This window comes from Vipera ursinii (assembly GCF_947247035.1).
Source record: "Vipera ursinii genome assembly, chromosome: 3".
Lineage (NCBI taxonomy): Eukaryota > Metazoa > Chordata > Lepidosauria > Squamata > Viperidae > Vipera > Vipera ursinii.
In genome coordinates, this window is record NC_139516.1 from 212,208,298 (window position 1) to 212,342,337 (window position 134,040).

The 134,040-nt window shown below is 58.1% G+C and overlaps 8 protein-coding genes across 14 annotated transcripts; 2 read left to right on the plus strand and 6 right to left on the minus strand.

The window, feature by feature from the left end:
* Positions 1-656: 656 nt before the first annotated feature.
* WDR97 (WD repeat domain 97) lies at positions 657-21,423 on the minus strand. Its single transcript, XM_083360358.1, has 29 exons — positions 21,105-21,423; positions 20,855-21,012; positions 19,290-19,882; positions 18,801-18,922; positions 17,800-18,460; positions 17,329-17,477; positions 15,324-15,560; positions 15,135-15,225; positions 14,587-14,719; positions 14,302-14,429; positions 13,542-13,617; positions 13,228-13,383; positions 12,412-12,567; positions 12,020-12,091; positions 11,533-11,715; positions 10,995-11,066; positions 10,307-10,456; positions 9,459-9,593; positions 8,127-8,273; positions 7,861-7,983; positions 7,302-7,502; positions 6,962-7,083; positions 6,226-6,385; positions 5,571-5,636; positions 5,230-5,361; positions 3,807-4,013; positions 2,909-3,045; positions 2,187-2,248; positions 657-1,730 (listed from the first exon to the last, which is right to left on the minus strand). The coding sequence occupies exons 1-29, from the start codon at positions 21,145-21,147 to the stop codon at positions 1,528-1,530; spliced, it is 4,875 nt and encodes a 1,624-aa protein (XP_083216484.1). The 5' UTR covers positions 21,148-21,423; the 3' UTR covers positions 657-1,527.
* A 2,079-nt stretch (positions 21,424-23,502) lies between these two features.
* Positions 23,503-29,532, minus strand: MAF1 (MAF1 homolog, negative regulator of RNA polymerase III). The gene is made up of 8 exons (XM_083357920.1): positions 29,271-29,532; positions 27,655-27,794; positions 26,443-26,571; positions 25,895-26,060; positions 25,155-25,276; positions 24,927-25,046; positions 24,732-24,851; positions 23,503-24,597 (listed from the first exon to the last, which is right to left on the minus strand). Exons 2-8 carry the CDS (start codon positions 27,735-27,737, stop codon positions 24,576-24,578), a joined length of 762 nt encoding a protein of 253 aa, XP_083214046.1. The 5' UTR covers positions 27,738-27,794; positions 29,271-29,532; the 3' UTR covers positions 23,503-24,575.
* Positions 29,533-33,690: 4,158 nt separating this feature from the next.
* Positions 33,691-47,227, plus strand: SHARPIN (SHANK associated RH domain interactor). 3 transcript variants are annotated; one of them, XM_083358428.1, is made up of 14 exons: positions 33,691-33,901; positions 33,994-34,162; positions 34,527-34,610; positions 37,381-37,522; positions 37,611-37,701; positions 37,839-38,109; positions 38,242-38,378; positions 38,534-38,707; positions 44,400-44,560; positions 44,634-44,745; positions 44,888-45,067; positions 45,473-45,571; positions 45,699-45,842; positions 46,673-47,227. In XM_083358428.1, exons 1-14 carry the CDS (start codon positions 33,701-33,703, stop codon positions 46,751-46,753), a joined length of 2,046 nt encoding a protein of 681 aa, XP_083214554.1. In that variant the 5' UTR covers positions 33,691-33,700; the 3' UTR covers positions 46,754-47,227. The 3 variants fall into 3 exon arrangements, 2 of the variants coding, with proteins under 2 accessions (XP_083214554.1, XP_083214555.1); XM_083358429.1 differs by having other exon boundaries at positions 37,384-37,522; XR_014491976.1 differs by lacking the exon at positions 46,673-47,227 and having other exon boundaries at positions 44,888-44,994; positions 45,699-45,838.
* Positions 47,228-47,368: 141 nt separating this feature from the next.
* On the minus strand, positions 47,369-50,557 carry CYC1 (cytochrome c1). The gene is made up of 7 exons (XM_083360149.1): positions 50,402-50,557; positions 49,259-49,452; positions 48,709-48,835; positions 48,294-48,451; positions 48,026-48,186; positions 47,843-47,943; positions 47,369-47,683 (listed from the first exon to the last, which is right to left on the minus strand). The coding sequence occupies exons 1-7, from the start codon at positions 50,498-50,500 to the stop codon at positions 47,579-47,581; spliced, it is 945 nt and encodes a 314-aa protein (XP_083216275.1). The 5' UTR covers positions 50,501-50,557; the 3' UTR covers positions 47,369-47,578.
* A 1,036-nt stretch (positions 50,558-51,593) lies between these two features.
* Positions 51,594-56,327, minus strand: GPAA1 (glycosylphosphatidylinositol anchor attachment 1). Its single transcript, XM_083358768.1, has 12 exons — positions 56,169-56,327; positions 55,895-56,077; positions 55,702-55,813; positions 55,460-55,610; positions 55,283-55,384; positions 54,738-54,934; positions 54,297-54,493; positions 54,059-54,212; positions 53,586-53,678; positions 53,162-53,358; positions 52,870-53,040; positions 51,594-52,203 (listed from the first exon to the last, which is right to left on the minus strand). The coding sequence occupies exons 1-12, from the start codon at positions 56,240-56,242 to the stop codon at positions 51,960-51,962; spliced, it is 1,875 nt and encodes a 624-aa protein (XP_083214894.1). The 5' UTR covers positions 56,243-56,327; the 3' UTR covers positions 51,594-51,959.
* Positions 56,328-56,580: 253 nt separating this feature from the next.
* EXOSC4 (exosome component 4) lies at positions 56,581-57,710 on the minus strand. Its single transcript, XM_083358769.1, has 3 exons — positions 57,481-57,710; positions 57,145-57,351; positions 56,581-57,065 (listed from the first exon to the last, which is right to left on the minus strand). The coding sequence occupies exons 1-3, from the start codon at positions 57,649-57,651 to the stop codon at positions 56,706-56,708; spliced, it is 738 nt and encodes a 245-aa protein (XP_083214895.1). The 5' UTR covers positions 57,652-57,710; the 3' UTR covers positions 56,581-56,705.
* A 35-nt stretch (positions 57,711-57,745) lies between these two features.
* OPLAH (5-oxoprolinase, ATP-hydrolysing) lies at positions 57,746-71,380 on the plus strand. Of its 3 annotated transcripts, XM_083358767.1 has the most exons (26): positions 57,748-58,104; positions 58,432-58,623; positions 59,405-59,513; positions 59,597-59,720; positions 60,210-60,405; positions 61,026-61,191; positions 61,272-61,410; positions 61,631-61,698; positions 61,794-62,047; positions 62,352-62,464; positions 62,738-62,908; positions 62,997-63,134; positions 63,225-63,363; positions 65,391-65,503; positions 65,740-65,891; positions 65,985-66,145; positions 66,933-67,034; positions 67,246-67,420; positions 67,521-67,705; positions 68,216-68,362; positions 68,518-68,652; positions 68,758-68,907; positions 69,251-69,408; positions 69,753-69,913; positions 70,274-70,371; positions 70,461-71,378. In XM_083358767.1, exons 1-26 carry the CDS (start codon positions 57,931-57,933, stop codon positions 70,626-70,628), a joined length of 3,888 nt encoding a protein of 1,295 aa, XP_083214893.1. In that variant the 5' UTR covers positions 57,748-57,930; the 3' UTR covers positions 70,629-71,378. The 3 variants fall into 3 exon arrangements, with proteins under 3 accessions (XP_083214891.1, XP_083214892.1, XP_083214893.1); XM_083358765.1 differs by having other exon boundaries at positions 57,746-58,104; positions 59,408-59,513; positions 65,740-66,145; positions 70,461-71,380; XM_083358766.1 differs by having other exon boundaries at positions 57,746-58,104; positions 65,740-66,145.
* A 9,036-nt stretch (positions 71,381-80,416) lies between these two features.
* Positions 80,417-91,293, minus strand: LOC310639113 (sphingomyelin phosphodiesterase 5-like). 3 transcript variants are annotated; one of them, XM_083360559.1, is made up of 9 exons: positions 90,501-91,293; positions 89,791-89,929; positions 88,134-89,133; positions 87,646-87,718; positions 86,965-87,105; positions 86,785-86,874; positions 86,586-86,649; positions 85,643-85,793; positions 80,417-83,115 (listed from the first exon to the last, which is right to left on the minus strand). In XM_083360559.1, the coding sequence occupies exons 3-9, from the start codon at positions 89,016-89,018 to the stop codon at positions 83,011-83,013; spliced, it is 1,509 nt and encodes a 502-aa protein (XP_083216685.1). In that variant the 5' UTR covers positions 89,019-89,133; positions 89,791-89,929; positions 90,501-91,293; the 3' UTR covers positions 80,417-83,010. The 3 variants fall into 3 exon arrangements, with proteins under 3 accessions (XP_083216685.1, XP_083216686.1, XP_083216687.1); XM_083360560.1 differs by lacking the exon at positions 90,501-91,293 and having other exon boundaries at positions 89,791-90,375; XM_083360561.1 differs by lacking the exons at positions 89,791-89,929; positions 90,501-91,293 and having other exon boundaries at positions 88,134-89,358.
* Between the last annotated feature and the right edge of the window lie 42,747 nt (positions 91,294-134,040).

Consider the following 134,040-nt stretch of genomic DNA (forward strand, 5'->3'; position numbering starts at 1 on the left):
CGGCCCAGCCAAATGGCGGACTGGTACCGGAGCCAATTTTCTCACCAAGAGGGAAACTGCGTCCCGTCTATTCCGCCCAGCCGCGCACAAAGCGGCGCTCTCGGGACTCGGTCGCAAATCGAGCACCTCAGCGCACCGCGGAGCTTTTCCACTCTGGGGAAACCGAGGCACGTGATCATCGGCCAGCAACGGGCGAGGAGCAATGAAACGTGTCTTCCCCCCCCCCCGGTTAGAGGAGGGCCCCCCTCACGGAAGGTGGCTCCGCTCCGGCGCTCTCGTGACCTCCTGTCCCCGACCGATAAGGCCGGCAGCCGGACGGGCAGAGCTTATCCGCGCCAGCCGGGCGCCTCCCGAAGTCCGGACAGGGGCTGGCCGACCGGCGCAACCGCCCCGAGAGCCACGATCGCCTGGTCCGCGCTGGACTGGAAGGCGCCGCGAGGCTCGGAGGCAGAAGCCGGGCACCGACGAGTGAAATCAACCGAAACCGGAGACTCTCCGCTCAGGCAGCCCCGCGGGAAGGGCCGGCCTCGCCAGCCAACCGCCCCGGGGCTCCGCCAGGGATCTGCGGGGGTGACGCACCGCAGCCCCAACCGCGGATCCCACCTGCCCGCAACCGGAGGGGAAGCCTCCCCGGCCCAGACCTGCCAGGTGGAGGGGACCTCTCCCGCGCCGCGCCCTCCGCCTCCTTTCGCGCCAAAGCCGGCCCCGCCTACGCGGGCGGGGGAAACCGAAAGCGAAACCCGGGCCGCCCTCTGCGCCTGCGCCCGCCGCCCCTCCCCACGCCTCGCCAAGGCTGCAATGGAGGCTCTGGGCGCGCGGCCCCATTCCCGGTGCGACCGCAGCGCCCCCGCAAGGACTAAGGCGGGGCAGGAAACGGGGGGCTTCCCTGCGCCCCCAGCCTCTCCCGCAGGCTTCGTGGCCTCTGCCCGGACGCCGCCGCCGCCGCCAAGCAGGTTGCACCGAGGGCAGCTGCCCCTTTTGCGGACTCCCGTTGCTTAGAGACCCGCTGGGAGGCTCGGTCCGCCCCCCCCCAGGAGACGAGAAGCTCCATTGAGAAGATGCTAGCAGGCTGGACGACCCCCGTCCTGGGGACCCAATTCTCCAGCCTTTCCTTCCGGAGCCGAGGGGGTCTGGTACAGCGCAGCAGCTGCCTCGCTCGTGCGAAGGACCGGCCCAGGTGCCACGCTTCCCCTGGGCCCCTCTCCTCCCCAGTCCCCCCTCCCTCTGCGGTGGCCCACCAGACAGCTGACCAAAGTTTCCCTTGCAAAAAGTTCAGTTGGCATCTTTTCCTCTTTATTGCTGCTTTTCCCTCTGTCTGTTTGGAAATCTTATCCGAAGTCGTAAATCAGGTTCTTATCAGTTTAAACAAATAAAATAAAACGCCTCTGGAGAGCCTCCGATTATTGCTACCGGGCTGTTTCCATCTGCCAGGCTGGTGCCAGCTGGCTCTTCAGCAAGGGGCCCATCCGCTTCCTGCCCTGGAAGCCCCTCGGCTCCGCCCGGGGCCTCTGCCAGCCGGCCCTGCCTTCATGGGTAGCTGTCGGCGTAGGAGAACTTTGGGACGAAGTATTTGTGCACCAGCTGCTGCATGGCAGCGAAAGTCTTTGGCGATGCGGGCCTCCTGGGGCGGTACGGAAACGGCTGCAAGGTGATCTTGGGGAGCGGAAGCCTCAGGAAGGGGACGAAGCCTCTCATCAGGTAGCGGGGGAAGGCGAAGGGGAAGTGGCAGCCTGCGTTGGAGGAGGGAAGGAAGGAAGGAGCATCACCCAGCCAGGCCGGAGACGGGCTCCTCTCCGGGGCCAGCGTGGGGAGGAGCCAGAGGCTGACCGACCAAAGCCAGCTCTACGGGCAGATCAGCATTTACAGGGTGGCTTTCGACCAATAAAGGAGAACTAACCCTCTGGCTTTCCTGGGCTTTCTGCTGAAGCAGACACCGGCCCCCCTCCCTGACCAGCTGACCGGTCCACAGGTGGGCTGGTGGGAAAATCAGAGGGAGCCACCGGCTGCTTTTCCTGGACTGTCCGGCATCAGATGACACCGTCTGCGCCAGAGTGCAACAGCAGCAGCAGCGCCAGGCCTGACCAGGAGGCACACGGGAAGGTGCCACTCACCGTGCAGCCCTCTCACACGCCAGAGGGAGGAAAGGCGGAACCCCAACAGATGGAAGGAGCAACCCCAATACTCACGCTCAGCAACTCTCGTTCTCAGCATTGCGTTGGTTTCTCCTAGACGCAGGATCGCTTGGGACCTGTCCCGGAAAAGCAGGAGCTCTTACAAGCCCAGCGCAGTAGAATCCAGCGACCGAGGAGGTTGGAGGAGCCCAAAGGGGCTCTCCTACTCCCTCCCCCCCCAGAGGCCGAGAGGGGCAAACCGGAGTGGAGCGAAAGGGGGCTGCAGCTTTACAGAGAGTGGCATGTGTCCCCCCCCCGTGCGCCTTAATCAGCGGACCAATCTGCTCTGGGACTTTTATTCCGTCCCCCCGACTTGGCTTTTATTTCATCCGTGAGCGGGACGGACTCAAGCCGTCCTTCGCAGCGTTTGGGTGGCGCTTTCCCTCTTATTCCAGAAGCATCCCAGGACAGCCTCAGGGTGGGGTGGCTTTCTCCTCCATTTCCTCAGGGGAAATCTGCTGAGTCAAGGGGGCAGCCAACTTCGTGCCAGTAGAGCGTTGGGCCTTTCCCAGATCAAGCGCACAAGGCGGCAGAAGCACGGACAGATCGCAGCTCACTTGGCTAGCAGAGCAAGTGGTGGGAGGGGGGGCTCCAGTTCCCCTAAAAACTCCTGGAAGCCCTGCAGAGGCAGAGCTCTCCCCCCACACACACCGGCAGCAGGAGCTCCTGGCTTGCCCAGGCCCTCAAGCGGGCCCCTGGGGCACAGGTTGCTCAGATAGTATAAAGTCAGAACTTACTTCTGAAGAGGGGGCAACGCCAAGACCGTGTCCCGGGGGGAATCTGCCCTCAAAGGGACAGCCTCTTTCAGCTCCTTCAGTTCTCTCTCCAGCTGCTTTTCCGTAAAATACTGGATGGCATCGATGGGGCGAACGGGCTGAAGGAGGGAGAGGAACGTGGCCACCACAGGTCAGCCGGGCCCAAACAGAGCCAGCTGCACTTGGAGCGTTGCTTAGTTTGGGCCTGGGATCACCAAGGCCAACGAGGCAGAAACAGGAAGCACAACAACCCTGTGAGCCGCTGCATTCCGGTCCTAGCAGAACTTCCAAGTACTCTTTAAGGGCAGCCCAATGTAGAGTGTGTCACAGTACTCCAGATGCAAAGTGATGCAAGGTATGGGTGACTGGGAGCGTGGGTGTGGCTGTGCAGGAAGAATACGCAGGGCATTGCTTTATGGCAGGGGTCTTCAAACTCAGCCCTTTTATGACTCGTGGACTTCAAGTCCCAAATTCCTCAGCCAGGCACACCAGGGCCGAGTTTGAAGATCCCTGTTTTATGGTTATCAGGAGTCCTTGGTGCTCTCTGAACTTGCTTGTTTTCTTGCAGACATTTCACAACCCAACTACGTAACATTATCAGCCCTGATGATGTTGCCCAGTTGGATAATGAAACGTCTGCAAGAAAACTAAACTCTAGAAAGCACCAAGAACTCATTTCAACCCCGAGCTACAAATATTCTCCTATATTGCTTGATGGTTATTGTACAGCAAATATAGGCATAGTATGTTTTTTGCCCCTCAAAATGGGGGGGGCTGTGCACCATGGGTGGGCTTCCTGTCAGGAAGAGAGGGTGCTAATGGGCCCTTGAAGTGACAGGGGTATCTTGGCCAGAGCACAGGGAAATAGAGGAAGACTCGCCTTTTGGTGGTCTTCCAAGCTGGGCTTCCCCCACCGCTCCTCCTCGCTGTCCATCTCGTCCTGAGTAGGAAGACAAGATAGTGAGAGCCCATCTTTGCCGTTTTTCATCCCCTTCCGACAGCCAAATGGAGATGCCAGGTGGAATAAAGGAAGCCCCCTTGGCTGAGATAAGGCCATCACCCTGGACAGCTTGGAAAGCAACGGACTCTGTTATGGCGGCTCCAAGCACCCTCGGGAGAGCTGAAAGTCGGGCTAGGCATAATCACGGAGAAAATCTAGAGCAGGGGTCTTCAAATGTGGCCCTTTTATGACTTGTGGACTTCAACTCCCAGAATTCCTCAGCCAGGCACCCCTGATCTAGAAGTCAAAAACAGCTTCAGGGCACATAATCAAATGACAAACTGTGCATACAGGAAGTCAACGGCCATTCCAAGTTATGACAGCACTGAATGAATGGTGGTTATGTCAGAGCTCTGGCCACCGCAGCACCCCCCCCCCCCGCTCACATGATCATAATCTAGATGGTTGGCAGCCTGTTTGTACTTACAATCAGTTGCCAAGCACCTCACAATCTTGCCATTTGCAACCTTCCCTGCTGGCTTCCCCAGAAAGTCAATGGGGAAGCCAAGCAGGGAAGGTCACAAGTTGCTGTGGTACCTCCTCCACCCATGCACCATCCCAGCCCCTTGCACTTGCTCCACACCATCCACTCGTGCATCCTCCCCCTTGTGCACCATGTGGTACCTCTTATGCACCCTCCTTCACTTGCACAGCACCTCTCACGCATCCTCCCCATCAGTGTAGTGCCTGTCACATACCCCTCACAACATTCCCAATCCGCAGAGCACCTCTCATGTACCCCCTCACACCCCCTCCCCTTCAAGAGGGTGAACAGGAGGTGCCATGGCTCACAGACTGCACTAAGCCTCTGGTGCGTTCTCTCTGAGTCTGTGGCACCTCTTGTTCACCCCCTTTTGTGCACCATCTTCAACCTTCCCCAATCTACATGGCACCTCTTGTGCAACTCTGCGCACCCTCCCAGCCCGCAAAGTGCCTCACGCACCTCCTTGCAACCTCCCCAATCTTTGCACCTTCTCTCTGACCCTTGCATACCTCTCCCACCCTCACACACAAACCCTACCCTCCTGTGCTCCCCCACACTTCCCCTTGCTCCCTCCCCCACCTGGCAACAGCCACTTATTTGCCTGTTGGGCTGAGACCCTCAACTTCCTGCTGGCTTCCCCACTGACTTTGTTGGATGCAAAAGAGGAAGTGAAGGTGGGGCCTGCAAGAGCAGGTGTGGGAGGCTGGGTGGTGGTCCTCACAGCAGGCCATCCACTGTGCAGCCGATCAGAGGTTATCCAGGACCCCAAATCTCCTCCCCCACACTCTGCCCCAGCCTCAAGAGAAGGCCAAGCCTTACCTTGTGGACAGCCTTGGGCCCCTTTCCAGCGATCTTCCTGGCTTTCTTGCGGCTCTTCTCTGGCCTCTTCCTTTCCAGGGTCAAAAGAGGGGCGGTGGTCTGCAAGTTCAGAAGCCCCCAATTCAGATGCCTCTATGTAAGCGTCAATGAAACGGTCTCTATATGTGGCGGTGCCCTTGGGCTGTTTCCACAAGGGACCCGGGAGACGGTCTCTTCCTTGGGGACTTTTGCATTGCCTGAGGCTGGCTAATAAGGGGGAGACCCAGAGAGGCCTTCTCGACCAGATAGGGGAGCCCAGCTGCACCCACTGGGCAGGGCTGGGGGTCCGAGCTAAAGCCCACCTTGTGGCCGGTGTCCAGGAAAAGCTTCCCAGAGGCGGCCTCTTCCAACAGGCGAGCTCTGTGTTCCTGGGGAAAGGAAAGCCACGCCTAAGCTACGTGGCCCCTTTTTCAGCACAGAGGACCCCCACTCAGAACTGGCAAAGGCCTGAAGAGCTCTCCTGTCAGCTATGAGCTCAGGTCCTCCTCGCTGACCACCCTGGCCGGAAGCCCCCTCCCCACTTCACGAGGCTCCCGGCCACAGCCCTTGTGTTGAGCAGGACCATCCCCTTTGAGGGAGTCCGGAGGGTGGGCTGGGTGGCCCCGTCCCCTGGGAGGTCAGCTGACCCACCGGGCAGAGTCCTCTCCCGAGGCCCCGTCCTAAGGGAGGGGAGGAGGCTCCGACGGCCAAGGCGGCTGATTCCCTCCTCCCTGCTTCTGACATCTGGAGCGGAGGAGCCCTCGGTGGGGCTGGGCCCCGAATCAGGCTCCCCAAGCACGCTGGAGTGGCAGGACCCCAACCCTGCGCCAGCCATGCTTCCCCCCTCCCGGCCACGGGGCAGTCGTGGCTGCACCACGCAGGCATCCCTGGGCTCCCAGGCATTCACAGGGGCACCCGAAGAGTGGCAAGGGTTTAGGCTGGGGCGGGGGGCATCTGAAGAGTGGCAAAGGGCAGCACCTTGAAAATCCTGATCTTCTCCTCCAACCATTCCTTGCTGAGTTTCCGCACGGTCCCTTTGGAGTCCTCCATACCCACCAGCCAGGAGTTCATCTCCTTGAAGAAAAAGTTGTGACGGTCCTGAAGTCCCAACTCCTTGAACATATCCTTAAAAACTGCCCTGAAAGGAGGAGGAGGAGGAGAGCGTTTCTTAGCTAGCATTTAATATCAACACTGCACACACAAAGCACACCCTCCTTGGGTTGTCCCAACCTCCTGCCACGCAGAAAATAACGTGGCTCCCCGCAGGAGACAGGGGCACTACCCAGTGCACAACGCTGCTGCAGGACGCGCAGCAGAAGAGGGACTTCTGGAGCAGCCCTAGACGGCTGCCAGGAGCTGCCCTCCAGAGGTTCTCCTGCCCAGGATGGATCTCCTCAGGGGTGCAGACGCCAGACAGCCGTGGGGCAGCAGCTACCAGCACAAGGGCGCTCTCCCCGTCTGCCTTCTCTGCACTTCGGAGGGTCCCAAATCCCAGAGGGCCTCGGAGCTGCTCAGCAGCCTCTTTCTCACCAGCAGGTAACCGCTCCCCACCTGCAGCCTGAGCTTCTGGAAGGTCCCCTCTTCCCTCCTGAGAAGATCCACCCAACCCCTGGGAGCTTCCACCCACTGCTGTGCCCGGAAGACAGCTCCTCCTTGGCCAAGGGCGCCTGCCCAGGTGGGGACCCGCAACGCTCATACTGCCACGGGGCCTCACCGGGCGGAGGGAGCAGCCATCAGGTAGCAGGTCATCAGCTCCACCATCAAGTCCAGGCTATCTTTGTCCAGGTGCAGGAGAACGCGCAGGGTGGCCAGGATGAACTTCTTCTGGCTCTTTTCCTAGAAAGGGGAGGGGGTGCCTTAGCTGGTGGCCCTCTTGGAGGGAGGGGTCAAGCAGGCCCACCTTTACCTCCTTCCCCACACGGCTGGGATGGCTGGCTGTCTTGAGGACCCCTACTGTGCTGAGATGTGTCACCCCCACTGGAGGGAGCCCAACTGGAGTATCTGAGGCCTTCCCACCAGCCCCCCCACCCTGTCTACCCCCCTAGCAGCCTCACCTGCAAAGAGGGGGTGTTGCCCTCCTGATTCAGCACCTCAAAGAGGGTGTGCTGGATCCACCTCTTCGCCCTGTCCTCCAGCTGGTCTTCCAAGTAGGCAATGGCCCCCAGCACTTCCGTCTTGGTGCTGAAGTCCGCGGTGAGCAGGGCCTCCTGCAGCTTCCTCACCAAGACCTTCAAGGTCGTCTCAGGGGAGAGACCCTGTGGGGGAGAGGGGAGCCCCACTCAGGAGGGGGAGGCAGGGGTCCCCTCCTTCCGCACCGGCCCAGGTCTGGAAGGCTCCAGACCTATTTATCTACTCACATTTAACTGCTAGGTGGGGAGGCCAGTAACAGGAGTCCTTGGGCTGCCAGCTTTTGTCTTTAACCATTGAGCCATTGTGCCCCCTTTTCTATCAACACAGTTCACTAACCCAAGGCAACCCCATCCCCAAGGAAGACTCTGTGTGTGTGTGTGTGTGTGTGTGTGTGTGTGTGTGTGTGTGTGTGTGAACTGGAGGGTAAAAGATGTGGGGGCAAGGCTCCCTTGGTGATCTTGGCTCTGTAGGGCCCCCTCTCACCTCTGGGAAAAGATTCTGGAACCACTCTTGGCCCACAAAGGGCAAAACAAATACAGGCACCGTCCTCGGCGGTTCTGGATACTGGGACTCATCCAGCTGAGTCAGGAATATCCCAGGAACGCTCTGAAATTAGGGAGGGGAGGGAGGGTCTAACACTCATAGGGGCACAGGGGCAGCAAGTACATTCACTGTGTCCTGGGTGCCCACAACACCAGGCAGCCGTCCTGGGACGCCAGCCAGGGGAATTCAGTGGCTGGGAGAGGCACCTGCTTTGTGGAGAGGGCGTCTCCCTTCGCTGGCATGATCCAGGACTTGGAGATGCCCTCCAGGGCCACTGGCAACGGTTCTTCCTTGGGCAGTTCCTCCTCATCAAACATCCACGTTAAACTGGCCTTTGAGGAGCTCCCCGACACCTGCCCCACAGAGGAAGAGAGGGGTCCCTCACAGCCTCTCCTGGGAACGGTCCCCAAGACCAAGCCACCTCTTTCTACTCGCAGGCTGGAGGCAGACCGGGAATTGGCAGAGCAACCAGGCTACGCCAGCCATACTGGCTACACCAGGAAATCACAGGGAGGCTAAAATTACTTTGTTGAAACTGGCTAGAATAACCGAACCTGGCAGGTCAGATGGTGCAGCATCGCCTCGCCCTCTTGTACCCCGTGAATCGGAGCGGCTTCCCGGGGCTTAAAAACATTCAGCCTTTTGCCTAGCTCAGGGGTATCCGATTCTTGGCAACTTTGGGACTTGTGGACTTCATGCTGGCTGGGGAATTCTGGGAGTTGAAGTCCACAAGTCTTAAAGTTGCCAAGGGTTGGGTACCACTGACCCAGTAATGATTCTTGCTCGTTTCCATCAAGGTCATCTCCCTTTCTCTCCATGCCCTTTGAAGGACACCAAAGAAGTTGCTCCCACGCGTGACACACCACCCACGGCCCACCCCAGCTCCCGAGGGTCCTCGGACCCCTGTCAGCCAAGATCAGGGGCAGAGAAGGAAGCCACCTCCCAGGCAGACGGCCTTCCTACACAGAAGCCCAAGGCTGGCTGGGTGTGCCCAGATGCTCAGTGTCTTTGCTCCTTGAAAGGGCTGAGAAGGTGGGATGAATTTCCAAGTGGGAGCACTATGCAAATTCTGCAGCGGGAGCCACCCTCGGGGGTCTGTGGTGCCAGGCCAGCCCAGCTGTGGGTTTTCTGACGAGGGTTATTGTTCAGGCCATCTGGCATCCTGCAGGCTTCTCAAATGCCCCCCCCCCCTCGCATGAACAGGTTCTGCACCCCAACATCTCTTGTGGTCTTTCATCATTTTGTCCCCCCCCTCCATTCCTTGCAAGTGGGGGATGCATTGCCTGAACCAGGTGGTCTTTCAAATGGGGGGGCTGTGTACCTGGTCAGAATCCTCCCAGGGAAGGCGCTGTGGGCATCAAATGGCACCTGCTGAGTTGGGAGCACAGCCTCCATGGACTGACAAGAGCCAACCGGCTGCCCTGGGGGGGGAGGTTCAGGCATGCCCCCCCCCCAGTTTCTAAAGAAGAGCTACCTGGCGCCACTTGTCATTGGGTGCCCTGGCAAAGGGGGTCCCGGCCTCCCCCGAAGGCGCTTACCTCCTGGGGCCTGATCACCTTCACCAGCTTCTCTGTCTCCAGCAGGTCCAGGGGGTGAAGCTGCTGGGCCACCACAGAATTGGGGATGAAGCCGGAGGCCATTCTGGGCAGCTGAAGGCTCTCGCTCTTGGGCTCCTGGAGACCAAGGAGGAGGAGACTCGGGCAGCCCTCCCAACCCTCCCAGGCGCCAAGGCCAGGCACCCAGTTTGGCCCTCACCACCTGGGCAGAGCCAAGGGGAAACAGGGCCCCTCCCTCCGCCCATGGGAGAGGACTTGTTCTCAAGGGGTTTATGCCGACCAACTTGATGCTCACTCGAAAGCCCGGGGGGGGCTGCACAGGGAGAAAATGCCCCCCACCACCAAAGAAAGCATCACCATCAAGAGTCAGGGCATCCTCTTGCACCCCCATCCGTTCCCAGGAAGCCGGAATCCTACATCTGCTGCAAACGGGGGGGGGGGGCATGAGGCAAGAGCCACCCTGACTCAGAGGCCTGATTTGAGCCCTCCCCACTCTTTCTTTTGACAGAGGAGCGCCCGGCTTTGTTCTGCTGCAGAGCAAGTGGGGCGGGGGCCACAGGGCGGCCCCGAGTGCAGTTGGCAAGGTAACCCCCAAAGGAAAACCACGGGGGAGGGGGCAAGTCCTCCAGAGGGCTTCTTGGGCCAAGGGCTGACAAGGGGGAGAGCACGGAGCTGGGGGAGCACAGGTGTGCCACCTGGGGCTGCCCTGCTGAGGATACACGCGGGCGGAGGGCTACGCAGCCTTCCCTCCTCTGGGTGCCCCCCGGCTCAGCCTGTTGCGGGTCAGGGAGAGGAACAGCTGCCGCCCACGGGGGGGGGGGGTTGCTCACCACAAGTGACCTTGACCCCTGCGGGCTGGGGACCCTCTCCGGAAAGAAGCCTTTGACGATGGCGGACGGCTGGGGGCTCATCAAACCGGAGGTGGAGGCCAGGTGCTTCTGGCTCTCCTGCGACGACACCAGTCCCCTGAAGACGATGCTCTGGGTTCAAGACACCACAAGAGGCCGGGTGGGTTCTCTTCCACCCCCCTTCTTGCTGCAAAGGCCGCCCAGGAGTCCTGCCACCACCAGGAACCCCGGGTCGGGGCCCCACTTTGAAAGGCTCCTGCTGGAGGAGGTGAAATCAGATGGGGGGGGGAAGGTGCCACGGAGCACTGACCACTGAGTCTGTGGCCATCTCGAGACGCTGTCCGCAGAGGTTTCCTTTAGAGGCCTGCAATGGGCCAGCCCCACTCGTCTGGGGCTTGGGGATGGAAGCGTTTGCAGGGTCAAAATTTCCTGAATTTGAAATGAGCTCATGCTGCTGGGCCGGGGGGAGCAATCAGCAGCTGAAAGTCCCCCCCCCTCAACATTGTGGGAGGGCAGGTCTTCCCTCACCCACGCTGCCCCGGAGCCCTCCTCCCTCCCTCCTCTGGCGCTCACTTCCAAGTCGGGGGCTGAAAACACACCACGGAGCCCCAGCCAAAATCCCAGCGGGCACAGCTGGGCAGGGGTGTGTGTGGCTGCAGCGGCCCCTTACCTTTTCGCTCTTCAAGTGCCTGGAGGGGCTGGGGGATGAAGGGGTCTCTGGGGTAACCATGCGCTCTGCAGGCTGAGGGGAAGCAGGCATCTTAGCAGGCTCTGGGCACGATCCCACATAACCACCACCCCGACTTTTCCCTTTTGCCCAGCCTGCAGGACGGCCAGACCTACTTCGAGCCTCCCACACTGACCTCCCCGTCCTGTGGCCCCTCCTCCATCTTCCTGGGGAGGAGGCAGACCCCCGAGCTGCCGGTCTGCTACCCAAACGCCCACCTCCACAAGGGAGAACGGGGAGGGCTTGTGGCCCCTTTGGCTGCTGCTCTTCAGGGCCCTTAACTCAAGATGGGGAGCCCAGAAGATGGGGGGCAGAGCAGTGTTGGCCTGGAGCCCCAGGCTCAGGGGTGGGTGGGCAGGTGCTGGGACCCTTTTGCAGCAGAGGAAAAGCAAGGGGAAGGGTCCAGCACTCACAGATGAACTGCAGCTCTATCGGTTGAGCGGCCTCCCCCAGACCCGCCCCCCTCCGCCCGGACCCTCACCGTGGGCGCCTCCTCCGGGGCCGCTCTCAGGTCTGGCCGGTAGCCTGGCCTGCCCGCTCTTGCAGGGAGGGGCCTGGCAGTCTTGGGGGCCTCCAGCGTGAGGGGGGGAGGGGGAGCTTCAACTCTCCCTGGGGAGGGGGTCTCCTGCATGCCGGCAGAGGAGGGGGCAGCGACAACATCTACCTGTGAGAAGCCGGGGGAGACTTTCAGGGCACAGCCTGGGCAGGGTGGGCTTCAGGGTCCCCAACGACCCCAGGGCAGCCCCCCCTCCCCCGCTTGCCAAAAGCCATTTCCCAGTTTGCAGTTACGAAGTTGCTGATGGGAAATGTAATAAAATTGGGGGCTGGAAAAATAACCGCACTTTAATTAAAAATGCCACAAAAACAGGAAAAGATCATCTATTTCTGGCAAGAGGTCCCCAGCAGACCCCTCAAAAGCCCCCCCTCCTCCCACCAATCTGGCACCCAGCCAGGCAGCCCCTCCTCACCTTCTTCCTCTTCACCTGGAGCAGGCCAGGAACTGCAGGGCAGGGGGCGAAGCGGATGGAGGGGCTAATATCCTGGGGGGGGGAGGGAAGGGCGGAAGAAAGGTCCCTCTGAAAGCCTGCACAGCAAGGAAGGGAAGGGCGGGGGGGGCACGGCACAGAAAACAGCCTGCTTGGGGGCTGCTCCTGTCCTCAGCGGGGTGCGGGTGTGTGGAGAGTGATGCAGAGGCCGTGCAGGTGGGTGACGCTGCCCAGGGACCCCCCGGGGGGGCTGGCGTGGGGGGAAGGGATTGCAGCCTGGGGGGGCGCCCCCAAGAGGGAAAAAGAGGAGGCCCAGTAAGGGCCCAGACAGGGGCCGTTCGAGGTGCAGCCCCAGAGAGCGAAAGGCCCCTTACTGCAAAGGCTGAGCTGCTCAGTTCGAGGGTCCTGGGCTTAGCGAAGCCCCCCAGGAACATGTGGGAAATGGCGGGTCCGCGGAGGACAGAGATGGGATCCATCTGGCCCAGGGATTCCAGCACTTCATCTGCGTTGAAGGGATCCTCTTCAGGAATCTGTGGGGAGAAGGGGTGGGGCTGAGCTAGGATCCAGCCCAGGGAAGAGCAGGGCAGCCTGGGGGGGGGGCAGGGAGCAGGGTGATCTGTGGGGGCCAAAACCCAGATCCGGGGGGGCGGGAATGGGGGGCACCTTTTCTGACTCAGACATTTGATCAAAGGCAGAAACTTCAGCATACTTGAACCCAGGAATGCCCACCCCCGGTTGACGGAGAAAAGAGCGCTCATTATGGATATTGCCAGGCCTGGTCCTTATTCAAGGGCGGGGGGGGGGGGGCTGGCGATGATGCCAGGTCAGGATGCCCAGCTGAGCCCACCAGAGCTGCCCACTGCCTGCCTTTGCCCGGGTGAGCAATTGCCCAGCTTTTTGCAGGGAACAATCCCCCCCCCAGCGGAGGGGACGTCAGAAGCAGCCAGCGGTTGTGGAAGCCCCTCTGAGAAGCAGCCACGGGGCATCGGGCAGGGGCTCCCGAGGCAGAGAGACGGCCCGGGGGCTGGAGAGGAGTCCCTCGGTGCCCAGGGCAGCCCACCAGCAGAGGGGGGCTGGCATCGGAGAGGGAAGGGCTCTCGGATCAGCCTCGAGGAGGGGCGGGGGGCTGGGGCCCAGAGCCCACCCTGTGCTCCCCCCCTGCCCGGAAGCCCCGCCCGCGGCAGCGCCACCTCCAGGCTGAGCTGCTCCTTGTAGAACAAGCCCAGGTAGCGCTGGAAGGCCTCCTCCCGCATCTGTTTGGTGAAGGGCCGTTTCTTGGCTGGGCTGATCCTCCCTTCCTGCAGCAGCTGCAGGTCCCGATTCCTCTCCACCAGCTGGGCCATGCCCTGCGAAGGACACCCGGCTCAGGCCTCCAGGAGCAGCAAAGCCCCCAGGCGGAGTTCCGTCCACACACCCCCCCCCCCGTGGCTGGGGCTGGGCTGCGCTCCCTCTGCCCTCCCGGCTGGCTCCAGCCGCACCCGGCCTTTGCTCAGCGCTGACTGACCTGAAGTTTGAGCTTGGCTTCCCTGACCTCCCTGGACTCCTTCAGGGGCAGCTGGACGAGGCCGGACAGGCTGGACCTGCAAGAACAGGAGCAGGACCTCCTCTTCTCCTGGCGGCCCCCAGCCCGCCTCCCCCCTCCCTCCTTCGCTGGAGCTGTGGGGCTGCAGCCGCTCTGCCACAAGAGATACTTCCTCACAGAAGCCACAGAGCGGGGACCTCCCCCCAAAAAAAAGCTGGGAGGACCCCAGCTAGCAGCTCCAGCAAGGTCTCACCCCAGGAGGCGTTCCGGGTTGCTCTCCCTTCCAGGGGAGGCAGAGCAGTGTCCCCTTCCTTCCTGGGGTTGTCCAGGCCCCTTTCAGGCCCACCTTCTCCCTCATGCATCTCAGGCCCGCCTAGAAACTGGGACCCCCTGAAAAGCAACTGGGGGGCTCTGTGCCAGCCCCCCTCTCTCAGCTCTGCCAAGAAGGCAGCAAGGGCAGCCCGTCTCCGGAAAGGCTGCCAGGAAAACAGCAGGGCTCGGACAGGAGTGGAGTGTGACTTGAAGGTGTGTGCACACACAGACGCTTGCGTGCACGTACAAAAGAGCAGACACACCAGGCTTTGGAACCTAAAGGCGCCCCAAGGCAGAGGATCCTACCGGAGCGACGGAAACAGAACCTGTGATGGAGCAGGTTCTCTGATCTAACGCTCAGGGATCTAGCAAGCATGGCCGGGGATCGCTGCCACCCAAGGCCCCCTCCCAGCCCGGCCCAAGAGCTTACTCGGACGTCTTCGCAGGCAGCTCTTGCCTCAAGCGACGGCTGTTCTCTTGCACCAGGGCCTCAAAGCTGGACGGGCTGATGGGCAGGGAAACGTCCTTGAGGGGCTCCAGGAACTTTGCCCACAGCAGCTGCAAGAGGAGGAGGAGGAGGAGGAGGAGGAGGAGGAGGAGGAGGAGGAGGAGGAGATCCAGCGAGGCAGGACCACAACGCCTGTCCTTCAGGTGGATCCAGGCAACGGTGCAAGTCCGTTTGGGAAGGGGCCCCGGGGGTGCCATCTGGGCCCACCTGCATCTGGTAGTAGCTGGGCAGGTACTCGGTGTGGGGGATGAGGTACAGGTGCTGCTCCAGGCCCACCAGTAGGTCCCCCTTGTGGTTGGCGAAGGCCAGGCTCTCCGGGATGGTGTTCAGCTTCAGGTGCCTGCAGGTAAGGGGACTCTGCAGGTAAGGCGAGCAGGGCTGGGGCCCCAAATGGGAGACAGAGTGGGAAAGCACAGAGAACCTGTGAGACCCCCCCTCCCCCTCTGCTCTAAGGGAATCACAAGAAAGCACAGAGGCAGCCTTGAGCCCCTTTAACAGTGTGATACTCGTCACTACGGCAGGCAGGCTGGATGCAGCCGGGCCAAGCAGAGGCAGCCTTTGGAGAGCAGCCCCCCAATGGGCTCCCTGCAGCCGAGCTGGATGACCCACCAAGAATGCGGCACCCTGCACGGAGCCAGGGTGACCGGTCCTCAGGGAGGGGGAGTTGGGCACAGCCAGTCCCCTTTGCTGCTGCAGGGTTAGGGGCTCAGGCTGCACCCCCACGCTCCCACCCCCTCCTCCAACGGGGCCCTCACCGGAGCAGCCTGTTCTTGTGGTCCCAGATCTTCACCGACCCGTCCCGGCTGGATGAGGCAAAGAGCTGCAGGTTTGGGCAGCAGCAGAGACCTTGGGAGAGGAGGTGGGGGGGGAGGGAGCTGAGACCTCCCCAGTCCTTGTAGAACAACTGCTGCATCCCCCCCCCCGCCGGGGGCCCTATTGTGCACCTGTGATGCCATCCTGGGCGTCCTCCTCGGGTCCGTGCTCAGAGCGTGTCTGCTCCATCAGGTTGTAATGGACAATGCTGTAAGTGACCGTTTCGGGGTCCTGGAAGGCCACTGCCAGGGTGTCCCCAAGGAAGCACGCGTGCCAGGCAGGAGAGGCGCAGGAGAAGGAGAGGAGGGGAAGCAGGCACTCCTCCGCGTAGGGGAAGAGGCGCCACATCTTCACCGTGAGGTCAGTACCTGTTCCAGGCAAGGGAGCCCGCTTGGTCGCCTGGGTCTGCCCCTCCCTCTTCCCAGGCTGACCACCGGTTCCCGGCCCCTGCTGACCACCTGAGATTCACTGAAACTACGCCTGAAGAATTCCGCTCACAGGTGGGTGCCAAGCGGGACAGACTTATACGCCCTCTTCCTATCAATGGGAACTAATCCACTTGGTGCCCCCTGGCCTCACCTGACGGGCCACAGGAAAGTGAGTTTGTGCCATTGGCAGGAGGTTTGTTAAAAACGGGGGAACACGTAGGAAACGTTTCACTTGGAAGGAGGATGGCGGGCGGGCGGGCTGTGGGTAGCTGAAAGCAGCGCCTGTTTCTCCAGGGAAGCACCTGAAGTGCAGGAGCCTCTGGCTCTATCCATCCTGTTATGAAGAGGTGGGGGCTGGGGAAGGGAGTGCAGCGCAGGGGGAAAGAGGTGGTGAAAGCGAAGGGGGGGCAAGAACGAATGGACAACAGACGAAGGTGGAGAGAGTACACAGGTGAACACAAGAGGAGAGGACTGAGACGGTCCAAATGACCAGATTGTGGCCCAAAGGCCACGTGTGACGGGTGGGAGCCAGGAGGGTTTGCCGGGATTCAAAGGGAGGGGGAGGGGAGAGCCAATTCTTTCCATGCTCAGGTGGGTTTAGGTTAGCTAACACTAACACACACACACACACACACACACACGCCTTCTCCTCTCTGCTTCCCGTTGCTGACCCTTCCTCTGCTCTAAAGTGTGATGGAGTCGCAACTCCTTGTGTGGCTTTCCTTTTATGAGAAATGGAATCTCTTTACAGTCGTGCAACGCCAGTTCCCCCCTCCCAAAGCCCAGAGGAGGGTTTAGCTGGGATTTCTGAAGAGAAGAAGCGCCAAAGACCCCCCAGGTGTTACTGTCACGCAGCTGAGAAAAATAGCAGCTCTGGCAGGCTTCAGGAAATTGTGCAGGGAGAGCAAAGCCTCTCCGCTCCTGCTCTCCCAGTGTGGGCATAACAGAAGAACAGGGGCAGAAGGGACCCTGGAGGCCTTCTAGTCCAACCCCCTGCTCCGGCAAGAAGGCCTATGGCATTTCAGGCAAGTGGCTGTGCAGTCTCTTCCTGAAAATGCCCAGTGGCGATGGAGCCACCAGGAAGCAGCGAGGGGCCAGTGACGGCCTCAGCTGCCCTAGAAGCAGGAGAGGAAGAGGAGGGATCTTTGGAGGGGCGGGGGTGGCTCTGCCATCAGTTCCTGGGTCCCCTGAAGGACACCTGCTTCTCTCACTCTTCTGGCGGCAGCAGCAAAGCCTTTTCCAGCCGAGAGGCAGCGTCTCCCCGTTCTCCCCATGGAGGAAGGCAGCCACACCCTGGTGGAAAAGCTGGCTTCCTGGGGGGGCTGCAGAAGAGCCTCGGGGCAGCTCAGCACAGGGCTGTGGGCAGCACTTTTGTAGGGAACTCCGTGGTGATGCTGCCCACGGCTTCCTCCCAGGGCTGTTGGTGAACGGGCACCTCACTGTGGGCATCCAGTGGGAAGCGGCAGCTTTGGTTGTAGGCGCCCGGCAGCATCAATGGGGCTGCTGACAGACCTGGAGATCAGCTGCCCCCCCCCCCCGGACTTGTTTTCCCAAAATCGTTAAAGATGGAACAACTTCGGAGAGGGTTACGTAATACTGTCTTCCAGTCTGCCGAGTGAGGCTGACGCCAGTCTCCCTCTAAGTCATTTCTGGGGAGGCCTGGGACTCCCTGAAGCTCCCCCCTCCCCCTTGGGGCTCTGAGACTCACCAGCTGACAGGACACACATCTGTGTGGTGTATTCAGCCAACGCCGTGACACGCCCAGGGTTATGCGCCTCCACTGTGTACTGGACTCGGCCCAAGAACCAATCTATGACACTGAGGGAGCCATTTTTGTGCCCCAGAATTGGCAGGAACCTGGCATGGAGAGACACACCGAGGGGACAAAGGTGTCCCCAGCTCAGAACAGTGGCAGAAGAAGTTTTGCCCAGCCCCTTTCATCCTCTCAGTGCCTCCCAGCCTGGCCTTCCAGGGTGTGTTTTCCCAGCCAAGAGTTCCAGTGCAGGCACTGTTCCCTGGAATTCAAGGCCTGTCCGGAGAAGCCAGGACACGTCCCTCCAGGTGATGGCTTGAGAACCCCCCCATCCCCGCAGACCCCACAGGACACAATGACCAGGCTGGGCAGTAGCTGCAGACTGGAACAAAAGGAGCGAGGGGCAGTGCTTCTGAGGCGGCCTACCTATTTCTGTCCTGCATGTTGATGGTGGACTTCTGCCACTTCCTCCGGTAGCCTTGGTTCTGGGCCACTTCCAGCCATGTGGCATACGCCTTATCCGGTTCCACCACGTGGCTGTAGAGAAGGATGCAGCAGGGCTTGGATTCCCAGAGGCTGCTGCTGAAGCACCGCTTCACTGTCATGGGGCTGGTGGCTGCGTTGATGCGCAGCACGTGGCCCTGTTGCAGCAGCACGAAAAGGGTCTCCCGGGGCAAGCAGTAGGCCACTGCCCGAGCTGGGGAATACTGGTCCACAGAGAGGACGGACACAGGCGTGCCACTCTGGGCATCCAGCAGCCTCACGGTGGAGTCCTGGCACAGGCAGAGGATGCGGGCAGGGAAGTCGCCCAGCAGCTGCAGATCGATGCAGCTGAGCTGCCTGGCAGGGGAACCCAGCGCCGTGTAGAGCGAGTAGAGCTGGTTGATTTTCCAGAGGTTGAGGCTGCAGCCCGAGATGGAGAAGACGTGCACATTGGTGTGGGTGTCCAAGGATTCCACAGGCTCCGAGACGTGGACCTGGTCTACCTGGTCAACGGTGTTGAGGTTCCAGGTGCGGATGGTCCCGTCTTGGGAGGCAGAGAAGATGAGGGGCCGGTGAGGGTAGATGGTCACGGCAATGACTGGAGCTGGCGGCAGAAGGGGGCAGCAAGGAGAGGAAAGGTCTTCTCAGAGTTGGGGTGGGGGAATGACTGCTCAGAGGCCCTCGGGGAAAACTAGCCGTGGGCTCAGAAGCCGAGAGCAGAGGAGCCCGGCTCCTGCCTTCAGCAGAGATCCAGCTCTTCCACCGTGTACCTTCAGGCTGATAGGAGCTTCGCCTGTTGAACCTCTAGCAGCCATGCAGCTCTTTTGAAAAGGGAAGGGCAACACCTGTGTCCACCTCGTCCATGTGAAGGGGGCAGGAAGGAAGGGCAGGGGCGGGGGGGCTCCTCCCACTCATCCAATGGGCACCTGAGCAGCTGAACTCACCGGTGTGCCCCACAAAGACGATCTGAATGTGCCACTCCTTGTCCCACACCTTGATGGTGGTGTCCCGTGAGGCTGTGACTACGCAACCAACGGCTTCACAATAGGCAAGGTCTGTGATCTCTCTGCAAAGAGACACGGGGGGCCCTGCAACTAAGTCCCCCACCTGTCCCTGAGCAGGAGGGCACCTCGTTCATGCCTAGCTGGAACTGGCCCAAGTCCAAGTCCAGCACTGGACCATAACTGCTTCCCCCTCCTTCACACACACAGCAGCCCCGGAGGGGGAGGGGGCCGTGCCCAGATCTCTCCTTCAGCCCCCACCAGCAGGAAACGCTGGGGACCTGGCAACGAAGCAAACGGCGAGAGAGAAAGGCACCTCTGGACGGCCATTCCGTCCCGACCTTCCTGGGGCCTTCGAGAAGCACTGGGCCACAGAGCGCTGAGCAAAGCCTTGGGGGCCACAGGGGTCCCTCCCCAGCACAGCAATCTCACCTGCTATGGAGCTTCGTCCTGAAGGCCAGGAGATTCCCCCTGGAGATGTCAAAGGTGGCCACGCCGGTGGCACAAGAGGCAAAGCAGCGTTGGGGCTCACTAGCGCTGGCTGGGTCCAAGACGAGGTGGAGAAAGAGGTCACTGGGTCCCAGGCCGGTGCTCACGCTGGCTCGGCACTGGAGGCTGCGGGAGCCGTAGCGGAAGCTCCAGATGGTCAAGTTCCCCTCGCCGGCAGTCACAATCCGGTTCAGCTGCTTGCTGTAAATGCCGCAGCGGATGGGCAACATGGATGGCACCTGAGAGAGCAGCTGGAAGTGGGAGTCCAGGACATGGAGGCCTCCTGCGTCCCAGGCCACAAACTGGTTGACGTGGGAGGCATACAGGATGCCCGTCATGGGGACCAGGCCCTCCACGCTACCCCTGCAGCAGCCGTCCTCCGTCAACAGGTGCAGCGTGTTGGCTGCGTCCAACACTACGAAGGCCCTTCTCTGCAGGTCATGGGTCACGTGGCGCACGGGGCTGGCCAGGACCACGCGGCACTGGTGCTGCAGCCCGTGGCTCAGGTGGAGGGTCTTCATTTCCTCGTTCTTCATCTGACCCGGAAAGAAAACTCTGTGGCTGGGGTCTGCCAGGAGGGGCTGGTCGCTTGAGAGACGGTGGCTGCCCGAGGACCTTGTGGCAGGACTGGCCGGTACCAGGCGGGACCCTGCATTAGGTTCCCAGCCATCTCCATCTCTACGCCCTCTGCTGCCTGGCAGCACCGGCATGAAGCACGGGCAAGGTCTCTAGCTTTGCGGTGGCAACAGCCCTGCCCACGAGGGCTGTTGCTGAAAGGCAAGACCCAGCCTCCTGGCAGGAGTCATGGTTTCCAGCCGTCCTTTCTTTGGGAGGACAGGGGCCCCTTGCGCTTCTGCTGCCCCCATCAACCCACCTTCCTGGCGAGCTTCCTGGCACTTCCCTGGCCTGGGCACTCCGGCCCCAAATTCCAGGGGTCGAAGAGGCGACAGGAAGGGTGCTGTTACCCCGGGGCTTCTGCGCCCCTCTGCTGGACTGCAGCACCCCTCTGGGCTGGGGGGCGGAATTTGCTTTGCTCTGTCAGCGTCCTCACTGGTGACCCCCCCATCCTCCCCCGCACCTGCCACGGGCACCCAACTCTGGACGCTGCTCTGCCTCCTGCAAGCTGGGCGGGACAATCGGGGCTGGCTGTTTGTGCCCGCCTTCGCCTCCATCTTTTTTTCATTATTAAACTTGGATGCTGCCCATCTGGCCCCAGGGGATTCTTCTATCAGATTGTTCCCATGCTTATGTGCCAATTCAATTCCTTTTTCCTACCAATTTTATATTTTATGATCAAAAAATAATTTTCCTTTAACTCTTATGATGCATTTTTTCAAAAAGTGGAGTTTGATCACACCTTCGTTGCACCCCTCTTAATTCTACCAGCCCACAGAATTGCCTGGGGGGGGAGGGTGTCCAGAAGCCCACAGAGGAAGAAGGGCTGGGCTGCTTGCACCTCCCCTGGGATTGCCAGGTGGCCAGCAAGGCAGACCCTCGGGGGAACATACCTTTTCCACAGCCCGGCGGAAGCCCCTCCGGAGGAGGCCCCAGAGCCTGCGCCCCCTTGCCTGCTCCCCTCCGAGGGGAGCCCCGTCCTCCTTCCCCATCTTCTCTCCAGCTGGCGAGGACTGCTGGGGCGGCCTCTTCCTCTGCCCCACTTGGCAGGCTGCAGAAGGGGGGCAGGTGTTCAGGGGCAGGGGAGAGGGCTCCCTGCTGTCTGGTAGGAGCCCAGCGGGGGGGGGGAGGGGGCTTGCTTACAACTGCTGCCCGAGGACTCCACCATCTGGGCAGCCGTGCACATCTAAAGAGTCGCCCTTCTGCGGAAGGAGGGGGCGTGGGGCTGAAAGGCCCCAAAGCAAGGCTCCCAATCAAATTTCAGGGCTGGATTTGGCTCTGGAACACATAAGCAGAGGTGCAGCTAGGTCAAAACAGTAAAAATGGCAGCCATAAGGTTTTGGTTTTTTAAAAAAAAATCTTTCACAGAGCTCCTCAATTCCAGATGGTTGGGACACTCCCTTGGCTATCAGCCTGCCTGGGCTGCTCAGGGTCCTCTGAGGTGGGTGTACAAAAAGCAGCCCACCCCTCACAGCTGCAGCTCTTGTTGGATTCTCCAGGGGGGCCCAAGGAGAATTTGGGGCAACGGGACGCCCAGTTCCAGCTTCCGTCCAGGGCCACTTTTTTTGCAGAAGGCTCCACTGGCTGCCTCGGGAGCAGAGAAGAGGGATCTCGCTGGCCTGTAGTGGGGCAAGACCAGCTCCCTCAGCCCAGAAGGGCTGCAGCGGGCTAGGCAGGGAGGGGGAGCTAAGCAGCCACGGGCAGGAGGGTGTTGCAAAGGGAGGGTCCTAGGGCAGAGTGCGCACCCTCGCGGCCCCAACTGCATCGCCCAAGCCCTCAGCTTGAACGTGTCTTTGTATTTTACAAGGGATATTTCCCACTAAGTGTCCAAAACCTATTTTGGCTTGTAAATACAGGTAGTCCTCACTGAATGACCCTCACGGGGACTTGAAATTCTGCCACAAAGTGATGCAACAGCTAAATCAGTGCCTACCATTGTGTTTTGCAGCTAAAAAGAAACCAGGCTAGTCTGCTCCCATCTGCCTCCAAGCGCTCTGCCTTTCAGAACAGGGGTCTCCAACCTTGGCAACTTGGCGGGCTGAGGAATTCTGGGAGTTGAAGTCCACGAGTCGTAAAGTTGCCAAGGTTGGAGAGCCCTGCTTTAGAAGGCAGAGATGCCTGGTTGCTTTTTTGTACGCATTGAAAACAGTGTGACCACACTGTAGCTCGGGGCTGAAAGCTGTGGGCGCAGCGGGCAGACCGCTTACAGGGGTCTCTTGAAATCTTTCTCTCCGCTTCTTTTGCGTGATGGCAATGGAGAGGATCAGGGAGAGAACGCCTACAGAAGTCAATTGCTTTTTTCTCTCCCCACCACCAGACCATACAGACTGAAGAATTTCTTTTAAGAGTACTGGAAGCTGTTTGCGTAGCGTGCCTGTGCCCCCCAGTCCAGGCTGCGGTGCAATCACGGGTTTTGATACCCAGCAAACAGCTTACTTTCTTGCCATCCCTTTTTCTCCAATCTCTCCGCTCCGCAAGGGGGAATTGTACCAATAGAGAATATTTGTAGCTCAGGGTCGAAACGAGGGGTCCTTGGCGGTCTCTGAGCTTGGCGGTTTTCTTGCAAATGTTTGTTTACATGACTCTGGCAGTCGTGAAGACGTTCCCAAGTTGGGGTAAGGAAACGGCTGCCTCAAAAACAGAGCTCAGGCAGAGGATAACGCGAGGATGGCAGGAGGCCATACAGGGCCGCAAAATCACATTTTCAACGCCATCATAGCCGCGAACGGCCACGGAGCAAAAGGCGAGTAAGCGAGGACCAGGCGCAAAGGAAGAAAGACGCCCCGCGCGGTAACCGCCGCAGCCTCGTCCGGGCTTCGGGGCGGGGGGAAGACCCCGCTGAAGGGAGAGCGGTTCCCCGGCCCGGAGGAGGCTCGAGCCCCCCCGCCGGACCCCCGAGGCAGCCCCGCGTCGGGATCAGCTCCTGCCCTGGACCGCTCGCGCCGCGCCGATCCTCGGCAGCCCCGCCGAGTCGCCCGCGCCGAATCCCGCGCACCTGCCGCCGCCAGCTTACCGGGGGGGGGGACTCGCAGGGCGAGACGACCGCGCGAAGACGAGGGAGGCAACGGCCTTTCAGACGATCCCGCCCGCCCCCCCCCTCGGAGGCAACGGGTCCTTCCGCGGCCGAAGGAAGCCTGGCGAGCGTCTCCCGCAGCGCGGCTCCCCCGAGCCGGGAGGCACCTGGGCGGCGGCGGCGGGTCTCCCTAGCGACGGGCGCTGGATCGCGGCGCCGCCGGAGCCATCCGAGCGCCCTGGCCCCCCTCCCTCCCCCCGGCTGGAACGCAAGCGCCGAACCGCCCCCCCCGGGCCAGCCGGAGGGGCCAAGCGCCCACGGGCTCGACTCCCCTCCCCCCCCCCGCGTCGCCCCGGGAGGCAGCCAAGAGCCGCGACCCCCCCCCCCCGCCCAATCTCTGGGCGCCCCAGCTTCTCCCTGGCGGGACAGGGAGCCCCGCAAGCCGGCCGCCCCCTCCCTCCCTCCCTCCCTCCCCCTCCTTCCCGGGAGCAGCCGCGCGGGCAGGCAAGAGTCCTCCGGAGACACCAGGCAGAGGGAAAAAACTTTTATAGCTTGGCCAACAGAACCACCAGGCAACGGGGGGGGGGAGAGACAAATAGGGGAATCAAATGTTGGGGGACCACACACACAAACACACACACACCCCCGGTCTTCCCGAGGGACCAGCCACTCCACAGAGGAAGGTTAAGTGCTCCTGCAGCAGGCAGATCTGGAGATCTCCAAGGCTCAATTATGGAGGGCGCCCTGGAGGACGGCACTCCCCCCCATACGCTTATTCTGCACCCCATTTGGAGGGAGGGAACTGTGGGAAATTGCTTGGGCTCCAGTGGGGAGCAGGCTGTCCCAATGTTTGCGAGGGAAAACAGACACTCAAAGACACCCCCGCACAGGGCCGGAATGGAGTCAGTGCAAAAGGAGAGCAGGGCAGAAGGGGAGGGGGCCTGCTGCTTAGGTGGATGGACGGAAACCCCTCCCCCCACCCCTCAGCGCAGGGAGAGGGGCTGGGGGGCAGGGACAAAGCCAGCCTCCATCAGTCTCTGGGGAGGGGCCGGGCGCAAGCAGACCCTCGGCAGGAATACAAAAATAAAACCTCTAGGAGCCCTTGGGGGAAGCGAGGGAGCCAGGGGGCCAAATGCGGGAGCTCCCTCCTCCTGCCTGTCCAGCTACTTGACGCCAAAAGTCTTGGGAGGGGGGATTTAAAAGGGGGGGAGGAGGAGAGAGCCTCTCCATCCTGTTCCCAGGTTAATTCGGCTTCTGCTGCTTTACTCGTCCAGGGGGCCAGGGCTGAAAGGAGCCCCCGCATCAACAGCAGCCAGTCTCTCCCCCCCCCCCCGAACCAGGGCAGCTGCCCCTACGAAATGTTGTGCCCCCCCCCCCCCCGGGCACAGCAGGAGAGACAGAGTCACAAGGCCGCTGCCGGGCAAGAATCGGATCCCTGAAGGCCGAGCGGGTGGGTGGACGGACAGGCAGAGGACTTGCTGGCACCCTCCAATGGCTCACGCAGCATCCACAGGGCAGGCAGAGCAACACAACAACGCCGAGTTGTTTGGGGAAAGAGCTGGCAGCGCCATCCTTCGTGGGAGAAGCCCCCGGCCCAGGAATCACATGCAGGCCACCGGCCTCCTGCGGGCAGAAGAGGGGCGGCCATCACTTCTGCAGCCGTGGCAGGAGGCAGCCGGGCCTGGCCCAAGAATGCCCCTCCCCATGGCAGCAGGCAGGGCAAGGAAGCCAAGACGGGGAGGGGGGGAGAGACTCACTTCTCCGCCTCAATGCTGCCCCCGTCCCTGTCGCAGCCGCTAGCGGTCTCCTCGGCATCGTCCTCGCTGAGGTCCATGTTCAACTCGTTCCCAGCCTCGGAATGAGTGTAGGTGGAGCCACTGCGGGGACAGAGGAGGGTCAGAAAACCCACCCGAGGCCGGGGACCCCCAGGGCCTCCGCCGGTCCTTGCTCACCTGATGGAGCGACAGGTGAAGAAGACGATCCGCTTCAAGCGCTTGTTGTAGAAGAAGTAGTTGAAGGACCACAGGCTCCCCTCCTCCCCGAAGGGGTCCGAGTCCAGGTCCGGGTTGTAGCTGCGGCACAGAAGGGGGAGGAGTTGCTGCTGCTGCAGTTGGGGGGGGCTCACTTAGGGGTGCCCCCCTCCCCCGCCCACCCCCCCAGGGCCTCCCGCCGGGGCCCACCTGTAGATGTCGCACTCGGACAGGCAGATCTCCTGGTCCACCGCATCCCACAGGTGAGGCTTCAGGGCGGTGAAATCTTCCCGGACGGCAGAAAAGAGGCTGCAGTTCACGGCATTCACCACCTGAAAAAGGCCCGCAAATGGACACGTGCAAGCGGGGAGGGGACTGGTGGGCCCTGGAAAGAAGACGGTGGGTCGGGAGGAGGAGACCCCAAGCCTTTCCAAGGGAGGCAGAAGCTGAAGGAGCAGCTTCCAGGAGCAGCCTGGCCTGGCGTGTCCGCCCCAGGCTGCCTGGTCAGAAACCGCCTCCAGATCAAGGACGGAGGACGGTGGGAGAAGGTGCCTCCTCCGAGATCCGGCCAGGCTGGATGACAGCGGGAGGAACACGGGCGGGAAGCAGGACAAAGCAGCCCAAGACTGGCCTCCACTTCCCTGAACGAGAGCGGTGGCCCTGCTGGGGAGACGCCCAGTGTGTGTGTGTCGGGGGGGGGGTCTCTGCTGCGGAGCTCTGTGGAGCAGGGACTGCTAGGCCAGAAGTGGCGACCTCCTGCCTGCCGAGTAACCTCAGGGCCGCTCAGGCACAGGAGGGCCCTCCTGTTCTCCCTCCGCTCTTCCAGCCCCCCCCCCCCCCGATCCCGGGCTCCCACCCAACGCCTTGGGCAAGCAGACCCAGGGCAGAGACTTCCAGCCGGCTGCAGGATAGGCTGCCCTGCCAGCGCAGCGGGCGAAGGACCCGCTTACCCAGTTGAGGCTGGGCTCCCGGCTGAACTCGTGGCTCTTGGCCGCGCTGAAGTCGTAGTCCGGGCGGAAAGATTCGTTCAGGGTGGCGATCAGGTAGAAGAGGGTCTTGCGGCTGCACTTGTCGCTGAGGGGACCCTCCTCGTCTCCACTCTGGCTCTTGCTGAGCCTGGCACGAGAGACACACCGCTTGGACCCCTGCCAGCTTTGGAAGGCGCGGCTGGGGCTCTCGCAGCGATCTGGATCCTGCTACGCTCAACTGGAGGGACGGGGAGGTGGGTGGAAGAGACGCTGCCCCGATCTCCCAACAGGGACTGGGTCACGCAGCCTTGGGGCAAAGGCTTCTTCTAAGGAGACCGGCCCTCCGGCCGCAGGCATGGCCTAGAAGGGGGGCTGGGAAGAGGCCCCTTTGCTACAACCCCTCCCTGCTCGCCCTTCCCCCTCCCGGCTCCAGCGGGAGCCCTGCTCTGGCAGCTCATGGGCGCTGCAAGCCGAGCGGCCTTTCCGGGAGGGCGGCCTCTGCACGGGAGGCTCGCCCTGGGAGCACCTACCGGTTAGGGCTGATGCCGGTGGTCTGGGGCGGCGAGAGGGCCTCCAGGACGTGGGGCTGACCCTCCTGGCAAAACTGCTTGAAGAGGTGCTTGTCGTCCCCAGCCATCTTGCAGGAATAGCTCTCTATCCTGGGGGGAGACAAACGGGTCCCTCTGAGCCCGGGGGCCATCGCTTCCTCCTGAGCGAGAGAAGCCGGCCACCTCTTTTTCAGGGAAGGCAAGGAGCCACCCAGCTTATCTGTTCAGATTACAGCGGCTGACCGCACTGCCAGAAACAGGCCAGAGGCCAGAGGGTGACCCTGCATAGGGCAGAACGCTCACCAAAGGGGCCTGCAGCCTCTCCCAGCCTCAGGGCTCCTCCTACACCTTTAAACACACCAGCAAGGCAAGTCAGCAGTAAGTCAGAATAAAGCTTCGTTCAGAGTTGCCTGGCGGCGAGATGGGCAACATATAAATTTAATAAATAATAATGTCATTGCTCTGCATCAGGATGGTTTTTCAGCCGAGGGGGGAGGGGGCAGAGGCTCCGCAAGGGATCTGCCAATTCTTTCTGACGGCCGAATTTTAAGGCAGATACAACTGGGGGCAGATCCACGACTCCTCAGGAGTCCTAATTAAAAAGTTGCAACTGCAAAAGGAGGAGCACAGAGCAAAGGAGGGAAGCGGTCTAGGTGGCCCCTGACAAGGATTCCAGTGAGGAGAAAGCGTGAAGCCGCCAGTGTGATTACACAAAGAGCTTAATAAAGATACGGTATGGAAACCAAAGATGACGGGAATGAAACAGAGATCTGGGAGAATTAAGGAAAAGACGAGAAAGGGGACCCCAACCGTAGGCTGGTCTCAGGAAAGAGAAGCTGCCGGAGCAGCTGAAGTCAGCAAAAGTTGCTGGAGAATAAACGTTCACAATCAGACAGGTTCACAGTCGCCCCAAAAGGAGAATCTCGCGGATGGTCGGCAGAGGAGGCCCAAAGGCCGAGCAGCTGCTTTGGTTCAAGGGGCCGTTCACAGGAGTCGCCTAACGGGTGGGTGGTGGGGGTGAGGCTCCTTCACAGGATGGGTTCTAGCACAGAATTGACACCAATCTACCAGGAATGCCTCAATGTGAAGTCATATTAATTATGGAAACCATAATTGAAGACTCCTATTACAAAGCGCACGGGTCTTCCACCCTCTCCCCGCACCCGTCCTTTCCTGCAAAGGAGCCGCCGTCACCTGCCAATAATGTGCGCGTCTCCCGTTTCCACTGTCAATTGGGAGTTGATGGCTTCAAAACTGGAGCTCTCCAACAACTTCATTATTGTACTTCCTGGTGCCAGAGCAGTCTTCGGTACTTTGCTGTGCAGTTAAATTCCCTGGCAGAGATAAAGGAGAGACCCCCTGGTTATTCCTCAGGAAAAGGAAGAGCGCGCTGCGTGGCTCAGCCGGGGGGGGGGAATCCCCAGCAGGGCACTCTCCTTACGGTTTGGGATGGCCTGAAAACCTGCCCTCAGAAGGGGAGCAGATTTGGGATGGGAGGATGCCCTGAAGAGAACCGGAGACATCATCCAAAGCCTTAAGCTGTGCCCTCAGAGATCCCCTCGGCTGCCCGAGGAAAAAGCTACAAGGCAAGGCGACGTGCAACTTTGCTCCTGCCGTTCTTCTCCACAGTTGGGAAAGTCCTCATTTGTGGTCAAGATCCCTTGTCGGGGTCGGAAGGAGGCTGCAGGGGCCACAGCCAAGTCTCTTCCAAAAAGAGCTTCCTTCCTCTGCTGCCTTGCTTAAAACCTTCCGCCCCTGCCTCCCCGTTACTCTCAATTCGGAAACTTAGCACAACAGCCAAAGCCAGAGTACCAGGGCTGAGGGTCTTTCCAGAGGCGGTGCTTTTGGCAGCTGCAGCAGCCATCCCTGCTGGAGAGCTCGGCCCTCGCTGCAAGAGGACAGGGCAGGCCGCCCAGGGTCCTCCTCGGAAGGTCTCCAGGCTGCCTCTGGGAAGCACCTCCCCCACGCCTGCCGGTTCAGGCCCAGAGCTCAGCAGGCAGGGCTGCTTGTGGCCCATCAGCCACGGCTGGGTTTAGGGCTGTCCCCTTGCCTTGCAGAGTCAGGCTGTGCTGGCCCTGCTCCAGTCAGGTCTCCGAGGGACAAGCCTGGGTGGGGCATCTCTATCTGGGGGTGCACTTCTGTTTGGCGTGCAACTCCAAAGCGATTCAGTGGGTTCCCTGGACCCCAAGACGGGACGGCGTGCGCTTGGTGGAGTCACAATAAGAGCATCTGAAGGGACCTTGGGGGTCTTCTAGTCCAGCCCCCTGCTCGAGCAGGAGACCCTTTGAGACAAGGGACTGTCCAATCTCTTCTGAAAGGGCTCCACTGTTGGAGCACCCACACCTGGGGGCAAGCTGTTCCACGGGTCAAATGAAATTCCTCTCTTCGGCCGGTTTCCTTCCGGCGCTTTCTGTCCGGCCTTCAGGGGCTTTGGCCAAGAGCTTGACGCCCCCCCTTTCTCTGGGGCAGCCCCCCAGATGCCGGAATTTCGGGGTCGCGCCACCGCCCCGCGGGCCGAGTCAGGGCAGCCTCCCGCGGAGGGCCCATCCGGGGCAGCCCGAAACGCCCGGCGCTGCCGCGGCCACCAGCCCGCCTTCGCCCGAGGCAGCAGGCCGGGGAAGAGCGGCCGCGGGAGGTTCCGCCGGCGAAAACTACCAAAACTACCCTTCCCGTGATGCCTCGCGCCGAACACCCCTCCCGCCCGGCCCCATGATGCCGCGCGCGCGCGCTGCCTGGTCCCGCCTGGGCGCGGGGCATGCCGGGCGATGTAGTCCCGCGGCTGAGGGGCTTCCCGGAGCGCCGTTACTCGCCTTCCAGGGGCCGCGTCCGCCTGCGCTCGGGGCGCTCAGGGGCTGGATGCCGTCGAGGGGCGCAGTCTCCCGGAGGAACTCGAGTCGGGCGCCGCCGTCGCCTCGGCGGCCACTCTTCGCCTCCAAGCGGCTTGCCGGAGCCCCACCCGCCTCGACATCTCCCCGGCTGGAAGAGCCACCGCGCCGCAACCGCCCGGCTCCCGCGAGCAAAGCCCCCGCTGGACGCCTCTCGTTCGGACGGGCGGCGGACGATAACAGCGGCGAGAAGCCGCGCCCTTCTCATCGAAGATTGTACGCCCGCCAGGCTCGCTGCTCTGATTGGAGAAAAGCGACGCCAATCGCAGGGAAGAGAGGACTTCGTGGCTGCCCTCTGCGTCAATCCACCTCAGCGTCCCGCCTCCGAGGCAGAGCCCGCCTCCCATTGGCCGGGACTTCAAGGGCGCGGTGTCGTCGACCAGGGAACAAAGGCGAGGGGGCGGCTGCCACTCAACGCCGGAGGCCCCGCCCAGCGCGCGCCCTCCCTCCGCCTGGGGTTCCTGAGTGGGGGCGGGGAGTGGGGTGGGGGGGCGTCCCGTCAAAGAGGGGTGTTGGAGGGCACCGGGTTGAAAGTCCTTGCTTGATATAAAGAGTCGGGGTGGGGCTGAAGGTGTGCGTGTGTGAGACACAGACACCTCCGAAGAGGAGTACGTATACAAAGGCACATCTGTACACATCAGTTTATTCTTCCTGGGGGCATCTAAAAATTCCAGAATTCTGCAGACTTCCAGAGAAGTCACGTGCCACGTCCACCTTTGTTAATCAGAAATAGAGTTGTCTGAATACAGGTAGTCCTCAGCTTACAACCACAACTGAGTCCACAATTTCTGTTGCTAAATGAGTTTTGCCCCATTTTACAACCTTTCCTGCCTCCATTGCCAAGTGAATCCTGCAATTGTTAAGTTAGTGACACGGTTGTTAAGTAAATTTGGCTTCCCCATTGACTTTGCTTGTCAGAAGGCTGCAAAAGGGGATCACACTGCAACCGTCGTAAATAGGAGCCTGTCGCCAAGCATCCGAATTTTGATCACGTGACAATGGGTAGCAAAGGTGGTCAGTTTTTTCAGTGCCTTTGCAACCTTGAGCAATCACTAAATGAAGTACGTAAGTGGAGAACTACCTGTGGAACACAAAAAGAAGCCGTCTGGGGACCGGCAGGAGGTGGGCACTGCCAGAGCAGCCAACGTGCCGTAGAGCCTCTCCTGGTGCGCCTTCTTTGCTGAGCAAACCTTTGGGAGCAGCACGTTTCTCCTCCTCTCAGAATGCGATGGCAGCTTCCAAAGAGGAGCAACTTAGGTGGCGGCTGGGCCAGTTACGTTCTCCAAGGGAGAAAGGAGCACCAGGGGCCAGTACTGGACCTAACCCATACTGGGGGGGGGGGGGGAAGGTCACAGTAACAAAGATGACCACTGCAGCCAAAATCAACCTATGGGTAGCCCTCCCTTAGGATCACAATCTCGGTCCTCGCCTCTGTTATGGCGAGTGCCATAGGGCCACTTCACTCAATGCCCACAGTCCTGGCTCTCCCAGCAGTGGTTAAGTAGGTCATTCAGTGAAGTGCCAGGGGGAAGGCCCAGGCCTCCTGGGCGTGATGGCGCAAGGAATGGGGCTGGGTGTGATGGAACGTAACGGTCTGGATTACACAAGAGCAAAAAGCAACTTGGTTCAGATACTGGAAGAGAGCTGATGTAGTTCCCATATTCAAAAAAGGGAAAAAAATAAATCCAGAAAACTACAGACCTATCAGCCTGACCTCAATACCTGGGAAGATTCTGGAAAAGATAATCAAACAACAAATCACCTTGATGCGAACAAAGTTATCACTAAAAGCCAACATGGGTTTGTCAAAAACAGATCGTGCCAGACAAACCTTATTGCATTCTTTGACCAAGTGACAAAACTAGTGGACCAGAGGAATGCTGTAGATATAATTTACTTGGATTTCAGTAAGGCATTTGATAAAGTAGATCACAACCTACTAGTTGATAAGATAGAAAAATGTGGGTTAGATAGCACCACCACCAGATGGATTCGTAGCTGGCTGACAGGCCGTACTCAGCGTGTGGTCCTCAATAGAACCGCATCTACATGGAAGGAAGTGTGTAGTGGGGTGCCCCAAGGCTCTGTTCTGGGCCCAGTGCTCTTCAATATCTTCATTAACAATTTGGATGAGGGGATAGATGGGGAACTCATCAAATTTGCAGAGGACACCAAGCTGGCAGGAATAGCCAATACTTCAGAAGATAGGCTTAAGATACAGGAGGATCTGGACAGACTCGAACACTAGGCACTATCTAACAAAATGAAATTCAATGGTGAAAAAAGTAAGGTTCTGCATTTAGGCAGGAAAAATCAAATGCACAGGTATAGTATAGGTGGTACTTTGCTTGACAGTAGTAACTGTGAGAGGGATCTCGGAGTCGTAGTGGACAATCACTTAAATATGAGCCAGCAGTATGCTGCAGCTTCCAAAAAAGCCAACACAGTGCTAGGCTGCATTAACAGAGGGATAGAATCAAGATCACGTGAAGTACTAATACCACTTTACAAGGCCTTGGTAAGGCCACACCTGGAATACTACATCCAGTTTTGGTCACCACTATGTAAAAAAGATGTCGAGACTCTAGAAAGAGTACAGAGAAGAGCAACAAAGATGATTGGGGGACTGGAGGTTAAAACATATAGGGAACGGTTGCTGGAATTGGGTATGTGTAGTTTAATGAAGAAAAGGGTGAGGGGTGACATAATAGCAATGTTCCAATATCTCAGGGGCTGCCACAAAGAAGAGGGAGTCAAGCTATTCTCCAAAGCACCTGAAGGCAGGACAAGAAGCAACGGATGGAAACTAGTCAAGGAGAGAAGCAACCTAGAACTAAGGAGAAATTTCCTGACCGTTAGAACAATTAACCAGTGGAACAACTTGCCTCCAGAAGTGGTGAATGCTCCAACAGTGGAAGTTTTTAAGAAGAGACTGGACAGCCATTTGTTTGAAATGGTATAGGGTTTCCTGCCTTAGCAGGGGGTTGGACTAGATGACCTCCAAGGTCCCTTCCAACTTCTTCTTCTTCTTCTTCTTCTTCTTCTTCTTCTTCTTCTTCTTCTTCTTTTTCCTTATTCTTATTATTATTATTTAGCCTCCAGGCCTTGGGATCTTCTTAGCTGCTCTTCTCTGAATTTTTTCTAAACTCTCAACATCTTTTTGTGATATAGTGACCAAAATTGGCTGTATTATTTCAAGTATGGTCTTACTAGGGTTTTATAAAGCAGTAATAATACCGTGATCTTGATTCTATGCCTCTCTTTATACAACCCAGGATTGTATTAGCTTTTTTGGCTGCTGCTGCACACTGCTGGCTCATAGTCAAGCGATCGTCCACTAGGACTCAAAAGGTCCCTCTCACAGTTGCTGTTTTTGAGCCAGGAGGCACCGCCTGTCCCCAAGAACCTCTAAGAAGAACAAGGGAGACCCCCTCCCCTCCTCTGGCCATCTCCAAGTCAAAAGGCTGCAAGAATCGAGATGTGGCAAGCGAGAGAGGAAGCAGTCAAGGCTGCAACTGAGCGATGCTAGGAAATCTGGAGAACAGCCAGTGGGTATGGCAGCAAATGTGGAGAATGGCCAGTTGGAGGAGTCCCACAACAAACTAAGATACGAAGCAGGAGATAAAGAGTATAGATAGACCTTGACTTATGACCATAATCGAGCCTAAAATTTACGTGGCTAAGTGACATAATTGTTAAGCAGATCGCTGAAGCTGTCAAGTTAGTAACCCAGCTATTAAGTGAATCTGCCTTCCCCATTACTTCGCTTGAAGAAGGTCGCAAAAGGGGATCACGTGATCCCTGGATGCTGTGATATGGCAGGCGTCTGAATTGTGACCGTGGGGAATACTGCATGGGTCTTTTAAGTGTGAAAAACCGTCCTAAGTCGCTTTTTCCAGTGGCGTTGTAACTTCAGCCGGTCACTATGCAAACTGTTGTAACTCGAGGACCCCTGTATTCGCGTGTTTGGGCCCGGGCGGGGGCCGCTCAGCACATCGTGCCCATCCGAGCCGTCCCATCCCATCCGCGCGGGCTCCAGCGATGCTTCCCGGGCACCGGGGGCTACAGAGGGTCGTCTCCGGGCGGGGCTGGCTGACAGGGCCAGAACCGGGCGCGGGTGCCGGAGAGGTCGAGCAGCGGCGGCCCCTTCGGCCTCCTCCAGCCTGGCGGGCCGGGCAACCTCGCCGAGCCCCTTCCCGGCTCTCCCTGCCATCGCGGGAGGGCTGGGCCGGGCGCCCAGCGGGAGGGGCGCGGGACTACGACTCCCGTCGTGCCCCGCGGCGGCTGCCGGATGAGTCGCCCGCGCTTCCGGCAAGGCGGCGCGCGGGGCTTCCGCTTCCGGCGGCGGCGGCGCGATGGCGGCGGCGCCGGACTCGTCCTCGGCGGCGGCGGCGGCGCCCGGCGGGCTGGTGGTGCTGGCCTCGGCTCGGGCCTTGTCCTCGCCGCCGGGCGCCCGGGAGGCGCAGCGCCTGCTCCGGCTCCAGCTGAGCGCGGCTCCCGGCCCGGAGCGCTTCCGCCTCGGCCTGCGCGGCGGCCCGGACTCCGGCCCTGAGCCGGTGAGGGAGGGAGGGAGGGGCGCTTCTCCCACCCCCGCTGCCCTCCGTCGGTCCGTCCGGGCGGGTGGGTGACGCTCCCTCTCCCGCGCCAGGTGGAGTACGGGCTGCGCGAGATCTCCTACGAGGCCCGGAGCGGCACCTGCCACGAGCTGAAGGTCCTGGCCCGGCCCGACGAGCCGCTGCTCTTCCACTTCGAGGACGAGCGGGAGGCGCAGGCCTGGTGGGCGGCGGTCAGCAGCTCCCTCCGCGAGGTGCAGAAAGGTCAGCCGCCGGAGAAGGAGGAGGAGGAGGAGGAGGCCTGAAGCGGGGCTCTCGCCGCCTGCTGCGCCAGCCCCCTCCCCGGAGCGGGTCCCGGCGGGTCTCTGGGCTGGCTCTGGCGCCTCCAGGCGGAGGGCGGGGATCCCGGTGACCCGGCGGATCTCCCAGGCGCCTTCCGTGGGAAACTCTTCGGGGAAATTGTGGCCAGAAACGCTCCCCGCTGGGCTGGCTGGTTTTCAAGGGAGGCCTTGCTGTGGGTCTCCCTCTGAGTGGCCCCCTCTGGGCTTCGGAGGATTTGGGGCTCTCTCGGCCAAAGGAGAACAGCCTTCCCCCCCCCCCCCCCAACGTTTTCTCTCTCCGGCTCCAGAAGGAAGCAATGGGCTCACCGGACGGCCACCTGCCCAGCCTTTGGCCACCCCGACTGCTCTTCCCTTGGAGACGGCAAAGAAAGGTTGGTGTGCGCTGCTCACTGATGACCGCTTATCCCTCGTAGGCCCTCGGATTGTTCAGGATAATTAAGTTGAAATACACGCAGCCGTGCTAAGTTTTGGAATCAGAGAAAAATATGTCCTTTTTTGATCTGAGCGCTTCTTATTTTGCTAGGTCTCTTGGCAGCTCTCCGTTTCTTGGAACGTTTGTGGATCGCCTGCAAGGGCTGGGGGTCGTTGGCACCCTGCTCCCCGACTTCTGTGGGCAGTCCCAGTTGCGGTTCATGGGGGATGAGCAGGCTGACCATCTGCCCCGCTTTATTTAATACACGCGCCTGGGGTGCATTTGACAGTTTGGGGTCCAATATCCTCGATAGGCAGGTGATAGCCAGACTGAAGGGGAGATACAGGTTGTCCTCGACTTACGATCTCAGTTGAGCCCAAAATTTCTGTTGCTCAGGGAGACATTGGTTAAGTGCATTTTGCCCCATTTTATGACCTTTCTTGCCACAGATGAATCACTGCAGTTTTTTAGTTAGTAACTTGGTTGTTACGTGAATCTGGCTTCCCCATTGACTTTTCCTGTCAGAAGGTCGTAAAAGGGGATCACTGCAACTGTCATAAATTTGAGTCAGCTGCCAAAAATTTGATCACGTGACCATGGGGATGCTGCAGTGGTCATAAGTGAGAAAAATGGTCATGTTGCTTTTCTTCAGTGCCTTTGTAACTTTAGACAGTCACTAAACGAACTATTGCGTGTCAAGGATCACCTGTATAGCAGTCTATAAGTCTATAAGATCTCGGTGGGAAGAAACAGATGAAGACTTAGAGCGATTAATCCTGAAACCGATCCTGGTTATTAGCTAACTGTGATAGTTCTAGGTCAAGGTAGAGCTTGCGTGACCTCGAGGTTCCCCTGGAGTCAAAGCTCCTGATGGATCAGGACTTGGAAGCTGTGGTCAAGAGAGCCCTTGGCCAGTTTTAGCCAGTGGAATCTTTGAGGGCAAAGAAGGCCTCACTGGGCTGCATTGACCGGGACACTGACTGGTGGTGGTGGGGCTCTGAGGAAGCAGTGAAAGGGCTATCTAGATGATCTTCTGCCAGCTGGGAGCTTGACCCATGCCCACCCTGGCTTTGTGGGGCTGAGGACACTGAAGTTACCACTGCCTCATGAGTGTGTCTGTGTGTGTGTTCCAACAGCTTTGAAAGAAGCTGTGATTCCTTCCTTCCTGATAAGATCCTCCCTGAATCCACTGGTGTTAGATAAACTATTACCTAGTTACCAAACTTTTAAGAGAATGTTATTTGAGGCACCAGGAGCGTATTAAACACAGTACGGAGAAGTCTTTGTTTATTATTATTTAGGTTTACAAGACCACCAACCATACTCAGAAGGCACATTTCCTGTCTGGAATTAATTTTAAAAAAATTGTAAAATATCATTAAAGTTCACATGCTACAGTTCATCCCAATGCACAGAGTGGCTGCCAGTTTCCTTTTGATTTTGGGCTACCGTAGACTTAACACGGCTGTCCTCCTGTAAAGCCAATTCACTACTGACTCTGGGCACATACAGGTTAAAAACAGACACACCACCTAAAACCAAACCATACAGAGCTCTAAGCTTTATTTAAGCTGCATGATTTACCTCCAACTCTGTTCAGGTGGGACTCGGGTAAGACTGAAAGAGCACTGATCCATCTTGCTGTTTTGCAGAGCTTCCACTCCTCCAGCACGTGGGCACCATCAGTTGTAGGGGGGGGGAGGTGGCTCTGGTGGTCTCCGTGTTAAAGGGGTTCCATGGGAAGTCAACCCTCTCCCCTGTTTGGCGTTCGGTATCATTCCCACCCTGAGCTGACGAGTGTCAGGGTCTGGATGAGAGTAGATGAGATGAAGATGCTGCTTGGCCATCAGGCCTCCCCACTCAAACCCATGTTATCTCTGGATGGTCAGAAACTCTCCTGACGGAAGAGGTTTCTCTTCCAGATTCACCACTGTCGCTGATTCAGGGGTGGAAACTATGGCCCAGGAGCCTTTGCCCACCTTTGGGTGGAGCCCCAGTTGTGACCTTACCCAAGAAAGGAAGGCCTGGTGGCTATGTACCCCGTGCCCCTGTTTAGACGGCTGCAGTGCTCTTTACCTGAAGCTAAGGACCGCTTGGATGCTCAGCCACAGAGCCCAGCATGATGGGCTGGCTGGTTGCTATCGCTGGGAACGCATTGGGCATATACGTCAGGCCCGCACTGGCTGCTACCTATTAGCATCTGGGTGTCATTTAAAGTCATGGGTTTTTTTTAATCTATAAAGCCCTTTGTGGCTTGGCTCTCACCTGAAAGGTCCCAACCTCTTAGATCAGGGGTGTCAAACTGCCGGCCTGCAGGCCAGATGCATCATCTGGAAGCTGCACCCACCCCGTTGCCGGCAATGGCAAAGCAGTCCCGATACGTCTCATGACGTCACGGGTTTGACATGTCCGTCTTAGATCATCCAGGGAAAAGCTGCTTGTGGTTCCCTGTCCTCCAGGTGATATGAAGGGAATTGGAGGCAGCCACGGCCCGCCGGTATGGTCATCCTGGACAGTTCAGGCTGGTCCAAGCGCCTTCGGGAAAAGGTTGAAGATGCGGCTCCTCTGGGGAGGGTGGGAACCTTCTGGGGCTCATCTTTTTGTCCTTATTTCCCTGTTAGGATTTTTTAAGCTTACCGAGGATGTTTAATATTTGCTTTCTACAACGTGAGCAGGGCACAAGCCAGGACTGCAGTAAACAAACGATAGTCTCCTCTTTGCTTCCTCAGAAGACTTGGTGCTCCATCTTTCTGCAGCCATCGAACTTGGAAACGAGGAAGAGGCCATGCGGTGCGCTTCCTTGCTTGCGCAGCAGCACACAGCTCTGCACATCCAGCTGAAGGAGTCCTGCTACCCTGCCAGCCAGATCAGGTGAGTCAGGAGAGAGGGAGGCCTCTGGCCGGGCTCCTGTCCTTTGCGGGGGGCTCCTCCTCTTTAACCGGTGCTCGCTTCCTCTTAGCATGAAGGTGCAAGTGGAAGACGCCTCCTATTCTGCCAACATCACGGCCCAGGTCCACATGCACACCACCATCGCCGCCCTCAGGCAACAGGTACTCGGCTTGCTTCGTCTCCCCTCCGGGCCAGCCTCTGGAAAGGGGGCATTGGGCAGGCTCATGGGGCAGTGGGAAGGCCTGCTTAGGCCCTGCAGCTGCGCAGCCCCCATGTGCCCGCCTGCTTTGCCCACCAGGTCTTTCAGGATTATGGATTCCACCCCACTGTCCAGCGCTGGATTATTGGGCAGTGCCTGTGCGTGGACGACCGAACGGTTGGGTCCTATGGAATCCGGAAGGATGGCGATACGGCCTTCCTCTACCTGCTCTCAGCAAAGCGAGCCAACCTCTCCGAGCAGCGTTACAAGGAGGACAAGGACTGGGTGGTGCTCCAGCCACCCCCCTCCGCCATCCCTGGCAGCTCTGACGGCCGGCACAGAGGCGTAGCCGGTTCTTTGCCAAACAGAGGTGAGCAGGGAAAACACGTCTTTTCCACCCCCCCTCCCAATGGCTCGGGAGGACGTTTGTGTGCCTGTGCTGGCCTTCACTCCCCGCTTGGAAGGTGGCCGGGCTGATGCCAAGGCTTTTCTCTGCCCACAGGCGGGAAAGAGCTCAACAGGAAGACGGACATTGGGGAGATCACTCGCTTCCTGGATTCTGTGCATATGAGTAAAATCCTTCCCTGCCGCACTCAATCCCCCACGACCCCAGCTGCGGCCCCCAATTCTCCTGTGCAGGTAGGTAGATCCCGGGGCGGGAGTCGGCTCCCCTCTGCCCCCAGTCAGCTGACATCTGAGCCCTGCCCACGTGCCCTGCTCTCCCATGGGCAGCCTTGACTCATCGCTGCCCGGCAGGTGGCACTGAGGCAGGGCTCCCTCCCTCCGCTGCCCAGGCCGGCTGGTCGTGTCCCACCTGCACATTCATCAACAAGCCCACCCGCCCCGGCTGCGAAATGTGCAGCACTGACCGCCCTGCTGGCTACGTGGTCCCTGGGAGCTACCGGCCAGACGAGGTGGAACGCTGGCGGATGCAGCAGGAGAAGGAGGGCATCCTGCAGTACCAGAAGGTGGGCCGCTTGCGGTGGGAGTAGGGATGGGGCGGGGGAGGGGGGAAAACCTTCTCTTTGTTGGAAGCATTTTGCCTCTCAGGCAAAAGAGCTGGCAACCTGTCTCTGCCCGGGCTCAGGCCTTCCACCCGGTGAAGCCACATCTTGCCGAACCAGCTCCCCCTCAGCCTGGAGGAGACTGCAGATCTGCCAATGCAAGGCTGTGTTTTTAGAATGCCGAATTCCTAAAAGTTTAAATTGCAGATTTAAAATTTACTTAAAGTCTGTGCTCCTTCAACAATGTCAAGGCAGTGAAAGTACACATTTCCCCAGGGCTGAAAGAGCAGGCACCAATCCTTGCTCCAGAGGGAGGGTTTGCAGACCCGGGAGCGCTTCTCCTGAGAGCGTGAAGAGTGTGGGTGTGTCAGGGCCCTCTCTTGGGGGCCTCTCCAGAAGGGCCTCCCCTTCCGCAGATCTTAATGCTGGAACTCCCTTCGTGGGGGAAGCAGCGCCTCTGCCAGGCCGGGCTTCTCAAAATCAGCCGCCACCCCAGAGACAGTTGTGTCTGGGGAGCAGCTGCAACCAGCTCAGGCCTTTCTCCATGCTGGCATCCCAGGAGGCAGCTCCAGCCCCCTTTTGGGGTCACTTCCATGGAGAACGCGTGGGGGAGGTCGGGCTGGGATGTCAGCCGGGGTGGGCATGGTCGCCCAGTTTGACAGGCTCAGGAAGAGGGGTAGCATCCCAGGTGGCTGTGGCAGGTGAAGAAGGCTCAGTGGTGGGGAAAGAGGACTCAGCCCTCCGGTTTCAGGTGTGGGGGGGTCTCCTTCAGTGGGACTGTACAGAACTCGGGACTGTCTGTGACTCGTAAGGACCGACGTAGATGAGCGTTGTGTATTATTAAAGCTTTCTGTGTAGAATTAGAAACGCCATACGCGTTTTGTCTTTTTATAACTCCTGTGGCTTTTGTGAAAGTGACCTGTGCAGTTTCTACTGTATTGTTACTTATTTTTATTTGGTGTGGCATCCTGTACCCTGCAAGAACTCCTCCATCTTTGAGGCCCCCGACCAGGCTTGTGGGGAGGGAGTGAAAAGCGAGGGGGAGGCAGCGGTTCTCGGGCCCCTGATGACTCTCTTCTCTTCTTTCTTTTTTCTCTTGCGGCAGGAAAAGGGAAGGAGAGAGGACAGTCCAGCCGTGCCCTATGCCCACAACCTTGGGCCCCTGGACGACTTCATCCACCTCTCCCCGGAGTTCTCGTAGCTGCACTTGCAGCCCTGCCCAGCTCCTCTGGCGCGACAGGCTCTTTGCCCCGACTGAGGCGGGCAGCAGAGCCCTCCTTTGAGACAGAGAGAGAGAGAGAGAGAAACGGGCAAGGCCCCGAGGAGGGGAGGGGGGAGGGGGGCTATGCTTGGCCTCCGTTCCTTTACCCAACGATTCAGGCCAGGGTTGCCGTCCCCTGTTGGGACTGGGAACCCCCTGGGGGGCCGGGTTGCAGCCAAAGGAAGTGGGAGGACAGGCCAGAGTAGCGAGGGTCGTTCTGGCTGGAGGGGCTGCTCTGGCTGCCAGTGGGGACTGAGGACCTCCCTGCCACCCTCCCCAACTAGCACGTTGGGCCTTGACAGGCCGGTCTCTGCCCCGGAAGCAGCCCAAGGATTAGGCGCCGTGTGGTGCGAGAGGGAGGCTGGAAACGGAGGTGCCCCATTGATTTCCTCCACCGCCTCCCTGGGATGCGCTTCGGAGAGTTAGAAGGTGTCCTTTTGCCAGGTTCCTTGGCAGGAGACGGCTGGGCTGGGAGGCAGTGGCCCGCCGGGGAGGGGCCAGGCGTTACTGAGCGTGTTCCAAGCTGGAGAGCCCCAGGACCAGGTGACCTTTTCTTGGGGTGCTTGGCCCGGCCTGCCTACTGGCGAGCATCAGCAGAGGGCTGAATTCCAGAGAAGGGGGGGCTTCCGAGTCCTTCCCTAAAGGTGGCTTTGGGTGCCGTTCTGAGGTGGGTTAATTTCTGCATCTTGCGTTTGAAGTTTTGAAATGAATTGGAGAACTTGTTCCATTAAAAGACGCCTTTGGGCCACATGGCCCATCCAGAGAATCTGCATTGCTTTCTTGACTGAGCCAGGGAGGGAGAGATTCCCCCCCCCGCCGCTGCCCAATGAAGGCAAGTGGGGAAGAAGTCCTTGTGTGGAATTCCCCCAGGAGGAGGTCTGGGGAGCAAAGAGGGTCCCCTTCTGAGGGGTCCCCCTGCTGCCCTCTGCAGCCAGAAAGGCGCCTTCCCTCCTTGCAGCTGGCATCCCCCGAGGGAGTCACCTGGCCGAGCTCCTGTGCTGACGTCCTGTTGGGGCAGGAGGGGCTTGAAAGAAGAGGGGGAATGAAGTGGGGAGAGGAGGGTGGAGCCCCTCCACCCCCCAAAAAAACCCAGAGTCCCTTGACCACAGCTCTTGAAGCGATGCGTGGCCGCCTCGTGGGTACCAGGTTCGTGACGTCTGGGTGGGTGGGCCAGGAGGAGCCCTGCCTCTTCGGCTGCATAAGTTAAAAAAAACAAAACACCCAGAGTGGCTGAGAGTCGAGCAGCATATACATTTAATATTACAGTTTATCGGAGGAAAGGGGCGTAGAGAGTTGCCTTCCCAAGAAATGGATCTGTAGTTTTGTCAGCAAGGATGGCGATTTTCCACCTCCCCCTCGGAAAAACACCCAATATCTGTGCACACTCGCTAATCTAATGTGCTCCCCCGTTTTGCCATTGCTTGGGTTTACAGGCTAGGATGTAATCTTATGTCTCGCAGCTAAGTGGCTGAATCAACAAGTTCACCCTGTTTTCTACCAACCCAGTTAGCTTCTTCTTTTGATCCCCCTCCCCAGTGCCAGTCTGAAAGCCTGAATGGGTAACTGCTCGAAAGCCCTGCAGCCAGCTGAGCCCCAGCAGAACCCCGGCTCGGGTCACTGAAACCCAGAGGAAGTGGGTGGGGGGGCCTGTCTGTTTTAGCAAAGGTGTGCAGGAGCGTCAGCACTGCCTGGAAGATGTTTCTGAACAGACCAGCCTGGCCTCGGGGAGCAAAATGCAGGGTGGGGGCAGGGAGCATCAGCCCTCGGTCGCTGTGCAAGTTGGTCCCTTCTGAATGGTCCTGAGCTGCCAGGGCCCCAGGAAGGAGGGTACAGCTAGCCCTGGTGGGAAGCACAGCTGCTTGGTTAGCGATCCTATTGCCTTTTAAAATAAAAGTATTCTGCAGGAAAATATGTGCCTTTTTTAAAAAACGGAAAGCCTGCAATAGCAATATATAAAACCCCAATCCCAAAACATGGCTCAAGAGCCAGGAGAGTCAAATGCAAGGATCTGCTTACTTGGGGAGAGGTTTATCCTGGTTGGATTTAGATCAGTTCAAGATTCATTTTGTTTCTTTGTTAAGCCATTGGATAAGCCCAACTTTTGCCAGCAAAGCCGGGGTCCTGGCCAAACCGTGCCTTATCCATGCTGTAGGTCACCCATCCACTGGGATTGGCAAAAATGCCACAATGGGCTTGTTTGACTTGGCACAGAGAGTAATTATTGTGCATTCTAAAGTAGTAATAAAGTTGAAGGGACCTTGGAGGTCATTTAGTCCAACCCTCTACTCAGGCAGGAAACCCTATACCACATTTCAGACAAGTGGCTGTCCAGGCTCTTCTTAAAAACCTCCAGTGTTGGAGCATTCACAACTTCTGGAGGCAGGTTATTCCACTAGTTAATTGTTCTGTCAGGAAATTCTTCCTAAATTCCAGGTTGGTTCTCTCCTTGATGAGTTTTGCTACCTTGCTTCTTGTCCTGCTTTCAGGGGCTTTGGAGAATAGCTTGACTCCCTCTTCTTTGTGGCAGGCCCTCAAATATTGGGACACTGCTATCATGTCCCCCCTAGTCCATTTCCTTAGACCAGACACGCCCAATTCCAGCAACCGTTCCTTATATGTTTTAGTCTCCCATCCCCCGATCATCTTTGCTGCTCTTCTCTGCCCTCTTTCCAGAGTCCCAGCGTCTTTTGTACATTGTGGTGACCAAAACTGGGTGCAATGTTCCAAGTGTTCCAAGGACTGCGACTGCAGGATGCAAAAGCCCTTTGAGCACATCCTGAGCGTCACCTTCTGCTTCCTTTGCCAGAAATGGAGCTTAGGGGTCTTTTGCATACACTCTCCTCGGCAACTTCACCATTTATTTTAATTGGAAAGGTGGCTGTCTGGGGAAGGTATGATCGACCTTCTGGTGCCCATGAACGAGTTGACCTAGTTCACCGGACCCTTTTTTTCCCATTGACGTTTTGGATACCAAAGGCTTCCCCAGTGTTTACCATGGAAAGTGCTCTGTGCCGGGGTCACAAGGACGAATATGCAAGAACCCTTTGGGGGGAGGGGGGCTGGCCTTGGCTGGAGTGGCCCTCTGCTTGAAAGAGCAGTGCTCAGGGTGGGAATCCTGGAGCCTCGGGGGCCAAGGGGCTGCCTGGGGAAGGCAAGTCGGTGCAGCGGGGAAAGGGGGGGGGGCTTGCCTGACTCACATCAAGCTTCATTGGGGTTGGCTATTAGAAATGGGTGGGCATAACGGCCAGGCAGCTGGAACCCCCTGCGCTGGCGTGCTGGTTGCTGCTCGGCACTAAATCCTTGAAGACACTCCTCAATCTGTCCAGCCAGGGCAGGACCATTGCCTTCCGCTTGGCGAGGATCTTCTTCAGACCGTCTTCTGTGAATTCCAGTTTTCCTCTAATGACCCTGGAACGTCGTTTTGAGATTTGGTAGAGGAGAGAGAATATTGCCTTTTTGGCTGGTTAGGGTTTCTGTGCTCAGTCCTTCCCCAACAAGGCCCTGCCCGGAGCCTGTTTCAGTTGTTTTAATGGGCAGCTGTGAATTCCGTTAGCTGTTCCGATGTTATTGGTTCCCTCTGCAGTATCCTGATACGTCCATTTCGTTGAGCATTCTCATTTCAGGGCTGCTGTCTGAGTTCAGCTGCCTTGGGCTAGCTTTACAGGGAGGGAGTGGGTTTCAAAGGTGACAAAATGATTCACTGAGAAAGAAGCAGCTTTTAAAATAACAGTGAAGGGCTCTGGTGAGCAACAATATGGCTTCCTTGTTCTCTCTAGGGCGGGATGGAAGCTTTCAGCTGTGAAGCTGCTGCAGAAAAGCCCCGGACCTCTTGCTCCCCCCCCCCCGCTTGCAAAGAAGGCACCTCCTCAGGGCCTGAGGCTCAGGCCAGGCTAGGCTGGGAATGCCTGGAACACCAAAGGGGCTTCTCCTGTAAACCCCACTGGCAAAATCTGCCTCGTAGCATCTGATGGGGGCTGTGCCAGAGGGGCGGAGAAAGGCGCTCCGGTCAGCAGTTAGGCACGCACTGCAGGAGGATAAGGGGGGGGGAGGCAGTAAGGAGGGGGTGGCTTATGGAACCGAAGTGCCCTTAAGGCTGGCTCTGTTGTCACCCAGCAGCTTCAGCCTCCAAGGCCACAGAGACGTCCCCGTTTCTCAGTTGTGCTGCGCTCATCCTGTGCCCTCGCAGGGCCTTCCGTGCCAGAGGGCTCTGGGAAGCAGGGGTGATGCGCAGTAGGCATTTCACAGAGTTGTGCCAGTAACACTTCCAGGGATTCTGCTCCGATCCCGCCTTCCTTTTGCAACCCTCTGGGCGCTCTGCCTTTCAGGCCTCTGGGGCTGGGGGGGGGGGCTTTTCTGCCAGCTGCCAAGCCCAGCTTCCTGCCCTTCCTCCTGCAGGCCCTGGAGCAGGAGCGGCTGCAGAATTTCCAGCAGCTGTGCCAGCTGGAGGACGAGGCTCTGGTGCCCAACCAGGAGGAGATGGAATGCCGGATCTGCTACCTGAAGGTGGAGCCGGGCAACGGGGTGCTGCTGAGGGAGTGTCTGCACAGCTTCTGCAGGTGAGACGCCTCGAAGGAGGCGGGGCTGGGCCCCACCTCAAGCCCTGCTCTGAGCCGCCCTCTCCTTCCGCAGAGCCTGCCTGCGCCAGCTGGTCAACTGCAACCAGGACCCCCAGGTGTCCTGCCCCTTTCGGGACGATTCCTATGCCTGCACCAGCCACCTCCAAGACCGGGAGATCCGGGCGGTGAGTCCATACTGGGAAGCTGCCAGAGAAGCGCCTGAAGGCACCTACAGAGGGTGGCGCACGCACGCACACACCCACACCCACCCACCCCTACCTCCCTCCCTCTTGGCACTGCTCTGAGCCAGCTCCTCCCTCCCCGCAGCTGGTGACCTGGGACGAGTACGAGCGCTTCCTGGAGCGCCGGCTGGCTGTGGCTGAGAGCCGGGCGCAGAACAGCTACCACTGCCGGACGGCCGACTGCCTTGGTTGGTGCGTCTACGAGGACGACGTCAACGAGTTCCGCTGCCCAATTTGCTGGGCCCAGAACTGCCTCGTCTGCAAGGTGGGCCCAGCGGGCGACACCTCGGACCCCCCGCCCTGGCTTGGACTGGGAGCCAGACAAAGTGGAGATGCCCCTGAGCGCCCCATTTGCACCCTTCCGCTACGCCTTCTCCCACGAGACCAGCAGCCAGAGACAAGCCCCCACTTTCGTATTTCCCTGCGCTCCTCCCCTGCCAGGGATGGCTGGTTCCTAAGGCCCCGGGTTCAAGTTGGTGGATTTGGCAGAGTTGCGGCCCTCTGCCCGGGAGGACAGTGCCCTGACAGGGGAGCCCATCTAAACCTTGCTGGCCGGCTGCAGCTGAAAGCAGGGGGCAGATGCTACAGATGGGGTGGGTTCTTGCCCCTTGCACTGGGGGGGGGGCTTGCAGGGTGGAAGGGCTGAGCCTGAAACGGCCTCTGCCCGCAGGCCATTCACGAGGGCATGAACTGCAAGCAGTACCAGGACAAGTTACGCTCCCAGGCTCACAACGATGCCGCTGCCCGGGAGACGAACAACATGCTGAAGGTGAGCAGCTCTCCCCTCCGGGGGCGTGGGGGGGCACCTCCTTCACCAAGAGCGCTGGCCCCCCACCCCCCTTGCGCTAGGGAGCCTGTGTCTTCCGAGCACATGACTGCGCCCTCTGTCCCGGCAGATGCTGGTGCAGCTGGGGGAGGCCATGCACTGCCCCGCCTGCCGCATCGTGGTGCAGAAGAAGGGCGGCTGTGACTGGATCAGGTGCCCCGTCTGCCAGACAGAGATCTGCTGGGTGACCAAAGGCCCACGCTGGGGGCCAGGGGTACGTGTCCTCAGTGGGGCGGGAGGAGATGGGTGGGGAGGAGAAGGCAAGCAGGGCCAAACTTCTTCCCTGCTCTCGCGCTGTCCCAAGCCCTCTGGCTGCTGGGCCTGGCTGCCCTCTGGGGAGCCCACAGGTATTCTGCTTGGAGTGGAGCTCTTGTAACAAGGGGCCATTTCCGCATTTTAGAAGGCAGGGGTGGGTGTGTTTTTGTGTGACTGCACACAAGTGCAAGGACGTTCGTGAACTAAAACTCCTCTGGCCCCTCCTGACCAGCCTGTCTGATGCTTCAGAAAGGGTGAGAGCATCCCAGGAGGCTGCCTCCTCGGAAGCTGCAGAAGGGGCCACCGGTTCCCTCCCCCTCCCAGCTCATCCCAAAGGGCCCGGGATAGCTGATACTGCACCGCCTCTGGCCCGCCTGCCCAAACAGGGAAGAGCTGCCACATCCAGGCCTTGAACAGCCCAGGAGTTAAGCGTTGGGAGCCAAGCAGGCTGCCTCTGGCTCTGGACCCCGCAAGTGGCTGTCTGCCTGCCCAAAGGCTGGTGGGCCCCCGATGCAGCCTGGCTTCTTTCCGCCAACTGCCGAAGCGGCTCTCTTCTGAGCCGCATCAGATCGCCTGCCCTGGAGTAGGCAGGGGCTGGGATAGCCAGGCCTCAGGAAGACGGCAGGCTTTGGGAAACCGAGCCTCAGCGTTTCCCAGGGGTGCAGTGGCGGAAGGCAAAGGGGGCAGGAGGGGAGCGGGTGGGTTTCAACCCTGGCGACACGGAGGGGCAGGAGGAGGCTGCAGGGGAGGGTGGCCTGCCAGGTCACCCCACTCACCCGTTTCTTGCAGGGCCACGGTGACATCAGCGGGGGCTGTCGGTGCAACGTGAACGGAGAGAGATGCCACCGGCTGTGCCAGAACTGTCACTGAGCGCTTGCCAAGAGGAAGCGGGCAGGCAGACTTCCGCCCCCCCCCCATCTCAATAGATGAGCTGGGTGGAGCTCCACCTGGCTGCTGGGCTTTTTTATTGGGGGGGGGGTGTTTCCCTACTTAGCTCTTCCTCCCCTTCCTGGACTTCTAACTGCATGGCGGGTAAAAACAGGCGACTCTTTGCAGCTTTGGCAGATGCTGCAGTGCCAGCCCAGGGCTCGAAAGACAGCAACGGAGGGATGCCTGCTTTCTGACTTCACTTGCAGGGGGAGAGTCAGAAAATCAGTTGGTCTCTCCCTCCCTCCCGTTACCTGATTCCTTCCCCTACCCCAAAAGGCTTTAACTGACACTTCTGGGCAACCAAGGCGCAGCTATATAAACTTTCAGAGAGTGAAACCAGAAGGAAGGGGGGACCCCAGCTCTAGGCTGCTGCACAGGTGGGGAGAACCTTCCCAATAAAAGAAAAACATGCCAGCCCTGAGCCGGTGATTCTTTTCAGGGCCGAGGAAGATTTGCAAGGGAAGGGAAGGGGGGGCGGGGCAGGAATGGCCACAACTTAGGTGAGATGATCTGCAGGCCGAGGGGACTCGGCATCTCAAGAAAGCAACTAACGTCTGGTTGAGGAAACACGTTTATTGGGTGCCTGCCACCCCTTGCCCCAGGGTCCTCTTGCCAAGGCTGTGAGAGCGACTGGATGAACGGTGGGAGGCATTAAATAGTGGCCAGGGCGCTCGGGAGAAGCAGCCATCCCCCCCACCCAGCTGCACGAAGGACGAAGTGCCATCAACGCTCTGGCATCCGAGGCGGGTCTGCCCCATCCAGAGGTCAGTCACGACGCTGGTAGAACATTTTCCTGCTCAGCGCAACCGAAAACTTGTGCTTTGTCATCAAGTACGCAAAGGGTATTGCCACAGACGCAATCAGTATTGTCTGCGTGAAGACAGGAGAGGCTGTCACAGAGTTTCCCTCCCCACTCCCAGGCATCCCCCCCCCTTGCAGGCAGCCCTCTCGGTCCCCACCAGGGAACAGCAGCAGCTCCTGTCTACGCCTGCCTGGCCCATCAGGCCACGGCCGGCAAAGAAGACGCACCTTGAGGCCTAGCCGCTTGCGGTCATCGAATTCTGGTTCCCCTGCCCATCGTAAGAAGGTGCAGACGTCCTTTGCCACCTGCGACATGGTGGCAGGTGTGCCTGCAAAGGAGCAGACCCGGGTGATCACCAGCCCAGTCCAGGGAAAGGCCTCCTGCCAGCCCCACCCCCCCAGCCCACTCACCGTCCTCGTATTCCAAAATGTCATTGTAGATGGGAGGGGCCATGGCTATGGCTTGTCCGGGGAAGTAGGGGTTGTAGTAAAGCCCCTCCCGCATAGTCACGCCTGCCGGGGGATCGCAGTAGCCAGTGAGGAGGGAGTAGACGTAGTCCTCGCCCCCGTGCCTGAAAGGGAAGGGCGGTGAGGGCCCAGCGTCTCCAAGCCTCTCCTCTGCCTGGCAGTGCCAACCGCCCAGTTGTGCCCCGCCCCCTCCTCAGGGTGGAGAGACTACCTGGCTTTGAGAATGAGGCTGAGATCAGGAGGCAGGGCGCCGTTGTTCGCTGCCCGCGCCGCTTCAGAGTTGGGGTAAGGGTCGGGGAAGCGGTCAAACAGCTTGCCAGACCGCATATACATCTCGCCGTTTTCATTGGGTCCGTCCTGCACCTCCACCTAAAGGGCGAGAGGTCAGCCTCGCTGTGAACCCTCCATCTTCCCCAGAGAAGGAGCCGGTATTTGCCCACCTTCATCCATCACCACCTCAGCTCCCGGAGCGGGGTCGGGTGGAGTGGTGACGTGGCCACCAGCCCTACCGCCAACCGCTTGAAGGCGTGAACCAGACACGAGGCAGTCCAGAGCAGCGCCCGCACCATCCCAACCAGGGTCACCTCCCTGTGGTCCGGTTGAATCCCGCTGCACGCTTTGCTTACCTCCTCAGCCAGGGCCTTGGCTTCCTCTTCAGTGTGGGTGGCGTTCACAAGATTGCGAAAGGACAAGTACTCCATGCTGTGGCAAGCGGAGCACACCTGCTTGTACACCTGGTAGCCACGCCGGACACTGTGGACGCGAATGTTTCCGTCAGGCCACGAGCCTCAGAAGGCAGCGCTTACAAACAAGGTAGCCGACAGGCAAGCGCAGGAACCGAGGAAAGTCTGGCTTCCGCTCTTGGGGAATGGCTCTGCCCAGGATCAGGATTCCTCTGAGCTGGCCTGGTACGCCCAGGGCCAGAGGCAGCCGGGCCAAGCAGAGTGCCAAGGGAGCTCAGAGATGGCCGTCTGGACTAAAGGCAGACAGAACTTGGGTGCAGGAGCAGCAAAGGAAGCGGAGCCAGCTACAAAGCTTTCCCCTAAGTGCCATCGGGTGGGACGGGACAGGGTTTGGAAAGAGACACGGCCTGGCAGCTGCTTCCCATCCAGAGGAGGTAAAACAAACTCCAACGGGACCGCCAGCCCTGCCTTCTTGGGCTAGGACACCACGTACCTGCTGTGGTCCAAGGCAGTCAGGAAGCCACCGTGGCCCCAGGGGTAACTGGGGGGATGAAGCTCCAATTCCGAGGCATTCACAGCTCTGTGAAGGGCCCAGGCCAGCCCCGCCCCGCCGACTGTCAGAACGCCCAGAGCGCTCAGGGCCACCCTCTTGCCCCAGGAGAGACCCGCCACCGACGCCACATTGGCCTGCAGAGAAAGGCAACCGAGTGAATCTCCTGCAAGGGAAACGGCGCCTCGCTCCTCCAAAGCAAGCAGGAAATCCTCAGAGGCCATCGGCCAAATGTGGCCGAAACTCCAGTGGCCTGTCCCTGTTCTCCCTGCTGGATTCTTCTATCACCTGCTTCCCAGGAATTCTGGCTGACTGCTCTGAATCTCTCTCTCTCACACACACACATACACACCACGATATATACTGCAGAGTTCCCACGTTGATAACACAAAACCCTGACGTGGGAGAATCCTTCTGCACAAATTAGGCCGGAGCAGCGTTTCTCTACTTTGGCAACTTGAAGAGGGGGAGGGGGGCTTCCAGAACTCCCCAGCCAGCTTTCATCTTTCAAATGGACAGGCTTCAACTCCCAGCAAAGCTGGCTGGGGAACTCCGGGACTCGAAGTCCACCCATCTTCAAGCTGCCCAGGTTGAGAAGGACCCGGCTGGACAATTCAGATAGCCAACATGCCACTTCGGCTACTCTTGGCCAGGGAGGAGGGGGCGCAGCGACCGCCCCTGCAACGACGCGCTGGGCTGCAAAACCCTCCCGGGGGGGGCACGACCCGCTTTCCGATCTCCCGCCCCCCTCGGAGCACTTAAGCCGCGGCCGGGCAGAGGCCGCCCCCACCCCGACCGCCACGGACCGACCCGCCGCCCTTCGGCCTCTCTGCCCTCCCAGGGGGGCCCCGGAACGGGCTCTCCCGCAGGGCCGAACCGGAGCGCCCCGCCGGGCGGACGGGCTTCCTTCGGACCCTCCTCCCGCGGGACTCCTCCGGGGCGCCGGCAGCAGCAGCAGCAGCAGCAGCAGGAGGCGGCGGGGGAGGGCCGCGGCCGAGCGGGGTGACCTTGGGGCAGCCGCCGGGACCGAGCCGGGTCCGAGCGGGGGGAGCCGCGCGCGCGCCGTCCCGGTCCGCCTGGCCGTACCCGCGCCTGAGGGCCGCCGGGCAGGGCCGGGACCAGGAAGCGCCCCCGGGAGCGCGCCAGGCTCCGCGCCGCCATCGCCGCCGCCGCCACCGCAGCCATCTTGGGGCGAGCCTGGGCCAGACAGCTCTCCCACAAGGCGCCGCGCGGCGGAAGTCCGGCCCTCCGAGCCACGCCCTCCCGGCGGCGGTGGGCTAGAGCGGCGCGGCGCCTTCCGGCCTCCCCGGATGGAGCAGGCAGGCCTACGCATCGTCTGGAGGAGCGCCCCCTCGTGGGCCCGCAGCGATTGCGCCAAGAGGGCGGGCGGGACCGGAAGCGGCCAATCCATCAATCAGAAGAGAGAAGGGAGCCTAGGACGCGACGATTGGTGGAGAACCTGGACCGTTTCTCACGAGTCGAATCTCTTCCTGGAAACCTCGAGGAACGGAGCAACCACGGCTTCCGGTGGCGAGCAGTTCCGCTGGCTAATCGTCCTCAGGAAGCTTCTCCCCGATTCCAGGTTGCTTCTCTTCCGGCTTCGCTTTTTCTGTTCGTTGTTTCTTCTCCCGCCTTCCGCTGCTTTGGAGAACAAGTTCACCCCCCCCCCGCTCTGCTTTGTGGCAGCCCCTCAAATACGGGAAGGCCGCCGTTTCTCTTCTCCAGACTGGCCAGACCAGAGTCCCGCAGCCCTTCTTCGTACGTTTTAGTCTCCAGGCCTCGGATCATCTTAGTTGCTCTTCTTTGCGCTTTTTTTCCCCGCCAAAGTCTCAACATCTTTTTTGTTACGTGGTGACCTAAACTGGATGCAGGCATTCCAGGTGTGGCCTTATTAGGTATTTACAAAGCGCTACTGATCTTGATTCCATGCCCGTTTATACAACCCAGGATCGTATTAGCTTCTTTGGCTGCTGCTGCTGCACAGGGCTGGCAAGTGATCGTCCACTAGGACTCCCAGGTGCCTCTCACAGTTAGCCCAATCTGTACTTTTATACCTTTGATTTTTCCTGCCTAAATGTAAAGCTTTGCTTTTCTCCACATTAAATTCCACGTTGTTTTAACAGGATTGTTTCGGGTTCATTGTTCAAGAGCCCCATCCCGGCCTTCAACCTCTCAAGGTCAGCTTTGCAACCCACCCGGAGTCCTTTTTGACTCGGAATTTGCGAGTGCCTGAAAAACGACAGGGGCGGTGGGCATACACAAATCCACTCTTTGCACCACAACTTCCAAACGGTTTATTTTGCCAAAACTGTTTCAGGCAAACCACAGCTCCCGCCCCCCCTCCCGGCCTCCAGAGGGTCTTTCTAGGTTTTGCAACCGCAGCAAAGTCCAAGAGAATCAGTGGCCCCTAGCCAATCTCTGTGGCCCCAGCAACCCTCTGCGGCCGGCCCAGAAGCAGGACCCAGCCTGCAGCCAGCCAGACGTTCGACACTGCGAGCTTGGCAGCCGCCGCCTCCTCCTTGCCTTCTTGGAAAGCTCTCTGGACACCATCGGCTGCTGTGCAGGAGGGGGGTCCGGATTCCCCTCCCCGCTCCACTTCAAAAACTCGCTGGCCTCTGGTGGGCCAAAGCCGGGGGGGGGGGAGCTATTTCCAGAAGAGCACGTTCCAGAATAGCAGCCAGCAGGGGTAGACGAAGATGGCCACAAAGGGGAAGACGATGGAGCCGTAGAGGTAGTGGTCCAACAGCCCCTCTGCGATCACCTGCAGGAACTGCTGCCAGCCCTCCAGTGGCGAAATGGGGTACTCCATCAGCTCTTGGTACAGGAAGATGCAGAGGAGGAGGGTGATGGCTGGGGAGACCACCACCAGCAGCCCCGCATAGAGGTACCTGCGGGGAAGGGGGCTTCTGATCACACCCACCCGGCCCAAGACCTGTGCCCATCCCCCGGTGGCTTTTCCTCACGCCCACCGGCCTTGGCCAGAAATGCAGGGCGAAGCCTCCTCAGGTGTTGCACCTGCGCTGCTTAAGGCGGCTGATTGGGTGGGCTGGAGTTGCTTGCCAGCTTTCCAGGCTTAAATCGGGGGGGGGGGGGGGGGAGAAACGTGACCTGTCTGGCACTCCCCCCTCCCTGCACAGATGCATCGGCACCCTTTCCCACCAATTTCTTAGAGAAACTGCAATCTAACCAGGGTGCAAAGGTGCTGAAGGTTTCACCCATGTCAGCAATCCTTTAATCCAGGAACCAGAAAGAGCAAAAACGGACTGTCTGGCTTGGCTACTGATACTGCTAACTGGTCTGGTTGTTCCCTCCACCCAGGGGGGGATTCACCCTTGTGAAAACGTTGGCTTCTTTCACGCCAGCCTTCGCCGCACAGAGACGGTTTCGGGCCTGGGGCACCAGATACAGAGAATGGTTCAAAAGCTCTCCTTTCTCCCTGGAGGGAATTGCTGGGGTAGGGAAGAGCAAACCCACCGCCCTGGGATAGCATGCCACTCCCGCCCCCCGCCGCCTCAGAGGCCCTGCGGCGCTGCTGTCCCTGCCCCGGGATATACCTGGGCCCCGTGGGCTGCACAATCGCCGCCACGGGCGCCATGGTGACCGTCAGCAGGAAGCCCAGGGAGAAGTTGATGAGCGCGACGCAGCTCAGCTGCATGGCCAGGTAGAGCAGCGCAAACAGCTTCAGCATCATCCAGCCCTGGTTGGTCCCGGAGCCCATCAGGACTCTGCAAGGCAGGAGCCCGGCTCAGTCTGGGCAGAACCCTCCGGCCACTCGCCTGCCTGCTCCTCGCATCCAGCCCCGAGTGCAACCCGACGCGGGAGGCCAGGCTCCCTCCCCACCGTTACCTATGCGTGTTGTGGGGCAAGGCCAGTCCGGCCACGTAGATCCCAATGCTGGTGAGCACCACGGCCTCCGCCTCAGAGACCGGGAAGTGTTCAGTGGCCATCTGCTGCCCCCAGACGGGCACAAAGTAGAGCGCGAGGCCAGCGGCGTGGCAGATGAGCAGTGGGGGGACCAGGGTCAGCAAGCTGGGCCTCGGATCCTGTCCCAAAAGGGTTGGCAGCAGCTCAGGGGGTGTCCTCCACCCCCAAAGCACGGGAACGGCCAAGCCAGAGCTGGCCAGGCATATCCCACCACCAAGGCTGGGGAATTTGACAACAGGCCGAGCACAGGGCCCAAGTCGATCCCTGAAGAGAGGGAGATTTCTGCCACGAGCACAACACCCCCCTTCTCAAGGGGCCAGGACTGCCGTTTCCTGTTGCAACCCACCTCCAAGGGAGCAGGATTTGAAGCCTGGTCTCCATCGCAAAGCTGGTTCCCATCGACGTCGAAGCTGCTCAGCTTCATCCACAAGTCCAGGGCGTTGAAGGGGGAGTCCAGGAAAACAGGACTGACATAGGCAATCCCCAAACACCGACACCCGGACTGCCCCCCCCCCCCAGCATTCTGGGGACAAGAGCTGCTGACCACATTGGGTCGCTCTCTCAGGCCAAAGGGCCCCTCGCCTGCTGAGGAAGCCGGGGGGTCCTGCAACGGGATGGGACCGCCCTCTTCCAGCACCCAGCGGCCCCAAACCCTGCTTGCTTGGCACGTGGCCCTGGAGGACTCAGGCAGGGTCCCCGCACGTGTCTCCAGCACCCCACTTTCCCCAGGGGAGGGTGCGCCAGAGCCCCATCCCAGCCACCCTCCCCGAAGCGTCTCAGGCCTCCCAGTCAGCAGGGCCACCCGCTGGAGCAGGATATCCTGAGGACCAGGAGGAGGAGGAGGAAGCCGAAGGCCGGCATGTAGAGCCCAATGGAGACGAAGCGAGAGAGCGAAGGCAGCAGGTAGAAGAAGTAGGACTGGTGCAGCCGCTCCAGCAGGTTGTTCAGCTTCCGGAAGATCCCCTCAAAGGTCCTGGGGGGAGAGCGGAAGGAGCCTTGCGGCCTCGGGTCCCGGACGGGGCCCCCAGCATCCCCCCGGCCTCTCCTCGGCACTCACACGCCCATCGCGCCCATGTCGAACTTGTACTGGCGGAAGCTGTTGATGCCGCGGATGGTGACGGCCTCAATGTGGTAACGGAGGAAGAGGCCGTGGTCCCCCTGCGGGTGGCCGGAGCCCTGCTTGAGCACCATCAGCAGCAGCGTCTGGAGGGAGTGCAGGAAGGCCGGCAGGGAGTCCCAGTCGGAGCGCTGCAGCTGCAGGCGGGGGAACAGGGAAGGCCCTCAGCAGGGCAGGCACGGTCTGGAGGGTGCCCTGGCACCACCGCTCCCACCCCGACCGCGGAGGGATCCTGCTGGCAGACTGACCACGTGCCTGCTCCACCAGTGGCCGAGTCTGGCGCAAGGCACCTCCTCCGGCCTGGCTGGGCTGATGGCCAAGGTGGCCTCCCCTCCAGGCAGCCTCCAGACAAACCCAGGACGCAGGAGTTCTTCCGCGCACCTTGCCCTGGATGGTGCACAGCAGCCCGTTCTTCTGGCAGAAGGAGTAGAAGAGGTTGACCAGATCCAGGTTGGGCAGCTGCCCATTCAGCCCCTCCACGGCCACGTCAAAGCTGGTGATGACGTCGCTACTCAGCTCCAGAGAGATGGCGGCCTGGATGGCTCCTGCTCGGCCGAACATCCCCGAGGACTGCGTTTCTGCAGAGGACACAGCCGTTGCGTGGGTGCCTCCCTGAGAGAGGGGAGCCAGGCGGTGGAGTTTCCTAGTGGCTAGATTCGGAAGCTCTCCAAGAGGCTCTGCCAAAAGCCAGGATCAGGTTTCCCAAAGCTGCCAATGGGCCCAATCCCTGCCCTGCTTTCCTAAAAAGGGCTAGAAGTCCCGTTCATTTTAAGGGAAGCGTTTGCTAACAACCGGATGGGTCCTAACCGATGTGGGGAGCAGCAGCCCCGATAAGAGAGGCATGGGGGGGCACCCTGGAGCAAAGCCAGGGAGGGCAGGGGGGAACCGAGGCTCCCACCCCTCCAAGCACCCGGCAGACCCCCTACCTGTGACGTTGACGTCGTGGTAAGCCTCTAGCCAGGCCTCCATGCCGATCAGGTCGTGCTCGTTGACCAGGAAGATGATGTCCTTGGCCCAGTAGATCTGGCCTGGGAAGGAAGGGCAGCTCAGCACCGGCCCTCTGTCTCCCTCCCTCCCGCCTCCACCACTGCCCCCCCCCTCACCGCGGAAATGCGCGGCCAGGGCCAGCATCAGCCCCACCGCCTGGCTGTTCCGCTGCTGCCCGCCGCTGCAGGGCACGCTCAGGACCAGCGACTCGGTGCTGGCCGCACGCGGGGCCCGCAGGATCCCGTAGACGTTGGTCCCCTTCACCATCTGCAAGAGGGGAGGAGAAGGGGGGAGGGAGCCTCGGGGCGTCGCTGCCCCCCCTCCCGCCCCGGCTGCCCCCCTCCCGCCCCGGCCTTACGTATCTCTCGCGCGCCTCGTCCGGGAAGGGCAGCGTCCGGGAGAAGCTCTGCGCGTAGACCTCCAGGCCCAGGCCCCGCAGGCTCTTCTCCAGCCAGGCCACCGGCAGCGCCCTGCGGGCAGAGGGGCGTTGGTCGCCGCGGCCCCCGCGCCCGCCGCCGCCCCGCCTCGCCCGCCCCGCCGCCCCGACTCACCCGCCGGCCTTCTTGCGCTGGGCGGCGAAGTCGCGGGCGAGGGCCAGGGCGCGGTCCCCGCGGGCGAAGCGCTCCTCCACCATGGTGGAGCCCATGGCGTTCTCCGACATGGAGGCGCGCGGCGCCAGCGGCTGGAAGGCCAGGCCCAGGAACCAGCCCAAGCCGGCCACGAAGCTCAGCGCGCTGCGGACGAGAGCGAGGGGAGAGCGGCTCAGCCGGGCGGGCGGCGGACGGAGCCCCCTCCCCGCCCGCCCCCGCCCACCCACCCACCCACCAGAGCGGCGCCTGCAGGCGCAGCAGCAGCCGGGACGCGGCGCGGCGCCAGTGCGGGTCGGAGAGCAGCCCCATGGCGCCCGGCCGGCAGAAGCCGTTGCAGGCGCCTCCCCGGAAAACGCGCACGCTCCGCCCGGCGCCGGGGAGGAGCGCCCGTCCCGAGCGCGCCGCCGGCGCCTCCCCGCGTTCGCGCCCGGACTGCGCCGCTGGAGGGCCGGCGCTGCTCCGGGAAGCCCCGAATCGCGCGCGGCACCGAGAAGGGCCTCGGAGGCGGACGGCGGGAGGTGGCCGGAGCTCTCCCCGAAGGCGGCGCGGAGATCGCGGCCGGCCCGAAGCCCCCTGGAGCCGCCGCTCCGGCTGCGACCCTCGCCCCTCTTGGCCCGCCCGGGTTTCTAAGAGACTTCACGGGCGCAATTGTTCATTTCAGACGTTTATTTGAAGGCGCGTGTTCGAGACGGGCGTACAAAGCCCCGGGCGGTCCGAAGCGGCCCGAGGCGAGGCGGCGGGGCGGGCCGCAGTCCAGGGGAGCCCCTCGGCTTCAGTTCCCCGGGAGAGCCGCTCCCTCGCGCAGGTGCTCGCGCACCACCCGGTCCAGCACGGCGTGGACGTCCCTGCAGGCCTTGCGGGCGGCCTCGGCCAGGCGCTCCAGGTGGTCCTCGTGCAGCCGGCCGTTCATCTCCAGCAGGGCGATCTGGTCGGCCTTGGGCAGCAGCGCCAGCGCCAGCTGCGGGCCCCCGGCCGCCTCCTCGATGTAGTTCAGGTCGGCCAGCGGGCTGTCCTCCACGAAGCCCGCGGAACTGGCGCAGACGTAGTCGCGCAGCGGGATCCCGGCGTCGATCACCGCGAGGGTGGCGGCGTTCACCGAGGCGCAGTAGTTCCCGCCGTCCGCCTGCAAGATCTGAAGGCGGCCGAGCGGCGGTGAGCCGCCCGCCCCCGCGCCCCCCCCCGTCCCCCCCACGCCGGCCCCGGAGCCCCACCTGCACGTAGACGTCGATCTGGGAGCGCGGGAAGAGCTGCGTGAGGATGGCGGCCTCGAAGGTCTGCTTCAGGTGCAGCGTCATCTCGCTGGACTTGCGGTCGCCGTGGGGCCGCCGCTTGCGCTCGCCCGTGCTGAAGGTGGCCATGCTGAACTGGCAGTTGACCAGCGCCTGGTCCGGCGGCGCCTTGCCGCGAAAGCCGCGCGCCTGCGGGGAGACGGGAGAGCGGCGGGCAGACGGAGGGGGAGAGGCAGGGGCCGCCTGAGCCCCCCACCCGACCCGGCGGCCCCTGGCAGGCAGGCGGGCAAGCGAGCAAGCGCGGCGGGGAGCGCCTACCTCGTGGGGCCCGTAGACGACGGCCAGCGCCTTGGTGTTGCCCTGCTCCAGGTAGGCGGAGCCGTCGGCCTGCGCGAAGACGCCCATGCGGGCGCGGATCTGCCGGAGCTCGCCGGCGCGCCGCCCGTCCACGCGGTAGCCCTGCTCGGACAGCAGCTCCAGCCCCGCCATTCCCGCCCGGCGCTTCCCGGCCTGCCCCGCGCCCCGACGGGAGGGGCCGGCAGGCGCCGCCCCTGGCTCTCCGCGCGCGCAGCAGGAGCGCCCTCTCCAACAGCCGGGCCGCCGTTCGGGGCCGGAGGGGCGGGCTGTCTCCGTCGGGGCGGCGACTGGGGCGGAGGGCAGCGGCCGGTCGGGGCGCTCGTGGTCCGTCCGGCCGTTCAGCCTTCCGAGAAGCCGACGGGAAGGAGCGCGGAGAGGCCTCCCGGCGCCCCGCTCGCCCCCTTCGCCGCCATGGCTGTCCCGCAGCCGGACAAGTTCCAGTTCGCCGTCGACCGCGGCGGCACCTTCACCGACGTCTTCGCCCGCTGCCCCCGCGGGAAGGTCCGCGTGATGAAGCTGCTCTCCGAGGACCCGGCCAACTACCGCGACGCACCCACCGAGGGCATCCGCCGCATCCTGGAGGAGGTCAGTCCGGCCCGCCTGGAGGAGCGATCGAAGCGGGCCGCCCCGTCCCCTGGCGCCGCCTGCGGAGCGGCTTCTCCCGGGGCGCCCGAGGCTGGCCTCGGAGCCGCCGGTGGCTCGGATGCTTCCCTGAGGGTGGAGGGCGAAGGCCTGCGAGTTGGGGGCCTCCGCCTCGCTCCCTCTTGCCGCACGCCAGACCTGCCGAGGAGGCCGAGGGCAGAACTGCTTCTGCTCCCCGATCCTGGCGGCTGGGACTCCCCTGATGCTTGTGGGGGAGGCCCCAGAGGAAGCAGCTGGCTGAAGTCCAGCCCTCCCTTCCCCCCCCAACAGGAGTGCGGGGTCCCCTTCCCCAAAGACCAGCCCCTGGACACCAGGCGCATCGAGTGGATCCGGATGGGCACCACGGTGGCCACCAACGCCCTCCTGGAGCGCAAGGGCCAGCGCTTCGCCCTGCTGATCACCAAGGGCTTCCGGGACCTGCTCTACATCGGGAACCAGGCGCGGCCCAGCATTTTTGACCTGGTCAGTGCTCTGCAAACAGGTCCCACCCCCCACCCCCAGCCCGGTTCTGCTGTGCCTTGCGCGGGAGGACTGATCCCTGTGCCGGCTGGCGCCACCTTCCCTGAGCAGCAGCTCGGCTGCACCTGGGACTGGCAGTGGCAGCCAGGTGTGTGTGTGTGTGGGGGTGTCAGGTTGGCTGGGAGCCCCTGCCCCCTCCTGGGTGTGCCTGGGACTCAAGGCGTGAGCAGCTCTGCTCCCACCCCAACCCCTCTGCGCTCCCGGGGGCTTCTTGGGCCAGTGAGGCCAGTGGCCGACCGGGATTGAGAGTGCCAGCCTGCCTGCCTGCCTGCCTGCCTGCCTCAGTCCGGGGGGGGGCCCTTCTGCCCTGAAGGCTCTCGCTCCTCTGCTGGCCTAAGGCTGCCTCCCCTCCGCAAAGAGTTGGGGCCCCAGAGAGTCCTGCTCCTCCTGGAGCCAGGCAGGGGCTGCAGCACAACAGCTGCAGGCAGCCAGGGCGTCCCAGATGTGCTTGGCCTCCTTTGGGTCTGCCCCACCTGTGCCCGAAGGGGAACGCCGGGTGTAGCCAGCCCAGTGAGGCACTGACGAAGGGGGCTGTTGAAGCCGGAGGCCCATCTGAGCCTTGGTTCTCTGCCCCTTCGCTTGCCTCCTGGGCCCCTTTGGGCCCGACCCTTCTCTTGGCATGGGCTCTCTCTCGCCCTCCCTGCCTCTGCCCCCCCCCCCCAAGTGGACAGACCCGTCCCCGAGGCCTGGTCTCCCCACGGGCCCCCTGTCCTCTCCCCCCAAGGAGGTCCGAATGCCAGAGGTCCTGTACGAGGCCGTGGTCGAGGTGGACGAGCGCCTGGTGCTCCATCAGGAAGGCTGCCAGCTCTTTGACTCCGGGCAGCGGGTGACAGGTGAGAGCTGCAGCCAGGCACGGGGGGGGGGGTGAGGAGAGCTGGGTGGAGCCTCTGGAGTGTAGATGTGGACTCCCCCCCAGGCTTGACCGGGGAGGCGGTGGTGGTGAAGCAGCCCGTGAACCTTGCTGCCCTGCGAGTGGAGCTGGAGGCGCTGCTGGCACGGGGCATCCGCAGTCTGGCCGTGGTCCTGCTGCACTCCTACCTGTGAGTCCCTTGGGCCGAGGGGGTCCTGACCCTGCAGGGCAGCCCCCAACAGGGAGACCGGGGGGGGGCGGTGTAGAAGGTGCACCGTTGGTGCCACGGAGGACAGATGTAGAAACACAGGCAGCACATCTGGGCTGCTGGTAGCCCAGAGAGAAGGCAGCTGGGGGGGCAACCTCTGGCTGCCAAGGGCTGCAGTTAGCAGCTGGGCATAGACGGGGATCGCACAAACCAGGCAGGAGGCGGATTTGGACAGATTTATGGATCCCGTTCTTTTTCGGGCTTCTGTAGCCGCCGTGTGCTGGTTTATAGCCGAAAGAGCTGGAAGCCGGTAATGGCTGGAGGGGAGGCACTAGCAGCTGCTGAACTCTCCTTCGCCGCCCAGATCTCCCTTCGGTGGCTGGGATTGACCCCCTGAGTACACCGCATGGCAGGGGGCACCTTTCCCCGCTCAGTCCACCTCCAAGGTTCAGCCTCTGGTGCCTTTGACAGGTGGCCCGGCCATGAGCAGCAGGTGGGTGCCCTGGCTCTGGAGCTGGGCTTCCGGCAGGTCTCGCTGTCCTCCGAGGTGATGCCCATGGTGCGCCTGGTGCCCCGTGGCTACACAGCCTGCGTGGACGCCTACCTGACCCCTTGCATCCTCCACTACCTGCACAGCTTCCGGGACGGCTTTGCTTCGCAGCTCCAGGTGAGGAGGGGGAGGCAGGGGGGCCTTGGCCTGACAGGGCCTCCAGGGATCGCACCCTGCCTAGGCGGCCCAGGCTCTGCTCGCTCTTCTGCAGTCGTCTTATGCAAGCCAGGTTGTCGCGTTAAAGCACAAGATTGTGCACGTTACTCAAGCGCAGCGACTGAGCTTTGGGAACTTGCACAGGATGCGTCTCACACTGACGTGCTGCCACACACAGACCTGCGAGTTGAGCATTAAATGTGCAGCAATTGCATCCGGGCTGCTCTCTGACCTCTGGCCGAGCAGTAGGGCGAGAAGTCCCTCTCTGGCGCCCAGCCGAGCGCGCCTGGTGTTCCCGTTCAGCGCATTAATAAGTAGCCCATAAATGCTTGAGGAAGGAGCGCGGCTTCTCTGCCGGTTGCTCATTGGTGAGATTCGTGCACCTCCTCTCGGGCCCCGCTTGCCCTCCACCGGCCGTCAAAGCTAAGGGGGGCGTGGCAAGAGGTGTTCCCTTGGGGCTGTGAGGTTCGTAGCGCACTGGACCCCAAAGGGCTTTTGAAGGGCCCCCCAGGACCTGGCGAAGCAGCTGGCCAACCGTGAGCTCCTGGGCTCCTCCGGCCTTCCCCTCTCCCTCCGCACAGGGCGTGCCGGTTGCCTTCATGCGTTCAGATGGTGGCCTGACTCCGATGGAGGCATTCAGTGGTTCTCGGGCCATCCTCTCAGGCCCTGCTGCTGGAGTCGTGGGCTACGCAGTGACCAGCTACTCCCGCACGGAAGGGCATCCGGTCATTGGCTTTGACATGGGAGGTGAGAGGCGGGAGTGGAAGGGCTCTGCGGCCCTGTTTGGAGCAGGGGGAGGGAGGCAGGCTGACCGGGTCCTCTTGCAGGGACCTCCACCGACGTGAGCCGCTACGCCGGAGAGTACGAGCACGTCTTCGAGGCCACCACGGCCGGCATCAGCATCCAGGTGCCACAGCTGGACATCAACACAGTGGCCGCCGGAGGTGGCTCCCGCCTCTTCTTCAGGTGAGCCTCCTGCCTCGGTTCCCCGCTCTGGCCCCGGGGGGGGTTTGTCCCTGAGCTGCGGACGATTCGCCCTCCATCGTCCTTTGAGCAGGGACAGATTAAGGGCAGCCTCTGGCCCTGCAACCACCGACTGGGCACCTGCTGCTTTTGGCCCCTTCACCCCCCTTGAGTTTGGGGAGGGGGAGCCTACCTGATGCCAGCTGCTCTTCCAAATTCCCAGGTCCGGGCTCTTCGTGGTGGGCCCCGAGTCCGCAGGAGCGCACCCCGGCCCCGCCTGCTACAGGAAGGGTGAGGGAGCCGCCTGGCGTCGTCCTGGGCGAGGGGAGGGCCAAGGAGACGGGCAGCTGGTCGGTGATGGGCACCCGTCTCTTCCTTTCTCGCAGGGGGGCCATTGACCGTGACGGACGCCAACCTGTGCCTGGGCCGCCTCCTGCCCAGCCACTTTCCTCACATTTTTGGGCCCAACGAGAACCAGCCGCTCTCTCACCCAGCCTCCCTGCAGGCCTTCCGGGCGCTGACCGCCGAGCTGAGGACCTCTGGGGAAGCCTGGCCCGACCTCAGCGTTGAGGAGGTGGCCATGGGCTTCATCCAGGTGGCCAACGAGGCCATGTGCAGGCCCATTCGGGCGCTCACGCAGGTAGCGGCTGCTCGTCGGCCCCGTCCTTGCTGGCCTCCAGGGGGGCCCTCATGGGGGCCGCAGAGGGTGCCTGACTGTGGCCGTGATCCAGGTGGGCGGAGGCGGCCCCTTTGAGCAGCGACCCTCCACTCTGGGAGCCGCAGACGGGTGGAAGAGCGCTGGGAACTAATGGCTGACCTGAACTGGCTCTGAAGGCGGCACCCGGAGGGGTGGGGAGTGGGGTGCTGAGCCTGGCCCTGCCCTCTGCCCCCTCCGCCCCAGAGAAGGGTCTGCCCCCAACGGTGCTGCTCCTCCCTCTGGACAGGCCCGGGGCCACGACACCTCTCGCCACGTGCTGGCCTGCTTCGGAGGGGCCGGGGGCCAGCACGCCTGTGCCATCGCCCGGGCGCTGGGCATGAAGAAAGTCTTCATCCACAAGTAGGTCCTGGGCTGTGCGGTGGGGGTCGGGGGAGGCAGAAGCACCTCGGCTGTCCCGGAAGGTCTGCTGCCTAAAGCGCCAAGCAGGCCTGTTCTTCTGCCAGCATGGGGGGGGGCGGGCACAGGAGAATTGGGGGCTTGGTTACCTTTGTCCTCCCAAGCAGGGTGAGGCCCCTGTGGGCCTGGGGGATGTGCTGGCCGACGGGGGAGGGGCTTTCGCACTCCGCCTGGTGGGTGGCCTGTTGCTCCCTGAGGTATTTCCTCCCCCCCCAGGCACAGCGGGGTCTTGTCGGCCTACGGGCTGGCCCTGGCAGACATCGTCCACGAGGCCCAGGAGCCCTGCTCCCTGGTCTACGGGCCGGCCTCCTTCGCCCAGCTGGATCTGCGGATGGCTGCCCTGGAGGAGAGATGTCTGCGCGCGTTGGAGGCCCAGGGCTTTGCCAGGTGGGCCCCAGGGGTGGGAGGGCAGAAGGGGGCCGGGGGCCCGGCTCTGGCGCCCGGGGCGGAAGATGACAAGCCCCTCTGCCCACAGGTCCCAGATCTCCACCGAGGCCTTCTTGCACCTGCGCTACGAGCGGACAGACTGCGCCCTCATGTGCTCGGCCAAGGGCTACCCGGCCCACGCCGGCTCCTGCAGCCGGGGAGACTTTGATGCCGCCTTTGCCAGTAGGTCAGTGGCACCACACACCCATCCCCTGCACCCCCCCCCGAGGACCCCTCCCTCTGGGGAGCCAAAGGAAGTCCTGATTCCCCCCACCAGGTATCGGCAGGAATTTGGCTTCACCATCCCCAGCCGGGCCATTCTGGTGGACGACGTGCGGGTGAGGGGCACCGCCAGCTCCGGGATGGGCCAGGAAGACCCTCAGCCGATCTGCAAAGAGCCCCCCACCCGGGAAATGGTACGGCTCTCCCCTCGGCTCCAGGCCGGGCTTCGCTACTGGCCCAGCCACTCGCCTTACAGCTTTGGCCCTCTGGGCCCTTGCGGTCCACCCTGGGGGCCTCTCCTTGGGTCGGCTGTTGTGTTGTGTGAAGGCCGGACCTCTGTCCTCTTCAGCATCTCCTGGGAAGCCACGCCTGGGAGTGGCACTTGCCCAACATGGTTCGCGCTGCTGGCAGGATTTTAGTTCCAAACTTGCACGAGGCTGCAAAGCGGAAACCATCCAGGCAGAGTCCCCCACTCCGAAAAGTTAAAAGGAACAAAGGTTAAAACCCAATGGAGCAAAGAGGGCTGCTGTGTGAATGCAGCCCTCTGTGTGTGTGTGTGTGTGTGTGTGTGTGTGTGTGTGTGTGCGTGTGTGCGTGCCTGCCTCTCTGGCTTCCTTGCTCCAGATTCCCAGATGGGAGGGGCAGCCATGCTCCTTCGGGGGCCTCCCGGAGGCAACAGACCCCCCCCACCTGTACACCCCTTCCCTCTCTTCGTCCCCTTTCCACTGTGGGAGCCCTGGGCATAACGGGAAGTGTGGAAAGTCAGTTTTCCAAAAATGCAAAGAATTGTGGGATGGAAGCGTTGGGAGGGACTCTGGAGATCATCTAATCCAGCCCCCATTGGAAAAACTCCGGCGGGGGGGGGGAGGCCGCCACCAGGCAACCTGCTCTGTTGTTAAGCTGCTTTCACGGTTAGGACGATCTTGCTGAGCGCCAGCTGAAATCCTCTTACGCCCCCCCACCCCAGTTTCTCCTCCTGCCTTCTGGAAAAGGCCTAGCCGACCCTGCCCCCCCCCAGGCCCCCCGACTCTCTGCCCCGGGCTCAGGGGGCGGCTCCTCCTGGATGAACTCCTCCTGTGGCAGAGGAAGAGTCGCTGCTCGTGACCCCGAGGCCTGCCAGGATCGGGCTCTTTGGGCAGCAGCAGCATCGTCTTGGTTGATGGTTAGTTTGCAGTGGGGGGGGGGTCTTTCTTGACTTGGCGGTTGCCTGGTGATGGTGATGTTACCCCTTCAGTGGAGAGTCCGACTCGTGGCGGTTCTCTGGGCCAGGCGGCCTCCCCCCCTTCTCCTTTTGAGTCGATCTGTGCTCTGTCCGGGCTCGGCTTGGACAGCGTCCAGCCACGCCGTCTTCTTTGGCCGCCTGGTGTCCTTTCGCCTCTGGCTCTTCCAGGCATCGTCACTTTCTCCAGGGAATTCCATCCCCAGGACGGGGCCGGAGGAAGTGAGACCCCTCGTTTCGCCAGCCTCTGTCCCCTTCGCGTCCCCTCTTGGTGCCTCTGAGGACTTTACATTTCTCCCTCCTAAGGCTGATTTTGCTGGCATTTCTCTCTCCTGGCTACTCTCCCTGGCCTGCCTTGGGTGGCCCGGCTCAGGAGGAGCTGCGCGGGAGGGGTTTTGGGGGTGGGGGAGAGTTACTCTGAGGTCGGCCACGCCCCCTTTAAAATGCTGTGAGTCCCGGGGGGGGGTGTGACTTCTCCAAAGGCTCAAAAGCGCTTCGTCCGGTCCTGGCATTGGGTCTCCCTCCCCGTCCCCCTCCAGCACTCGTTCCTCTTCCGTCCTCTGGCAGAGGCCCATCATCCCCGGCTTCTCAGGGATGAAGAACGGGGCTCCGAGTCCTCCTGCCTGGGTCATCCCAGCTCCGCTGTGCAGGGGACACCTGAGCCTGGGGGGCGTTGAAGTCCCTTCGGTCTCTTGGTCTTGCTGGCTTGCTTTCTGTTCCGGACAGCAGCCACTTGCTGGTCCCCTCCTTGGAGGCTGCACCCTTTCCCCTGTCCTAACGGAGCCAGGGGTCCTTGCCTGCCCGGTGACCTAGAAAGGGGCTTCTCCCTAGTTGCCCCCTTCCCAGAAATTCTGGTCCCCGGGAGGGCTGTTTCAGGTACCAGCTGCCGCACGGTGCCAATCGGGTGCAGTGCCGGGGGGGGCTGCACAGTGATCTGGGGGGACAAGAGAGCTGCACCAGCTGGGGGAGGGGTTTGTGTAAGAAGCCCCTCCCCACCTCCAGGTGACCCGCTGTTACTTTGAGGGGGGCTACCAGGACACCCCCGTCTACCTCCTGGAGAACCTCTTCCACGGCCACTCCGTCCCTGGCCCCAGCATCCTGGTGGATAAGAACAGGTGAGGAGGGGCTGCGGGGGGAGGGGGAGGTAGGGGGTGCAAGGTTTGAATCTTGTCGGAGCAGAAAAGAAGTTTCCGACTCAGTAGGTAAATAAGATCACAGGCGTTCCCACAGTCGGCTCGTGACTTTCCTGATCCGTGGACGATGCTCTATGCCCACAGCTGGTGGTCCACGGGAGGGGGGGCGCTGTGTGACCCAGAGGCAGCCACTGAAGGGCCCCTTTGCCCTCCTGCAGCACCATCCTGCTGGAGCCCGGCTGCACGGCCTCCGTGACGGCCCTGGGGGACATCTGCATCGCGGTGGGCTCCGGCACCTTCCGCCCAATTGGACCTGAGCTTGACCCCGTCCAGCTGTCCATCTTCTCCCATCGCTTCATGAGCATTGCAGGTGAGCGTGGGGGACGGGAGCTGCCCCCCCCACGGGCAGGACGGGCCCCGCCCCCCCCCCCCCGAGAGAACAGCCTCCTCTCTTCCCGAGCAGAGCAGATGGGCAGAGTCCTGCAGCGCACGGCCATCTCCACCAACATCAAGGAGCGGCTGGACTTCTCCTGCGCCCTCTTCGGGCCTGACGGGGGGCTGGTCTCCAACGCCCCCCACATCCCCGTCCACCTGGGCGCCATGCAGGAGACGGTGCAGTTCCAGGTAGGGGTCGGCTCCAGGGGCGAAGGGCAGGCCCGGGGGAGGCCTGGCACGGCGGTGGGGGGTGCCGCAGAGGCAGAGAAACGAGAGGCAGTTAGTGTGTTAACGCGACACGGGTGTGTAAAACAAGGACTGCGAGAAGGTCCCGAGGAAAGTGCCTACCCTGCTTTTTTGCGGTTGCCGGAAGTCCCGCTTTCTTAAAACCGGAAGTAGAATTGCAGGGCAGGGATGCATCCACGCACACACACGTGTCGTGGGGCGTCTGGGTGGGGCTCCTCCTCCGCCCCCCCTTCCTTGGGCTGAGTGGCTTTGTCTCCCCTGCCTGCCCCCTCCCCTCAGCCGCCCTGCAGGGTCTGCCTGCACGTGTGAATGAGTCTCTTTCTCCCCTCCGCAGGGCCGGCCCTTGGCCTGTGTCTCCTCTTCTGCCGGCACCCTTCCCATGCCCCGTCAGCACCCCTCGCTTTCTCCTGGGGCGCCTAAGAGAAGCCCCCTCCCCTCCTTTGTGGACCACCAAGCGACCGTCCCCTTCTCTCTCTCTCTCTCCCCTCCTGCCTCGTTTCCACCCATCGTTCGTGTTTCCACAGGTGGTTGGTGCTCAGAGTGCCGGGCGGCCCCCTCGGGAGAGCCCACCGGCAGGGGACGGGAGCTGGTGGGGGGACGGGTTGGATGTTCGGGGGGCTGGGGGGAGCCTCCTCCAGAAGGAAGGGCTGCACCCAGACCTCAGTGGAGGACCTGCAACTGCTAGTGAGTCTTTCCACCCTCTTCCCCATTTCCCCTTCTGCCATGGCAGATCCATCACCTGGGACCCGACCTTCACGAGGGGGACGTGATCCTGAGCAACCACCCCTGCGCAGGGGGCAGCCACCTGCCCGACCTGACGGTCATCACCCCCGTGAGTGGCCCCCTCCCCGCTTCCAGAAGGGCAAAGAAGCAGCCGGGGTCGCAGAGCTGTCCCTGAGGTGGGCCCTGGGCTGGTCCTGCAGAATAGGAGAGTTTGGGGGATTATGCGGCCCCGGGGTTGATTTGCCCCTGCAGCCCCCCCGTCTGCTTCCCAGCCCCCCCCATGCCCTGCCCCTTTGTGGAGTGGCTGCTGCTCGTTCCAGGTGTTCTGGGAGAAGGAGGCCAGGCCCATCTTCTTCGTGGCCAGCCGGGGCCACCATGCTGACATTGGGGGGATCACCCCGGGCTCCATGCCCCCCCACTCCCACTCCCTCCAGGAGGAGGGGGCCATCTTCATCTCCTTCAAGCTGGTGGAGGAAGGCGTCTTCCAAGAGGAAGGTTGGTCTTTGGGGAGGGGAGGGGAGGGGGCTTCAGTTCTCCAGAAGGGGGGGCTGCACCCATCACCCCTCCCGCCACTGCAGACCCTCTTCCCTTGCAGCCGTCACCGCGGCCCTGCTGGCCCCTGGACAACTGCCCGGCAGCAGTGGCACCCGCAACCTCCACGACAACCTCGCTGACCTGCGGGCCCAGGTGGCCGCCAATCAGAGGGGGATCCAGCTGGTGAACGAGCTGATTGGGCAGTACGGGCTGGGCGTGGTGCAGGCGTACATGGGCCACATTCAGGTGAGGAGGGGTCTCGCTGCCCTTGGCTTGACCCCAGGAGTGCCTCCCGCTTGGAGGCTTTCAAAGACCCAGTGGAAGGCCTGCCCTGTTGCGTGGCCAGGGGAGAGCCAAGAGCGGGTTGGAGACCCCCCCCTTCAATTCTTAAGGTGGGGTTGATGCAATGTGCTTGGGCTCAACGACTCCCGCCACTTTCTGGGAGGGGAGAAGGCACCGCTTCGTGTTTCCCGGGACAGTGAAACAAACGCCTCCCGTGTCCAGCGTAAGTGGGTCGAGTGGAAAGGGAGTGGGGGTCCCAGTGCCCCTCCTATTCTTTGGGGGCAGGCCTGCCCCACACTGGAGAGGGCAGTTTCGGGGTGCTTCCTCTGAAGACCCCCCCATGCTGAGTGCTGGGGCCCCAAGGGTGGAGGCAGCGGTGTGGGGCCCTCCTGGGGCCCCTCCCTGCAGGATGGGGAGGCTTCTGCCACCCAAGAGTCCAGGACCATTTTGCCTCTTTCCTGGCTGTGCCCTCAGGCCAACGCACAGGTTGCCGTCCAAACGATGCTGAGGAAGTTCGCCACACGCCGTGGACACGTGGACCGCCCCATGCAAGTGGAGGCCAAGGACTTCATGGACGACGGCACCCCGATTTGTCTCCGAGTGACAGTGGACCCACAGGAGGTGAGCGTCTCACGGAATCCTGGAGCTGGGAGGGGTCGTGGTGGTCATCTATTCCAGGGGTCCCCAACTCCCAGGGATCTGAGAAAGACTGACAGCAGCGGTGAACGTGGATGGCCGGGGGGAGGGCTAATGGTGCCTTTTCCCCCCCCTCCCAGGGCACTGCCATCTTTGACTTCACGGGGACCGGCCAGGAGGTGTACGGGAACTGGAACGCCCCCCGTGCCATCACCCTCTCCGCCCTGATCTACTGCTTGCGCTGCATGGTGGGCGAGGACATCCCCCTCAACCAGGTGCAGAGGGAGGGAGGGAGGGGCGGCTGGGGGGGGCCAGCCCTTGGAAGAGCTGGGGGGGCTGCCTGGATGATCAGGAGAGCCTGAAACGTCCCTTCCTCGCAGGGCTGCCTGTCCCCCGTGCGGATTGTGGTCCCCGAGGGCTCTGTCCTTCACCCCTCCCTGGACGCCGGCGTGGTGGGGGGCAACGTGCTGACCTCCCAGCGGGTGGTGGATGTCATCTTCCGAGCGTTTGAAGTCTGCGCTGCCTCGCAGGTGAGGGGAGCACGGAAGGGCCGACTGGGGGTCTCTCTGGCGCTCGGGTGGGGGTCACACAACTGCTCGGCCCAGGCGTTGGGCGCCTCGCGCAGATGCCAGCTGGGCCAGGAGGTGGCGCCTCCTGGGTTCCTCGTACCCGGCAAGCGGCTGAGAGGAGAGACGCCCAGAGGCTGGTGGCTGTGCTCGGAGCGCGGGGAGACTTCCCACCATCCCCGAGACAGGGGCTCTCCTGACGCCCAAGCAGGGCCTTCCCTCTCTGCCCAGCCCTGGGTCCTGGGGGAGGAGGGGCTTCTGCAGCTGGCCGGAGAGCCCACGTCCCGTCCCCTTGACCCTCCTCCAGGGCTGTATGAACAACGTCACCTTTGGGAACGAGCGCATTGGCTACTACGAGACGGTGGCCGGGGGGGCCGGGGCGGGGCCCCACTGGCATGGCCGCAGCGGGGTGCACAGCCACATGACCAACACCCGCATCACAGACCCTGAGATCCTGGAGAAACGGTGGGTGACAGTGGAGCCTGAAAAGCGGGGGGGGGGATCTCGGCACCGGGTCCTGGGCAATGCGCCTCGTCCCTCAGGTCCAGGAGAGTGTGTGTGGGTGTGTGGGTGTGCGGGGGTGTGTGTGTCTGTCCTGGGAAGCAGGCTCAGTCTGGATGCTCCTTTCCCAAGTCCCATGCCGTTCCCCCCCCCATTGATTACCCAGCTCGAAGCTCTCACCCCAAGGCAGGCAGCTTGTGTGCTTGTGTGTGTGTGTGTGTGTGTTGGCTGTGCATACTCTCAGCCTATTGTACAGGAGGCACTTGGCACCGCATTGCAGACCCCGCTCTCTTTCCCCTCCCCCCCAGGTATCCAGTGGTCCTGCGCACCTTCCAGCTGGTGCCGAATACCGGGGGGGCTGGGCTGTTCCGAGGAGGGGACGGGGTCCGGAGAGAGCTCCAGTTCCGGGAGGAGATGGTCCTGTCGGTGCTGAGTGAGCGCCGGGCTTTCCAGCCGTACGGGCTGCAAGGTGGGGCCATCTTGGGTGTGGTGGGGGGTCCCAGCATGTCAGAGGGGCTCTTCTGCCCATCTGTGGGGGGGGGGCGCAGAGTCGCTGCAGTTGTGGGATGGACTGGTGGAATCACGGGGTTGGAAGAGACGTGACGGGTCCTGGCCTGCTCAGTGGGGCAGCCCCCGAACATCCCCGCCGGTTGTCCACCCGGCCTCTGGTGGAAGTTCTCAGGGCTTGGGGATGAGGCCACGGGAAGGCCACGGCGGGACAGCCAAAGTGTGGAGAGGGAAGGCTCAGCCTGCAAGGCTGGAGGGGGCTTCTCCAGCCTCTCCGCTGACCCCCAGACCGTCCCGTGGCTCCCTCTCCCCTTTTGGACAGGTGGCGATCCCGGTTCCCCCGGCCTGAACTTGCTGATCCAAGCCCACGGACGGACCATGAACCTGGGTGCCAAGATGTCTGTGAAAGTGCAGCCTGGGGTAAGGAGTCCCTGGAGTGCCTCCCTGCCCGGCTGCCCTGTCCCGGAAGCCACCCTCTTGAGGGGTCTTTCTCCTTCCCTTGCCCGCAGGACGTCTTCTGCCTGCAGACCCCAGGGGGAGGGGGCTTCGGACAGCGCCCTCAACCGCCAGGCTTGGCCAAAGGGCCTGAAGAGACCAGGCTCCGGGCCCAGCTCTTCAGGGAACGAGGCAGCTTCTACTACTACAGCCGGTCACAGGAGAGAATTGATGGGCCCTGAGGAGGGGGACGGGGAGGAGGGGCCCCGGCTGAGCAGGGTGGATCTTGCTAGAAAGGACAGGATGGAGAGATTGAAGAAGGTGGCGGGGCAGTTTCACCTCTCACCACAAGGGGGCAGCAGAGACCGGCTTTCTTCCTTTCCTGGCCCTATGGGGGGGAGGGTGAAATAGAGATGGGCTTCCACTCGATGCACCCTAAATGCTGTTTCCCCTAGGGGGGCTGCCCCCTGCCCACCTCTCTTCTGCCCGCACTCCTCAAGCCCAGAGAGAGAGAGAGGGTGCTGTGCCTCACTCTTCTCAGCTGGCACAGGGGCTGTGAGCAAGTGGCGCCAGCGCCAGCTGAGAACAGTGAGGCACAGCGCCAGTGGTGGTGGGATGGACGCTGCCCGGGCCGTTCCTGGGAAGAAGGGGCCGGGCAAGCGCTTAGCGTAGTTTTGCATGAATAAAGTTAGAATCTGCTTGGAGTCTTTGAATCGTTTCTGTCCCAGCAGAGAAGCCGGCTGGCCCGCCTGGGGGTGCTGCCCACCAGGCCCAGGTCGAAGCCTCCGTGGGGGGTCCGGATCTGCCTCTTCCTGCACTAGAGCTCACCGCCCCTCATGTCTTCTGACCCAACAGCCCCCCCTGTGTGAGGCTCTGACAGGTGGAGGGGCAGAGCGCCCCTTCCTCTAAGACAATGCTCCCGGTGGAGGGTTTGCAGCTGGCGTTCTTTGGTGTAAGGTGAGACCGACAGAGGTCATCTGGGTCTCAGCCAGTAGCCAGGTGGGCTGTGTGGCAGCTGGGGCCCTTCCCCCATGGGAAGCCCAGCAGGCAGGAGACGGGGGTCCTGGACTCCCCCGAGACCCTCTCTGGCCATGAGATATGAGGAGCCGCCGTCATCAGATGACCAACTGTGCCGGGGTGGTTGGGCAAACCAATACTGTAACACAGCCTGGTACAAAAAGGCCACCTCTAAGGAATTCCCCTTTAGAAGCCCGGGGGTGTGGGGAGGGGTGAATATGTGGGGCAGCCATGAGGCCTCCAGGGGAAGAAACAGCATTCCCCAAATTGGAAACTGGCAGCTGTTTCTCGTGGCATCTGGGTTTATAGGCCAAGGACTGCGCTGTGTTGCCCTCGGAATAGCAATGGCACTTAGGACTTATATACTGCTTCACAGGGCTTTGCAGCCCTCATTAAGCGGTTTACAAAATCAGCCTCTTGCGCCCAACAATCTGGGCCCTCATTTCACCCACCTTGGAAGACGGAAGGCCGTGTCAACCTGAGACTGGAACTGCCAGATTTCTGGCAGCCGGGAGTCAGCACAAGGAGCCTGCAGCACGGCGCTCTAACCACTGCGCCACCAGGGCTACTGGGGAGCCCCGTGGGACATGCACTCTTGCTGGCGTTGAGTGCCAATGTCGTGAGTGGTTGTGGCTTCCAGGGGTCTCCAGAGGCAGCCCACGCAGTGCGTCAAGCGGGTGGGGATCGGGCTGTGACACGCACAGACCCCCCCAGCCTGTGCTCATGGCGGGACTGCTGTGGTCAGAGGAACCGAAGGGCCGAGTCCAGGATGGCAGGTCAAGAATAGGCCAGCAAGATTGAAGGCTGCTTGCCCAGGCCCAGCTTCAGCCTGTGGCATCCCATGCAGACCTGGCCATCTCTAGACTTTGGCAGCCTCTCGTGCTGCAGTGTGGCACTGGCAACCCGGGTGGTGCCATAGCTCCTGCCAGCAGTTTGGCTCCCCCTGGCAGGCGCCTGCAACTCTCTTCTCGGTAAGGGGGTGACCTGCCACAACTGGAAGGAGCCCTCAGGACGGTGGGGCCGTGGTTGCAAGGGCCTCCGGTTGGGCACCCACCTCCCCCGACCCATCCCCAGGACCCGACACCTGGTCAAGCATGAAAGGCTTCTGTGGGTGGCCTCTCCACACAGGTCATCCGCACGGCCGATTTGCCATCGTCTGAAGATGGGATTTTGGTGGTTCCCAAGTGGAACTCCGATTCCTAAGGAACCCAGCCAAAGATGATTTGTCTCGATGACGATGAATAAATACGTAAAGTATCAATGATGAAAATTGTAAAAACTGAATGGCAATGCATCACGTGCTGCATCCCAAAGTGGTAACAGCTGATGGCCTAGCACAAAAAAGGCCCTGCTGGGCAGACCAACCTGGATTAAACGACGATCGAGGAAAGCCAAGAAGAAACGCTCCCCGGAGTTGGTAGACACAAAAGCCCTTGAAAATTGCCAGTACATAAACAAAAATGACTATAAAAGTGAATTGTTGGAAAATGGTAAGGCCACACTTGGGATACTGCAGTTTTGGTCACTGCTGTATAAAAAAGACGAGAGACTGGAAAGAGTCCAGAAAAAGAGGAAGGTGTGATGGTTCCGATAAAAGAGACCAGAAGAAAAAAGTCTTGAGGCATTTGCTTTCCTTAAAGAACACTTTTAATTGCTACGTAATATCAGCACGAACAAAGGTGAAACCAAGTCTGAAAGTCCCCCCCCCCCAAAGGTTACAAAGTAAAAGTTGAAACCCCGGCCCTTGGTGTGTCATAAATCACAACCCCCAATTAACACCTTTGGTGGGCTCCCTAAACACTTAGGCTGCGTGGCCTTGATTCCCACAAGAAAGTTACTGTTTTGACTAAAAACCATAAGAATGCATCTCTCTCCTCCACTCTCATTGCTGTGGCAACTGAAAAACGAAGAAACATGGCTGAATTCAGAGCGTTTGAAGGTTGGACACAAGGTTATTAGAGGGCTGGAGGCTAAAACAGGAAGAACAGTGGCTGGAATTGGGTCTGTCTAGTTTAATGAAGAGAAGGACCAGGGGGGACACGATAGCAACTCTTCCAGTATCTCGGGGCTGCCCCAAAGAAGAGGGAGTCAAGCTATTCTCCAAAGCACCCTGAAGGCAGGACAAGAAGCAACGGATGGAAACTCATCAAGGAGAGAAGCAACCTGGAACAAAGAAATTTCCTGACAGGACAGTTAACCAGTGCAACAGAAGTTGCCTCCAGAACTTGTGGGTGCTCCATCTCTGAAGGTTTTCACAAAGAGATTGGACAACCATTTGCCTAGGATGGACTAGGGCAGTGATGGCGAACCTTTTAGAGACCAAGTGCCCAAACTGCAACCCAAAATCCACTTATGTATTGGGTGCTGGGTGGGCGTGGCCCATTGGGTGGACGTGGCTGCGGTGGTAACGGCAGACTGGGTGGGACTAAAAAGTTCAATCAATCAGTTCCAACTTTGGAAGATCTTTTTTTCCCCCTGCAAGAAGTCGAAATTGATTGATTGAACTTTTTTTTTTTTTGCACACGGTGGCGGAGGCCTAAAGCAAAAAGGTTTTATAAAACCCAGCTGAAGGCCTAGGACTGGGGTGATGGCCCACGTGCCCAATGAGAGGGCTCTGCGTGCCACCTGTGGCACGCGTGCAATAGGTTCGCCACCATGGGACTGGGGTCTCTTGCTAGAGCAGGGGGTTGGACTAGAAGACCTCCAAGGTCCCTTCCAGCTCTGATGATGTTCTATGTTTGAAGCTATTTCAAGAACGACACATGAAATACTGAAAATCAATTGGATAGCTTTAGATGGGCAGGCACCATCTAAAAGGAAGCAGAAGGGTTAATTTTTGCATTTTGGGAACAAGGGCTGCAAAATAGAGTGAGGACGGAGGTGCTTCAGCAGGCATCAGAGAGCAGCCAGCAGGTTTGGGCTTTGTGGAAGAGGTGAAGGTGCAGATCGGTTAAGTAGGAAGTGTGACGGCAGCATTGCTCAGACCTCCTGTGAACAGCAGCCTCTACAATCCTTTGCAATGTCTGTTTCCCAGCCCACGTAAACACAAAACAACACTATTAAAATAGTAGTAGTAGTAGACTTTATTGTCATTTCAACAATATAACATAAGTCCCATTAATAAATAAATAAATAAATAAATATACAGTACAGTACACAGTGAAACGAAACGACGTTTCCCCAGGACCAAGGTGCTACATAAGACCACACGAATCAAAAGAAGAACAGAACACAAACTACACATAACTCTAAACTAAAAACTTTAAAAAAAACTACAAATACAAGTATTTATAGTTCCGGTTTCTTCATGCTGACAATTCTAATGGCTTGTAGGAAGAAACTGTTACACAATCTGGATGTCGGAGCCCGAATGCTCCTGTACCTCTTTCCAGATGGCAAAAGAGTGAAGGGTGTGCGTGAGGGGTGTGTGTAATCAGCCACAATGTTTCTGGCTTTACGGATGCAGCAACATGTGATGTAAATATCCATGACGGAGGGAAGAGCAACCCCCATGATCTTCTCTACCATCCTCACCATTCGCTGTAGGGTTTTGCGATCCAAAACGGTGCAGTTTCCAAAGCAGGCAGTAATGCAACTGCTCAGGGTGCTCTCAATAGTCCCTCTGTAGAAGATTGTGAGGATGTGTGGTGGAAGCTGTGCCTTCCTCGGTTTCCTCAGAAAGTAAAGACGCTGATGGGCCTTCCTTGTTATGGAACAGGTGTTGGGGGACCAAGTGAGATTCTCCGCCAAGTGAACACCAAGAAATTTGGAGCTCCTTACGATCTCCACGAAGGAGCCATCGATGTTCAGCAGAGAGTCGTATTTTGTCCTCCTGAAGTCAACAACCATCTCTTTTGTTTTGTCTACATTCACAGACAGGTTGTCGGCTTTGCACCAGTCTATTAGCTTCTCCACCTCCTCTCTATATGCTGACACATCGTTCTTGCTGATGAGACCCACCACGGTCGTGTCATCAGCGAACTTAAGGATGTAGTTCGAACTATGCATTGGTACACAGTCGTGTGTCAGCAGGGTGAACAACAGGGGACTGAGCACACAGCCCTGAGGGGCCCCAGTGTTCAGTATGATGATGTTAGAAATGTTATTCGCGATCCGGACTGACTGAGGTCTTCCAGTCAAAAAGTTCAGGATCTAGTTACAGAGGGAGGTGTTCAGGCCCAAGAGGGCCAGCTTCCCCATCAGGTGTTGGGGAATAATAGTGTTGAATGCTGAACTAAAATCTATGAACAGCATACGTACATATGAGTCCTTGTTTTCTAGATGAGTGAGAGCTAGATGGAGTGTAGTAGAGATGGCGTCATCGGTGGAACGCTTTGAGCGGTATGCAAACTGCAGTGGATCCAATGTTACGGGCAGCAGGGTCTTTATGTGCTTCATGACGAGCCTCTCGAAGCACTTCATGATGATGGGAGTAAGTGCAACGGGACGGTAGTCATTGAGGCAAGACACAGATGGTTTCTTCGGCACGGGAACGATGATCGTTGTCTTGAAGCACTTTGGGACAACAGTGGTGCTCAGAGAAATGTTAAAGATGTCGGTGAAAACATCTGCCAGTTGGTCTGCACATCCTCTGAGCACTCTGCCAGAAATATTGTCTGGTCCCGCAGCTTTCCGTGGGTCGACTCTACTTAGGGCTTTCCTCACATCAGCAGTGGAGAGACAAAGTATCTGGTCATTGGAAGGAGGTGTAGTCTTCCTTGCTGTCACGTTGTTCTGTGCTTCAAAACGGGTGTAGAAACTGTTCAACGCATCTGGAAGTGAGCCATCGCTCTCACAGGCAGATGGTAATATTCTGTAATTAGTGATGGCTTGGATGCCCTGCCACATACACTGCTATCCGTGAAGTATTGGTGGATGCTCTGGGCATGTGCACGCTTTGCTCCTCTGATGGCCTGGGACAATTTGGCTCTCACTATTCTGAGGGCTGCTTTATCGCCTGCCCTGAATGCAGAGTCTTGAGTTTTCAGCAGAGCACGCACCTCTCCAGTTATCCACGGCTTCTGATTGGGGTGTAAGATAATTTTCCTGGAGACTGTAATATCATCAATGCACTTGCTGATATAGCTGGTCACTGACGATGCATACTCCTCCAAGTCAATGGAGTCGCCCTTGGTTGCAGCCTCCCTAAACATGTCCCAGTCAGTGCATTCAAAGCAGTCCTGAAGAGCAGAGATGGCTCCTGCTGGCCAGGTCCTCACCTTCTTCCGTACTAGCCTTGAACACCTGATGAAGATAGAAGATAGAAAAATGTGGGTTTGATAGCATCACCACCAGATGGATTCGTAGCTGGCTGACAGGCCGTTCTGGGCCCAGTGCTCTTCAATATCTTCATTAATGATTTGGATGAGGGGATAGATGGGGAACTCATCAAATTTGCAGACGACACCAAGCTGGCAGGAATAGCCAATACTCCAGAAGATAGGCTTAAGATACAGGAGGATCTGGACAGACTCGAAGACTGGGCGCTATCTAACAAAATGAAATTCAATGATGAAAAAAGTAAGGTTCTACATTTAGGCAGGAAAAATCAAATGCACAGGTATAGTATAGGTGGTACCTTGCTCAATAGTAGTAACTGTGAGAGGGATCTCGGAGTCCTAGTGGACAATCACTTCAATATGAGCCAGCAGTGTGCTGCAGCTGCCAAAAAAGCCAACACAGTGCTAAGCTGCATTAACAGAGGGATAGAATCAAGATCAAGTGAAGTACTAATACCACTTTACAAGGCCACACCTGGTAAGGCCACACCTGGAATCCTGCATCCAGTTTTGGTCACCACGATGTAAAAAAGATGTCGAGACTCTAGGAAGGGTACAGAGAAGAGCAACAAAGATGATTGGGGGACTGGAGGCTAAAACATATAGGGAACGGTTGCTGGAATTGGGTATGTGTAGTTTAATGAAGAGAAGGGTGAGGGGTGACATGATAGCAGTGTTCCAATATCTGAGGGGCTGCCCCAAAGAAGAGGGAGTCAAGCTATTCTCCAAAGCACCTGAAGGCAGGACAAGAAGCAACGGATGGAAACTAGTCAAGGAGAGAAGCAACCTAGAACTAAGGAGAAACTTCCTGACAGTTAGAACAATTAACCAGTGGAACAACCTGCCTCCAGAGGTGGTGAATGCTCCAACACTGGAAGTTTTTAAGAAGAGACTGGAGAGCCATTTGCCTGAAATGTTATAGGGTTTCCTGCCTGAGCAGGGGGTTGGACTAGATGACCTCCAAGATCCCTTCCAACTTCTTCTTCTTCTTCTTCTTCTTCTTCTTCTTCTTCTTCTTCTTCTTCTTCTTCTTCTTCTTCTTCTTCTTCTTCTTCTTCTTCTTCTTCTTCTTCTTCATTATTATTATTATTATTATTATTATTATTATTATTATTATTATTATTATTAGTCTGTGTGCTGGAATTAGCATAACAGAGATGTGGTCTGAATAACCGAGGTCGGGGTGGGTTTTTGCCCGATATGCACCTGGGATGTTTGTATAAACAACATCCAGCATGTTTTCCCCTCTGGTTGCAAAGTCCATATTTTGATGAAATTTAGGGAGCCCAGTTCTGAGATTTGCATGATTGAAATCTCCAGCAACAGTAAATAATCCGTCAGGGTGTGTGTTCTGCAGTTCGTTGATAGTCCGGTAAAGTACATAAAGTACACAGAGCGCTTCCTTAGTATTAGCGCTAGGTGGAATATACTCTCCGAGTATAAAAGCAGTGGTAAATAATTAGGTTAAAATGTTATGCTTGCAAACAAACTGACTACCATCTCTAGAATGCAGCACCTCGGATACACAAGGAGTTGCTATAATCAGCTGCCAAAGCCCGGGGGAAGAATGGGGAAAACTACGGAGATCTCAGGATGGGAATGGATAGAGCAGGGCTCCTGAACCTCGGCAACTTTAAGACTTGTAGACTTCAACTCCCAGAATTCCTCAATCCACAAGTCTTAAAGTTGCCGAGGTTCAGGAGCCCTGGGATAGAGGATGGCCACCTTGCCAAGTCACCCCTGCAATTATTAATTGGCACTTTAGGCTGAAGAACAAGAGAAGAAAAACGTTTAGAAGAGCTAAATATCTTGGTCACTTCAATTGTGGATTTGCAAAAAAAGCTCTTCTTATCTCGCTGGGCGTATCTTACACCTTTGGACTTTATTTATTCGTTCAGTATCCCTGGTTGCTTGCCCTTTCAGAGACTCTGGGCGGCTTACGGTTCAAAAATGTATCACAATTAAAAATGCTAAGAACTTCTTAAAAGACTAATAGCAGCAGAACAAATAAAAACAACAGAAGCGTCCCCATTAAGCGACCGCGCTGGAATAGCGCCCAGCGTCTTGTCCCAGGAACGCGGGTCAAAGGTGGGGCCGGTTCGTGTGGTTGTTTGACGCTTAGGCGCACAACAACAACGCCCACAATCATCGGGCCGCGAGGCGCAACTTCCCGAGGAGGCAGAAAGAATTCGGGCAAGCGGCGCTTCGGAGCCGCCGCGCAGGTCAGGCCGAGGCGCAATTAGGGGCGGCTCCGCGGACTCCCCGCGCCTGACTCACGGAGGAAGCCGGCCGGGAGCCCACAATTAGCGGGCCCGCCAGGAGGCGGCTGACGCGGACACCCCCGCGGAGGTCAGGCGGCCCCCGAGCGCCCCGCCGAGCCGGACGGGGTTCCTGGCCAGCGGCTCCCTCGCCGTCCGTCCCGGCCTTTCCAGGGCCAAATCCTCCCGAGCTCCGCCTGCCGCAGGAGGGCGAGCCGGGCCAGGCTGGACGGCGGGAAAGGAGGCGCGCTGCGATCCGCGCAGCCCCGGGCCCGTTGGACGGGGGGCTGGGAGGGGGAAGCCCCTTCCGATCCCCGGAAAGCAGCGCTCGCTCCCTGCTCGGGCGTGGGAAAATGGACGGAGGTCCCGGGAAGGCCAAGCGTGGGTGGGAGGAGGCTGGCATGTGCCCCCCCGCGCCCCCCACGAGAGGCCCTGCATTGCCTCTCGGGTGTTCCAGTTTTTCCTTTTTGGCGAAGCAGCAACACACACAGAGACAGACACAAACACACACCCACGGAGCCTCCGCTGCTTAACTGCCCTTTCAAGGGAGAAGAGGCCACGCCAGGCTCTCTTGTAAAGCTTATCTCTAGCCGGCTTTTGGCGGGGGTGGTGCGTGTTTGCAGTGTCAACACGCTGAAAGGAAATCCCCGGGTGTGTCCTGCGGGGGGGGGGGATCAGGCCTTTCCAGCATCTCTTTCCTCCCGAGGCCCACATTGAGACGCCCCGATTGCCCCAAAACGCACCCCTGAAAAGAGTGGGTGGCTTCTCTTTCGAACCCAGCCCTCCTGGGAAGAAAGGGAGCAGACAGACAGACAGACAGACACACACACACACACACACACCCCAGAGAGAAGGCTTGGAGTGTGGATGCTCCCCAGTCCCTTCTCTGCCATTGTGGTGTTGTGTGTGCCTGTTTCATGCAGGCACCTTTCTTGATCCGGTGGGAATCTGTTCCAAGCTCAGAAGGGGCCCACGTCAGCAGAGGCAGCCCAGCCCAGAGCTGCAAAGGCCTCCCTGCCCCAGCCTCCGGGGACCCTGGCCCCCGCAGCAGCAGCCCTGCCCTTCCTACCCTGCCCCAAGGCGGTCTTCCCCAGTGAAGAAGGACAGCACCAACCCATCTGGAGCAGAGGCAGCTTCCCAAAGACGCAACTTTTTCAGCTACGAAGGCTAGAAACCTGCCAGACACCAATTTTCTCACTGTGTGCTCCACGCGCTGCCTTTGCTGCTGAAGGCCTTCCGCGCAGAACGGTCATTTCGAGGGCAGGATCTGGGGGTTCAATTCCCCCAAAAGGCTCAGAACCCCACCGAAGAACACCTGGCTACGTGTGGCTGATGAGTGCGGGTCACGTCCAGCCTCCCGAGGGCCAATATGCCATCCCTGATCTGCCATTCCGGCTGCTGCTACTGCACCCCTCAATTCTCTCCAGGCAAAATCCCCTCTGCACGGCTGCACCAGTGGCAGAGTTGTGTGTTACACACATCCCCAACACTCCTCATTAGGGATCATGACCTGGAAGTACCTGGCTCGCTGTCTAGATCACACCGTCAGCGCTAGAGGGGGGGGAGTGTTTTGCTCTCATGTTACAGCACTGATAATGTTTCCTAGTTTGGTAGTGAAAGGTCTGTAAGAAACCCACCCAGCTCAGAAAGCCCCTTGGACCCACAATTCCCGGTTTATCCCCCGGTCGGACTTTGGCCCCCTTCATCGGCTTCCTCTCTGGGAAATGCTGCTGCCAGAAAGGGGAGACGGGAGAGGCCTGCAGGGTGAGGCGGAGGATGCCGGACGCCCGCAGGCAGAAGTGGGCTGGGGGATTGATCCCGCTACCCGCTGCTGATGGCTAAAGGCCCACGGCAGGGGGGGAAATGTAGGCTGGTGCCCCTGCCCAGCCCACGATGCTGGTTGTCAGGCGCAGTAGCTGTCCCAAAGGAGGCAGACACAAACCTGTAGGGTTTTTTTTTACAAATAAATATATTTTACATCTACTATATTTACAGCAGACGAAGTAGTCAGGGACATCCCTACACCATAAATAAATTGTCAGGTAAATCACAGAACATCATACAGAGCGCACAGAAGGGGGAACTACCCCCAAGGGGAACCAATCACAGCGCAGATCGCCTCACTCAGGAGCCACCCTCTCCAGCCAGTCAACCGCCACTGCGTGTTCTGGCCCAGGGCACTCTTTACTGATCCGGCTACTAAGTTTAAGCATCCCAACAGCGAGGCTGGCGATTTCTTCCTGGCTTTCTTGATAGGGAAGAAATTGCCTTTTTAAAAAAAAATTACTAATCCTATAATTGCTGTGCTTCTTCCAACTTGCCTCCGCCACAAGTCTTGTCTGTTGGAACCTGCAGTAAAGGGTGTGTGTGTGTGAGAGATGTCGGCCCCCTCCTCCCTCGGTGCTGGGGTCCCATCAGGAGAAGGAACAGGGGAGTCTGCCTGCCTGCCTGCTGGAAGAATAATTCGGCTGGAGTCAGTGTGGCCACCTGCTGAGGTTCACCTGTGCTGTGCCCAGGTTTCTTTAGGCTGACGGACCTCCTTCTCTGCACCTCTCCTCTCTCCCCTTTCCGAATTTTAATCCTTTTGCCAAGCGGCGCCTGGCAGGGGCAAAGCGATTGCAGCGCAGGATGGGGCCTTGAGAGCAGGCAGGACTCCAGGGCTCCCGGGGCTGAGCCCCCCACTCCCTTTTCCAGCTGCGGATGAGGGCCAGCCCATCAGAGCAGCCGTTGGTCCTTTGGGATCAGCTCTTGCAAATCCTGGGCTGTGGATTTCAGGGGGGAAACAACAACATAGGAGAGATCCAGTTGAGCGCAGAGAAGGAGGGAGCAGGGCTCAGACTTCCAAAAAACCCAGAAAAACCAGAAAGCAAAGTGAACCAAAGCTGAGCAAAAGAAAAGGAAGGGGAAGGGAAAAAGGAAGGATGGGCTCCTGAACTCTTCCCCCCCCCCCTGCAGCTACAGGATCTGAGGAGGCACCAGGGATCATTTCCCTAGAAATCGTGTCTGTGCCTGGCTTGCGTGCCCCGGGGGCAGCGGGGGTCTGCATCCAGTGCTGCGGGCTGTCTATAGGGTGAGCGTGGGTAAGGCCCCCTCCCCCCCACCAGGCCCTTCTTGACTTGGATGCTGCGCCCTGAGGCCCCACAGGAGGTCAGCCTTCTCTGCCACCTGTCGCAAAGGTGTTTACTCAAGAGACTGAACAAAGAGCTGTACAGTCATCCCCACCAGGAAGGAAGGAAGGAAGGAAGGAAGGAAGGACGGAGGGCCTCCCCCCCACCTCCTGGGCCCACTGAGACCTTAAAGCTTTGGAGCCCTGAGACCCCAGGGTGGCAAGGGGTGCCCACAGGCCTTAAAAGTGCCACAAATTAAGAACACCCCAGAAATGGTCTGCTCAAACGCAGTAAACTAGTAATATTTGAGGCCCTTCGGTTTCTTGGAAACAATTCAAGTTTTGCTGAAACATCCAGTTCTATACATGCCTGATGCAGGATGTGTAATCTGTGTGGTGAGATTTTTATCTTGGAAGGCTGACAACGTTTGGGTAAATAGTTACAAAAGTCAAGTTGCACTTGATTTGATTGGGGGGGGAGGGTTGCCAATTCCCCAGCCCAAAGTCTGCACCGGCCCTTCATAGCCGACTTCACCCAGATGCAGAACAGGCCACAGGGCCATCGTCCACTCTCGCCCCCCCCCACGTGTCCACCCCCAGCCTGATCTCACGTCAGTCTCGACTGTTTTCATGCAGCCCTTCCTAGGAGGAGTGAAAGGCGAGGCTGACCAAGAGATCCGGGCACTTGGACAGAGAACGGCGGAGTCGCCTTGATGGCCTCCGTTGACCAGCGTCATCTGCTGAGTTTGGAGCCTGGAGTAGGTGACCGCTCCGGTGCCTGCAACCTTGAAGGCCTCCCATGCCAGCCCCTTGGCTGTCCCAGAGTGCCCGGCTTAGCTTTGGAGGAGTGACCGCTCCCTCTCGCTCCAGCAGGGAGAGGCCCTGGGCGGCTTCCCGTCCCCGGATCAAGGACTTCAGTCCAGCTGCAGGTCACGGTGGGTCCTTCCACGCCAGGGCTGCCCGGTCACTCTTCCGGTTCCACCTCCGAAGACACCAGGAGTTGCAGTCCGAGAGGCAGGTGGTCGGAGCAGGTGGCCAGCTGGGTGAAAAAGAGGACTTTCTCCACCGTCTGCAAGCCAAGAGGGACACGAGACGGGGAGGGCTGAGAGCAGCAGAGCCACGAGGCCAGGAAGGGGCCGAGCGCGAGGAGTCTGAGCACTTTGGCCCCGAATCCTGAATAATTTCAGGCGGTCTTGAGGGCCGCCTAAAGCAGCCTTCTGCTCAGGGCAGATTCGGCGGCACCCTCCATCCGATTCCAGGGCCATCTGTCTGCAGCCCCCTCCTCTTCTCTGGCACCACCTGCCCCTGACGTTCGCCAACCCCACCCCTTTCCCCAGCTGCCCTGGCTGGAACCTCAGCAGCCCCCCATCCTCCTGCAGCCGTTCCCCAGTGACCCCACCCTCCCACTCTCCTTGGCCCCCTCCAGAGAGCCCTTTGAAAGGGGAAAGACCATGGTGGGGAAGGGGGCTCCTTGCTCTGTTTCTCCTCCTTCTGGAAGGAGGGGTCGCTGCTATTATGGAGACCCCACCCACCCATTTCGGTCCCTTCTAGCCCCCCCCAGGTCTTGTGGAGGTTGAGGGGATGGTGAGAACTAGCTAGCATTCATTGGGGGGGGGATGGAGGGAAGTTGGCAAAGCTGCCGGGAGGCTCTGCAGGCCGTGGGGACCTTCTTGTTTGGGGCAAACTGACCAGCTTTACTACCTGTATCAAATGCCCATTTTGGAGTTCACAGGAGATGCCAATGTCACCTTGGCTCAGAAAAAATGGTTGGGGAGGGTCACAGATCTGATTGTCCAATCCCCGAGGACCAGATCCACCAAGAGAGCACCTGGCTGACCACAGGTGGAGGACCAGGAAATGCAAACGTTGCTGCACCTGCAGTCACCAGGAAGATGCTTTCCCAGGGCAGGAAGTCATAGCGATGAGAGAGCTTAATTGGGCTGCCAAGGAAATGCCAGGCGTGTCTTGCACAGCACGTCCTTCACTGCAGGGCAAAGGCTGGCCCAGAAGGACCAGCCACCTGGACTCCATCCTTGGAAGAGGGGAGGTGGCCTCTTCCTCACAGCCCACCCCCGATTCAGGTTGGCATAAATGAGTGTACGGCCACAGCCACCTTACCTCTCTTAGCAAGGAGACTGGCCAGGTTTTGGGGGGGCTGGATTCCTGACCCTCCGTTCCCACCCACGCAGGTCTTTGGCCAGTCAAGCGCAGCAACCAAAATGTCCTGGGAGGAGCAGAACTGGACATCCAGCAGATCCCAGGCAACCCCGCTCCTGTCCTGGGCTGGCTCATTGGGAGAGTGTGCTCTGAAGACCCCCCCTTGCTCTCCCCAGCACCCCAGGATGTGCTGAGCTGGGTCCACTGGCAGACTGGGGACTTCTGGGCAAGGAAAGACCCTCCAGGGTACCGGCAAATGCTGCCTCGCGTGGGAAGCGGGTTACTCTGCTGAACCATGCCCAGCGTTACCCTGGCTCAGGTGGGAGGGAGGGAGGGGGGACGGCCCCATATGGATGGTGCAAAGGTCCCCCAGAGCGAGTGGGCCACATGGGCATCCTAGGACCCCACAGAGAAAGCAACTCTCCAGCAGACACAGAGGGCAAAGGGTTCCCCCCCCCGGCCTCCGAGAATTGTTGCTCTGCACAGGGAAGCAACTTCCGTGTCTTGCGAGGAACGTGGAGAACTGCAAGGTGAGCAGAGCAGAGCAACCCCAGGAAGCCGCCTGCGCCCATTTCAGCAGGAAGTTCTTGCAAGGCTGCTTGCGGGCGCTGAAGGGCTGGCAAGAACCCGGGCATTCTGCTCCTTGCCAGGCTCTGCCCCGCCACAAGCCCCAAGAGTCAGATGCTGAAAGTCGGTGCCAATTCTGGCAGGGAGGCCCCTAGGTGGGGCAGCCTTGCCAGGCCGTGCTGCCCGCACTGGCCCGGCTTACGGTCCTGGGGCCCTTGGGCATGGCTCCACCTCCACACAGCCTCTTCCTCACCTGCTTTCCGCCCTTCCTTTTCCTTCAGCCCTCCGAGTGCTGTAGGGGCTCACCTGGTCCAGGGGCACGCAGGGGGGCATCGTGTGCCCAGATGAGATGGCAGCTCCAGGGGCTTCTCATTTGGCATGAACCCTGGGAGGCCATGGGTCCAGCCCTCCTTGGCAACTCCCAGTTACCCACCACCCCCACCTCTGCCACCCGACTCCGACCCAGTTCCCTCAGCGCCTCAGGACTCCCCGCTCCCCCCCTCCCCTCCTTAGTGGCTGCTCATGGCCAGCGCAGCCTTCCCTTCCCCTCCCCACCCCATAGCCAGCTGCACACCCTTACCTGGATCCACCTCACCTCTGCAAAGCCAGCCTGTGTGTGTGTGTGTGTGTTGGTCTTTGGCCTCCTGCCAACCTCCTCCCCCCCTGCCAACGCTGCCATGACCACCACAGCCTCCCCTGACTGGCAGATGTCCCACCCCTCCCCCAGCAAGTCCAGGAGGGCATCTATAGGCCCAGTCCCTCCCAAACCTGACTCTCCGCAGGAGAAGCCGCTGCTGTGGCCCAGAAGCCCAGGAAGCTCCCCTTCCCCGGCCATTTTGGCCCAGCTGACCACAGGCTCTGGGGCCACTCACGGTCTTCAAGGGCAGCGGGCCTGAGTGCTGCCGGTAAAGAGTGTAGTCAATGCGCCTCCCTTCGTGCCAGGTTGTGGAGAGGTTGGCGCTGCCCTCGGCCTGGAGGGGGCCTGCCAGGTACTTCCTGCGCTCCTCTGGATTCTCCAGAGTCCTGAAAGGCAACGGAGAATCTGTTGGGGGTTGGGCAGCCTTAAGGTCATCTAGTTCAACCTGCTGCAGGATGCAGGTGGTGACTATTCAGGCTCCTCTTGAAGACATCTGGTGAAGGCGAACTCGCCATTCATGTGGCAGGCTGTTCCACTGGCTAATGGCTCCTACGATTGGGAAGTCCCTTCTCATCTCTCAACTACTCCCCTCCCTTCTCGTGGTTTCCGCTCACTGGACCCAGTCCTGCCCTTTGGGGCCATGGCATAGACATGGGGCAGCTCTCCAGGTCTTTGAAGGCGGCGGCCCGTACCTTCCCTTCTTCGTCCCAGAGGCACCCCTTGCCAGCCCTGCCCCCCACCTCCATCCTCGGCCCTAGACGTGGGCCTCCCGCTTCTCCTACCTGGAGGCAGAGCAAGGTGCTCCCAATGCAGCTGCCCCCTTTTCCTCCCCACGGACCAGAGGCAGCCCCTCCCGGCTCCAGGCAGGCTTCACTCGGAGGCCAGCCAGCTCCATCACAGTGCCTGGGCCGTGTCCGGTGGGAAAGGTGGGAGAGGGCGAGGCGGGGTCTTGCCTCGGGCACCCACATCCAGAAGTGGGCCTTAGGCCACTCGCCCTCTCAGCCCCAGAAAGAGGCCACCTCGGAAACCCAGGCCGTTGCCAGGATTTGAACTTCCCTTGGGCTGGGGGAGGGGAGACAGACCGTGATTGGCTGCTGTCAGACCAGGCATGGCCTTCTCCCCCCTCCCCCCCAGAAAGGAGCCCCCCAGAGATTCCAGGATGGGCCCCAGACCCTCACCTCTTCAGGTTCTCTGGGGTGGCCACAGCCTCGTCGTAGATACGCAGCGAGTTCATCAGCGTCCCTGTGAAGGGCAGAGGGGAGGGGTCGCACTCCACCCTGCCCAGCCCCATCCCTCCAGTCGCCCCCTGGACCCAGCCGGCCCAGGCACACTCCCGGGGTCTGGCCCAGAGCGGCCTTTGGGGTGGGGGTCACCCACCGATGGCCCAAGGATGGTCCTTGCGAGGCCTGATGCGACAGGGGTCCGTGTACCAGTTGAAGATCTCGTGGCCTTGTTCCCTCTCATCACCTAAGGAGAAAGCGGGGCCTGAGACAGCCACACGAGGGGGGAGACCCCCTGCCCCACTCCGTCCTCCGCATCTCCCTCCAGGAGACCCACCTGGAGAGCAGGTGTCGAAATTGAGGTCCCCACAGAAGATGTCGAAGGCTACCACGTCCTCCGGCTGCGCCAGGCTGTCCTGGAAGAGCTGCACCCAGAGCAGGCAGAGGCTCAGCTGCTGGTACCGGATGGGCCCGTCGGCTGTGGGGAGCGGGATGGAAGCCGCGTTGGCCTCGGCGGGCTCAGCTCTGCTCCTGGCACGGCACCACCAGGCCGGGTGCAGGGAGCGCCCTGGCTTGGGGGACTGCCCAGCAGGCCAAGAGAGCCATAGGGCAGATATCCTCCCCCATTGTGCCCCCCTCTCCCCCTCCACAGCAAGGAGTCCATTTCTCCACTATCAGGCTTCCTCTGGCCCTCAGAGGCCGACGGCCATTGTGCTGGGAGAAGACACTGGACAGGCATAGAGGTGGACCGTAGAGATCATCTAGTCCAATGCAGCCATCCAGCCGCTATCCAGAACCCTCCAGGGAAGGGAAATGCAGTGCCAGTTGAGAGACTGCAGAGGTTCAGCACATCTGGCCTGGACCTCCTTCCCTCTACTTTGGACCAAGAGATTGACCCTCGGACATTCCCTGTTGTCCTGCCTTGGCAGCCCCCGGGGCTCTCCGGACGCAACACTTCGTCCCTGGAAGCTTCGCTTCTGCCCCAACCGTCCCTCTTCCCGCCTTGTCCCCCCCTCACCTTCGGAGGCCTGCAGGTGGGTGCAGTTCAGGTATCCAACGACCCTTCGCCCTTGGCAAGCTCCCAGCTGCACCTGAGCAGACCAAGCAGGAGACTGAGCCTCTGTGGGTGGGTGGGGGAAGAGGCTTTTTGGGAGAGGAGCTGCCCGCTCAGGTTGGGGAGTCCACCGAGATACCCTTGACCTCGCTAGGGGCCACCAGTGGAAAGACCTTCGGGGGCCCCACTGGCCCAAGGTCATCGAGGGCCCCACGGATTGTCAAGGAAGGCCTCATGGCATCATAGCAGTCTGTGGTCCAAGGGACCTGCAGAAGGAGACCCCCCCCCTCTGCTTCAAGGGACAATATGGGCAGCAGGATCGTCAGTGGCTGCCAGGCAGCCTCTAAGCCCACGGCTGAAGCCCCAGGGGCCCCACCCTGGCAGGAGGGCCACGTGGTGGCAGGGCCCCGCTCACGCCCCTCCATTGCCCAAGGAGGCCCCGGCTGGCTCACCTGCACGCACAGCAGGCCCTTTGCAGCCAAGGCATCTTCCCTGGTGGCTCTGGGGTAACAGTGGAACTCGGCGGCCAAGATGGGGTAGCGGCTGGCCAGGAAGAGCCCGCTGTTCAGCAGCTTCAGAGCAGAGCCGGCGTGCAGGCCATAGGTGCCCACGTCATAGATGATGTGTCCATATCGGGGGCCGAGGAGCCGGCACAGGTAGGCACAGGCCCGGAGGTCAAAGACCTCCTGTAGGCACACAATGTCCACAGCCGGAGGGAAGCAGACGCAGATCTCCCGGGGCTCCTGGGGCTCCACTGCCAGGGCCCCCACCTCCTCCATGAGGGGCGGCTCCACGGTCACCACAGCATCGCCTGGGGGGTGGCTCAGGACACCGGCAGGGGGCCCCGGCAGCCCGTGTGAGATTGCCGGGCCATTGGGGGCTCCAGCGTGCGCCTGCGCCAGGCACTGGCCGATGTGGCCAGCCCGCCACTGGGTCTGCCAGAGGTTGCTGAACTTGGCCAGCCCCTCGGGGAGCAGGCAGACGTTCCCGCTGAGGAGAATGAGGGTCCTGGCCGGGCCGGGCAGTGCCCACAACTCGGGAGAAGCTCCGCCGGGCGTGTGCTGGTAGGCGAAGGGGCGCCGGGCGCTCTGCAAGGGCAGCCAGAGCAGGAGAGCCAGCAGCAAGATGGGGCTGTAGAGCAGCAGGAGCAGCAGCAGCGGCGGCCCCCGGACTGCCACGTCCAGGCCGTGGGGCGCGCAGCCCGGCTTTTCCGCCGTGGTCCGCCGCAGGGCCAGAATCTCGCTCGCCAGCCAGTAGGCGGGGAAGAGCAGGGCCCTCGTGGTGGTGTCCAGGCCCCCCAGGACGCGGTTGGAGTACGGCGACTCCCGGAGGCCCATGGTGGGAGGGCGGCGGCCGCAGCGGCGGCGGCGGCGGCGGCGCGACTCCCGGAGTGCCTGGAGATGCTGCCGCGGACGCCTCCGGTGCGCTCGGCTGCGGGGCTGCGGACAGGCGCTGCGCGGAGAGGGAGAGGGGCGCGTGAGGTGCGCAGGCAGCCCGGATTGCGGCTTCGTCCGCCGCGCAGTTGGAGCGGCTCGCTCGGCCTTTGGGAGGGAGCCGCAGGCTTGGGGGAGACGGAGGTCCGAAATCCTCGCGCCGAGCTTCGCGCTCGCCGCTGCGCCCTCCGGGCTCCACCCGCCGACGCACCTGAGCCTCCCAGCCGCACTAAGCGCCGCCTGCCTCTCGCCTCGGCCTTCGGCGCGGGAAGCGCTGCCGGCGGGCCTGCGGGGGGAGGGAGCGGCGGGTCCCCTCTCCTCGGGCGGAGGGTCCGCGGCAAGGGGGGGAAGGTTCCGGGGCACCCCGACTGGGGCGCGCGGCGCGACGGTCCTGCCTGGCTCGGCTGCCGGCAGCAGAACGGCTCGCTCGAGGCTGCAGCCGCCCTGCCCTTCCTCTCCTCGTCCCCGAGGAGCGGCGCGGAAGGGGCTGAGATGCTGCCCCGGGATGCTTAGCCCCCACCCGGGGCGCTTTCCGGAGCCGGAGCTGCGGGTGCTGAAGGAGGAGAGGCGGACCCAGCGGGCAGAGACCGCCGGCAGCTCTGGGGCAGCGCTGGGAGGGGGCGGCAGCCGCCTGGTGAAGGAACAGGTGAATCGGATGATTTTATTCTTAGCCTACCTTTCAGGGACGTTGTGTGGGGAAATAAAAGATGTCCTGCAGATTTGTTGATGAGTGGCGGCGGCGGCGGCGAAGTCAACCCCAGCGCCAGCTTCTCTCGGCAGCCCTTTCAGACGTGGCTTTCCCCCCTTTCCTACAACTGAGAGTCAGGGGTCCCGGGTCACTCCGCTGGCTGGTGCCTGAGGCAGGGTCAGGACTCATATTCTCCGGGCTTCCTGAGCCCTTGACCGGTTCCTCCTTTTTCCTGCTGAGCGGCGGTGGCCACTTTGACTGCTGGGGACTCCCAGGGCCAGATTTTCGTGAAAGTCTTCAAGGGAGCGACTTGCAAATCCTCCCAGTCTAAGTTGGGCTGGGGACTAGGGGCCGGCCTCATGCAGGACCAGAAACTTGACAGAGCAGCTGCACGCTGCTCCCTTAGGAACGGCAGAGTGAGGGTGGTTTCTGTTCCCAGGAAGGGATCCCGGACAGGACACGAAGGGGACGGCCCTGAACTGATTTTGCAACCGGAGAGGGAAAGGAACCGCCGCCCCGGAGCATCAGCAGTGGGTCACTGGCTCTAGGAGGACCCCGGGACCAGCGTTGAGAGGCGCCTCCGCCTGGCCAAAAGTCTTTCTCCTGCCCCCCGCCCCCCGTGACCCCCTCTCGCCCCTAGAGCCACCTGGGCGCCGCGTCTCCCGTAAGTGCCACGGCCGCGGCTTCGCACCACTCACCGCTGCCGGTGCCCGGCCGGGGCTGAACTTGGCCAGCTTCCTCCGGCCTTCCTCCGCATGGCCGGAGCGGTCAAGGAACTGAGGCCGCGCTGGCCTGCAGAAGCACCTGCCAGCGGTCATGTGCTCCGCATAGCTGAGCTGCCCGTCATGCCTCCCCGGGATTGGGATCCACCCGCCGAGCGAGGCAGGTCGATCCGGCTCGCAAATTGCCTCCGACCAGGCAGCTGACTAACAGGTCTTGCCTCGCGGGCTGCGCGGCCGATTATAGATTAACTTCCGCGCAGCCATAAACGCCGTTTGCCCCGGGACAAAAGTCCAAGCGAGAGCTGGGAGCGAGGGAGGGGCAGAGGGTCGCTCCCAGGAGAAAGTGTCTGCCGGGGGCGCGGAGAAGCCGGGGAAGGCGCTCCTCCAGGCGCAGGGCAGCGTCCGCTGGCCCGTGGCCCTGCCGGCTCGCCAGAGGTCCAGGGGAAAAAGCCGAGGTGGAGACTGAAGGGGGCTTCCCCTGCTGCTCTGTCACCCGTTTGGCCAGGGCTTCCCCTGGGGGGGGCTTTTGCTCTCTCCGGAGGCTTCCATCTCCTCCGTGCTCCCTCCCCTTCCCAAAAGCAGGCAATATCCCTTGTGGGCTGCCTCTTCCAGTGCCAGGAAGATGGCACATTGTGCACTTTGCCTGCACATGTCAGGTAGAGCTGCCAAGGAAGCCTTGTGTCTCCCCAAGTGTGTTCTGTGAAGTTCGGGGGAAGAATTGCCAGAGGTCCAGTTTCTGGCAGAACCAGTGGGTCCACTGGCCCTTCTGGGGTGGCTGCAAGGAGATCAAGGCTGCCTTGTCCCCCCCCCCCCCACCTTGATTCCTCGGTGGCAGCCATTGCGCAATCTTGCCTTCCCTCTGGCATCTCCTTCTCTTCTCTGCTTGCACTAATGAGGGTAATTCTGTAACATCCTCCTGAATTAGTGTGACAAACGGGCGGAAGGATGCTGAGGTGATGTGGGCATGGCCGCCTCACTTGGTGGTCAGCTTCCCTGGCTCTGCAGTGCAGTGGGCGTGTTGACCTTTGACACTTCCATATTGAAGGCCCTTCTTGTGGCGCTACAAAGCCCCCCCCTCCAAGAAAGTTGGTCGCCTCCTGAGCTGATGTAGCCATCAACCTTCCTGCTGCTCAGAAGGATCTAGTTTAATCCTCAGCCCATTGGAGGAAGACACCACAGCCGCAGCCTGCAGACCCCGCAGACCCCCTTCAGCCTCCGCAGAAACCACCCAAGGAAGGAGAGTGGACGGCCACCATCTGGGGAAGTCCATCCTGTGCTGAACAACTCTTGCAACATTTTTCTTGATGTCTGATTAAAATCTGCTTCCTGGTAATCTGAGCCTTTGTTTCTTGTTTGCTCTTCTGGAACGACACTGAACACTGAACGTGCCTGTCTGCAGGCTGGGATCGTCTGGCCTGCTCTGCTGCTTCTTCCGTCTCCTTCCTAAATGCAGGGCCAGCCCCGTCCTCCCCCAGCCAGGAGGGCTCCTTGCCCTGAGCTGGACCGTGCTGCGCTCTGCTTCTGCTGAGGCCCCCCTGACTCATCCTGCTGGTGGGTCAGCTTCGGATCCATCCAGACCCCCCAGATCCGCCTTTTATGCTTTGCTGCCCAGCAAGGGTTCTCCTCCCCCAGGACCAAAGTCAGGCCTTGAATTTTTCTGTTTCTCTCTCTTGCAATCCTGATTTCTGCCCAATATTCCAGCTCCTAAAATCTTCCTGAATTGTGAGACTGCCCCACCCCCCAAACATCATTCGGTGGGGTATTTTTGAGCCCCTCGTCCTTGCTCTTCCAAAACGTGCGGAAGGGAGCCCTGCAGTGGCCATGCCACCCTTTGGCCGGTTTCACGTAGCCATTGGGGTGCCCCATTTTTATTTTTATTTTAATCCCATTTATATCCCGCCCTTCTCCGAAGACTCAGGGCAGCTTACAATTTAACACAGACCAATGTGCTTAGCATTTAACGCACAGGCCCCTAAGGTTGCCTTCCTGGAAGGGCAAATCTTGCAGGCCTTCCCCAGGAGCTCCTGCTCCCTCCTTGGGCAGCCGGGCGCTGCCAAGGGCCCAGCAGATCCCCCAGCCTGGCTGCTGCACTGACCACCCCCCACCCGGCTGCTTCCAGAGCCGGCTTGGCTGACGTCCTCCCCCTCCTCCCCAGGTGCTGTGGGGGAGCTGGGCAAAGGCCTGCCTGATCTGCAGGTCTCTCCAATCGCTCTTGTTATTCCAGAGCGACAAGGAAATAAAACGCTGCTCCAATCGGAGCTTTGCACTTGGATTTGGGCAGAATACTCTTGCAGGGGGTGGGGCTGAGGGGGCTGCATGTATCTCTGCACCCGGAAATGCAGCCTTCGTGGCATCCATGGTCATCCGGCCGAGGCTGCTGCAGCTGAGTGAAGCACTGGCCACACTCGCTGCTTGTCCAGGGAGTCCTCGACTTAACAACCGTTCAAAGTTATGATGGACTTTAAGAAGCTACAAGTAATCCTCAACATTACGACTGCTGCGACCCCTCCCTGTGGTCGTAGGAAGGCATGTCGGGCGCTTGGCATCCGGCTCCACATTCCCAATTTGTGCCATGTTCAGACTCTCAGCAACTGACTCGTATTTGCGATGGTCTCAGAGTCCCGGGGTCACGTGATCCCCTTTAGTGATCTTCCGATAAGCAAAGACAATGGGGAAGTTGGATTCACTTAACAACCATGGTGCTAACTGAACAGCTGCAGCGATTCACTTAACGACTGTGGCAAGTTGCAAAATGGGGCAAACTTCATTTAACAAATGTCTCACTTAGTAACAGAAATTTTGGGCTCAATTGTGGTCATAAGCTGAGGACTACCTGGAGTGAACTCAAGTGTGGTCGCTTGGTGCACCAACTTACAACTGACATTCTAGGCTCCATTTTGGTCATAAGTGGAGGACCCCCTGTAGGTTAACACAGCTCTCACCCAGGCCAAGCTGCCTCCTCTTTTCCCACAAGGAAGCCGATTCTTCTGGAAAGGAGAGGCCTCTTCTGAGCCACCCATGTCCAAGAACTTTGGGATGGAGCAGCCGGGGGGGGGGGTGGATGGGGGGGTTGGCTGCCAAGGGCATCCACAGAGCCCCCCCTTCCAGGGACTCCTTCCAGCGTGCCTGGGGAGACCCTCGAAATGCAGCCTTCATGAAGCAGCTGAAAGCCACAAGAATGGCCTGCATTCCCGAAGGGGCACTAATAAAGGAGGGGAGGCATTGCCCCTTTGCCCTGGGGAGTCATGCGCACTGACCACAGCCTCTGTGGCCACACAGCTGGGGCCGAGCCCTGGCAGGCATCCTCAGCTGAGCGGCAGCGGTGAACAACAGGATCTGCCTGGCATTTGGGAAGCCTGGTGCATGAGTCACTTCCCTGCCCGGTGGGACCAGGAGCTCCGGTGCTTGCTTGGCTCTGCTCAGCCTTCCTGAGCTGCTCCCATTCTCTCTGGGGTGGGGGGAGGGGGGGCTGCTGCTCAGCAAGCTGCCCAGGGCAGGGGAGGCTGGAAAGAGGCTTCTCAGACCAGGAAAGCTGGGATGCTGGGAGGGATGGGGAGGATGCCCCTCCTCCTTGGCAGGGCACCCGGTCTGGCCCAGGGCGGAGCAGAGCACTTTGGCCTCCCCAGGCAGGAAACCGGGATGGTTGAGGGGGGACCGGGCCCCTCTGCGTCTGGGGCCCAAATGAGAAACTTGGGAATATCTGGGGCTCTTCCTGTCCCACACCGGGTGTATGAGTGAGGGCGACCCCTGGAGAGGGGAGGGAGGGGCTGTGCCACCCAGGAGCTCAGCAAGGGCAGACTGGCAGGAGGGAGAGAGGGAGGACCTGCAGGGACATGGTGGGGGTGTGAGGGGGGCAGCCTCCCCCCGCCCCGCCTTGGGCTGCTGGAGTCCCTGGAGGTTTCTGCAGCCAGCTCAGAGCTGCTGTCCGAAGGCTCCTTGGAGAAAGATCAGGCAGTTTCTGGAACTGGGAAGTGGGGGGGAGGAGACTGGGGGGAGGGCAGATTTGCAGAAAGTCCTGTCCCTGAGCATCTGCAGGCAGGCAGGAAGCCCCCGCCCCAAGCCAGGGTGGGAGGGGCTGCCAAGTTGCTTGACTGGTTCCTCTGGGAAAGCCAGTGTGCAGCAAGGGAGGCTGGGCCTCGCTGGACGTCGGTCCTGGTGCCTTTCCGCCTCTGAGCCAGGGACCCCAGGAAGGCCCCCTCCCCACCCTCTGAGCAACTTTTCCCCTGCCCGAGTGGACTGCTTGCAGAAAACCGCCTGGAGTGCACCCTGTGGGTTTCAGCTGAGCCACCGGCCTGGCTGGGTGCTGATGGGGACCTCCAGGCCCATGTTCCCCATCCTGTGGCAGTTCTGTAGAAGAAGCGAGAGAGGTCTGGCCACTTGCATCCCACATCCACGAGGGCCAGAGGGCGAGGGAGGAGCATGCGTCCACTGGTTGACCTTCTTTGTGGGGGGGCTGTCTGTGGCCCCAGGGTGGTCCTTGCTTCTGGGTCCTTGGGGCCTCCCCTGGGCGATCTTGGCTGGGAAAAGTGTGGGGGGGAGGGCTGCAGAGCCAAGAAAGCAGCCAGGCACCGATCCATCTTGTTCCTAGACTGGGAGGGGCTGCTTAGGGCTGCTCACCCCCCAGCAAATGCCTTCCCTTCAGAACCACCCAGAAGCGGCGCCTGAGAAATTTGGGGACACCTCAATACACCCATATAACCCCCCCCCCCCGCTTCACCAATCACACTGGCCCTCCCATAGCCTTCAGGAGCAATTCGAGATCCTGGTTATCATCTATCAAGCCACCATTCATGGCTTGGGATAGGGTTCCTTGTGATCTCCGATTGTCTCTGCTTGTCCACGAGTCCAACCACGTGGGTACCCCTCAGGTCCCCCCTGCAAGGAGCGGCTCAGGCAGGGCCCAGGAGGTGCAGCCCCTGCCCCGGGAGGCCTCCTTCCCCCACCCACATGACCCTGACACCCTGGCCCTCCACAGGGCCCTGACAATTGGGCCTTTCCCCTGGAGGGAGCCGCAGCCGAAGCCCCCAGAAGCGTCTCTCACAGACGAGACGCTGCTTGGCTCACTTGTCCTGTGACGCTCCTGGGCTTTTCATACTGTTTTGGGGTTCTGGATTTTGTTTTTATTCCCTTTAAAAAAATATTATTCTGCCCTCTTGTGAGGTGCGCAGGGGGGCGAAGCAAAGAGAACCACGCTGGGGACCCACCTCCGACTTGAATGCTCCTGCTGATATTCAGCTGCCTGCATTTATGCCACAAAACCACACAATCACACGGCCACACCAGACTTTCCTGATCACTTGTTCCTGATTTGCTGAGGACAGTTGTGCAGATTAGGCTAACTTCGCATGATAAGCTATCGGGGTGGGTGGGTGTTACTTCATTTGCTCGCCTCTCCCCTTCCGGACGTGCTTTTCAACATGCTAACGAGGAGCTTCGTGCCTCTGGACCTGCGACCAGAGATTCTTGGCCGCAGCTGAAGCAGCTTCCCTGTCCTTCTTCCAGTAATGGCCCAGTTACAAAATTCTTCAGCCCGGTTGCAAAGACACCATCGGCCAGCTAGGCTAACAGTTCCTACAACTGGCATATTTGTGGCCAGCTTCTTTCGCATGTTCCAAGAAGCATCAAGATAGGGCTCATCAAGAAAGTCTCCTGGCCCATCGCTTCCCAAGAATATACATTACTGGCGCGCAAAGGCGACGATTACCTTTCCCTTTCTCCCCTGGCCAAGCCCCTTGTGGTCAGTCCATGACCAATCAGAGGTTCTCCTGCTGTTTAGGCAACGGACCCCTCAGCTCACGCCTTCTCTGTCTCAGCACTCCTTGGGCTGGATTGGGGCGTCTCGCTGTTCAGGGCTGCCAACCCCCTCTTGTCCATCTCTTCCCTCCCCCCCCCCATTGCTAACGTCAGGCTGGCAGGATGTGATGCGAAGCTAGCTAGCTCTTATTAGCTAAGAGCCGATCCCAACAAGGGCTCCATCAAGCCCAAGCATAGATTAACATGAATTATGTCTGGTTGAAGCTAATTGAATACTGAGGTGGGCGGCATATAAATCTGATAAATAAATTGTCATGGTTGCGACAGATGAAACTCTTGAAAAGAACTTCAAGGCATTCTTTGCCTTAAAGAATCTTTTATTCGAGAAACAAAGTATCGGCACTACATAGTCGAAACCCAAAGCTAAATTCCCCTCCCCTGCACACAAAGCATCAAAGCAATAAACGCCGCTAACATGGGAGGTTCTTGCTTTGACATAAATGGTTTATGGCTCACTTGCCTGCAAAAGCCCCTTAATAGTTTGCCGTCAATGGGGCAGCCCTCCCAGCCTCGATCCAATAAATAACCACATGGAACCCCCCCCTTTTGCCTTGCGTGCAGGTCCACCGGCCTGCTCTGTGTTGGGGGCTTCAGGGAGGGGGTTGCAGGCAGAAGCCAAGCTGGGGGCAGCTTCTCAGCCCCAGGACACCCACCCCCATCGCTGCCCTGACCAGGCAGAGAGAAGCATTTGGGGAGCAAGTCCACAGTGAGGGCGGAGCAGAGGCGCTTGGGCTCTCCCCCAAGGGGGGTGGGGGTGGCAGGTATCTGGTGGAGCAGGTCCTGTCCGCAGAAGGCCAGCTCAGCTAGGCCTGCGATTTGCGGCCTGGCCTCTCTCACAGCCTCTCGGGCTGCCAGCTTCCCAGAGTCATCGCCAGAGGCAGCTCTGAAATGTTAATTGGCTCAGCAGGTGACTTCCAGGAAGTTGACAGTCAGAACATGTGTGTGTGTGTGTGTGTGTGTGTGTGTGTATGTGGGGGTGGGAGGAACCTCTTGTAGATGGACTTTTTGAAGGGGCGACTCTGCTACAGCATTGATTTACTTATAAAATTTATAGGCCATTCGTCTTACCTCAAAGCAACTCTGGGCGGCATGCAGTCATAAAAATGAAACTGTATAAAATTAAGAACATAAATAAATTAAAGCATTGGTACCTTCTTGGAGCTGGGCAAAGGTACCTTAATTTCTGCAGATTTTTAATTACATCATGACCAATTGGATTACTATAATAGGTTATTTGCAACCCATCATGCATTTGCAAAGGAGCCGTGTTGAGGGATGGTATAGAAAAATTTAAAATAAATACAATCACCACCATGAGCACCCTGATCCCAAGGATTTTATTATTCTGTTCTATTTTTAGGACAGGACTTCATTCAGGCATTTCTATGGAGGGATGCAGAAGTTGCCCTGCACACACATTGGCATCTGATACTTTATTATAGCAGTAATTAAAATAACAACACAACCAAATAAAATTAAGCATGACATTTGTATTTATCACATTTAGGTAGTGTCCATTTCACTTTCAAAATCCGAAATATGAGCTGGCCACAGTTTTAAGGCGCTTTCCTTTGGCGGCTTTGCAGGTCCTTGGTGGGCACCGCAGAGGAGTCAGCCATGCCATCCCATGAAGAGCTTAGATGCTGGGGAGCCCCCAGCCCAGTGGTAAAGAGAAGGGACCCTGCTTTCTCCTGGGAGCCCAAGAAAGCCCTCAGCCCCAGTCCCTACTTGCACTCCTGCCCACTCGGGGGGCTGCAACCTCTGAAGGGAGCCTCTTTGCCCCTTGCCCAGCCTCTGGAGCACCCTGGGCAGGATGCCCTGTTGGACCTGGGGGTCAGGAGGGAACTGGGGCAGGAGCACAGTTGGGGCTCAGCTCAAGCAGCACCAGTTGTGTCTCCCTCGTTGCTGCTGCCCAGGGCAATGCTGGGATGGACGGAGTATCAACAGGAGCCACCTGGGCACTGGGGCCCTTGCCCATTTAAAGCCTCAGCGCTTGCAAAGCAACCAGCTGACACATGAGAAGTTCCTTGGGGAGGCCTGTCCAGAGCGGTCCCATCTGGCTCTCTCAGGGGAAGGGGCTCACCCTGGCATCATGAGATGGCGGGAAAGACCGCCCAGCAGCTTCTGCCTTAACCCTTCCCTCCCCTTCCCCCGGGGATGCTATGAGGAAGTCTTGCCCACCCTGTGCCCAGGCCTGGAAGTGGCCCTGCGCAGCCCCTGGCAAAGACAATTTGTGCCTCACCAGCTGCTGAGGGGCGCTTGGTGGTTTCCAGAGACTTGAAAATGAGACCTTGCTTTTCCTGGTAAAAGTTTTGCTTACAACCCCCTCCCGATAAAATAAATCAACACATGACAGTTGCATTTTACAAAACATCCAAATTTATTCTGTTCGCTGAAATGAAGGACAGGGTTAAAAACATTAAAAAACTGGGGTTTAGACCACCATAACCCAAAGCTGCTCAACGCTGCAACAAGCAAGGCAGTTTAAGAGAACTCTTACAGGCCGGGGGTCCTTTTCAAGAGAGAAGGCCCTGCAGTCTTTCTCCCACCCTGGAGACCCCCCATCTCCCCCCATCCTCTGCCTGGGTTGGCTGCAGCAGTGCTGGCTGGAGGGCCCTTGAAACAGAGGGGCCAGAGCTGGCACAAATGGGCCTTGAAACTCCCCGTCCATGGGGTGAACTGGCCGCAGGAGCCTGGGACCCTGCTGGCTGCCGGGATTTTAACCTCCCAGGGACAAAAAGGCCCCCTGTTCGTGACCCTGAAGCAGGAGTGTCTCCCTCCTCTTGGGCGGACAAGGGGGCTGATGCTCTTTTGCACCACCCTGGAGGCTGCTGGTGGAGAGCCAGCCGGGACCCCCCCAGGCTGAAAGGAAAGCAAAGCTTCCCCCAATCTGTGGGGATGGCAGGCGGGCAGCTTCCTTAGCTGGATTCGGAGAGCCTTCGGCCCCACCTTCTTCCAAGACACTCTTCAGCTTCCCAGTTGAACTGGAGCCCTGGGATCCCCTGAGGCCACCTGAGCCAGTGTCTGCTGCCCCCTGCTGGCGCCAAAGAGGCTGTGCATCACGTTGGGCTGTCAGGGATCACCCAAGGTCAGCTCTGTGGGGCCACCCGTTGCAAAGATGCAGGCGGAGGTGGTTGGCCTTGGGGGGAGGAGGGAGCCACGGAGAGGTTCCTTGTTTGCAAGCCCTGAAGGCATGCCCCATCCTGCTCCTGGAGGACACGCCAGCCACCCAGAGGTGGGCACCCAGCCTTGCTCCAAAGCTCCAATGAAGGAGACTCCCCAACAGCTGAGACCTTCCAGAGCTTGTTCCTCACCTTGATCTGAAACCATTTCTGGAACCGGATCCTTTGGGTTGCCCCTGTCCCCAGGGTGAAAGCAGCCTGCTGCATCCTCACTATATGACGACCCTTTGAGCTAGGTGTGTGTGTGTGTGTGTGTGTGTGTGTGTGTATCCATCCATCCATCCATCCATCCATCCATCCATGCCTGTTTCTACAAAGGAGAGGAAAAAAAAAAGAGAGAGACTGGGGAGAAGGGGCACTTTACTCATACTCTCTCGCCCACACAAACACGCCCACACACACACACACACACACACACAGTCACCCCAATTACCTTGGAAGTGAGTAACCAGGATCATCCAATCCGGTATTCTGTGTGGACATTTTGTGGGACAAATTGCAGATTCCGCTTAAGTGAGCCGTTTCCTCCTCCAGTCCGCCTTATGCAAGTCGTTTCTTTTTTTTATTGAAAAGTTTTACAGTACCGTACCTTTTTTAAAAGACAAAACCCCTCCCAACCCCCTCCCCTGTCCCCAAACCTCCCCAACTCTTCCCTCCCCTCCCCCTCCCCCCTCCCCGACTTCCCAGAGCTAAATACAGGGTATAAAAATACAAACAAACATAATCTACCATATGCAAACAACAATGAAATATTAAATTCTATCGCACTTTAACTTATTAAAATAACTACAAGTAATTTATATATCACATGAATCCAATACTTATTCAAATGCTAGGTGAAACTTTTTACTCCCGTATTTATTCTGGATGTAATCAATCCATCTTCTCCACTCCACAATATATCTCTGTTGCGACTGGTCTTTCAAATACGCTGAAATCTTTGCCAAATCTTTGCCATTTTGGGACATAACTGGGATTTTGGGACATAACTGGGTATCGGCCACGGTGGGAGAGTGGCTTGACTTTTTCCATCTGCGACCCCATGGAGGTGAGAGCTCTATGGGGTTGCCTACCCAGACGATATCTGGCCCACCTCCAGGAACAGAGTTGCAACCCGTCGTGAGAGGGCGGGGGGTGGCCTGTCTCTGGGGGCACCCAACTGAGTGGCAGTGAAGTTGGGTGGGGACCAAGATACCTGTTTTTATGCTTCGATCCTCCCACTAATGGGACGCCTTTCCTGGACTTGCTAGACTTATGCGGAAATATACTAGCACGGATTTGTGTGCCCTCAGGGGAGCCCCCCTCTCCTGGGTGCGACCCGCCTCTTTAGACACCTTCAACCTCGATGACGGGCCCGAGTTTTGGGACCCTGAGAGATGGCCGGGCAGGGGCAGGGGCCGTCAATATAAAGTTAACAGAAGGCCTCTGATCACTTTTTTATCTAGATTTTTTATAGGGTTAGGGAGGGGGGTGGGTGATAAGGGTTGTTTGGCCTTGGGGGGTGGCCAATCAACCATGGTTCAGGCCGGACTTGGGTCTGACCGCGCGGCGGGAGAACGGGGTGTCGCTGTCTCCGGAGCTCAAGAGCGGGTTGTGGGATTACCAATTCCCACGACGGGGAATGGCAGCAGGCGGATAGACAGGGGGCCGTATCGCTACCGGGAGGGCCATCTCCGCTACTTGCAAGCGGTGAGGCGCTCCGACCCTCTGCTTCTTCCCCGAGGTTCCGGGAGCGAGGATGTGCAGCCTCCTGAGCTCCGGCTGGTGTATCTGAATGCCAGGTCCGTGGTTAACAAAGCTCCCCTCGTTAGGGATTTAGTTGAGGGTGAGCATGCGGACCTGGCCTGCATCACGGAGACCTGGTTGGGCCCAGAGGGTGGGGTCCCTTTGGTTGACATCTGCCCACCAGGCTTCCGGGTGCTGCACCGGCCTAGAGCTCAAGGTAGGGGTGGGGGAGTGGCGGTTATTATTAGGGAGACCTTATGTCCGCGGGAGACCACCGTTTCTCAGATAGTCGGGTGTGAGTCTCTCTTTGTGAGATTTGGTTCTGGGGCGCAGTTGGGTTTGCTGCTGACGTACATTTCGCCTAGTCGTACAGCGGCAGCCCTGCCCGAGCTGCTTGATATCCTCTCAGGGTTGGTGGTTGAGTTTCCCAAACTTATAGTTTTGGGAGACTTCAATCTACCATCCCTGGGAGGCTCATCTGAGCTAGCTCGGGAGTTCATGGCTTCCATGACGGCCTTGGACCTGACGCAAGTAATTTCTGAACCAACTCATGAGGGAGGCCACATTCTTGACCTGGTTTTTTTATCTAGACGGTGGTTGGATGATCTTGGTGGGGGCTCTCCATTTATTATGCCCCTGTCATGGACCGATCATCATCCCCTGCGGATGGTCTTCCGTTTTGCCACCCCCCGTCGTGGGGATACGGAACCAATTAGATGGTACCGCCCCAGACGCTTAATGGATCCTGATAGATTCCAAGCGGCGCTGGGGTCCCCACCTGCCTCCATTGCTCACAGCTCGGCGGATGCCTTAGTGGAAACCTGGGAAAGGGCAGCCACTGAGGCACTTGACCGGGTTGTACCCTTGCGGCCCCTGACCCGGCGCAGATCCCAGCGAGCTCCATGGTTCTCCGCGGAGCTCCGGGAGATGAAGCGTCGGAAACGGGGCCTAGAGAGCTGTTGGAGGTCGAGCCGATCCGAACCCGACCGGTTGCGGTTAAGAACCTATATTAGGTCTTATCTCGCTGCGATGAGGGTGGCGAGGTGTAATTACTTCTCTACCCTCATTGCGTCCGCAGATAATCGCCCGGCCGCCCTGTTTAGGGTGACTCGCTCACTTCTTAATCAGGAGGTGAGGGAGGATCCCTTGCAGGGTCGTGCCGAGGAATTTAGTCAACATCTGTCGGATAAAATCGCTCGGATTCGGACCGGTTTGGACTCCAGCTGGGCAGAGTCAGGCGATCAGGACACGGACGGTCTTGTCAATGTTATCTGGGAAGAGTTTGATTCTGTGACCCCTGATGAAGTGGACAGGATTATGGGGAGGCTGAGCTCCTCCACATGTTTGTTGGACCCGTGCCCTTCCTGGCTGGTTTATGCAGCCAGGGAGAGGACACGAGGCTGGCTCCAGGCGGTTATATCTGCTTCTTTGAGTGAGGGTTATTTCCCCACCGTCTTGAAGGAGGCGGTGGTGAGACCTCTCCTCAAGAAGCCTGCCTTGGACCCAGCTGTATTGAACAACTTTCGTCCAGTCTCCAACCTTCGCTTTCTTGCGAAGGTTGTTGAGAGTGTGGTGGCGCATCAGCTCCCTCTGGTCCTGGATGAAGCGGATTATCTGGACCCCTACCAATCGGGTTTCAGGCCCGGGTACAGCACGGAGACGGCATTGGTCGCTCTGGTGAATGATCTCTGGAGGGCTCGGGATAGGGGATATTCCTCTGTCCTAGTCCTATTAGACCTCTCGGCGGCTTTCGATACCATCGACCATGGTATCTTGCTGCGGCGTCTCAGGGGATTGGGAGTGGGAGGCACGGTTCTTCGGTGGTTCTCCTCCTATCTCCTGGGACGTTCGCAGTCGGTGTTGGCAGGGGGGCAGAGATCGACCTCGAGGTCTCTCGTTTGTGGAGTTCCTCAGGGGTCGGTTCTCTCGCCTCTCCTGTTCAACATCTACATGAAACCGCTGGGTGAGATCATTCGTGGTTTTGGAGTTGGGTATCATCAATATGCCGATGATACCCAACTTTTCTTTTCGACCCCAAACCACCCCAGTGATGCCCTCGCTGTGATGTCCCGTTGCCTGGAGGCGGTTCGGGTCTGGATGGGGAGGAACAGACTTCAGCTCAACCCTGACAAGACTGAGTGGCTGTGCATTCCGGCATCCCGGGACATTCAAAATGTTCCATCTCTTTCTATGGGGGGTGAGCTTTTACCCCCCGTGGATAGGGCTCGCAACTTGGGAGTCCTCCTAGATTCACGGCTTACCCTAGAAGATCATGTAGTGGCCGTGACTAGGGGGGCTTTTGCCCAGGTTCGCCTGGTGCGCCAGTTGCGGCCCTATCTGGACCGGGATGCCCTGTGCACGGTCACTCATGCGCTCGTGACCTCTCGCCTTGACTACTGTAATGCTCTCTACATGGGGCTTCCCTTGAAGACCACTCGGAGGCTCCAACTGGTACAGAATGCGGCCGCGAGAGTTGTCTTGGGAGTTTCCCGGTACTCCCATGTTACACCTTTGCTCCGCGAGCTGCATTGGTTACCAGTTGTCTTCCGGGTGAGGTTCAAGGTTTTAGTTATGATCTTTAAGTCCCTACATGGCATGGGTCCGGGGTACCTCGGGGACCACCTGCTGCCGGCTTCAACTCCCCTCCGCCCTGTGCGTTCCCACAGAGAGGGCCTCCTCAGGGTGCCTCCGGTCAGGGAATGCCGACTGGCGGCCCCCAGGGGGAGAGCCTTCTCTGTGGGTGGCCCGGCTTTGTGGAACCAACTGCCGGTGGAGCTCCGGACGGCATCGGACCTCCGAACTTTCCGTCGTGGTCTGAAGACCCATTTGTTTGAATTGGCCGGTCTGGCCTCATGGGGAGCTGGGTTTTAAATTGTCATTTTAGATTGTATTACTGTTTTTTTAATTGGGCACTGATTTAATCTTTGTTTTAACTTTTGTATAGTATTGTATTTTATTTATATGCCCTGTGAACCGCCCTGAGTCCCCAGGGAGAAGGGCGGTATATAAATTAAATAAAACATAAACATAAACATAAATTGGAAACTTTTAAAGTCCATTCTTCTATAGTCGGCAGTTCTTCCTTCTTCCAATATTGCGCTACTAAAAGTCTCGCTGCCGCAATTAAATTCAACATCAACTTAGTGTCCACAACAGTAGTATCTATGATAATGCCCAGTAAAAACAATTGCGGACAAAACTTTATCCTTTTCTTGAATATTTTTTGCATATTCCACCAAATTTTAATCCAAAAAGCTTTAACCTTTTTACAAGTCCACCATATATGAAAATACGTTGCATCCTCACAACCACGCCTCCAACATTTGGGCTGGCAGTTCTGTTGGAATAACCATGATCTCTGTTCCTATACATGAAGCTGGCTAGTACTTTTCTGGCTAGTACTTTTCTGCCATGGAAAGTCTTCAGTGAACCATGTGTAAGGAAGTAAGCCATAAACCTGGTAGACAAAGAAACCTAGGAGAGATGTCATTGGCTACAGCCATATAAGGGCATGATTACATAATTCTTTCACACCATTGGCTATTCCATATAAGGCAAATTCTGACGCCTCGTGCAGATGATTGGTCATTACTGTATTTGAATCTACCATTTACACCAATGTCTTTTCAGGATAGTTTAGAAGAACACATGTGTAATCATGATTGGTGTATTTGAATAATAATTAAACATGATTGGTTGCTTTGAACTATCAATAAACAAGGTCCACTGCTCCTCGTGGTTCGGTGTCCATCCTAGGAGCAGCGGAGCCCTCACCCCCGAGAGATCTCTGTGTCCTTCTTTCATGGACGCCAACCCTGGGCAGGAGCAGCCTCTGCCCAGTATCACCAGCAGCTAATTTCTCAACCCGGCTGCACAAGCAGCAGGTTCCTGGCACAGTTCGGATACATACTTGCTATTTTTTAAGGATCCAAGTGCCACCTATAAAACATTTTATAAAAGTTCTCTCTTAAATTTTGGGCCTGTGTAAATTTTACATTTCTCACCCAGATCTTTTCCCAAATATCCATTGTAATAACTTCTTGAAAATTCTGAGCCCACTTTATCATACAGTCTTTGACAAGTTCCGTCTCTGAATCAATTTCTATCAATGCAAGATATATCCTTTTGATATGTGCTTGACCTTGATCTCTAATTTGCTTTACCAAATTTTCATCAATCATTGAGAAACCAATTTTCTGGTCTTCCTTCCACCCAGCCTGTAATTGCCTATACTGAAACCAGGTTTGTACAATCTTTTCTTCTTTTAAAATATTATATGGCTTTAATTGCCATACATTCCTCTCAAAACACAAAATTTCCTTATATGTAATCACATCATGTTTAAACCCAACATTTATATTTTCTATTGCGTGTTTAGGTATTGCCCAAATAGGTATCTTATAATTTAACTTATGTCTATACTTTTTCCAGACTCGCAACAGAGCATACCTTAAAATATGTATCCTGAACACATTGTCCACCTTCTTATCATACAATAAATATGCATGCCATCCAAATAACAAATCATGGCCCTCAAGATTTAATAATCTCGCTTGTGTTAAATTGAACCAATCACTTATCGCTGACAAAGCAGCAGCTTCATAATATAATTTAAAATTAGGCATTTTAAGACCACCTTTTTCACGCGTATCTTGCATAATCTTAAATTTGACTCGTGGCTTTTTCCCTGCCCAGACAAATTTATTAATTCCTTTTTGCCATTCCTCCAGATTTAAATCCTTTTTAAGTATAGGTATCATTTGAAATAAAAATAAAAATTTTGGCAAAACATTTATTTTCACAGCTGCAATTCTTCCCAATAAGGATAATTGTAATTTTTTCCAACTATTTAATTCTTTTTGTACTTTTCCCCATAACTTTTCATAATTATTTTTATATAACTTTATATTTGAGGGTGATAAATATATCCCCAAATATTTAATCCTTTTAACTATTTCAAATCCCGTTAGCTCTTCTAAGACAGCCTTTTGTGATACTGTCATATTCTTAGACAACATTTTAGTTTTTTGTATATTAACCTTAAATCCAGAAACTTTCCCATATTGCATTATTATCTCCATCAATTCTACAACTGAATAATCAGGCTGAGTCACTGTAACAACCAGATCATCTGCAAACGCCCTCAATCTATAATCCTGATCTCTTATTTGAATTCCCTTAATTTTATCCGAATCCCGTATTTTAATCAATAATATTTCCAATGTTAAAACAAATAAGGGTGACAACGGGCACCCCTGCCTTGTACTCTTTTCAATGTTACATACTTCAGCCAAACTATTATTAACTATTATGCGGGCTGTTTGCTTTTGATATATTGCCCTGATTGGTTGTAAAAATTTATCCCCAAATTCCATTTTCTCTAATACTTTCATCAGAAATTGCCAATCCAATTGATCAAAGGCTTTTTCAGCATCCAAGAAGATCAACGCTGCAGGGATCTGATTGTTTCTTTCCAAAAATTCCAACAAATCTACTATATGCCTCACATTGTTCTTCATTTGTCTACCACTTATAAACCCAGTTTGATCACCATGAATTACTTGTTGCATTACCCTCATTAATCTGTTAGCTAAAACTTTAGCAAATATCTTGTAGTCCGTGTTCAAAAGTGATATTGGCCTATAATTTTTTGCTTGGGTGACATCCTGATCTTCCTTCGGGATCAAAGAAATAAAAGCAGTTTTCCAAGATGGAGGCACCCCTCCTCCCATTTGAATTGTCTGAAACAATTCCCTTAAAGCAGACATGTCAAACACAAGGCCCGGGGGCCGGATGCGGCCCGTGAAGTGGTTTCATGTGGCCCGCAAAGCCATCCTGGAAACAGTGAGGGAACGGCCCCCACTGCCTTTGCCCTGGCCCAGAGACCCTCCTTCTGCCAGAGACCCTCAGATCTGTCCCACTCCTGCCCAGGCCCCCATAGGCACCCTTGATGTGAACGATATAGAGCTGGCCACGCCTACCCAGTAGGCCATACGCACTCTAGCCACGCCCACCCAGTAGGCCACACCCACCCTGGCCACACCCACCCGGCCCCCTGAGGGCAACCGCAATGCTGATGCGGCCCTCAATGAAATTGAGTTTGACACCCCTGCCTTAAAGGCTTCACCGTCTCTAACTGTAAGTTTTTATAATACACAGCAGTCAGTCCATCCGTACCTGGCGCTTTGCCCACTTTCAATTGTTTAATTGCTGAAAGAATTTCTTCATCAGTTATCAGTTGGTTCATCTCTTTCTTTTGTTCTTGCGTAAGAACAGGAATATTAGCTTTCATCAAATATTCATCTATATCTGCATCACTAATCTTATCTCTAGCGTACAACTTAGAATAAAAATCAACAAAGGTCTTTTTGATAAGACTCTGCTGGTACACTACTTTACCCTTGTGTTCTATTCTATCTATATTAGAAGCCCTTTGCCTCTTCCTTAACAAATAAGCTAGCCATCTACCTGGTTTATTGGCATTACAAAAAATATTATGTCTAGCATACCGTAAGTTAGTTGCCACTTGGTCAGCCATCAACTTATCAAACTGGCCCCTTAGTAAATTAATTACCTCTTTAGTCTTCCCATCCGATGGATTCAAAATTAAAGCCTTTTCTTTTTCCTTAATTTCGTTCTCTAATTCTTTCCTCCTAAATTCCAAGTTACGTCTATATTTATTGTTCAAATATATTAGTACACCTCTCATATAAGCTTTACTAGTATCCCAAACCATTTCAATAGAAGTACCTTTATACATATTAATTTTAAAAAATTCCTTCATCTGTTTTTTACACTCTTCCACATTTTCCTGATATCTAAACAAATTTTCATTTAAGCGCCAGGACCGTCTATCCCTATTATCTTTTTCTATCTCTAACCATACTGGACTATGATCAGACATAGTTCTTGGACAAATCTTGATCTTCTTAATCCTAGAAAAAAATCATTAGTAATTAATACAAAATCAATCCTAGAAAAAGATTGATGCCTGTCGGAGAAAAAAGTATAGTCCTTTTCTTGCAAATTCCTTTCTCTCCAAATGTCTCGCAATTCCAAGTCATCCTTCATCTCAAAAAAAGATTTAGGCAATTTAGCATGACTTGGGGTGCTTTTAACACCACCCCCCTTGTTCATTTGTACATCCAAAACGCCGGTCCAGTCTCCCATAAAAATACAAGATTTATAATCCCACTGAGTAATCTTGCTGTGTAATAAACTGTAGAAATCTGCTTGTTGTTGATTAGGAGCATATAGTCCAACCAAAAGCGTTTTCTTGCCTTCTATTAACAGTTCAATTATAACGTATCTTCCTTGTTTATCTGCTTCAATTAAAGCTGCTGTCAGAGTATTCTTAACATAAATAACCACTCCATTTTTCTTATCCGTTGCAGAAGCAATAAACTGTGTACCCAACCTTGAGTTTAACAAATACTTTTGGTCCGTGGCTCTAATATGTGTTTCTTGTAAACAAATAACATCATTCTTAAATTGTTTTAAATATTGAAAGATTTTCTTTCTCTTCTGTGGTGAATTTAAGCCATTAACATTCCAGGTTAGAAACTTTGTCGCCATCTTTCGCGACCTGAAGCTTTTGGAGCGTACGCAAGTCGTTTCTTGTGCAAGCTAAACAAACCGGCTATTTCCAAACCAGAGACATGGAACCGGCCTCCCCACCCACACCCACCCCTCCGCTCCAAAGAGAGACCACCCAAGGCAAAAAAAGAGGGGCAGAAAAATAACAGAATGACAGTGTTGGAAGGGACCTTGGAGGTCTTCTACCCCCAACCCCCTACTTGGGCAGGAAACCCTATAGCACGGCAGACAAAGGGTTGTCCAAAGAGAAAAGGGCCCCCCGTGTGACGCCTCTGCCTTTTTGAGGTGAAAGGCCCCATCGGACCTTCCTGCCTCCTTGGCCTGCAGGGCAGAAACCCCAACGCTCTCTGAAGGAGGCGGAGGCAGCCAAGCGCTCTGGCGACCTGCAAGGAAACGCCAGCCATGGTTGTCTTCCTCTCAGAAGGCGAGAAGGACTCCAGGCCCCCAGTGACCCTCTGGAAGTGAAGGGGCTGGCGTTCCCTCATCTGCAAGGGGAGTAGCCCCCGGGCCAGGTAAGGGAGGACTTGTGGAGAGACGAGGGCCAACCTGTCAACAGGAGCTCATTTCTGATCTCACAGAATAGATGACACTCCTCCCCCCTCCCACTCATATTGCTTTTAGAGCCCCTTGGGATGCAGCATTGTAGACTGACTTTGCCCACAGCCAGCAGTTTGATCCTGACCGGCTCAAAGTTGACTCAGCCTTCCATTTTACCTGAGGTGGGTAAAATGAGGACCCAGATTGTTGGGGGCAACATGTTGATGTTGTAAACTGCTTAGAAGGTTATGTAAAGCACTGTCTTAAGTGCTATTGCTAGATAGAGATAGATAGATGATAGAGAGAGAGATAAAGATAGAAAGATAGATAGATAGAGAGAGAGAGAGAGAGAGAGAGAGAGAGAGAGAGAGAGAGAGATCTAGCAATCCCACGTCATCAAGAAGGAAGCTCTGGGCGACTTTTCCAGAGTCTGGCTGAAATCCAAGTACATGGATCCTGAGTCTCTGCCCCTCCCAGGTGTGAATGGTTCGACTACCACACCTCTGTGCCGCAGGATTCACTTCAGCCTTCTTGAGGCCCATACAAAATGGGAGGGGAAGGGGAGCCTGGACTGAGGCAGCAAAATGCTGTCTTCATAAAGTTCTCCCCCCCCTCCGACCTGCGTGTTGAGTCCAGAAAACGGCGCAGTGCCAGAGGCCAGGCATAAGACGAAGTAGCCAGGAAGGACGAGGCCACGCTGTACGGTCCCAGGGGCGTTTCCCCCCTTTTGCCTCCAGAAATGCACACAGTGTGTGGAATGTCAAGCGAGAGCTGGACGTCTGAGCAAAGGAAAGGAAATGGGAATTATGGCCCTAATCGAAACTGGGGCTGATGAAACTCGGGAATGGAACGGAGGGATTGAAACCTATTCAAAAGGAGCAGGCCAGAAACTGGGGCGGGTGGGTGGGAGGGACCCAGAAAGGGCAGCAATGGCAGAGCCCAGCGGAGACAGGGGTGAATGGGGAGGGTGCTCTTCACGGCTGAGCCAGGCAGACCCAGGAGCTGCCAGACCAGATGCCAGGACTCTGGGGGAGAAAAGGCCCTGGAACAATGGAAAAAGAGCCGAGCCGGAATGGCGGTCCCCAAAGATTTTCCGTGGTGTTGCTGAATGTCTCGTTTCCCAAAGAACCAGAGAAGAGCCGAGGAGGGGAGGGGCGGGGGGGGGGTCTCTTTCGTCCAAACCTAAGCCACAGAGGAAACCGGCTAGAGGAGACAAAAGAGGGCTAATTCCGGAAGGAAGGGAGCACATCTTGTTGGGTTTAAAATAGCTTTTTCCCCCTATTCAGTCGGGACGGCCTGCATAAGCCCCTGTGGTTTTCTGGGCAGTTGCTCTTGCCTGCTTCTTGGGGCTGAGAGGGAGGGCTGGCTCAGGGCCACCCAGCTTTCTTTGTGCCCAAGGCAGGACGGGTTCCCAAGAGCCAGAGACAGGCAGTCCTCAACTTACCAGCACAATTGAGACCAAAACATCCGCTGCTAAGCAAGACAGTTGCTAAGTGACTTTTGCCGCACTTGACGACTTTCTTGCCACAGTGGGTGAGTGAATCTCTGCAGTCGTTAAACGAGGAACACGGCTGTTAAGCGGATCCGGCTTCCCCCATTGACTTTGTTTGTCAGAGTGTCGCAAAAGGGGATTGTGTGATCCCGGGGACCTACGACCGCCATCAATACACGCCAGTTGCCAAGCGTCCACATTTTGATCTTGTGGTCATGGGGATGCCGCAATGGTTGTAAGTGTGAAAAAGTCACTTTTTACACTGCTGTTGTAACTTTGAACAGTCACTAAGTGAACAGTTGTAAGCCGAGGACTGCCTGCATATTGTCAAGATACCAGAGAAAAGGAAATTGGAACACGATTGCACGAGCACAGCTGTTTTCAGAGAAGCCACCCCAACAGTCCTGGGGGTGGAGGAAGCCGTGGCGGCTGGGCACTTGGTGCGGGCGGGGGGGGGGAGAAGCAGCAGCGGGGGTGGAGCACTCCATCAGGGAGGTGGGGGAAGCAGTGGCGGTAGGACATTTCATGCGGGGGGGAAGCAGTGGTGGCAGTGGAGTGCTCCATCGGGGAGGTGGGTCCTAATGGCTTTTTGAGTGTTTAAGGTTGCCGACCCCTGCCCTTCAGAGAAAACTTTGACTCTGCCAAACCGTACCTGGCTTCCCTGCTTCACAAGGGGTCCAGACTGGTTCCCCCCCCCAACAGGGCTGCTCATGGGCTGGGTTTAGGCTGGTGGGTGACAGACCCTGCAGGGTTCCCGGAGGAGGACACACACATTGCCTTTCGCAGATGGTTTATTGCGCTTGTAGTGGTTGCAAGACAGGAAGGGGGCGGAGGGGCAGCATGATCACCAGATGAACAGGGGCTTCCCATCGGCCTGGGACAGCAGTTGGAGGCAGTTGAGCAGTATTAGGCAGTCGGCCACCTTGTCCTGGGGCACCACGCTGACAATCACCTCGTGCAGGTAGCTTGGATCGTTGTAGAGCTGAGCTTCAGAGCCTGAGGCGTCGGGACGCTCACGGAGGATGCCGTAGGTGTTCACAATGTGCTCCGTGAACTGGGGGTGGAAGGTGGGGTTGTAGTTCTGCGGCTTCAGGCGGTTCATGATTTCGTTGTAGCGGTCCATCATGGCCGTTCGCTGTTCTGGGGTCAGGGGGTTGACGGTGTCATTTTCAGCCTGCTGGGAAAAAGAGGCAAATCTTCAGTCTCCTTCTCCTCATCTTTGGGCGCTCGGCTGCCCAGAGCCCGCTCTGCCCCTCGGGCCGCAAGCAGGAGACCCAGCACTCGTGCTGATGGCAGTGACCATATTGCCACGGGAATCCTGGAATTGCCTGGCACTCCGGTGCCGCTGATCCAAGGAGATCCCAAGGTCCCCTGCAGGGCCAGAAGTCCTGGGGCTCCTGCACTCATAAAGAGCCTTGGTGGAGCAGTGGGCTAATGCCTCCTTACGTAACACCAGCTGCCTGCAATTAGTGCAGGTTCGCATCCCACCAGGCTCAAGCCTTCCATCCTTCCCAGGTAGGTAAAATGAGGACCCAGATTGTTGGCCGCTTGGGGTGTGTGTGTGAAAGCCCTAATAAGCAGGCATATACATAGAATGAAGGCTACTGCTAAGCTTGTAAGCCGCCCTGAGTCTTCGGAGAAGGGCGGGATATAAATGGAATTAAAATAAATAAATAAAAATAAGGTCTCTAGGCCCCAGCAGGGTGGGCATCAGATCTCCTCTTTCGCCTTGGTGCTCCTTGCCAGTTTCCCGTTTCTGTCTCTCTCCCCACCTGAGGTAACCCACAGCTGATGTGGATGGCGTGTGAATAGCCCAAGCCCTGATAACCCTGGAAAGCCCACTCTGGGTGTTACGTCAACCTTGGAGTGTCGTGAGTTTGACACCAACTGCTAAGTGAGATTTCAGACCCTCCTTGCCAGATCAGTGTATCTGCTGTGGCCCCGCAAAAGGCAGAGGGCCCAAGGGCCGACAAACAGCCATGCTCGCCTCACCTGCATTATTTTCTCAGGGATGTTGCCAACGGTGAAGCCGTAGAGGCGGACTCGGTCGGGGAAGATGCTGGAGAGGATGCGGCGGTCCAGCTGGAAGGCCACCTCGCCCACAATACGTTCAAAGGTCGCAGCCTTGGAATCTGAGGAGACCAGAATCCGTGGTCAGCCTGAGAGTCCCCCAGCAGCCCTCGCCTTGTCCCTGGCCGTGGCCAAAGGGCTCCCTTCCACTGGGGGAGACTGATGGGCTGCTTGTCTGGACCTGAGTTTTGTGCCATCTGAGTCCAGATCGACTTTGGGTGGTTCACAATATCTCAGGACAAGATTTAAAAATGCAGCATGCAGAAATCAATGAGCAAGGGGCGTCCCTTGTCCTCCAGGAAGCCACTTTCAGAGGGGCTCCTTCACAGACCGCCGGGGGTCAACTTGGACTCTAGGGACCAAATGGTAGTCTTGACTTATGACCGTAATACAGCTTGGAACTTCTGTTGTAAATCTTGATGGTTGTAAGCTGAGGCACTCAGGTGACCGACCCAATTTTATGACCTTTTGGGGGACAGTTATAAAGCGAGCACAGAAATCATAGAGTCCATTCATTCCTAGGGGGGGCTTTTTGCTGGAAACCATCACGGTCACATGACTACGAAATACCGCAATTGGCCATAAAAGCGAGCCTGTTGCCTAGCACCTGAAATGCAGTCATGTGATCATGAGGGGGAGGGTTTGCTGCCATCAGAGCTCTGGAACCAGGTGTAAGTAATTTTTTTTGGGGGGGGGTTGGGGTGTCCACTGTTTTTGGTAAAGAGCCAGTTGTTTGGCGAGGAATCCCTGTGTTTGTTATTTGCGTATCAGCCTCCCTGCTGCACCACAATGTCCGTGCTGGAGCTGCTGCAGTGCTGGGAGCCCTGAGGGGGCTGGTGGGGGAGGCCCCCAGCCTTGTGGTGCTGGGGCCCTTCATCCTGCCAACCTGGGGTATGGAATGAGAGGCAGCTTCAGAGTTCGTGACCACCAAGACAATCACGGCTGTTCCACTCGCCACAGAGGCCACGCGTGAGGTGTTTGCCTTGGGGGGTGGGTGGCAATGTGATCCGGAGCTTTGGGGCGGGGGGGGGGTCCCTTGCCATGCACAGATCATTTCCTGCTGGCTCAGGAAATGTGGTCAGCTCTCCCACAGGGAGTTAAGGTGCTCTTGAGGGCCATGTAGGATGGACTTTGTAATTCACAAAGGGATAGAATTAACATTAACAGAGGGATAAATCAAGACCAGGTGAAGTGTTAATACCACTTTACAAGGCCTTGGTAAGGCCACACCTGGAATACCCCATCCAGTTTTGGTCACCATGGTGTAAAAAAGATGTTGAGACTCTAGAAAGGGTACAGAGAAGAGCAACAAAGATGATTGGGGGACTGGAGGCTAAAACATACAGGGAACGGTTGCTGGAATTGGGGATGTCTAGTTTAACAAAGAGAAGGGTGAGGGGTGGCATGATAGCAGTGTTCCAATATCTCAGGGGCTGCCCCAAAGAGGAGGGAGTCAAGCTATTCTCCAAAGCAGCTGAAGGCAGGACCAGAAGCAACGGATGGAAACTAATCCAGGAGAGAAGCAACCTAGAACTAAGGAGAAACTTCCTGACCGTTAGAACAACTAACCAGTGGAACAACCTGCCTCCAGAGGTGGTGAATACTCCAACAGTGGAGGTTTTTAAGAATGGACAGCCCTTTGTCAGAAATGGTATAGGGTTTCCTGCCTGAGCAGAGGGTTGGACTAGATGACCTCCGTGGCCTCTTCCAACTTTATAATGATGATGATAATGATTATACTTGCAATATAGGTTTTGTAGTAGTTGCACTGGCTAACTAACATGGGTTTCATTGCATTTCAAATTTGCCTTTTTCACATGAATCAGATACCTCTGCCAGCCCTGGTTGGTTTAAAGAAAGAAAGGCTTTAATTCTTCTTGAAGATTAAGGCTTGTGGCAACTTATCAGCAATATGTTGGTGAAAGGCAAATTTAAAATACAAGAAAACTAATGTTAGTGCAATAGTACTACAAAACTCATATTGCAAGCATTACAAAGTCCATCCTGTGCAGCCCTCACACTCCAGGCCCCTGATGTACCTTACTGAATGCTGGAGGGAGCTGAGGGTTGGGCTTCCTGGGCCTCTGATGCGCGGCTGACCAGCTGAGGCTCAGGTTGCCACGTGGGATGAGAGGGGGGACCCGGGCTGTGACTGCACCTAGCGGCCTTTTTATGCCAGTGGGTCTCACGGCATCCCCTGGTTTTCTGAGGGGATGGAAAGAGGCACAAGAGACGCCTAGAACGCTGCTGGAGGGAAGCAAAAGGTGGCCCAGCACAGGTGCTGAGCCTTCCTTAAGGGCCTCCTTGTGACACTCATGACAGGGAAGCAGAGTGCTTTTGCGTCCAGAGGGAGCCAGCCGGGGCCCCTGTTTAGAGTGACCGGGTCCTTCCTGGGCAAGAAAGGGCCAAGGGAAGCCCTGCAAGGCCGCAGTGAAGAGTGTTCAAGGCACCCATCAGATCCTCTGGTCCAAGTCACTTGGATTCACTCGGAGCTGAAATTCAGCTGCCCAGGCCTGAGGATGGTCCGCCGGATGACCTGAGAATTTGAAACCTTTTGGCTCTGAAGCATACAAGACCTCGTGAGAGCAGTGTGGGGTAGTGGTTAAGGCACCAGGCTAGGAATGGAGACAACGAGTTCTAGCCTTGCCTTAGCCATCGCATCCAGCCGGGTGACTTTCAGCCAGTCCCTCTGTCTTAGCCCACAAGGTGCAGATCAGGTGACAGTCAGCTCCTGTTGCAACCAATGGATCAACATTGGGTTGATCCTCAAAAGGGAACTCAATGCTGGGGTGGGGGGAGAGCAGGAGGAGGAGGAGGAGGAGGAGGAGGAAGCATGCAGGGTCCTCAGAACTATGGGCTCAGCCATCTGTATCTCTCCAGGTGGAATTAAGCTCTCCCAGCAGCTGGCAGGGAGTTGTGTCTTATTGAGTTAGGAATATTTATTGTTGATGGTTTTAATGTTTTTTATGCTGTAAGTGGCCCAGAGTCGCTTGGTAGCGAGATGGGCAGCGAATAAATTTTATAATAAATAAACAGTCTATGCCCTGAAGGAGACAGTGGCTCACCCTTCTTTAAGAGACCCCCCCCCCACTGGACCCAGCCCATCAGGACATGGTTTAAGTACCGAAGTGGCAGCATTAACGGTGGTTGCCAGGGTCCTCTGCAGACCTAGGCCCAGGGTGGGGGGGTTCCTGCACCCCCCTCCCCGGCACTCTTTGATCTCTCAGCAACTTTAAATGCTGTCACTCATGGACCTTTCTGGGCCCCTGGGGGTTGGGAATGGGGGCATCCCGTTACAGCTCCTTTCCCCCAGGCCAGTTCCAGCTTCTTCAACATCCTCTGAGGCTGCTGGGTGAGGCAGCTGGTCAGCCTGGGCTGAGATACCTCCAGCCTGAGCTGAGCCACCAAGCAGAGTAATTTAGCTCCTTTCCCAGTGCCTGGAGGCAGTGAGTGTCTCCTGGGGGGTCTTCCATCTGTAGCTCTGTGTGGGGGGTCCTTCCCCCAGTCAGTATGCAGTCTTGTGGCTCCTGCCTGAGGAGCAGAGGGCAACGGGGCCCAAGGGGGGCTTTGGATATACCTTAGGGATCACTCGTGGTGCCTTATGTCTCAATAACCTCCCACTTAGACTTCTGTAACAGAGTCCACAGCGGGCTGCCCTTGAAGCACACTCGGAAGAGGCAAAATGCAGCAGTATGGGTAGTTTGGGGCATTCGTCAGTGCACCCACACAACTCCGCTGCCCCATTAGCTGCCCTGGGTCCCAGCAGGAGATTTAGGGTACTGGTTATCAGTTATCAAGCCCTCCAGAGCAGGGTCAGAGTTCTTGTTGGACCACCTCTCTCTGCCCCACTGTTTTTGCAGCCCCACCAGGCTTTACAGACAGGGCACATTCCAAGCCCTTTCTGCCAAGCGATGCACTCTTGTTGGGCTTGCCAGTCAGGCCTGCCTCATGAAGACCTGGGTGGGCCCAGCCCCATTCGCCATTCAGGGGATGCTGGGCTTCCACAGGGATTTAATCAGGTGGCTGGGGGAGCTCAGCTGCTCCTCCAATCGTTAATGACGGGGTGGTGGTCTTGCTTATCCATGAGTGCCAAGGGCTGTTTGTGGCTGGGGTCTGTGTGGCACTCACCCTGCCACCCTGCATCCTGAGGCCCTGCCCCCTTGCTCTGGCCCCTCAGCTGCCCTTCTCCCTCTTCTTCCTTCATCTGCCAATGAGGGGTGCCCACCTGGCCCTTTGCCAGGACCTGCCACAGGCGACCTCAGGAGGAAAATCCACAAAGGGCCCACCTGGGTGTGCGTGGTCAGCCACAGAGCAAGGAGCCCACGAAGCACAGGGGCCAAAAGGGTGTAGATTTTGGAGTGGGGAGAGAAGATAGGTGGGGGGAATTGAAGCAGCCCTGTGGTGGGGATGGGCTGCCAAGCACCCATATTTTGATCACATGACCCACCCCTAATGAAACCACAACTGTGCTGGTGAACTTACTTCAGCTTTCGTTTGCTTTACAGACCTGTGAAGTAAATGCGAGGATCGGTCATAAAGGTTGCAACTGCGAACGGTTCCCAGAGGTGGCAGTCCCTGAAAGAAGATCCCCTTCCTTCTGTGGGAGCCCCACTTAGAATAAATCAACGGGCATGCCTGCATGTGTCCTAAAGGACCCTGGGGGAATCCTCTGGCCAGGATGAAACCAACCCAACCCCTTTATGCACCTCTTGAATGTCTGACCTACTTCTCTGCCATTGGCCTTGCAGAGGCTTCTCTTGGCCATGTATTTCTATGCCAAAATTAAAAGAAAAGGCCACCTTCTTTAAATGGGGGGGGAGGAAAACAGGAGGGGCCTCTAGGAATTTGGTGAGTTGATCCCGGGGTTTCCTTTCCTTCCAGGCGTTTGGGTGACACGAGCTCTTCTCAATGGCCCTCTTGCATGCTGTTGGTGGGGCCAAAGGGCAGTGCCCCCCAGGGTTCACCTTCCTCAGCCACAGCCCGTTCTTCTCGCCTGTTCCTTTGGCTCACCTGCCTGGGAACCAGCTCCCCCCTTCCTTCCTGGCCGCCTTCTTCCTAGGTCAGAGAGGGGGACTTGCCCAAGGTCACCATCAGGCTTTGTGTCTAAGAGGGGAGTGGAGCTCCCTGTCTCCCCAGTTTTAGCCTGGCGCCTCGGACTCCATCCCAGAAGAGTCTCTCCAGGAATCTGCCGTGGAGCCATATCTTTGTCCCCTGAGGCCTAACAGAAGGTGTCAGGCGAGGTCCAGGGAATGCACACCTGAAAGCAAAGATGGCTGTCGCCACACACGGGACGCTTGCTGTGTTCTCAGGGGCAAAACTCACCTGGCTGAGCTGAAAGGTGTGCCACAATATAACCTACAATAAACCAAAGGGGGGAGCCTCTCTGGCCCTTGGGGTTGCCCAGGCAGCCTTTGGAAAGCTGACCCATCTGATGGGCACGACTGCGTATCAGAGCGCCCAATGCCCAGGGTTCCTGGTAGCCAAGGGAGAGGAAAGATGGGAATGATCCAGAACCAGAAAACAAAGTCCAGTCTTTCCCGGGACTGGCAGGGTATCCCAAATGTTTATCCATGTTTTTCTACCAAGGAACAAGCTCTAACATCCAACCAACAACAGTCAAATGAGCCAGGAGGTGTTTGACTACATCTACAAGGTACCTCGTGCCAGGCCAGGGGATCTGATTTCATTCCTCCCCGCCTGCCCCCACCATTTTCCAAGCAGATGCCTGGCTTAGATCTGTGGTGCCCCAGGACGAGGATGGGTGGATCATCCAGGGACCTCTCAGTCACTCTGAGGCCTCAAAGACAGCTTGACTGGGGAGGGAGCAGGCCCTATAGCTACGGCCTCCCGGGGGCAGCCCCCGTGGGCTGGCATGGCTGCAGGGAGCAAGGCTGCAGGGGGACTGAGCTCTACCTGCCCAAAGTGGCAGGGAACCCCAGTTTTTTGCCCAAGGGGAGAGGCCCATAAGAGCCCCATGTACTTCTGCACTGGCCTTCTTCCCTGCAGCCCAGAGGGCCGTGCCGGCCCCTCCGGTCCTGAGCAGTTAGTCTGAACCTGGCAGAAGCATGCTGGGTGCCACGGGGCCAGGGGGAGCCTCCCCCCATCCCTGACCGCTCTTCCTTCCCCCTCCACAGACCCTTACCTTTGCTCACGGCAGTGGTTTGTGTGCGTCGATCACTCTTCTCAGCGGGCTCCGGGGTGACGGGTTGGCTTATGGGGCTGGGTGGGACGGGCGGAGTGACAGGTCTGGGGCTCGCAATTGGCATGGGTGAAGAGACCAGTGGGGAGAATTGGATGGGTGATGGGACACAAATGGTGCCGGGAGAGCTCGTTGGAAGTAATGGGCTGAGGAAACTGGAGGGAGGGCTGGAGAAGAGTGGGCTGCTAGAGCCGGTGGTGCTGGCTGGGACCATTGACCCGTAGAAGCTGGAGACGTAGCTGGCGGGGAACATGGGGCCGTACAGGCTGGATCTGTCAGGAGAGCTGGCTGGGGGCACTGGCAGAAAGGGGCTCATGGCGCCCAGGGAGCTGTAGGGGCTGGGGATCGTGCCAATCGAAGCATCTGGGGACAGCGAAGTGAAGACGCTGGTGCCACTGGAGGCAGATGTGTCAGACGGGGTCATTAGGCCACCAGAGATGCTCCTTAGGCTTCCTGGTGCCATCGGCCCATAGAGGCTGGACATGTCGGGGGACCCTGGGACCAGTGGGAAAAAAGGGCTGCCATCTGGAGTGCCAACTGTGCCCATAGAGCTGCCAGGGCTGAACGGACTGCAGGCGTCTGGCTGGGAGAAAATGCCAGATGGGGAATAGGGAGAAAATTGGCCAGGACTATATGGGGCTTGATTGGGGTCCCCCCCGAGATTATAGATGTCTCCAGGGAAGCGTACATACTGAGAGAGGTTCAGTGGGGTGATATTGGGCATGGCAGGCAGTGGCAGCCCAGGTGGCCGAGGCTGGGGGGGCTTCCCACGGTCAGCTCCCATGCCAGGTCCCGAGGGGAAGAGGTCAGAGGAGAACTGGGAAAAGGGGTCACTGACAGGGGGTGGGAGCTGCAAACCGCCATAACAATCCCAGGAGGGGACCATGTAGGAGGGAGGGCAAGGGCCAGAGGGAGGGGAGATAGAGGTGGTGTGGTAATTGGCCCCCTGGGCAGGCTGGATGGGGCTTGAGGTCTCGATGGGCTGGAAGGGGTGCTGCTGGGTGGGGAGGGTCATTGAGGAAATGTCCCTAGAGCCGAAGGGGGAGCTGAGCTGGGATATCAGCTGGGTGGTAGGCAGGCTGCTGCCAAAGACAGAGGTGAGATATGACAGGTTCTGCGTGCTGGGAGGCTCTGGAGTCCCTTGAGCACTGGGGAAGAACGTCCCACCTCCTTGCCCAGAAGTGGGCTTCATGTAGATGGAGGGCAGCTGGGAGGGCTGCTGGGTGCTGGACAGTTCGGGGCTGCCTGGAACACTGGGGAAGGTGAATATCCTCGTTCTTGGTCTAGCAGTGGGCTTCATGTAGACGGAGGGCAGCTGGGAGGGCTGCTGGGTGCTGGACAGTTCAGGGCTTTCTGGAACACTGGGGAAGGTGAATATCCTCGTTCTTGGTCTAGCAGTGGGCTTCATGTAGATGGAGGGCAGCATGGAGAGGCTCTGCGTGCTGGACGCCTCGAGACTCCCTGGAGCACAGGGGATGGAGAAAGTCCCCCCTTCCTGGGCAGGTTGGATAGGGCTTGAGGTCTCGATGGGCTGGAAGGGGTGCTGCTGGGTGGGGAGGGTCATTGAGGGAATGTCCCTAGAGCCGAAGACGGAGCTGAGCTGGGATATCAGCTGGGTGGTAGGCAGGCTGCCAAAGACAGAGGTGAGATATGACAGGTTCTGCGTGCTGGGAGGCTCTGGAGTCCCTTGAGCACTGGGGAAGAACGTCCCACCTCCTTGCCCAGAAGTGGGCTTCATGTAGACGGAGGGCAGCTGGGAGGGCTGCTGGGTGCTGGACAGTTCGGAGCTGCCTGGAACACTGGGGAAGGTGAATATCCTCGTTCTTGGTCTAGCAGTGGGCTTCATGTAGATGGAGGGCAGCATGGAGAGGCTCTGCGTGCTGGGTGCCTCAGGACTCCCTGGAGCGCAGGGGATGGAGAAAGTCCCCCCCTCCTGCCCAGCAGTAGCAGGACTGAGGAAGGCGGAGGGCAGCTGGGAGATCAGCTGTGTGGAGGGCAGGCTGCTGCCAAAGACGGAGGTGAGTTGCGACAGGTTCTGTGTGCTGGGTGGTTCAAGACTGCCTGGAGCGCTGGGGATGGAGAACATCACCCCTCCTTGCCCAGTAGTGGGCCTGGTGGGGCTGCCGAAGACGGAGGTCATCTGGGAGAGGTTCTGGGTGCTGGGGAGCTCGGCAGTGTTAACAATCCAGTTGGGCATCCCTTCATCGCAGGGGATGGAAAATGTCCCCCTTCCTTGCCCAGCAGTGGGCCTGGTGGGGCTGCCGAAGACGGAGGTCATCTGGGAGAGGTTCTGGGTGCTGGGGAGCTCGGCAGTGTTAACAATCCAGTTGGGCATCCCTTCATCGCAGGGGATGGAAAATGTCCCCCTTCCTTGCCCAGCAGTGGGCCTGGTGGGGCTGCCGAAGACGGAGGTCATCTGGGAGAGGTTCTGGGTGCTGGGGAGCTCGGAGCTACCAATGTGCCAGCTGGGCATCCCTTCATCGCAGGGGATGGAAAATGTCCCCCTTCCTTGCCCAGCAGTGGGCCTGGTGGGGCTGCCGAAGACGGAGGTCATCTGGGAGAGGTTCTGGGTACTAGGGAGCTCGGCAGTGTTAACAATCCAGTTGGGCACCCCTTCATCGCAGGGGATGGAAAATGTCCCCCTTCCTTGCCCAGCAGTGGGCCTGGTGGGGCTGCCGAAGACGGAGGTCATCTGGGAGAGGTTCTGGGTACTGGGGAGCTCGGAGCTACCAATGTGCCAGCTGGGCATCCCTTCATTGCAGGGGATGGAAAATGTCCCCCTTCCTTGCCCAGCAGTGGGCCTGGTGGGGCTGCCGAAGACGGAGGTCATCTGGGAGAGGTTCTGGGTACTGGGGAGCTCGGAGCTACCAATGTGCCAGCTGGGCATTCCCCCTTGAGCGCTGGGGATGGAGAATGTCCCCCCTACCTGCCTGGCAGCAGGAAGGTTGGGCAGACTACCGCCAGGGAAGACAGAGGTGAGCTGGGTGCTGGTGAGGTTGCCAGGGGCAATGTAGGTCCCACCTGGCTGGGTGGTGGTAGGCAGGTTGGGCAGACTGGCTGGTGAGGTGAGGGGAAGCCCTCCCCCAGGGGAAGAGGGGCCTGGTAGGTGGGGGTGCCATGGGATGGGGCACTCAAAGCAGTAGCCCCGCGGGACGATTGAGCTGCCGCTGCTCCGTTGAGAAGCATTTTGAAGCGAGATTGTTGCACCGCCAACACCTGCAGGATGGAGAGAAAGAAAAGGAGGTGGTAGCATCTGATAGGGGGCAGGAGATGGCTATTCCCCCCCCCTTCATCTGGAGCAGCCAAGTTACCTTCTCAGTGGGAACACATTTTTTCCTTTGGACTACTCATTCAGCAACTGTTTGAAGTTACAACAGTGCTGGAAAAACGGACTTGTGAATGGTCCCTGAAGTTACAGCTGTTGTAGTGTAGTGATCACATGATCAAAATTCAGATGCTAGGCAGCCTCCCCCCCCCATACGTACAACTGCAAGTATGTGAGAATTGTTAAGGCACCATACCAGAAAGCAAGTGACGGTGAGTTCTAGCTTCACCTTTGCCATGAAAACTTACTGCCGTGACTTTGGCCCAGTCATTCTCTCTCGCAGGGTTGCTGCGCTGGAGAAGGAAGAATATAGGTTTGCTGCCTGGGCATGGAGTGGGGCAACTTGGCCGTGGTGAGCTGGCTGTGGCAAGTTGGCCATGGCCAATTGTCACAGACTCTCCCTGGGCAAGCCTGCAGCCTTGGCATTTGTGTGGTCAGTGCAGAGCCTCACCTGCCAAGGGGAGTTTGCCAGGCCCCGCCAGGCCAGAGACGGTGGGAGGGTGAGGCCAGGCTCTCTCCATCATTGGGTGAGGCTGGAGAGCCAGCGGCTGCTCAAGAACCGAGGGTGGAGGCTGGCCTGCCTCCATGGCCAGTTCCTGGGCCAGCCACGGGGGGGGGTGGGGTGGGGAAGATGACGGCAAAGGGGCAGCCGGCAGAGTGCAGGGCGGGCTCCATTAGGATTGTAAGTCGAGGACTATCTCTACTGAAAGACGGAGCAGCAGAGATATCAGCATTCACAACACCTCAGGAGAGACCAAGAGAGACCCCCCCTCCAGCTATCACCAATTCAAAAGGCTACAAGAACCGAGGGAGACCCCCGAGATACAGCAAGCAACAGAAGATGCAGCCAAGGTTCTGATAGCAAATCTGGAGAAGGACCAGTTGGAAGAGCCTCATAGCAGGCAGGCAAGCCAAGATCCGAGCAGGAGGTGAAGAGCATTGATCCATTTGAGCTTGAGGGTGGGAGAAGCTCCTCAGAATGTCAGGGACGCCAAGACCTCAGACAAACCAGACAAGGATGAAGCAAAAACGGCCAGATTCAAACTCGCCTCCATCAGACACATGAGCAGAAGACCCCTGTCTCTCTCTCAGGTGCACCTCCACTGCTGGGAATGGACAAGAAGAAGGGGGACCAGCACCGAGGCCCCTGGGCTCCCTTGCTGACCAGATCTAAAGACCAGATTGAAGGCAGATGGCCATGGAGAAACTAGGTGGTCATGAAGGGTTGACAGTGACTTGATGGCACGTAATCGGTCAATTTTCTTTTAGGAAAAAACCTGAAGATGAAAATATGCAGATCCTCCAACCCCACTAATTACACAAACTTCAATTGTCTTTTGTAAAACATCCACATAGAACTCGGGGGGTTGCTGTGCAAATTCCTATGAAACATCCCTTGCTCTATTTTACATCACGTTTATGTCACCACAATCATCCCGACCTGGGATTTATAAATTTTTATCATCAGCCGTCGGTCTTGGGCTCCGGATTGAGAGGGCGAGACACAGCCAGTCCTTTCTAGACCTTTATTGCCTTTAATGGGTGTGCACAATAAGGAGGGATGGGGTGTGTGTCACCAGATGAAGAGGGGCTTCCCGTCCTCCTGCGAGAGCTTCTGCAGGCAGGTCAGCAGCAGCAGGCAGTCCTCCAGCATCTCGGGGGGAGCCACGCTCCTCACCACCTCCTCCACATGCTGGACGTCACTGTAGGCGGCTGCCTCAGGGCTGGAGGCTTCTGGCCGCTCGCGAAGGATGCCGAAGGTGTTCACCGTGCGCTCCGTCAGGCCCGGGTGGACACTGGGGTCGTAGCCCAGGGGCTTCAGGGAGTCCATGATGCTGTTGTAGCGCTCCATGATGGTGTCGGACTGCTCCTTGCTCAGCTGCAGGAAGGGGTCCTTTTCCCTCTGGGGAGAGACGGGGAGCGTGAGACGGGCGGGGGGCAAGAAGCATGGCCTGGGGTCCCTGAGCTTCATTTGGCCCCTCCCAAGGGACAGAGCCCCCCCCAACCAGGACAGGCGAGAGCCACGGCTGCCCCCCTTCCACGGGAGCCCAGGAAAGCAGCCTCTGCAGGAGGGGCAAGGGGTGGGCCGAGTCCAGCCATGGGGGGCAAACTACCTGACCTACCCTGCCCCCTCCTGACTACCGAAGAAGCTAGGCGGGGGCTGTGTACTTTCCCCATGCAAAGCCCCAAATGTCACTCCAGGCGGAGTCGCAGGAGGGGGTCATGCGGCTGCCCCAGACGGAGGGACCCAAGCAGGCTGTTGCCACACCCCGCAGGGCAGAAAGCATCTCTTCCTGCTCCACAGGTGCCCTCCCAGGGTAGGAACAGGCTGGGGGGCGTCGCTTCACCTGTGAGATTTTCTCAGGGATGTTGCGAACTGTGAAGCCGTAGAGGCGGAGTCGGTCAGGGAAGATGCTGGAGAGGATGCGGCGGTCCAGCTGGAAGGCCACCTCGCCCACAATGCGCTCTTGCTTGTTGGCTTCTGCAAGAGAAGGCCAATCAGCAGCGACCCTTGTGGCCCAGGCCGTGGCCTCTGGGAGCCCCTCCCCCAGCAGGGGACCAAAGCTGGGCCGGCTTCTCTCTCAGGCACCAGGAGTTGCCCCTCCCAGAGCCTGGTCAGCACTGAGGGGAGGGGGAAAGAGACTGCTGAGAGCCAACGGTCAGCAAGGGTGGGGGGGTGGGGGGGCTGGCCAGGACCCCTCCCTGCTCCATGCATTTCTGTGCTCCAAAGCAGGGGTGTGTGTGATTGGGGCAGGTTTAGGATGAGACTTGGAAGTCACCTCGCCTTGGCTGAGAGGAAGGAAACGGACAGCCGGAGGCTGCGTTAAGCCAGTGCCACCAGTGAGGGTGCCGTCCGGTATCTGGGTACGAGAAGGCCAGGCCAGCCAGGCCACGGTCAAGGGGGCAGAGCAGCGAGGTGAGTGGGGTGGGGGCAGGACCCCACGGGGAATAGGGCTTGGGAGCACCTGTTCTACTTCCCTGCTTTTAGTTCCATCTGGAATTTAATGGAGTAACTTTGAAGTACGTTGCTTTTGGCTTGTTGCCTGGCCCAAACATTTTAGCCTGAAAGGAGCCACGGGGCTCCCAGCATTGCAGAGTCCTTCTGTGCCCCTCCACCAGGCAACCACCCCCTCCTCTGGCCCGGTCCTGGTCTCTGGGGCAAAGGGTCCTAGGCTCTCGCACACGCCCCCCCCACCACTATGGCTCACTTGCCCGCCGCTCTCACCTTGCTCGCTGGTGCCGGTGGTGCTGCTGCTGCTGTCGGCAGCACCCTCCCGCTGGAGTGAGCCGCTGCTCTCCTTCGACTGCAGGCTGGGTGGGGGCTGCGGGGCTCCCCCTGGAGCCGGGGGCTCGCCCTTCCCGACTTCAGGTGGCAGGGCTGGGATGGGAGGGGCTACGGGAGGTGGCGGTTGGGTAGAAGGGTGCTGGCTGCCCTGCAGCGGGGGTGGAAGGGCACTCTGGACCTGAGCGGTGACCAAGGGGCTGCCGCCTCCTGCTGCGCCACCTGCCCCCATCCAAAAAGCAAGCGGCGGTGCCTGGGCCTGCACGGGGCCTCCTTGGCTGAAGCCGAAAGCCTGGCAGGCAGTGGGGCTTCCACGAGCGAAGGGGCTGGGCACCGGCGAAGAGTGCTGGGCACCAGGCTGGGGCCAGCATGGGAGAAAACCCGGGGGGGTGCCGCTTGCAAAGGCGGCGGCGGCAGCAGGGGGACCGGGTGCGGCCGGGGAGAAGGGCGGCAGGTGCGGGTGCCACGGGAAGGCACACTCGTGGCAGTAGCCATGGGAACCAGAGGGGTGGAGGGAGATGGGAGGGGCGGCCGGGGTGGTGAACTTCTGGCTGAAAGTGCCGCTGGCTGCAAAGAACAGAAAGAGTGTCTGCTGAGCGAGTGCCAGGCACGGCAGGGCAGGGGGCTCTCGCTGACTCCCCGGAGGCCTGGGGGGGGGTCTTCCCTGGTGCTTTGGGAGAAGGGTACCTCTGTATGCTGTCCCTATTGATCACCTACTGCCCTCTCTAGCTCTGCTGCCTTGTGCTACCGTCACACACACACACACATTTGCTGGATGCCCACCTGTGGCTCAGCTCCCTTCTGCGAAGACCCTGGACACCCCTGCTCCTTTTCGCTCAGCAGGCCCAGGTGCCACTTCCTCACTGCGAACCTTATTTACTTTATTATACAGAGGGACGTAGCTCCCCCCCATGTACCTTCCCAAAGGAGCTCTATGCAGAGGGGGCACTCCTTAGGTGGGCGCAATGGCTGTTGGGGCACCCCCTTTCCTGCTTCCTCCAGCCCTGGGCAACCTGCCTCTAAAGGCCAGAAGCTGCTGGTAGAGCTGCTGCCTTGTTTACCGGCACAAAACCTTCAGATTTCAGTGGAAAGTCTGCCTTCCAAGCCCTGGCATCCCAGCCATGACTGGCACCCCAGCTCTAGAGCAGGGCACGGCAGTGATGGCCAGAGCCCTCCTGGGGGTAGCGTCCTCCCAAACAGTGACCACAGAGACTCCCCTTGCCTGGAGGGCAGGTGCAAGTACGCACAGGTCTCCCGCTGGTCAAGTTGGAGGCAGCTGGTGATGCTCCCCGGCCGACTCTGTCCTTGGGCAGAAAAACAGGCATGGCTGTGGGAATGAGGCCCGGCAAGAGTGGCCCCGAGAAGCACAGCATGCGCACCTACAGAGTGCTGCCCATCTTGGAAACAGCGGAGGTGGGAATGCTACTCGCCTTTCCTGGGCCTGAGTGCACGGAGCCCCCCCCATTTGCAGCCGACTGACCACTCTGCTTGTAGGTGACCACGTGTTTCATCTCTGGCATCTGAAGTCCCACTCCCCTTCATTTTATTTGCATTTTAACTTCATCCAATTCCGCATTTTAAAACCCACAGGAACCAAAACTGTTATCCTTCAAAATCTGCCCTTTTTCAAATTTTGATAAATGAAAACGGATGGAAGAAACATTCAAGGGCAGGAGGGGGCATGTGGTGGGGTCCGAGGAGGGGCGAGGGCTTCTTTGTGTGTGGGTGGTGGTGGTCCTGCCTTGCCCTGGTGGGCCCCCTCCACTAGAGGTCGCCCTTGGATCAAACTCTCCAGTTCAGGGAAGATCATCAGTTGTGGAAGGCCAGGAACGAGGAGGGCTATCTGGGTCCTTTTCCCTCCGGACAGTCCGGCTTCCATAGAGGGACCCCCAGGGCTTCCTTGGTTCTGATCTTTAGAGGGGCAGACCCATCCGTTTCCGAGGTCTTCATGGACCCTCGACCGAGGGCTCCTCCACAGGGTAATTTACCGATGGCTTCTTCCTCTACTCTTCATGGCTAACACTGAAAGGCAGAAGCTGTTTACCTTCCCGGTAGCTTCATTGCCAATTCTAAGGCTGGCTGTGCCTTGTCATTAGTCACCATACAGTAGCAACAGCACTTAGACTTATATACTGCTTCACAGGACTTTACAGCCCTCTCTAAGTGGTTTAAAGAGTCAGCCTATTACCCCCAACAATCTGGGTCCTCATTTTACCCACCTCAGAAGGATGGAAGGCCGAGTCGACCTTGAACTGGTCAGGATCGAACTGCTGGCAGTGGGAAGAGTCAGCCTGGAATACTTCATTCTTCTTTATATTTAATTTTAACTCTGTTTTCCCCTCTGCTCCTTGACGTTTATTACTAGAGATTGCCAATCCTTTGCATTTTTGATTGTCTATGCCAGGGATCCCCAGTCTGTGGACCAGCATTGGGCCACGGCATGCCAGAAACTGACCACACAAACAGTGAAGGCCCATCTGTGGGATGCAGACAGCATGCAAAATCACACCCCCACCCCTCCACTCCATGGAAAAACTTTCTCCACGGAACCAGTCCCTGGTGCCCCAAAAGACTGCAGACTCCGGTCTACACAGTCTCATCATAAGCATAGCATATTGATCTTTCTTCCTCCAATTGTAAAACCGCACTCGTCTTCTTCCAACCCAGCTTCCCTTCATATACCTAGTAGATAGGTTGAATAAATATGGGAAGCATATTGTTACGCTCCTTTGCCAGCCTGGATCCAGTCTGTTTCTCATATTCTGTCCAGACCAGGGGTTGTTGACTTGTATATAAGTTTCTCATGAGAACAATGAGATGTTCTCCTTGGACGTCTTGGAAGCTGACCTCTCTGCTGCTCCGTCTTTCTGGGTCTTCCTTCCCTGGTCCTTTGATCTCCTTTCAGCTGCTTCCTGTCTGTCCCTGCCGGTTTGAAGTCGGACCCCCCCTTCTGAGTTCAGAGATCTCTTGAAAGACACCCCTTGCTTCTCCATGTCTGTTGCTGACCTGGGTGTCTTTACAGGAGCTGTAATGGTGTTTCTCTGTCTCTTCTAATAGCTCTCTGAAACTCTGTGAAGCTCTTTCCTGAGAGTTTTGTCTTTCCTCCTCGCTTCGGCTTCTGCTCTTTTCTCCGCAATTTCCATGGTTTGTTCCGACATCCACTTTGCTTTCTTCTGCTTCTCCATCTTTGGCAGTCTCTCATCACCTTCCCCCTAAACGGCTTCTTTAATTCATTGTGCAGTGCCTCTGGTTCTCTGTTGAGTTTCAGGACTTCACAGAGATTAACAGAATAACAGAGTTGGAAGGGATCTTAGAGGTTGTCTAGTCCAACCACCTGCTCAAGTGGGAGACCTTATACAATTCCAAATAAATGGCTGTCCAAACTTGTTCAAGTGTTCTTGAAAACCTCCAGCGTTGGACCACCCACAACTTCTGGAGGCATGTTCCACTGATTAATTGTTCTCACAGTCAGGAAATTTCTGTCTCTGTCTCTGTCTGCCTCTCTCTCTCTCTCTCTCTCTCTCTCTCACACACACACACACACACACAGTCCTTCTCTGGACCTGGTGGGTCCATGTTCATACCATGGATGCTGACTGGCTTTCTTCTTCTTCATCAGCTTAACCTGGAGCAGCTTCTGATCCGTTCTACGGTCAGTGCATGGCCACGTCTCTCTGACGCTGCAATTGAGCTCCTCCGCCTCCTTTTAGCAGTGACGTGGTCAGTTTGTGCTCCACCAGGTGACGTCCGTGTCTACAGACCATCATTTTGGATGTTTGAAGACAGTGTTAGCTACAAAGAAATCACTGGAGCGGCAGGAACAGACACGTCTGCCTCCTGGTTCACAGCAGGGTCCGGAGCAGTAGAATCCAACCACCTTTTCACCTTTCCTTGACAGTCCGGTCACCAGTCACAAGCAGCGTATCTCCCTGGCGCGTTCTGTCCATCTCCGGTGGACAACAAAACGCTCTCCCACCATCAGCCCGTTCTTCCTAGCCTTTCGGAAGGCATTAAGACCTGGATTTTTTCCCTGGGCTGTGGGATGGTCTAGGGAGAAAGTAGCGGTGTGTGTGTGTAGCTGAGCCTGTTATGGGGCATGCCAAAAGGGTGGGATTTGGCAGAGGGTTTTTGAGTTTTTCTTTCAGTGTTTTCATTATTGCAAGATTTTTTTATTCACTGGTTTCACTGTTATTGTGAGTTGCCCAGGGTTGCTTAAAATCAGAGCCCCTAGAAGTCTTTCAAATAAATAAATAATCTTTTTCTGCCTTGGTGGTTGGAGCACGAACTGAAACGATTGTCCTATTAAAGATTTTCCCACAAAGCTTAATGGACATTATCTGGTCACTGGCCGAGCGGAGGCCAAGGACTGTTGCTGGGAAGCCCTTCACAACTCTATGCCCGGCTATCCCCTTCTTAACCTGGTTTGTGCACTGAACTGGCACATTCTTTCGTAATAGCAAAGCTGAAGAAATACCCAGGCAGCCACAGGGTCCGGGAGAGAGAGAGAAAACTCCATTAAAAGCAGGAATTCCTCCTCTGCCACCCACAGGCGATACATTTGCACTCACACAAGAGGCTTGATTACTGAATTAACTGGAGTCCAGGGTTAGGTTTCCATAATCAATTGAAAATATCAGACACCAGACTCGCAACTATATTAAACCAGCCTCCCCACCCCAAAGCAAGTTGAGTAACCAGAGTTAGTGTGTTGGACCAAGGTATCTGGCAGGCTGAGCAGACTTCAGCGAAGCCTCTTCCATTTTGCCCAGATCGGGAGACTGCTGTCCTGCAGGCCTGGCTGTGGATGAGTAAATGCAGCCAAGAGGCCGGCCGGCCCTTTAAAGGCCTTCAGGGTGCTGCCCTGGCTTGGAGCATGTTGCCGAGGCACAGTCCGCCCAGCCGGGACCGTCCCCCAGAGAGGAAGCCAGACAGGCCTCCTCAGGGGTGGCCCCTCTCTTTCCCTTGGAAATGGGGATGGCCCCTTTCTCTTGCATTTTGGGGTCTGGTTAAAAACGTGTTACTCCAGTGGACATTCAGACCCTGGTTTGTCCTGGTGTCTCTTAAAGACTCTCTATATTATGGTTTTAACTGTAAACTTCCAACTAGAATCCCGGTTGATTTGGGTGGATTACAAATATGCAAATAAATAAAATGCGCTACATATAGAATATCAGCCTGTGAAGGCTGGGCCCGTTCTTGTGCAACCCATGTCATCTTAATTGGCACACAGTTGTGTTTGTTGTCTGGACCTGTTTTATCTTCCTGTCAAAGATTACATTTTGTTTAGCTCCTCTTAAATTCCATTTTTATCCGTTTAGCACATGCATTGTTATGTATGAGGCTTTATTGGAACACCTAAAGCTTGTGTAAGAGTCACCACCAGGAGGCGTTGAACTGTAACTGTTTTGGCGGGAAGCATTTTCGGCAGGAAACATAGGTTCAATCCAATTGGTTGGTTATATATAAGAGTGCAGTTAGCCCCTATTGTGTAGTGGGTTCTGGAACGCAGGAAAGACGCCAGGCCGACGAGTACAGCATAGGGGTTCTTTATTGGTGGTAGAAACTATATTAAGGAAATAGGGGTTACCTGTACCTTTATATACCTGGCCAGGTACGCCCTCAGCCAATCAGTTTAAACCTTAGTTTCCCACCGAAAACTAACCAGCCACAGCAGTTTTGGTACAGCGCCACCTGGTGTAATCAGCTATGCTGCGGCTTACTGGATCTCTTAAACCCCGATAGATAACAGCCCCTATTCCACAGTACGGTCACTTCCACCTAATAAAGAGCTATTATGCTGTACTCTTTGTCTCAGCGTCCTTCCTGCTCTCCAGAACCCACTACACAACAGTGGTGATGAGGATGGGATCCTGCTTCACATTAAAGAGCTGAATTCACGAGGGGATGGCTTCGCGTGCTGGAGGAAAGAGGCATCTTTCCCCCCTTCTACGACCGGCTAGTCACCACGCTAGCAGCCTCACATACTCAGAACCAACTGTCTGAGTCGGCAGAGCAGGATCCGAGACAAGAGGAAGATGCCGAAAGTCGGCCAGCCCAGACAGTTCGACATCCGCCATCCTGAACAATGGCCATCACACCTGGGGCAAGTCGAGAACTATTTCCGGGCAAACCAAATCGCCGAGGATGGCCTAAAAGTGGCGACCCTGCTTTGCATAAGCGGGCCGGCCACATTCGACTTGGCCGAAAGCCTATTTGCACCGACACCGATCAAAACCATCTCATACAGAGACCTCACGACAAAGCTGAACGGGCATTTCAAGCCCTGAATGTCCACGCTGGCCTGGCGGTTCTGGTTTGACCAGAGGGTACAACAGCCAGGAGAATCTGCATTGGAGTTCATCGCGGCCTTACGACAGGCCGCCCGCCTCTGCCAGTTCTCCAACCTGGATGAGAGACTTCGGGACAGGCTTGTGTGCGGCCTAAGAGACAAGTGTCTGCAACAGAGGCTTTTCACAAGGCCTGATATAACTCTCCAAGACGCTCAAGATAAGATCTTGGCCAACGAGGCGGCCGGAGGCGCGGTACAAGCGGTACAGACTCCCCGCCCAGCATCCCAGAGGAAGCAATACACAATGAAGGCACTACGTACGGCGAGCACACAGACAAGAAAGAACCTGACATCGACCTGATCCAGCAGAAAACGGAACAACGGGATCGATGACGTGAGCACAGGGCGAGCCAGCCGAAATGCGGAGGCTGCAGAGGCAACCACCTGTGGGCAAACTGAAAGTTCCGGTCAGCCACGTGTCGGGCCTGCAGAAAATTGGGCCACATCGCAGGGGTCTGCCGTAGCCAGGGCTTTTTTTCTCATAGAATGCTCAGAACGCAGTTCCGGCACCTTTTTTGGATGGAACCTTGTAGGGTAGGCAAGGCGGGTTGTATGACATGTGTAAGTTCCAGCACCTTTTTCTTTTACAAAAAAAGCACTGGCCATAGCCATTTCCGAGAGGATGTATGTGATGCCACCATGTGGTTGTTTGGGGAAATTATAATATGCTATCTTAATTTGGTCAGCCAACTCCTCCCACTCTCTGAAGTATTTCCTCCTTCTCCTCACTCTGTGCCTACACCCCTCCCCTTTCTGGGACGGACTTCCTCATTTATCATCTACCACATCTTGTTTGCTGTAATCTTCTCTGCATGCAAATAAAGGTCCTTCTGGATGATAAAAGGTACTTTCACAAGTTCTGCTATCTGGGAAAGGCTGTTAACAGTGATAGTATCAGCTTATACAGGCCAGCACAGGAGTCTTAACAAGGGGATAAATCATTAAACAACAGTCTGATCCAGAATAGTCAAAAGACAGTTTGAATTCCTACTGCCTGCAATCCATATGTGTGTGTGTTATCTGCAAGCAAGCTCAGTGCAAATCTACCATCTTGTGAAAGCACAAGCTTAATAAGCATTTCCTGTGCAAAGCTGAAAACTGTTTGTACGTTGAACCTTGTTATAAACCCTATCTAAGCTACAGTTCGTCTGCTTAAAGAGACAGTACTTATTTTTTGCAAAACTTGAAAAATGTCTAGAAAAGACTCAGAACGCTCTTTTAGCATTGAATCAACACAGATGCAGCATGGTTCCGACCACACAGACATTCAGGGGGCTGAGTGTGCTGATTCTGCTGTAAAATCCAAGCATACAGTAAGACCAACCCAGAAGCTCAAAGAAAACTATGAGGCAACTAGAAATGAATTTTCCAGTAATCTGTCAGACTTATGGAACAAAACTGCGCACTGCATGTCAATTTTGGAGAGCCTTAATGATAATCCTACTGAATTAAGAGGCTCTATAGATCGCCTATCTGCAGCTTATGAACGTTACCAGTGGCTGTCTGCAAAATACACAGGCTTTTTGAAAGACTCTAATACAGGTGACTCCTCAGCAGTGCTAACCATGATGGATGCAATAAACCAGCAAAGAGATCTCCTAGTGCAAGATGCAAAGAATAAGGCAGAAATCTGTATTGCTGAACTGCAGGAGACCAGATCTCATAGATCAGACATGTCAAACACAAGGCCCGGGGCCAGATCCGGCCCGCGCAAAGTGGTTTCATGTGGCCCCTGAAGCCATCCTGGAAACAGTGAGGGAACGGTCCCCGCTGCCTTCGCCCTGGCCCAGAGACCCTCCTTCTGCCAGAGACCCCCAGATCTGTCCCACTCCTGCCCCGGCCTCCATAGGCACCCTTGATGCCAATGAAGTAGAGCTGGCCATGCCCACCCAGTAGGCCATATGCACTCCAGCTGTGCCCACCCAGTAGGCCATGCCCACCCTG

Excerpts from the sequence above, each read along its gene's own strand:
- WDR97 (XM_083360358.1), bottom strand. The coding sequence starts at position 21,147 with ATGTGCACGGCTGCCCAGATGGTGGAGTCCTCGGGCAGCAGTT. Across the intron at positions 21,013-21,104 it reads GGAGTCCTCGGGCAGCAGTT|CCTGCCAAGTGGGGCAGAGG; the intron begins GTAAGCAAGCCC and ends CCCCTTCTGCAG. Across the intron at positions 9,594-10,306 it reads AGGGGTCAAGGTCACTTGTG|GAGCCCAAGAGCGAGAGCCT; the intron begins GTGAGCAACCCC and ends CTTGGTCTCCAG.
- MAF1 (XM_083357920.1), bottom strand. The coding sequence starts at position 27,737 with ATGAAGTTGTTGGAGAGCTCCAGTTTTGAAGCCATCAACTCCCAATTG. Across the intron at positions 24,852-24,926 it reads TTCACCTGTCGCTCCATCAG|TGGCTCCACCTACACTCATT; the intron begins GTGAGCAAGGAC and ends CTGTCCCCGCAG. Across the intron at positions 24,598-24,731 it reads GGCAGCATTGAGGCGGAGAA|GAGGCCGGTGGCCTGCATGT; the intron begins GTGAGTCTCTCC and ends TTCTGCCCGCAG.
- SHARPIN (XM_083358428.1), top strand. The coding sequence starts at position 33,701 with ATGGCGGCGGCGCCGGACTCGTCCTCGGCGGCGGCGGCGGCGCCCGGC. Across the intron at positions 33,902-33,993 it reads CGGACTCCGGCCCTGAGCCG|GTGGAGTACGGGCTGCGCGA; the intron begins GTGAGGGAGGGA and ends CTCCCGCGCCAG. Across the intron at positions 37,523-37,610 it reads TACCCTGCCAGCCAGATCAG|CATGAAGGTGCAAGTGGAAG; the intron begins GTGAGTCAGGAG and ends GCTTCCTCTTAG.
- CYC1 (XM_083360149.1), bottom strand. The coding sequence starts at position 50,500 with ATGGCTGCGGTGGCGGCGGCGGCGATGGCGGCGCGGAGCCTGGCGCGC. Across the intron at positions 48,452-48,708 it reads CCAAGGCCCTGGCTGAGGAG|GTGGAGGTGCAGGACGGACC; the intron begins GTAAGCAAAGCG and ends CTCGCCCTTTAG. Across the intron at positions 48,187-48,293 it reads AGCCTCATTCTCAAAGCCAG|GCACGGGGGCGAGGACTACG; the intron begins GTAGTCTCTCCA and ends CTTCCCTTTCAG.
- GPAA1 (XM_083358768.1), bottom strand. The coding sequence starts at position 56,242 with ATGGGGCTGCTCTCCGACCCGCACTGGCGCCGCGCCGCGTCCCGGCTG. Across the intron at positions 53,359-53,585 it reads CAAATCCTGCTCCCTTGGAG|GATCCGAGGCCCAGCTTGCT; the intron begins GTGGGTTGCAAC and ends CTTTTGGGACAG. Across the intron at positions 53,041-53,161 it reads TTGCCCCACAACACGCATAG|AGTCCTGATGGGCTCCGGGA; the intron begins GTAACGGTGGGG and ends CCTGCCTTGCAG.
- EXOSC4 (XM_083358769.1), bottom strand. The coding sequence starts at position 57,651 with ATGGCGGGGCTGGAGCTGCTGTCCGAGCAGGGCTACCGCGTGGACGGG. Across the intron at positions 57,352-57,480 it reads TCGTCTACGGGCCCCACGAG|GCGCGCGGCTTTCGCGGCAA; the intron begins GTAGGCGCTCCC and ends GTCTCCCCGCAG. Across the intron at positions 57,066-57,144 it reads AGATCGACGTCTACGTGCAG|ATCTTGCAGGCGGACGGCGG; the intron begins GTGGGGCTCCGG and ends GGCCGCCTTCAG.
- OPLAH (XM_083358766.1), top strand. The coding sequence starts at position 57,931 with ATGGCTGTCCCGCAGCCGGACAAGTTCCAGTTCGCCGTCGACCGCGGC. Across the intron at positions 58,105-58,431 it reads TCCGCCGCATCCTGGAGGAG|GAGTGCGGGGTCCCCTTCCC; the intron begins GTCAGTCCGGCC and ends CCCCCCCAACAG. Across the intron at positions 67,421-67,520 it reads AGGCGTCTTCCAAGAGGAAG|CCGTCACCGCGGCCCTGCTG; the intron begins GTTGGTCTTTGG and ends CTTCCCTTGCAG.
- LOC310639113 (XM_083360559.1), bottom strand. The coding sequence starts at position 89,018 with ATGGGCCTCCGGGAGTCGCCGTACTCCAACCGCGTCCTGGGGGGCCTG. Across the intron at positions 87,719-88,133 it reads AGGGCCTGCTGTGCGTGCAG|GTGCAGCTGGGAGCTTGCCA; the intron begins GTGAGCCAGCCG and ends TGGTCTGCTCAG. Across the intron at positions 86,650-86,784 it reads GGACCATCCTTGGGCCATCG|GGACGCTGATGAACTCGCTG; the intron begins GTGGGTGACCCC and ends TGCCCTTCACAG.